At 37.8% G+C, this 121,896-nt stretch overlaps 2 protein-coding genes across 2 annotated transcripts; one reads left to right on the top strand and one right to left on the bottom strand.

Annotated features, from left to right (window-relative positions):
• Positions 1–8,913: 8,913 nt before the first annotated feature.
• On the top strand, positions 8,914–36,387 carry NEIL3 (nei like DNA glycosylase 3; the record flags this gene model as incomplete). Its single annotated transcript, XM_083861069.1, has 12 exons — positions 8,914–9,231; positions 15,694–16,231; positions 16,483–17,246; positions 19,196–19,311; positions 21,294–21,428; positions 22,815–23,028; positions 24,090–24,164; positions 26,613–26,779; positions 29,835–30,004; positions 33,032–33,422; positions 35,262–35,436; positions 36,211–36,387. 12 exons carry the CDS (start codon positions 8,914–8,916, stop codon positions 36,385–36,387), a joined length of 3,240 nt encoding a protein of 1,079 aa, XP_083717195.1.
• Positions 36,388–51,894: 15,507 nt separating this feature from the next.
• On the bottom strand, positions 51,895–65,867 carry AGA (aspartylglucosaminidase). The gene is made up of 9 exons (XM_083860769.1): positions 65,701–65,867; positions 63,719–63,872; positions 62,458–62,570; positions 59,729–59,841; positions 58,828–58,942; positions 56,811–56,886; positions 55,995–56,102; positions 53,858–53,991; positions 51,895–53,049 (listed from the first exon to the last, which is right to left on the bottom strand). The coding sequence occupies exons 1-9, from the start codon at positions 65,843–65,845 to the stop codon at positions 52,949–52,951; spliced, it is 1,059 nt and encodes a 352-aa protein (XP_083716895.1). The 5' UTR covers positions 65,846–65,867; the 3' UTR covers positions 51,895–52,948.
• Positions 65,868–121,896: the final 56,029 nt, after the last annotated feature.

The raw sequence follows: 121,896 nt of genomic DNA, 5'->3' as shown, positions 1-121,896 counted from the left end.
TAAATTTTTTCCACTAGCATATGCACATGAACCTTTTTGTTTCGTTTGATGAAATTGCACAGACTCTTTTAAAGAAGGCTGCGTGCCCAGCCCTCACCCAGCAGATTGGTGCAGCCCAAGCACTGCCAGTTGGGATGGTATGTTTTACAGACTGGGCTGTAGAGAATCTCCTTTGTCTGTGAGATTTCTGTAGAAAACTGTAGATCGTCTTAAAATGTCCTAAAGGTATAATGATGTCAAAGTCACCACACACAAAAAAAAAAAAAACAAAAACAAAACAAACAAACAAAAAAAAAAACCCCCAAACAAACAAAAAAAATCAATGTGGTAAATTTCTTAAGTATGAGTATTCTAACATTGACAAAGAGATATCAGGCAATGTGAAAAATCTTTCTTTTGATTTTTTTTAATGGATGCTACCCCTGTGCAATTTGTTTAAACTCTGCTGGAGTATTTGATGTTGGCCACCATCAGTTCCTTTAAAATAATAGATAAATAGGGGTTGGCATACCAATTCCTCTGACAGACTAACCTGTTTTACTTCTGTAGCTTGCTGTTTTAAGATTAGTGCCAAGTGTGATGATAAGCTTCTCAGTAGATGCTCATTAGGAAGCCTCTCTTTTCTGTGTACAGAATCAAGAAAAGGAAGTACATGTACTTTTAGGCTAACACAGTTAAGGACAAAGTTACTTCTTCATTTTAAGTGACTAGGTCTAAACAGAGCTAGGATGTGTCACTCATAGATTACATAGAGGTTATTTCCATACTCAGTGATTTCTATTAGCACCGAAAATTGAAATTTTCAATATAGAACTATACGGATGCAAAGAACTATATTGTTTTATGCATTATATTGTTAACAAGAAGTTGGAATTAACTTTTAACAAGAAGTTGGAATTAAAACATCTGCTACTAGTTTACACTGAGAAGACAACAGTAGTACAAAACATATTATGCCATTTTATAGACAGAGCTATAATGAAATCACTGCTAAAGCAATGAGAGTTGCCAGCTACTGATGAGACTCAGGAGAAATTCTTTAACAGATGTTTCCCACATCAAACAGATACTTATGCCTCTCTGATTACCATGATCTTGAGAATTCATTACTTGATTCAATGATCAACACCTTTTCATCAGTCCCATTAAAAAAAAAAATATCTTGCAATAGGTTTTTCCTTCCCCACAGCAGCTGATAAAATATATTATGGCTTTAAGTCCCTTATGGTGAAGTTGTATTACAGCATTGTTGTGTTCATGACATAATTAGGACCCTGTCAGCACATCAGTCATAAACTGATGAATACACATCTCATTTCCTTTGCCATTTTAAAAGCTACTATCCTCACAGTGACTAGTGCACTACAAGCTGACATGACCACACGAGTACCTCTTTAAAATTTCAACTGTTGATTTCCAGGATTATTTATTATTATCTACTGCAAACTTAGTTCAAAGAGCTTCCTTTGACAGCATTATTTATTATTTTTAAATGTCCCTAACATACAATGCACTGAATAATATTCCATCTGGATAGCCTCTTTCTTTAGCTGGAAGTTTCATCATTAAATTTTGTTTAGACACCTATCAAGTAGAGATATCAATCCCTTTCTAGAGTAGGTAGTCATCACCTAAGGAAAAAAGGAGCAGCTTATACCCTGACTCCAATTAGAAAGAAAGTAAGTTTGAGATACTAAACAAGCCTAGAAATATGGAGGGTCAAACGAACGCTGTTTGAACACAATACCCAGTTCCGTTTGTTTCATCTTCTTTAATTTACAGAAATCTTAAAACCTAGGTCACACTATTAATATTTTTGTAACTATAACATATATATTTCATTCCTAAAATAACTTACTTATCTCACAAAACAAACATTGTGCATATAACACCACTGTACAGTGAAGTACACTCATTTTTACACACAAAATACCTTGCAATTAGCTGTAGCAGACACTGAAAAGAAATTCTTGCCAAGGAAATGTGAGAGGTTCCTTGATTTTTCACATTAGTAGAAATGTTTAGAATTATGTTGTAGCTTTTTGCCAAATTTTATATTTCTTCAGTTTTCACTAATTTTCATAAGGAAAACAACAGAGCTTGATTTAAGTAGTCTACTGCTTTTAATTTACTTTAATATTTATCCTGTTAGTATGAATACTAACTCAGGTACACCAAGGCATGATTTGTTTTTGCTATACATCCCATGTTATAGTTTCTTATGAGTGGGATAAAAGTAACAGGCATCTTGGGCCAAGAAAAATTACTTCTTAAATAGGAAAAAAAAATCTTTATATACGTATTTTTAATTCAATTAAAATTGTTACTCTTCATAGATAAGTCAAGAGTAATAATTCAATTGAAATCAAAATTTTCAGCACAGATGTGACATAAAAACCCAAACTCCTTGATTATCAATGAGTATTTCTCTCTAGTAAGTAATCTCATTTAGTCCGGAACACAAGAGAGGGCAAATCACTGAATAACCCGATAATTCCAGCAAAACTGTTTTTTATAATCCTGGGCAACAATGAAATTGAACATCTGAACTTATCCTAGCAGCTTAAAACCTACACTTCAAAAATATCACCTTGTCTACCTCTTGCACATAAATCATAGAGTGCCACCTTGTCTGTGCAGCCCTTACTTTCTCAACTGCTAAAAATTGCTGGCATCATTAACTCACTTCATATTATGCTATTTCTCTTTCTGCTGAACCTGTCATCACCTCATTTTCTCCTGCATCCCCTGGTTTGACAGATGCACTTGCAGTAACAGTTTTCTAGTTTTTGACTTATTCAGATTCTGCTATACTGCCAGCTTCCTCCTGAGAGCGCTGCTGGATCAGAAGCCTGCTTCCTATGCTTGCACACAGAACTAGAGCAAAGTTCTAAGTGCCACAAGAACTGCAGAATTGTGCCCAACAGTTAGGCTGCTTATTTCCAGCTTAACACATGCTGTGCAGATTTACCCATGATTTACAGAAACAACGGACTTTTCCAAGGGACATGCATACAGCCCACATTGCTGTGGTCTAGACATCTCTGTCTCCTTGACAGGGAGAGGGAACATGCTTTAGTTATCTGTACACATTCCACACAGGACTTAACACATGAAGCACATTCACAGCTTCCGAAAAATCAAGCAGATTTTTATTCTGTGTTGTTTGTATGTGCCTGATTTTTAGAGCTGGTGATTATAACTATTTTTTTGTATACTTTACAAGACCTTGTATAAAACTGGCATATAACAAATAATGAGTTTCAGTTTTCTTTCAAAAATAATTCTTAAACAGGAAACTATAGTGATGATTGCAGTATTGATAGATTGATATGGAACCCTATAAAACCTCTAAAAAACTGCTGATACATTATTTCAGTAAGGAATTTAAGGAGATTAAACACCCCACTGTTTCTAGAACATCTTATAATCAAGTAAGTTTTGTGACATTGTTAGACCATACGCAATTTTGTCTAAAAAGCTACTCATAAAAATATGAAGTTAATTAATCCACCTGAAAAATCTAAAAAAGTTGTTACCAGTATCAAGTTGTGGTGCCTGTAGCGGGGTCTGTCAAATTCTAGTCAGCTCCGTTCATGTCAATACTTTAGAACTGGTCAAAAATTACTATACTGATATTGACAGGTAAATGTACAGGGTAGACTTAGTCTCTGAAGAGTACTGTAGTTTTACTCTTTTGCTCAAGTAAGAGCCAAACCACAGCTTCTACTACCTTACCTTACCCCCCACTCCTGCTAAAAAGGAAACTCTAAGGCAGCTGTTACTTCTCCCAAGCTGCTGAATCTTTAATTGCAAACAAACAATGTTTTAATGTGTGCCTCATCCAAAAGTATATGCAATCATAATCTGTAAAATAACCCAAACGTGGCTACAAAGAGAAATTGTTTTCATAAATTGCTCTTATCTTCTTAATACTTGTCTTTGTTTTTAGTCTGCTTTTATTTCTACTCTAGGATCCTAGAATTATTTCTGTGTAATAACTGCCAATTCAATTAGCGGTCTGTTTACGCCCTCTTCCAGATTATTAATGAAGACGTTAAGTAAAACCAGTTCTAACACTAATCCCAGGGTGCCTTGGCAGACACTTCTCCTCACAACATAATTCATCATACTCTTTGTCTGGCGATTACTTGGATGATGTAGCTGATGTATAAGAAAGCTGCCCACCTGCTTGGCTATGTTATCCACAGGGAACATATTACACCAATTACAGGAAATTCCACTGACTTTATCTGCTTCTTACTGCAAGCCAGAAAATGAAGAGTATTGACAAGGTTCTAGAGAAGATCTCTAATTTTTTGGTTCCTGATAACTGAGAGACTGGATCACTGGAAATGCTCTTCATAGAAGCACATTTCTATTTTTTGAAAAGAAGACTTACTAATTAATGGAGGTAGAGTAGAGAGGTGGAAACTCCCAGGTCAAAGAAACAAAAAACAAAAAAAAACCAAAACAAAACAAAAAACAAAAACAAAAACACAAACAAAAAAAAAAAAAAAAAAAAAACCAACAAAAAACAAAAACAAAAAAAAAAACCACTCAAACCCATCAACTCCTAAAAGAAAGCAATTTTTTTAATGAAAGTGCTCCCAAACCAGAGCATATTAAGCTGAAAATCAGCTTCCTTTGAATCTTTGATATCAAATTTTATTTAGATGAAGTTGAACTGTGTTTAAATTACTTTGGACAGAGACTTCCACAGCTAGGAAATTCACTGGATAATTTTCCACCCCAGATAATGATCTATGTAACATTGCTACTTACATGGTATCACCAACTGGTTTTCAGTGGTTGAATCTGCTGGTGTAGTTTTCCTTCACTGGCAAATCAACATACAGATGGTTAAAGCAAGGTCTTTCCCCCTTTGAAAAATAAATTAAAAAATAAGGGATTTAGTGGTCACTGTGAGTTTCAACAGTTTTTATTCTACTTGTATATGTAATCTCTATAGTTAGTGTAATATAATCTCTATAGTGGAAGCCATAGTGGAAGATTCCCACTACTACAATAAGAGTCCAGGGGCTCTACATTTTAAAACAGCAGTCTGCTTAAACCCAGGATTACTGCAGGCAGTATTCTTACTGCGTAATTTCATGATCCAGATATTATTTATGTTATTTGTGGATATAATTCCTATAAATGTGTTTCTGAAGTCCAGTAAGAGGCTTTGTTTTATTTTATGAAGTTCTTTCAGTTTTCTTCATCAGATTCTATTTAGAATTAGTCAACATTAATCTTTCCCCAGTTACTCCAGAGTCTAAAACCTTTTACAGTGAATAAAAGTGCCATCACTTTTATTCACTGATTTATACAGCCTTTTTAATTTTTTTATTCTTCATTAGATCTGACTTTAAATGGGTAATAGAACAGGTACAGTCCACAACTACATATCAACAACCTTCCTTTATCTGTGATGGGCTACACTTTAAATGAAAAAAATCTCACCATTATCACCATAAATCTGCATGAGGGAACTAAAGCCAAAGGTTGAAATATAGTAGAGAGAGCTCAAAATACCTGAAGGGAAAATGAATAAATCATTCATAGTATTGCAATGTTGCCAACTCTTACACTGAAAAAGTGCATCCCAAAGAAAGGTTTTGTCCTTTTTGCACTTTCTGGTACTCTGGTCAGACCCCTTTCTCCTCAGGTTCTGTCAGGTTATATTCTGCCAAATAACCTTGTTGCCAAAGCAACCTCCACTTCACAAAACATCAGAAACATTTTTGCACAGAAGCCCTTACTGCTGCAGCAGTTTAATCAGCAACTGCTTTTGACAGTCTTCTGCTGTCCAACAGCTCTTAGATACAGTGTGTCATTATCAGGAGAGGAAAAAAGAAATACAGTCTGAGTTGGCAGCATGTGCACAATACAATTTGGAATTTGAGTAACAAAGAATTTCACACTGAATTCAAAACCACAGCAAGAGCAATCTGGTTGATGAAGAATGTAGATCTTAGACTCACAGGAAATAAGCAAATTGGAAGAAACCTCTGCTCAGCCAGTCCCACTCAAAGCAAGGCAATATTCAAAGTGAGATCAGGTTCCATAGAGTTTTACCCCAAGAGTACTCTCTTAGGATGGAAATTTCACATGCACCCTGGACAACCTACTCCTATTTTTAACCTCTTTTCATTATTATTTTTTGGATTTTTTAATCTTGAAAAATATTTCTGGTCCTGAATGTGTTCCTCTTGCCCTTTTGCTGTAAACCTCTGAGAAGAGCGTCTGCATGCTTAACAACTTTCCTTTTTCTTAAATAGGTGAAGAGAGAAACCAGAGAAGTGTAGAAAACCTCGCCTCTCTCTTCTGCTAAGCTAACACTGCTCTCTCAGCTTCTTGCCATCCAGCTCCTACACATATTGGTGGAGCTCAGCTGGACTCGCTTTAGCTGGTCACTCTTCCTGTGCTGAGGAATCCAAAGCTACACCCTGAAGTCCAGGTGTGGCTTCCTGTGCTATAACTAACAGAACCCATCACTTCCCGTGATGTAACTCAGCAGAACGCACGTTCCCGGTGACACGACAAAGCAGAACGCACGGTTCCCGGTGACATGACAAACAGAATCCACGTTCCCAGTGACACGACAAACAGAGCCCACAGCTCCCGGAGCGCTGCAGCCCCCTGCAGTTCCCCCGCACGGCCACACGGGAGCGCTGCAGCCCCTGTGCAGTTCTCCGCACGGCCACACGGGAGCGCTGCAGCCCCCCTGCAGTTCCCCCGCACGGCCACACGGGAGCGCTGCAGCCCCTGTGCAGTTCTCCGCATGGCCACACGGGAGCGCTGCAGCCCCCTGCAGTTCCCCCGCACGGCCACACGGGAGCGCTGCAGCCCCTGTGCAGTTCCCCCGCACGGCCACACGGGAGCGCTGCAGCCCCTGTGCAGTTCCCCCGCACGGCCACACGGGAGCGCTGCAGCCCCAGTGCAGTTCCCCCGCACGGTCACACGGGAGCGCTGCAGCCCCCGTGCAGTTCCCCTGCACGGCCACACGGGAGCGCTGCAGCCCCGTGCAGTTCCCCCGCACGGCCACACGGGAGCGCTGCAGCCCCCGTGCAGTTCCCCCGCACGGCCACACGGGAGCGCTGTAGCCCCTGTGCAGTTCCCCCGCACGGCCACACGGGAGCGCTGCAGCCCCTGTGCAGTTCCCCCGCACGGCCACACGGGAGCGCTGCCGGCCCGCGCTGCCCGTGCCCGCGCGCGGAGCCCCCGGCCGGCGCTGGTGGCGTGGGGCTGTCCCACCCCAGGAGCTGGACTGTGACAGAGACGTCCTCTCGTTTCTGTGCCAGCCCAGGAGTCCAGGCTTCTTTGTCTCTGACTTTCCTCACGTCTAGAAAATACACTTCATCTATTCACTCTGAAACCCAGCAAGTCATTTACCAATTCTTCTCCTTCAGGCCCACATTTGTTTTCTTTTTTTGCTTCCTTCTAATCCCCTGAGGGAAAAAAAAAAAAAAAAATCTTGGCTGGCCCGTCTCTGCTTTCCTGGCTTGAAAGCCAGGAATGAAATGAAAACCTCAGCTGCAGCAATGATATGCTGCCTCCTTCCAGCCAGTAGGAAAAACCTTTCTCAAATCTCCACAAGGACAGGCAGAAATTCATAAAGAGCTAAAGCTTTTTATCCTACATCAAAACCATCTCCAGCCTTTACTAAATTCAGCAAGATCTAGCCTTTCCTTCCAAATTGTTACCCTTGACTAAGGCTCAAGAATAAAGTAGTGTTGTAAGCTCTTTGGGACAGTCAGGAAGCTGGACATCACTTTTGGGCAAAATGAGTATTTCGGAAAACAAAAGTAGAAATAAAGTTCATAAAATGGGCATTCACATTACTTTCATTAGCCCATTCGAGTTCTGTTTTCCATTCTTTCTCGCTGATAGGGTTGCAAGTAATAAATATATGTATGGAAGGCATCCAGTTTTGTTTAATTCATTGGCATTGTCTGAGGAGCAATGAATCATGTCAGAGATTTAAAGGGATTACTGATAGAGAAGAGTGTAACCTTTCTTCTAATACAACAGCTGTTCTGAAAAATTTCCATAATAACAGTTGCTTTTAATTATATAAAGAATTGCAAAGCCTTTTTAGCTTCATATCAATAATGCAGCTTTGATTCAAAAGTTGCTAAAGAGATAATCCTCAGTCTTTTTTGTCAGGGCCAGTTTGTGAATAGCAATGATTTAAATCCCAATGTCATCTTTTTTTTTTTTCAAAGGAAGGAAAGAATAGTCTTTATTTCCTTGGAACTTGGACTGAAAAATTACAAATGATGCTTGGAAAACATTCTTCCCATACGATGCCTTCAAGAAATGCTACTGATGCCTACACAGACACATGTAAAATAAAAGTATTAGAAGTATGGCAAGATATGAGGGGAAAAAATATTCTAAAATATCTAGTCAAACATTACTGATAAGAATAAATCATAAATCTCTATATCTAGAATTGGTGTGTTTTACTAAAGAAGGATTATTTTTAGTAATTTTCAGGGCCCTGCCAAGTCAGTAAAAATTGCATTTCTTTATCTTCCACTCTTCCTGCTTCTCTCTGTGATTAAGTACTGGCCTCTGACTGCTTAATGCTTATTCATTTCTCATTTTCTGGGCAGAGCACTAGTTTGTGAAGATAATTAGAGACCCCTGCTATTCCTCCTAAGTCTTGAATCTTCAGACTAATTAAAATGGAGTGCTGCATATACACATGCAGCTGATAAAGGCTTATGGCAAGGTACTAAGAATCATATAATTTGTGTCCCCAAAAAAAGAGTAAAAACTCATTGCATCTGCTAGGACAGAGCAACATTTTTGCTATGGTCCTCTTTCGTGGTTTAAGAATAGTATCCTCCACTTTAGTACCCACTCTGAGACACTCCACGTGTCATGTAAGCCACGGAAGCCATGGAAGCCACGGAAGCCAGGGAAGCCACGGAAGCCACAGAAGCCTCGGAAGCCACAGAAGCCACGGAAGCCTCGGAAGCCACATCACCCCGCCCACTCCCTCTGGCTCGGGACCATCACCACCCAACTGCCCCCTGCGGGAGGGGCTGGCACCACGCTTACTCAAGCACTGGGGCCCTTCTCCCTGTAAGAGTCCTTTTCCCCCACTCCTGGCAAAGACCTGAGGTGGTACGGAACAACCTCGGGGTCCTAGCCATGCCCCCTCCCAGCTACTGCAAAAATGAACCCTGTCCTGGCCAGAACCAGGACACCCTCCCTGTATTTGCCCAATCACTTATCACTTGGTTCTGTTATTACAACTTCATGAATCTTCTAATACTATCTGTGCTTTTGAATGAATATTATCCTAATATCTTCCAGTATGGCAATCAAGTATAACATTTAATGTTGAAGAAAATATGGTAAATTCTTCATCAGGATCATATTCTCCTAACTTCTTTTATTTTCCCTTAAGGTGTTAATCTTTAATGTAAAGCATGCAGCATAAGTGAATACACCCCAGAGCAGCACGTATATAAATGCAATATAGGCAAGAAGGCTACAAAGAATTTTTCTGCCTCTCTCCAGGTACCAATCTTTTCCTTTCATCTCTTTTAGCATGTAGATAGCCTAGAGGCACTGCTGGACACTGATCTTTATCTTAAAGGTCTTCAAGACTGCACCATTTGAATAAACTACTGAAAAAGCTCTAAATGTTTTCTTTTCTCCTCCAGACAAGTGTAGTAACTTTTATTTAATTTGGGACTAGCCAATATCCATCAACAAAACAAGAAAAACTGCTGGCCCTGAACTGTGTTTCAAGATGCAGTAAAGTTATGAGCAATGTTCATAAATTGCCAAGAAGGTTGTACTTATCCCATGAATATCAAGCTTCAGCAAGATCCGCTGTCCCCACCCTGAGGCAGTTGCACATTGCTGTCATATCGTTTCTTGAAATGAAGGTAAACTATGACTGTAAATTAGATTATGCAGTTCTGAATGGGTAGAGGCATCTATGCTGACAGATTTGAGTATCTAAAAGCAACAAGAGCATGTATTTGGGAAAGGACTAAGAACCTTTAAGGAGTTATAGATTTCAGTAGAAACTTAAAAAGTAACTTTTCTCTTTTCAATTATTTTCCAAACATTTTATTTCTGAATTTAAGTAGGATCTAAGTCAATTCTACTCCAATACTAATCTATAATTTAACCATTGCAAAAGATCTTTTCTCCTGTGGGTATGATATTTTGAGAATAAACTTTCAGGAAAGAAATTTGAAATGCATAATTTGTGTGCTACAGTGAGCATCTCTGAACAAATTAATATATTTTTTGATCTTTCTTTTTCTCCAGTTTTGCTTTGCAACACAAAAAACACCTCACTTAACTAAACTCCCAGCTTCATATCATCCGTGATCTTGCTGAGGAGACATTCTAATCCTTCTGCCAAGTCTTTTCCTAGGATGCTAACTCTGTGCTGTAGCCAATGGTCTCCACCTAGAATGTGCTCACAAATCAAGAGTCGATACCGTTTTGTCTATACCTCATACATAGGTGGAATTGTTTAACTGCCTCTGTCTATCTTGGTTTTGGTGTGTGCTCCAAGAGGTTGAGCTTCTCCTAATGGTCACATGGTCAGCTTGAACAAAAACATGGTGAGGAGTGTAGTCTCACTTGGAGCAGTCTCTGCAAGTCTTTCTCCTGCTGGCTTAAAATAGTCACACAAAAAGGAATATATCTAGCTTCAAAGCACTCTATATGATTTGAGGCAGCATATGGACTGTTGATCTCATGTCACCAAAGGAAATGTCATTTTTACTGGGTTACTAGGAACTCTGATGAATAAAGAAGAGCAATCTTTTAGTAAAACATGTCTCTTCAATTAAAAAAAAAATAAGTAGATGGATACTGAATACTTAAGAATATAACTTATTAACACAGACTATAATTTATTAGCACAGATTCACTTCCAACAAGCCAAAATTAAATTTATAATCTCAAAAGTCCCTGTCACAATTAATGGCAAGATCACAGCCTTAGATCAGAATATGCTTCCAGAGGTAATTTTATTACAAAATGTAAAGTTTGAGGTGGCTATGTTCAGAAATCTTATGTTGAAAATTATATTTGGTAATTCCAGGCTAATGTAAATGATTAAATTAAATCTATCACCTTGGTGATAGGCAAAGCTCTAGTGAAAAACAAAGCACGTTATGCAAAGAAAAAGCATTCTGATAACAGGAACAGCTCAGAATAGTGTCTTTTCTAGTCTACCACATACTTTCTCAGGAAAGCAATTTTGTCCACTTCCCAGGGGAAGGAGGCACCACTGATTGGATTGCTACAGCAGCTTAAAGAAGCTGCCACATTCTCTTTTTTGAAAAAAGAAAAAAAATTGCTTTGCTTGGATTTCTAACCAAAGGAGCTGTTTCACTGCCATGAATACAGAGTGCAGAGGCATCTAGGAAAGTCCACTGGTGCTTCCAGACAGTACCTGGCTCAGCACACCACTGAATCATGTTCTCTGACATAACTCTCCCCTTACACTGCACAAGGGAGACAGGTCACTGCCTGATGGTTCTCAGCAGGGTATCCAATAGAAGGAGCTGCTATTGTTCCCTCTGTGGATAATGGAGGAAGAGACCCAATGAAGGCCTTGCTCCAAATCACTGTCTGGTGAGGTGCCTACCTATGGCCACTGATTACATGGAGAGTTCACAGTTCCCTTTACCTTAGATACACAGGATAGTTGATGGACCTTGATTAGCACTGAATTTTAGGGTGTATGAATAGCTTGCCTATCTCTTTTTAATCTTAGCTCTCTCATGTGGATTTAGTCCTTTGGTCTGAGCAGCAGAAAAATTCAAATTTAAGAGAGATTATTTCCATTTTGAACACATCCTCCATGTTCAGTGAGAATGGTATGGAAGTTTTAGAATGTAGCATTTTAGTATGGCTGCAACAACTAAATAAATGCAAGAAACTGTCATACTAAAGCTGTTATTCCCAACTTGGTTAATAATTTTATATCACTACTTCACTGCAGTTCCCAAAGAATCTCCTTGGTCTCTACCTTTACAACAATTGCAGCTGTAAAAACAAAGCTACAATAGTATGGGCTTTTTTGTAAAGGAAAGCAAGACCTCTCTACTAATAAAAGAATCTAAACACTCCAGGTATTATTTATTTTCAGATAACTGACAAAAAATAATTTGACTATGTGTCCATACAAACTATGCATGACCCTCAAAAATCACTGGCAGACCAGAAATTTATAACCAGAACACGTTCCCTGGACAGTGCAACTATTTGGATTAATTGCATTAAGAGACTTAATTTTGAAGGATTTGGGAATGTTTTTACAAGGTTTAGGAAGGATTTCATTGGGATTACATGATGAGCAATTTTGAGTGTGCTTAACTGTTCACATTAGTCATTGAAACACATAAGTCATCCACGGATTATTAATTCTTATCCAAGATTTTGTCACCATAAAGGAAATATCCTTGTAGTTCACTGTAAACTTCAACCAGCCAGTAGGAAAAACCCTGTGCTTTAGCAAGGATCTCAGTGCTGATGTTCTTTGTACTGCTGTGTTTGAACGGTGTGCTTGTACTCTCCATATTTCTGTTCTCTTGTGTTGCCTTATTTGATCTAAAATGATATTTAAGATGGCCTATATTTAAATTGATCTCTAGTTGCCATATGATAATATTCCTTGCCAACATCTCTTTCAAAGCTCTAGTAATTGCAAATTTAACTTAGACATTTAAACTGAGCACCAATGTCCTAAGATTAAGATATTAATTCAAGGGGGAAAATATGCATAAACTAAAAAGTTTTAGCAGTTGGATGTCGGTAGCTCTACTTGCACAAATTAGCCACATCAGTTTTATGCCAAATGTCCTGTTACATGAACTGAGACACAACAAGGCAGAGAATTAAGGCTTTTATATAAATTCTGGGAAACTGAACTAAAAAAAGAATTGTATGCTTTTTCATAATTCTGGAAAACGTGAAGTTTTAGAAAGAAATGGACTTTTCTGTGTTTAATTGTTTTCCTAATGAGATCACAACTGCAGTAACAGACCAAAATGCGAGAGCCCAATGCTGAGCACACTGTTCTGTTGTGTGCTATTATCTGAAGGTAAATATGGAAATGCACAAGTAAACCAAGAAACTATGCCTGCAAACACCATTGGGAAAAATAATAGAGGCAGCCGTGCACAGAGCTCCAAGAACATGGGACAAATTTATGAGCATATGCAGATTTACTTAATTTTTGTTTTAGAAATAGATTTTACCTTTCACTGCAGATAATTTGTCTTATTTGCTGTATCAATTATAGTGCAGTAGAACAGTCTGATTTTGTTGGTGCAAAGGCAGACAGAAAGTGAAAAAAATAGTCAAATGTTAAACTTATACTTGAGTGAGATTTACTTGCTTGTTTGTATTTTTGTAATTTGCACATTTAATTACCTTTGGGAGAGATTCTTGTCAACATTGGATTTTTCAAAATCAAAATAAGGTGCGAACAACTTCTGATGGAGTTATCTGTCAAGAAATGTTAAATTCTAACACAGAACTCTGGAATAAATTGAATGAAGTTTTTATTCTTTTATATTTAAAACGTGCCTTGTACCCTAGGAACTTTAGTGTTGAAACTGAATGGCAGCAACTGAGATTTCCTGACTCAAGGAAATACTCTGACAAAGCAGCTAAGACTATTCTATTTGGAACAGTGTAAAGCACAGCTGTATATTTCTCACTTGGCTACACTATTAGATCACTAAAAATTTGTATCAGCAATAATATTGCCCAACAACTGTTCTTCATTCAGCTGTTGTCATTTAGGTATTTTTACCTATCCCGAAAGATCCTGATTTAGAGTTCAGCACTGGTCCTTTGCTTCAGAACAGTCAGACTGGTATATTACAGTGCTATTACCTCTCTTCCCTTTGTTGCAGATATATTATTAAATGTTTTTATTATAGCAAAGAAATTCCTGAATGTTTGTCACCACCAACCACTTTAATATGAATCTCAGCAACAACAGATTGTGCATACTTGGAATTCAGCTTTTAGTGGAATAAAGGTGCATGCAAAAGGTGAGTTAATGCAGAATCTGTTTTTAAAATTCATCTACATAAGTGGAAAAATAGCTAGAGGACCTAATTAATGGTTACTGTTGGAACTTCTGATTCATCTGCAGAATTGGATGTGGAATTGAAAACCCAATCTGCTGTAACACACGGCACAAAACATCTACTGAAAAATATCCAGCTATGAAATGAAATCCCTTACTACAAAAAATATTATATTTGACTGCCAAGTGACAGGAACGATTGTCTGTACTTTTAAGGTACTTTAAATACTAATATAGAAACCTGATTTATGTATTAATTTCTAATTGTCTGAAAGAACAGTAAGGCAGAATTCTAGAGGAGCAGAAAAATGCCTTTAGCATGCCATTTTAAACATTGACGGTTTCTGACTTATGATCTTAATTCTCTGACTAAAAGTTGTCTTACTGTCTTGATATTAAAAGATCAGAGCAAAAATGCCACTGAGAAAAAAACCACCAAAAACAAAAACAAATCAAACCAACCAACCAAAAAAACCCCAAATAAACAAACAAACAAACAAAAACCACAAAAAATAAAAACAACAAAAAACACAAACAAACCCAAAAAAAAAAAAAAGCCAACAAAAAACCACCCCAGGCATTTGCAACAAGGGCAGCACACCCTTGCTTCAGCAGAAAATGTGAATCATATTTTACTTCAACAAACACCATTTACCCTGATTTATCCATTTCCATGTAAAAAAAAAAAAAAAAAACCAAAAAAAAAAAAAAAAAAAAAAAAAAAACACAACAGGAAATCCACATTTTGATTGAATCTAGACAGAAATGAGGATACGGGCTGTGTATGTAAGAAATAACATTGAGAGTTTGACCAGTGTGAGCATTGACTCACAAGCTGAGCATTGGGAAATGGTGTCTGATGTTCTCCCTGGCAAAGCAAATTACTTCCATTTTCTTAGAGCTTGTGGAGTTAATTACTAATTACGCCTATTTGTACTTCAAATGTGGCAGGTAAAGAGCATTTTACTTCTGTAAACCTGGACTGACTGCGGAAACCTATTAAATACTGTTATAAATGTGTATTATAAAATTGGCTTTTCGCAAGATGTGTGATATATGATTAATAACACGGTAAGGATATAGGATATAAGTTTATTTCTGCTATTAGTAAAAGAAGACTAGGCACAGTGGTAGTAGTTGATGTAAGTATGCTTAAAGTGTCTGTTTGGTGGGGATAACACCCAGTGAACATGTAAAGAGGACTCTGCTATTGATGCACCAACTATCAGCATCTCCCACCTGCAGAAAGCACGGACCCAGGCCCAGCTGGAGGGGATAATGGAGACACAGCCCAGAAACACAAATGCTCTAAAAAGGCAAACCCAAGGAGGGGCCATGCAAAACAGTTCCTGGAATATGGGAACTAGTTTATGGAATTATATGAATATTCATAAACTATTGCGATAAGAAGGGTATTTAACAAACGTCTCTGAGATAGCAAGGTGTGGACATGGCTGAATGCCAAGTGACCTGACCCGGCCCGGCCGTACTTGGCTTTTTTTACCTCCTAATTATCTTAATTATTTTATTAAACATATTTCTTAAAATTTACCAAAAAGTGAGCCTCGTTTTTCACAATACCTACTTCTTAAAAGCTGAAAATAATTTCTGATGGTGGATTAAGTCTTGAAAGAAGATGTACTTGCGCGTGTTTTAGAAAACACCAGGGAGCTGCCAGGAGCCAGGGAGAAACAGGAGGAGGAGAAGCCGCCAGGCAGAAGGCAACAAACGGGAACTGGCGGGGCGCGGCCCTCAGGCGGGCGGGGGATTCCAGCGGCGGGCGGGAGATTCTGAGGGGCGGGCGAGAGATTCGAGGGGCGGCGGGAGATTCTGAGAGGCGGGCGGGAGATTCTGAGGGGCGGGAGATTCGAGGGGCGGCGGGAGATTCGAGGGGCGGGCGGGAGATTCGAGGGGCGGCGGGAGATTCTGAGAGGCGGGCGGGAGATTCTGAGGGGCGGGAGATTCGAGGGGCGGCGGGAGATTCGAAGGGCGGGAGATTCGAGCGGCGGCGGGAGATTCGAAGGGCGGGCGGTGTCGGCCATGGTGGAGGGCCCGGGCTGCGCGCTGTGCGCCGAGCGCCTGCGGGCCCGCCTGCGGCCGGGACAGCGCCTGCGGGCCGCGCGGGGCGGCGCGGTGAGGGGACAGGGCTGGGGACAGGGCTGGGGACAGGGCTGGGGAGGGCCCGGAGACCGGGACAGGGCGGGGATCCCGCGCTTTTGCTCCTGCGTGCCCGCGATGGTGAACGCCGCCCGTGTGGGTGACAGCGGGAGAGCGGGCGGGAGCCACCGCAGCGCCGGGACACGGGGCTCCCAGCGGGGTTTGTGTCCCCCGGGCCACCCCCGGAGCTCCCATTGGGATCTGTGTCCCCTGTGCCACCCCCGGAGCTCCCATTGGGATCTGTGTCCCCTGTGCCACCCCCGGAGCTCCCATTGGGATCTGTGTCCCTGTGCCACCCCCGGAGCTCCCATTGGGGTCTGTGTCCCCTGTGCCTCCCCCGGAGCTCCCATTGGGATCTGTGTCCCCTGTGCCACCCCCGGAGCTCCCATTGGGATCTGTGTCCCCTGTGCCTCCCCCGGAGCTCCCATTGGGATCTGTGTCCCTGTGCCTCCCCCGGAGCTCCCATTGGGATCTGTGTCCCCTGTGCCACCCCCGGAGCTCCCATTGGGATCTGTGTCCCCTGTGCCTCCCCCGGAGCTCCCATTGGGATCTGTGTCCCTGTGCCTCCCCCGGAGCTCCCATTGGGATCTGTGTCCCCTGTGCCACCCCCGGAGCTCCCATTGGGATCTGTGTCCCTGTGCCACCCCCGGAGCTCCCATTGGGATCTGTGTCCCCTGTGCCACCCCCGGAGCTCCCATTGGGATCTGTGTCCCCTGTGCCACCCCCGGAGCTCCCATTGGGATCTGTGTCCCCTGTGCCACCCCCGGAGCTCCCATTGGGATCTGTGTCCCCTGTGCCACCCCCGGAGCTCCCATTGGGATCTGTGTCCCCTGTGCCACCCCCGGAGCTCCCATTGGGGTCTGTGTCCCCTGTGCCACCCCCGGAGCTCCCATTGGGATCTGTGTCCCCCGGGCCACCCCCGGAGCTCCCATTGGGATCTGTGTCCCCCGTGCCCCCGCCGGCCGCGGGCGGTGCCGTGTGTCAGCAGCGAGTACTGTCTTGATTCTTTAAGTTGTGCAATATTCTTGTCGGCAGCGCAGTAACTCTCGGCAGGTCAGGTGTGTAAAGACGATGCTGAAGCTGTAGAAACAGAAGCTTTGAGGAGTATTGAAGGAAAGCGTTTAGAATCGCTCTAAAGTGTTCACTTACCATAAATTTCAGATTCCACGTTCCTTGAGGAAACGTTAAATACAAGGGAAATTATTGCCAATCTTACTTATTCGTAATCTCCACAGTCCAGGCGTGTCCTAGATGCTCTGTAAGGTCCCTTCCAAACCAAACCATGGATAAACTTTGTTGCACAGCAACAGACTCTAATGCCTTTATTGGAAAGCATGAACTGTTTACATGGGAGCAAAATTTTGCTTTCCTCATATTTTGATAACAGACAAAGTAAGTGATATTACGCAAGAAATATTTTTGTTTTCCTACTTGACAGAATAATAACCATAAAACTATCTAAATGTGTATCATTTCAAGGTAATAATGCAGTGGGAGATTGCGTAGAGAGTAGCTCTGAAATGTCACTAACTAGCAGAAGCCTGGCTGATTTGCCGGAGTTGCTTTAGTACATACTGTCATTGAAATGGAGCGCTGTGATTGAAGCTCTGATATGTGTGTCTGCCTTGCAGTCAGGGCTATGATGACACTGAATCTTGGGGTACTAGTCAGGACAGCCTTCACAGGCTGAGAAAAATGGGCTGGTAGAAACTCAGGTTCAGCATTTGCAGGACTTGCAGAATCCTGCACTTGAAACAGAAGAGTGTCATGGAACAACACAGTTCTGGCTGCTGCTCAGATGGGAACACAAGGACCCAGGGTCCTGGTAAAGCTGACTCCATGTCATGTTCCAAGGAAGAGGGGCAGCCCCGTGCAGGGCTCTGTAGGTTGAGGACAGTCATTCTTACCTCTGATCAGCACTTGCAAGGCTGCACCTGAGTTTCCAACTCCCCAGTAGTAACAAGATAATAAGGTACTCGAGTGAGTGCTCTGGTGTGGTTAGCAGGGTGAAGCACACGGTGCTCAAGGAGAAGCTGATAGAACTGGGGTTTTATTGCTCTCCTCAGCTGCCTGTAAGGAGGATATGGTGGGACAGAGCAAGGCTCCTGTTGGACGTGCACAGCGGGTGAGAAGCAGCAGATGCAGGTGACCCAAGGAGAAATTGTTTTTAGGTATTAGGAAGTTTTCCACCACAATAGTCAAGCCATGGGACAAGGATCCAAAGAGACTGCAGTGTCCATCCCTGGAGCTGCTCTGATTTTGGCTGGACAGGGCCTGGGCTCCCTGTCCTAAGTGTACTCTGCTTTGACCAGGTGTTTGGACCAGATAACCTGTAGACATCCCCTATAACTTCAATGCATTTTCATGTGCTAAGCAAGAAAATATGACTGCTTCAATCTCACATTTATCTTGTCCTCTAATAGTGTCCCACCTGCTGCTCACCTGCTGCTGAGATTAGACTTTAAACTAGTAGGAGAGATATCTCTGTGGGCTCAGTGGAGGCTTTTTTGTTATACACAACGTGCTATGCAAAATACTGGAAGCCTGTTATTAACATTTGAAGAAGAATATAGATCTGCAAATAGCAGAATTGACACTCTGACTTATTTTTAATATTCAAACTGTACTAATTTCTTTTACACCAATAACTCTTATTATAATTTCATGACTCTAAGGAAGAGGCAAACTCTCTGATAAAAAAGATGTATTGTTTCAATTAGGAAAAAAATTGAGCTAAGTTATGATAGCATTAGCAATAGTGACTGCTTCCTAGGTTAATAGTCCCATTGTTTTTGGTAGAATGCTTAAGGAGAAAATAGTTAATGTTATCCACGTTGGAAAATTAGTTCATACAGCTGCTTGCTGAATGTGTACTGGTGCTAGAAACTAAGCAGTATAAATTCTCTTTAATCTTTGTATATGTGTGTACTCATTTTTCAGACTGCTGCAAGTAAAGAGAGAATCTCTAGTCATGATTCCCTTGTTGGACATGTTTACAGGGGTGTGGAGACATTGGGAAAGGAACTTTTTATGTATTTTGATCAGAAAGCTTTGAGGTAAGAACTGAGAAAAAGGCTTCCTATGCATTAAGACTGTATTTGGGGGAGGTCATCTTGTTCTTGCCAATGGCACTTTCAGAGATTTGAGTGTTACAGAGAAACCCCTTATCAGCCTCTCTGCAGTACAGGAGCACTGGATATAGCCACATGTTCAGATAATTCACTGCTTTACTGCAAGAGTCCATGTAAAGGGATCTGAAAAGGATAGTTCTTTATTGACATACTTTGTTTCAAACAGGAAGTTGCTTTTTCTAGAGAAAAAACAGTTATATTACATGCAGTGCATTCAGATCCCTGCAATATTGTGTAGCAATAAATAATTCTAAAGTCTCATCTTTTTACTTTAAAACAAGAAATCATCAACTCCTTGCTACTAGTTCTCATTGAGTAACAAATCCTAGGTTTAATTAGCATGACTTTTCTATGTGTAATTAAAAGGAAGAATTCTATTTTGCCCTATTTCAGAGCAAAGTTAATGAAACACTTTAGAATTTAAATTTTATAAATTTCTTAATGCTTTGAATGTAAATACATAGAATGTAAATGTAGATGATTCGATTTATTTTTTTTTCTTTTAGTCATGAACTGAGAAGGCACTAGGATAGCTAATAGTTGTGATTCTTGAAGTTCCTTTTAAACAGTGTACTGGAGCTTGGTAAATAAAACCATCAGCTATTAAATTGAATGAAAAATAATTTTCTGGAAGCATTTAGTGCATTACCATTTCTTAGCAAAATACAAGAGTTTGGTTTTAGAAGAAATCTGTCTAGGTTTAAAAATAAATTTGGCTGGTTAAGCCTGTGTAGTACTACTCATGGCACTTGAGAATTGAAAATGTTTATTGAAGAAAAGTTATTGAAACAACTATATCACCTGAACTGACTTGTAAGAAGAGTTTTGGAAAGACACAGTTTTTTAAGTACCTAATAACATTTTTTTTTTCAAATTTTAGAGTTAACTTTAAGAATATGCTTAATGACATGTTGTGTTAGCCCATTTGTAAATACTTAAGATATCTGTCTTTCCTGAAATCTAAGAAAGTTGGGCTTAAAGGAAATACAGACCTTATGTTGCATTTCTTTAGTAATTTATGTTGTTTAGTCTGTTAAATCTTCTTGTAACTACAAAATAATCCACTTTTTCTGATATACAGTGTGTAGTAATAGGACATTCCTGCTATCTTATGGTTTTTAGGACTAGATTGTACCAGATGAATTTGTAATAAATAAAATGTATGAGATGATGGTCAGACTTGTTCTTTGGTCAAGCATAGCTCCTGGTAGAATATTTTATAAAATGTAAGACCTCTTAAAGCATTACTAATCTGTAAAATGGATGCTTGAAAGAATCTGTTCTACTTTGCCATCTGTGCATTTTTTCAGTTTATTTCTTTTATTAATTTTTAATTGACCTGCAGGTTTTGCCTTGGTTGTAGGCAAAGAAAATCAGAAAACAACATATGGCAAATACTAATTACTTTGTTTATGGTGTTACTGGATGTAGCTGTGGTGTGATAACAGTGGTGGCAATATGGGGACTAAATTCTTTCTTTTCATACCAGGTGACTTTTGCCTGATTTAACTGAAAATTTTATGGTCAAGTGGCCTCATTTCTTTCAGCCTCCCTGAAGGTTTAAGACTCTGTTGGAAGATCAACATGTCAAGTGAAAAAAATTCTAAGTGCTCCAGAAAATGGTGCTACTTAATGATGAGGTTTGACTTCTGTATAATGAATTATGAAAACTACTCAAAACCAGCTATGTTTTGGAGGGATTTTTACTTGGGAAGTATTCTTTCTTCTCTGGGAACAGCATTCTGTAAGACAACAGTTTATTGCTTTGTTAATGGTAATGACTAGAACTGATGTACATATGTACTGACTTGGTTAGGTAAGGTTCACAGCTCTAAAAATAGACTGATGTAATGCTTGGAAATGATAGTGAAGGTAAAATACCTATAAAAAATCTCTTTCTTTCTGAGGATTCACTTTGGTATGAATGGTTCCATGCACATTAATCCTGATGGAAGCAAAGACAGAAATGGAGCACAACCAGTTTTGGAGATACAACTTACGGAGGATACTGTTTGTTTTTGGGATGTGACAGTAGAGTACAGGTAAAGCAGAAACTAACAAAGCAGTTTATTTCTTTTTGTAACATTTTTTTAAGGTAAATGAAATGTCATGTACAAATTGTTAAATGCTTGGATTCTGTCAAGACAAAACTTTCTAAACATACCATATTTATTGGTATGGTAATTCAAGTTTGTTACTTTTATATCAGAGTTTACATACAGTTAAAGTAGTTCTGTGCCATTAGGTAGTGTCAAGACTAGGAATGAAAGTTGGATTTAATTCTATCCTTAGATTTGTACGCTGAAACCCATTGCTCTGTTAATTTCTATCTAAGTCTCATTTCTTGACAAGGATAACAAGCAACCTGTTATGATTACTGGTTTCAAGTTTTTATGCTCCTAAGGTTGGTTTTTTTTTGTTTTTGTTTTTGTGGGGTTTTTTTTTTGTTTGTTTGTTTTTTGTTTTTGTTTGTTTGTTTGTTTGGTTGGTTTTTTTTTTGTTATTTGGAAGCAGATTTTTATAATTGTTCTAATTTACATTAAGCAGATGTTTATGCCCATTAGCATTGTACTTCACACTGCTAAAAAGACACCAGTGAGCTTGATTTTAAAGTGATTGAGGCTCTTGAGTGGAAATGGGCATGTAAATTCATGTAACATATATAAGCATACTTTAGATTACAAAACGCAAAATCTCATGTAAGCCAAGACTTCTTTTCAATTATTCTTTTCAATTATTTTTCAAATTATTGTGCTTATCCTAATAATATATATCTTTAAATATGAATATATATGTATTAATTTTGTAACTACTATTAATAATCTACTACTACATATGTCTATTGCATAATTATAATTAGCTCAGTTGGTTAGAGCATGGTTCTAATAATGCCAGAGTTGTGAGTTTGATCCCCCTTTGGGCCATTCACTCAAGCGCTGGACTTCATGATCCTTGTGGGATCCTTCTAACTCAAAATATTCTGTAATTCTTTGAAATACAATACATAAATATATTTTACATATATATATATATATATATACACACACACATATAAATGTCATGTTGTAATTAGCGGACCATATAACCATACAGTTACGTATGTTTGAGGGTCCAGACACACTGTTTTTCCATCCTGAAAGTAGTTTTTAAGCAAGGAGCTTGCAAATATTTTTCAAGCTAATGGGAACAAAATAGGATGATTTCTTGTATGTTGGATTAGGTGCATGTTCCATGCATGTATTATTGACTTGTTTTTGGAAGAGGCATTTAATGGAATTTCTGTACCCCTTCCTGTCACTGGTATTTTCATGGTTTCTGTTATCTGCACATAATGTTCTATTATAATTTGTTGTGTTGTTTTGAAAACCACACTGCTATATTAGAATATATTTAAAATAAAAATTAATCAGTGTATATTTCTCTTCCAGAAATGCAGCTGAGTGTGAGCAGAAAGTGAGGATGATGGAAAGTTTGGATGTCTGTTCTCCAAAGTTTAGCTTCTCGAGAGCCGAATGTGAGATTAAGCAGCAGAACACCCGGATGTTGTGTGATGTGTTACTGGATCAGTCAGTATTACCTGGAGTGGGAAATATCATAAAAAATGAAGCACTGTTTGATAGCAGTCTTCATCCAGCTCTTAAGGTGGGTGAATGTCTCAAGTTGGTTTTTAAGGACACCAAAATGTTAAGAATTTAAATACATATTTATTTAATATTGTGCTATCTTTTTGCCTTTGTTTTATCATCTGTAATTTCTTAAGTTATTCTTAGACACTAAATTAATGTTTTATCATTATAACAGGAGGTTTTTGTCATGGCACTCCTTGGAGCTGATTAACTTTCATATTCTAAGTCTGGCATCCTGTTATGCTACCATTAAACTGACAGTCCATAAATAAGGGAAAGTGAAAAGTTTACTGCCCAGAATAGTTTATGTGGTAGAGTTGATCATTTTTGCAGGTGCTTCTTCGACTTCTTATCCTGCTACCTGGCATCACTTTTTTTTTTCTATCACTGTTTTTTGTACTTTTTCTGTTTTAAGATCCTCGGGCATGTGTCTCCAAATTTTGGTTGAGAAGATGATATTTGCAAAATAGAGATTACACAGAATGTGAATGGAAGCTGGTGAGGATTAGTATCTGAAAAGTTTTTTAAACATAGTATTTTGAAAATTGTTCATAGGATCATCTGGATTTTAATTTTACCTGTGATATAGCTGAAAAAAATAAAAATGTAATTTAAAATCTTGGGTTCTTAAGAAAAATATATTTGGTTGTTACGTCTCTTTAATTGTGATATCTTTGACTTGTGCATTCTTGCTGTCTCTCAGAGGAAGGAGCCTCAGATGATAGGTTATGTTATCATCTATGAGGAAATCAGGAGGCATGTGGGACTTGCTAACTCTTCTGTGACTCATGTGACATGAACTCTTTGGTCGATAGAGGGGAAGACAACTGGATTTTCCACCATGCTTTGCGTGGTTGAGGCGAAGCACATTGTTGATATTAAAGCAGTGAGTTTTTGTAGTATAGAATGTGAACATGTACTGCTTTACTGAGATGATACATATCATACGGAGTCAGGGAATTAGCACAACATGGAGAAAAGCAACTCCACATCCAAGTGCACCTAGCTCATAGGTCTTTTTTGCCGTTTTCCCTTCACATTGTAATATTCTGAAAATCATTCTTGTCTTTCTTACAGGTCTGCCAACTGACTGATGAGCATATACGTCACTTGGTGAAAATGACACGTGATTTTACCCTGCTTTTTTATAAGGTATTGGCACATACTTCTGGAAAACTTCCAAAATGTTTCTCTGGCATGTTAGCTGTGTGTGATCATTTGGTGAAAACAGTATAAAGGTGCAACAAAGCAAGTGTTTCCATGAATAGGATTGTTGGTTTGTGTGCTTTTAATTAATTATGACTTGTCAGATGATGGAAAGGTAGGGGGAGTCAAGATTGTCAAAATATGCACAGCTTGGCCCAAAAGACTTTCACAGATGCTGCCTGAGGGCCAGTTCAGTTTTTCTGTGCATGTGCTGTTATGCCACCCTGAACGTGTCAGAATTGATGTAGGCTAAGCACAAAGTTACATGTAAGATAACATAAAGATTACTCTTCAAACTGGGAACTAGAGATTGTCCCAGGGAAATATGAAGGTAGTTGATGTGGCTTCCTTTATAAAATTTGAAATAGCAATTAAATTTATTTAACTAAATAGTTTGCAACTTCTAACAACTTTTTTCCCTACCTGAAATAACGGTTTTGGTTGATAAAGTGAAATAAATTACAATTTCTCCCTACTGCTATAACTTTAGTAGGACTTAATTTCTTCCTGTATAAACTCCATAATTCCTGGTGCTCTTTAACTTTCTGCAATAGAAAAGGAAAGAATTTGACCTAATTCTTCTATATTTTGTTTCTTTAAGCTGCATACAAAGAAATGAACAGCAGTAGTGACATTTTTGTCTGTTTCTCTTGGTGTTCATGAAAGGCAAGAGAGCTAGCACTGCTAAAAAGATTTTTTTGGTAGGTGAGGGTGAAGGCACCTAACATTCCTAAAATCATAAAGGCTAAAAGTGTAATTTGTTTAATAGTCTGTTTAAATGTCTAGTTTCCCTCAACCCGTTAAAGAGTACTTTAGTTTGTTGGAAGGGAAATGTTTTCATTTCTCCAAACTTCATAGTCAGGTCTGCCAGTAAAGAGACACTGTCTAGTTCTGCAACAACTATAATATTCAAAAATTTAAAGACTTTTAGACTGATAATAAACAAGTTAAACTTTCTGTTTAGCCCATTAGAAAACTTCTATAGCCCACACTTAACAAGTATTCACCAGTCAAGTACTTTTAAGAGGGCTAGCCTCCCCCTCTATCTTAAAGAGACATAATGAAAATATGTTAGGGGGATAGTGCTTGAAATTTTTTATAGGTTATTATAGATTGTTTGCAGTCATTTTACTGTATCATTACAGATGCAAAGATGAAGAATCTTATTTGTGTAAAAAGCTGATGATTTGGTTTGGTTTTTGAACAACTGAATGGGGAAAAAAACTACTCACAAGCAACTGACTGAAAATCTTGAGGAGGCAGCTGTGAATATTCATGCAAATATATATTAGTAATTCCTTCTGATTGAATTACTAGTTTGTACTGGCAAAAGAATTCTCTTTCAGCACGACTGATGAATAAGAGCACAGCAGAAGCAAATACACTGTGCTCAAAGACACCTGTGCTTTGGGAGAACTCCAACGGTTTTCATACATTATGGAGCTAGAGCTACTGAACTCTTCCTGAGCTGTGCTGGTGTGGCTTGGCCGGCTGTGGTGTTGTTTGAACTGAGCCCAAGGATTTGCAATTGTAGGGCAGAAATTTTGGTTTGGTTTTGTTTTGGTTTTGTTTTTGTTGGTCTTTTTTGCCACCTTTAGCTGTAGTGTGTCTGTGCTATGACTTGATGGGTGTTTTGTGAATTGTCTCATGAAATGTGCCTGCCAGCAGTCTGGAGGCTTTTCAGGTCGCTGCCCTTGGGCTTGTGCTACACTTAATCTAATATGGCTTTCTGCCAGAATCTGGGGAGCTCATCATAATGCCAAGTGGCTTTTCATGAGCCAGCTTGTCTGGCATGGCTGGGACCAAGATGAGCCCGAGCAACTTTACTGGGCAATACCCAACATTTACAGAATCTTGGGAATATTTCTGCATTGTACAGTTCTTTAGGTTTTGGGAAGGCTTATTAACCCAGATTGTAGCATCATGTCTGAGCTGTGCTGTGTTTTTGGCTCTTTTGGAGGTGAGAGAAGGTGGAGTTTGTTTTGTGGTTTATGTTTGTTTTGTTTTCTTTGCTTCATTGATTTGAGCTCATAAGCTCTTCAAGAAGTCTCCTCTTGCAGGTTCCAGGTCAAAGACAACTGGTGCTGCATCAGAGCTATCAGGTCCAGCTGAACTCAGAGAGTTCCTAGCATGTATTTGCTTGCACCTTGCTAGTATGCTTTTTCCCTTCTGTCTTTTATTTCATTATGTGGAGAATTGCAGACACTGTTATACCTCGTTTGTCAATTCTTTAAATAAAATAATGTGAAATACAGAGATAGCCTTTAATAGTGTCTCTCTTAAATGTCTTCCTAGTCATTGAGTTGACTGTCTATGTAGGGGTTTTTTATTTTCAGACTGACATAAAATTTATCCTGAGTCTGTAACATGGCTTTTGAACTCGTTCTGTTCCAGTGCCGCAAGGCTGGGTCTCCACTGTACAAACACTACCGGGTGTACAAGCGCCCGGCCTGCGGGGAGTGCGGCGGCCGCATCACCGTCTGTCGCCTGGGAGACCACAACAGGATGACTTACTTCTGCTCTCAGTGTCAAAAGGCAGATCCCCAGCTTGTCAATCTTAGGTATGATGGTAACATGGTGACATTTTTAAACACCTCGAAGTGCTGTTATAGTAAGAGGACATCCTCTTTGGAATAGAATGGATCTGTGTGCATTTTTTAACTAAATTAACTATGCCAGACAAAAGCAGAACATCTTGCAAAAAGCAGTTTTGGCTATTGATATTTAAAAATGGTTAGAAGCTTTGATTCTTTGCTACTATTCTTTTCAAAAGGTGTCATTTATTATGAAGAAGCTATTACTCTAATCAAATGTAGGAATTACAAAACAATTCGGAGTACTCAGATTTATTCACTGAAACTAAGTCACTGGAAAAGTTGCCCTTTGTTCTTGGTGTTATCAATATAAAGGGCTTGGATGTTTCCACACAACTGAGTTGAATGTCATGAAGTAGGAATTTGTGTCTTTTATTTTGCAGGATAGCCCCATTAGCCCTGGCATATCTAGATATCTGTGCATCTGTGCAATTTTCTTCTGGATATAGAGTTATACTGAGGATAACTAAAACTTCAGTAAATTCAGAGTGCAGCCAATATTTTAGGGGCTTAGTACTTTTTCTTCCTTCTCATTGGATTTTAAAAGCTTTTGCTATGGTGTGCTACAGAGACACTTTCACTTCCACGTAAATTGTGCTAGCAGCAGCTTTCCTCTTTTTATTTCAGGAAAGTAGAAAATGCATTTGATATCACAAAGGGTCAAAAGGTAAAAGTTCCAAAAGCACCTTATTCAGACCTAGGCATCTGTTATTCTTGAAAATTTTCATCTGAGGCTTCAGAATTTTGCCTTTATTCTTTTTGTCAATCTAATACAAGATGCTGTTTCACTTTGTGACTTTGCCTTGTTAGTGTGTGTGGGTGTGTATATATATATTATTTTTTTAGGTAAGATTTACAGAACGCACAAATCCCTCTCCTACCTCCAAGCTTCTTTCAAGACTCAGATGGCTGAAGGGATTTTGCTTAAAGCTTAAAAAATTGCTTCTGAGTACAGATCAAATATCAAAAATTCCAGCATGGAAAATAAATATTTCACAAGCTGATAACCCAAATCTGCTGTATTTTCAGAACGTAATAATGAGAAATATTTTGCCAAAGTGTAGGAAGACAGCATTATTCCTCTGAGATAACTAGAAAACAATGTAAGAAAAAAATACCTTTCTATTTTCTAGAGCAAGTAGTGATTTAGCATTGTACTTTTAAATGAAAAAATAAAGAGTGCTGTATTAAGTGAAAAACATGGTAGTGGTAACTATAAAATAAGAAGGTGGTTTCTTGTCTTGTCCTTATTCTAATGGTCAGTTATTTCTGTTCTACTGCTCTCTTTTCAGTTATACAGTAACTGTTACCATGTAAAATTATGTATAGCTCAAGTAATTTATTTGCTATTCCAGGCTTTTCACATTTGAAGACTGGAAGGGGCCCATGTGATTGGACTGACTTGCTACAGATCATAAACTCTAGAATTCAACCCACTGCTTCTTGGGTCAAGTCAAGTAGCTTATGATTTCGTTCAACTGAAAAAAAAAATACCCATTATAAGCTTAGCCCACCAAATTTAAATGTACCTTGAATTTTAAAACCAGACCTTTCCCCATATATTTCCTGAATTGGGAAAGGGTGGTGGGGGAGGGCAGGACAGATGAACCAGGGGAACGACATGGAATTAAATTCCCAAACATGACACACTGAATATATTCAGTCTAGTAATGCATTTTTTGATAACTGAGTAGATCAACTGATCTAGTAGTGAAAATACTCATTTTAACACTTACAGTTCAGCTGATTTGTTTGCTAGCCACAGTATTTTGGTGAACGCTACTACTAAGACATTACTACTATAACGTCTGTTCTATCTCTTAAGAGCACAGACTCTCTGGTATGTCAGCAGTTCTCATTATCCCCCTCAGTTCTCCTGTTGTGGAAGATGTGGTAGGTAGTGGATATCGCTCTCCTATTATCTTAGAACTGTAGCCTTACAGTTACAGAAAGCGATCATTATAGAAAAACTATCAGAGAGGTCAAAGGAGTGTCACAATAGTGCCCAGCTACAGCATTTGCATTATTGATTGAAGTGCTTAAATTCTTGGGATTAATAAAAGTCTCTAAAATTCCACAAAAACTATGAAAAAAACTGCTTGACAGCTTATCAACTATAAACTAGATGATAGCTTAGTATATACATACATAACTGACTGAACAGGGAAGTTCAAATTGCATTTAACATGCTTGTCAGTGTTTGGATACAAGAGTAGTCCCTGGTAATAGGAGTAACTATTACTCCTGGCAAAGGAGTAACTATGATTCTAAATCAGTCTATCAACATAGGAAGTATTATAATTTACAGGAAAATATATAAAACTAAATCTTTAATGGTCTGGAGTAGTTTTGTTTCACAAGTCACAGCTAGGTTCCTTAATTCTGAACAGGTTCCTACATTTTAAAAAGCTTTCCAGGAAATGGTGACACATAAGGGACTTTCTAACTTTTAAGGCTTTCAGCACTTTTGGCTGTTATAACAAAGTGGACTTACAGGTAGCATTTAAATGAGAACAAACAAAAAAAAATATTTGCTAGACTGTGTGCTTTTCTGCAGCTCATCTTCTAAACAGTTCTTCCTCCAGTAATGCATTTGTTAGCAACTGTTGTGTACAAGGGATGGGGAGAAAAGCCCTGAAAAGCCCTGAAACAGTCTCCCTTTCTCACAAAGCTTTTTTTTTTTTTTTTTTTTTTTTTTTTTTTTTTTTGCAGTACTTGGAGATGGTAGGGAATCTGAGAGACTGGGGCATTGTCCTGGAGAGTACATCAGTTAATAATTAACTGATTACTGTCGATTTCTTGTTTAAATATTTTTATTTGTATTACTTCTGCAGCATCTGGAAAGATTTGCCCTTGAGTTAAAGAAAAATCAAACCTGAACAATGACATGCTGTCCAAGTTGATAGGAGGCATAACACTGTGTATTGCTTCTTCTCTAGCCCATGGCTCCCTGCACAGAGTGGTGTAGGGCAATTTGTAGAGGGAACGTCACAAAACACTAACATCATTCTTTGTTTCACAGCAAACTGCCAGCTAGAAATAGCCTAATTGGCTGGGCATATGGCAGGGGGTCATGTTCTAATGAACATGTAGCTCAGAAATCTGAAGAGGAGTGGACGTGTATGTGCTGCACCCTAATAAACAAGCCTTCTGCTGAAATTTGTGATGCCTGTTTGACTTCAAGACCTGAAGGTACTGAAGGGTTGTCTGGCATCTGTATTGGGAAAGAGGGGAGGTCTCTGAAGGGTTGTCTGGCATCTGTATTGGGAAAGAGGGGAGGTCTATGATTTTGATGTAGTTTTTATGTAGAAGTGTCTCATTCTGAATCATACACACACACACACACACACACACACACACATATATATATATAACTAGCTAACTTGAAGTGAGATTTTGAGGAAATCTTACACAGACAATAAGGAAACTGTCTTGTCCTAAACCCTAAAAGTGCCATCTTCCAACCTGGTGTGCAGGTAGGATTCTATAGATAAGTGTCTTGAGTGACCCATTGTTTTTATTGGGGTAAGCAGTGAGAAAAATCTCCATTCTTTCAACTCTCCTTAAAATCATTCAAAGTTTGCAGTGTAAGTCTGAATTAGAAATTGTCAAGGGTCAGAAAATTAACTGTTGTTCTTTCATGTGAACAAAGGTGGTGTATTTCAGTACCCTTCTCACAGAATCACAGAATGGCTAGGCTGGAGGAGACCTTCAAGATCATCAAGTCCAACCAATGCCCTAACACCTCAACTAAACCATGGCACTGAGTGCCACATCCAGTTTTTTTTTAAACACATCCAGGGATGGTGACTCCACCATCTCCTCAGGCAAAGCATTCCAGTACTTAATCACCCTTTCTGTAAAAAACCTTTTCCTAATACCCAACCTATATTTCCCTTGGTGCAGCTCAGGACTGTCCTCTCAATTCTGTCAGTTGCTGCCTGGAGAAAGAGACCGACCCCCACCTGACCTGTCAGGCAGTTGTAGAGAGTGATAAAGTCACCTCTGAGTCTCCTTTTCTCCAGGCTAAACAACCCCAGTCCCTCAGTTGTTCCTCACAGGGCTTGTTTTCCAAGCCCCTCACCAGCCTCGTTGCCTCCTCTGGACACATTTAAGCATCTCAACATCCTTCCTAAACTGAGGGGCCAGAACTGGACACAGCACTCAAGGTGTGGCCTGACCAGTGCTGAGTACAGGGGAAGAGTGAGCTCCCTGCTCCTGCTGGCCACTCCATTCCTGATCCAGGCCAGGGGCCATTGGCTCTCTTGGCCATCAGGGCACAGCTGGCTCGTGTTCAGCTTCTGTCACCACTACCCCCAGGTCCCCTTCTGCCTGGGCACTGTCCAGCCATGCTGTCCCCAGCCTATAACATTGCAGAGTCTGGGGCTACTTTTTTTCCCTCCAAGTTCAGAGTAAAAATGATTCTGAACTTCATACCTCTATTTGTTTGTCTCTTGCTGGAGCTTTTAATGCTACTATCTACATGAAATATTGCTTCATTGCTTAATCATTTTATGACTGGAGTGATTTGTGGTAAACCCTTATCTTGCACTCGCTGTAGTTCATTTTCTCAGGTCAGGAATCAATAAAAGTATGTCTTCGTGCCTTACATGACAGTTGTTGCCAACACAGGCTAATCTTGCATAATTCTTCTGCCAAATCTGCACCAGAAACCTGAGAATTTTAATCTGTTCACAGAATAAGATTTACCAACATTTATCCTGGAATTAATACTGTCAGGTAGTCATTATAATATATTATGCTATGTGCACAAACGCTTTATTTTCAGCTTTGAAACAAAATCTTATTCCTTCTGTACTTTTGAGTTTTACTTTTTTATTATATGCAAATACTGAAATCCGGTTTGGAATTTGAAGATGTCTTAGACTTGATGGAATAGTGTTAGGATTTTTTTTTTTAAATAAGACTTTATTTTTGCATAGGAGTGGTATTTGAGGTTTTTTCTTTTTTTTCAAATATGAGTTTGCTTACCTTTCTTTCTTTTAGTCCTTAAGACTCTTTCCCATCTCACTTGGTCCAGTGTTTGTTTTTGTTGTTTTTAAATTTAACTGCTGTCAGCAGAAATGTTTGAATTTTTGAGGACAGAATACTTGGTCGATAAAATTAGCTGCTGGCCCTACAGCTGAAATAATTCAGTCTGTAGACAGATAATTATTTACCATTACATTGCAATTTCCATGCTCCTTTGCCAAGTACAAGACCAAGGTACTACTATTCTTTCTTAAGAAGTCTGAATGAAACCAGTATGTTTCACTGTGCAGAAGTGGCAAAATGGAAGGAGCCTGGAAAGTAATGCTCCAGGTCAAATGTAGAGGTTCTTACTTTGTTTTTGAGAATGCCTTTGGAGAGAGTGTGCCCTTGTGTATGTCTCATCTACCCATGTTCTGCTTAATCCCCTCTTCTTTGTATGGAATACACTGGATATAGTAGAAAAGGAAGGACTCTGCCCTTCAGCACTGTGGTTTCACAGCTCCCTAAAAAGATTGCACATAGGATGCCCTTAAGTTCTTTTCACTCCTGTCTCAGGAAAGGGATTACCTACAGACTCCTTATGTATTAAATTGGTGTTAATAAATTATTCCCATTCTTTTGAAATGATTATTGCCCACTAGGAGGGCCTCTCATTCTGCGAAGGGACTTGTTTATACCACAAAGCAAGTGTCTGAACTGCTTTCTTCTGAAAGCCTCTTACAGTAAGTTTGGATGAACACAAAGTTTGGAAGGGATGGGGACTCTGAAAACATTACAGACCCCAAAATCTGAATTTTTTTTGTGTGTCAATAGTAAAGTAATACTTTAAAAATGGATAATGCATTGCTGCTTGGAGGTACTATCCTCTGTGACCTCCCATTGCTGGGGTTGTAAAAGGTTATTCTGAGAAATTTAAATACTTTAATCCTTGTGTTTGGGGCAGATTGCATTTTTATGGTTAATTGTCCAATAGCTTTCATTTACTTAGTACTATTAACTGATCCTATTCAAGCAATAGTAATGTTACCTTGAAACATGTTTTAAATGACTCCAAGAGTGCATGAGAGTTTTTTTATTGTAAGAAATTTTGTACTCTAATTTGTTACAGATTTTGAGATAGTACTGTAAATTTCTTTCATTCTCCTTATGACAACTTATGAATACAGATCAGAAATATAATGTAGCATTCTATGCAGATGGATTATAACTAATAACTTTTTTCCTTAGTTCCGAAGATGGAGAGTTTTGAAGATTCTGCAGCCTTTAACACAAACTTAATGAAGTACCCTTGTAATGATTTCAGAAAACCAAGCACAGAAATAAAGATCAATAGGAAAACTGCATTTGGAACTACAACTCTTGTCTTAACAGATCTTGGAAACAAAACTGTTTTGAGAAATGATACGCAGGTATCTGGTGGACACTCTACAAAAAGCAATTGTAAACAGATCCAAAGCAATGGCTGCCAGTTAGGGGGAAGCACAGACAAGGACTGCTCAACACACATAACTGCTCTGGCCTCGCCCTCCTGTCAGCAACCTGGTCCTTTCAAACACATACAGAAAAAACAGAAAACTGATCATGTACCTTTGCTTCACCCATATAACAGAGCAATCAGGTATGTATTCTAAAATGAAAGAGAGTCTTTATAATCCCATAAGCCAACTTTATCCTTAAAGATTAATTGAATACTGTGCTGTTGGGCTCAGACAGTGTTGTCTTTGGATTTCTGCCAGACGTAACTTATTCTAGGCTAACTATAATTTAATTCAGGTTTCAAAAGCACTGAATTACCTGGGTTGTCACTAGAAAAGTCCTGATTTTGGCATCTAGCCAGTACTGCTGTAAGCTAAACAGCTGTTCAAAGTTCAGCTATTCCCATTGAATAGGCCGTCTAGATTTAATAGGTCAAGTGCATTTCTACCTAAGGAGTTATCTAATCTGAGCACTGTAGTTGCTATCTGCTTAGAGAGATCTTGAAATCAATGTGAAAGATTATAAAAGGAAACTATCTGGATGAACATACTCTAATTAAAGTTATTTGTCAATTACCAGGTTTCAGCATTCTTCCATGAGAGGAAGCTCTGTACAGTTACCTTGATGAGCTTCCCATCACTGCTTTTGACATCTCTTCCCATTCTGTATATAACCACTTCAATGCTCTACCCATGCTTCTATTTACAGGGTCCTGTTCAGACACATCCATTGCCTAGTTAAAAGAAATGTGAGAATCTATGAGGGTTGTCATGGAAAAGTTGGGCAGATAGTCACAACAGTAATAGGAGTGCAAGGTAGATGTCACTTAAAATGGTAAATTATGCAGGATAAATGTGAAATGCTGCTAATATCCTACAAAATTCTTGGTTATGTGTCTGTTCTGAAATACAGAAATTACTTCTTGCATTGTTGAAGCACCGGTTTTGAAATGCTCTCGCTGACTAGCCAGGCTAGACTGAATGAATACAATTTCTCCTCACGCTCTCAGTACAGACTGAGGAACCGAGGCTGTAGGCAGGATAATTGAGAATACAGAGGACTGTAAACAAGAATGAGACACAATCAGTCTTGAAAACAGGTTGTTGCAGGAAGTCATCAACTGAAATGCTTTTTTATAGTATTATTTGTAACAACTAAACCAACAAAAATCTGTTGGTTATTTTTATCTTCTTGTGTTTTAACGAGGTGTTGGAATAAAACTGCTGGTATCTGCAGGACTGCAATCTTCCAGGCATAGAAGACAACATAAAATTCTTAAGCTGATAACTTGACCAGAATTAATTAATATTTTCATTTTTCACTAAGGTTCCATTACTGCTTTTCTTCTCTAGAAATATTTTTGAAAGATATATTTCAGAGTATTAATCTTTAATGTTGCTATTTTTAAATGAAACTTCGTGTGTTGCAGGTAGTCAGAAATTATCTCAATCATGAGGAAGAAAGAAACTTTATCCCATTCAGAGAATTCTGTTCTATCCCATCATCTGGATTACGCCTGATCCAAATATGATTTGAAGCATTACTATAACCTTTTAGTAAAGAGGGTGGGACTCTTTTCTGTGAAGCATACAAATGCCTTCAGACTGGAGTAATTAGTGGTATTGGTCTTTTTCCCACTGAGAGCAGAATACTCTTTTAGAACATGTCAGAATTTGAGTGGGCAGTATAACATCAGTGGTAATATTTTGTTTCATACATGAATTTGAGTGCTTCAAAATAATTTAAGACCTGGTGGGGAAACTGGTATAATACCTCAAGAAAAGCACACAGTTGTGTCTATTCAGGACTTGCAATCATTCAGCTTTAAAGGCGCAATAGGGTTCATTAGAGAAGCAAGTCCTTTGTCTGCCACTGTGTGCAAAAGTACACTGGGTGAGCTATTGTAATGGTAGAAGAGAGTTCTTTGGCTGGTAATCCCTTTTAAATTACACAGAAGTCATTTTGTAACCTGTCATTACAGCGCACCTCAAACTAATGTGACAGATGATACTCGCATGTTGAGCATGGGGCATCCTCGCTGCAGTAAACACAACCGTCTCTGCAGCCTCAGGGTTGTGAGAAAGGATGGAGAAAACAAGGGAAGGCAGTTTTATTGCTGCCCTCTCCCCAGGAACACTCGGTGTGACTACTTTCAAGTATGTATAAGAGTTCAGGACCTGTTATTATATACTTCTTCCTGCAGCCTCCTTGGCCCAGTGACCTGTCAGTCGTGGACACATATATTACATTTAAAGTTTGACATAAATACTCTTGCACACTGAATTGAAACTAAGAGCATAATAATAGCTATGAACTTAACAGTTTTAGTTACTTCTCTTACTGTTGAGAAGGCACCTGCTTGTGCAAATGCTCTAATTCTGAGTGATGTAAAACAGATGCGTAAGAGAAATACTGGTTTATGGGGACCTCTACAAGTTGTTCAGATCAGCTTCTTCCTGAAAGAAAGACTATAGCTAGCCAAAATCCTGATAGCCTCTTAGGATGATGATTCTGTAATCTGCCTGGCCAAACCCTCCCCCTGCTGCACTAATACCTAACATGCCCTTCCTAGCTGCAATTGGCGGCCTCTGCTCCTTGCTACAGATGTTTATGTCTGAAAAGAGTTTGACCTGAAAAGCAACCTGACAGTCATGACTATCAGGTAGTTAATAGATGAACTCCAGACAGTAATGACCATAATGCCTAAATTTGAAAAAAAAACTGTGTTAACATCATTTCAAGTTACACCAGTCAAAGTTCATGCAGTTGATGTTAAAGAAAAAATCTAAAAACTGTTCGCTAAAGAGATAAAACTATCCTGAGTACTAGGAAGAATTTCTTCCATGGCATCCCCTGTAGATCTTTTTCTATTAATTTAAAATAAGGAATTCATAGCCATCACATGTGCATGAAACCTTTTTCTTTGGCAGTGGGCTGACTTGGATTTTCCACTTTGTAACCATGGCAAGCGATGTGTTATGAAGACTGTGTTGAAGATTGGTCCCAATAATGGAAAGAACTTTTTTGTGTGCCCTCTTGGGAAAGAAAAACAGTGTGGTTTCTTCCAATGGGCAGAAAATGGGCCAGGTATGCAGATTCTTCCATGATGCTCATGTTACACTTACCTGTTCTTCAGGATGTCTTAAGTGCACACAAAATTCGTAGTAATTTCTGTTTTGTTCTTTTTCCCTGTTTGCTCATTAACTAGTAAAAGAGCTCCAATGTAAAGAACAGGTCTAGAAAAAGTAATTTTACATAGTCCTATAAAAATTAAACACTGCTTATATGCTGTCTACAATTTTGAAATAAACATTCAGCTTGCAAGATATTATGACATACTATTGTATTTCTAATAAAAAATGGCACTGTTTCCTTTTTTCATGTATTGTTTTAAATTTTATTAAGTGTAACCATGTATTTAACAAAAGTGAATAAAAAGAAGATACTTTATTAAATAACTAAAAGCTTAATACTTTTGCAGAGTTTAAGACAACACAGCAATGAACTGCACAGTTCAAATGTTACTATGGTTGATTGACCTTGCTTAGATTTGGAAAACAAAAACAAAAAACTGCCTTAAAACAATAACATGACTCTTTGGTTTTCTAAATTCTATATTTTATATTCTGAATATCTTAATGTTTTCTTCTAGCTGCTACTGAATGTTTTTTCCTCCAATCCATATGTAATGAATTATAAAATCATACCTTGAAGGTGGTTAAAACTCAGTTTTTGTTTGTTGGTTTCACCACTATTTGCTGAAACAAGGGGTAATAGAATATGCTAAGCTATCACATCAGAATCAGAATTCTTCAAATCTCTAGAAAGTGTACTACAGATAGCAAGGAAAATGAGACTAATGAATAAATGGTCATAGCTTCATATATCATTCAATTGCAATCAGTTTTTAATTAAAAATAATGGGAAATAATGTTGCTTCCCAGCTAAATGGGTGGGATGAAGCATGCTATAGGCACCTTGAAATGGTTCTTTGGTCTGTGCAAATACTTGTAGTGTTTTATTTTATAGGGAAGGACTAGATTTTCTTGAGAACATTGTGTAGCTTCAGTCCAATTTAAATCTTCCATCCCATGATGCAAGGGAAACTTTAATTCTTTTCCTAAGCAGAACAAATTCAGAGGCTTTTTTTCTTCCTCTTTTCAGAAGCCTTTGATACTTCGAAAATCTTTCAAAACTTTCCTTACATGAAGGAAATCTTTTTAATCAGATTGTAGAAACTGTAATCTTTATGTTGCTCAGTGGCCTCTTTCCAAATAATTTATCTCTTTCCTGAGGTACAGAACTCCACCTGTGAGCAAAACAAGCTCCATGGTGAAGATGATTTTTTCATTGCCATCTCTTTCTATGATGCTTCTTGTTACAATGATATGTTGCTGCTAGCTTGAGCTTATACATCTAAATCCTTGAAATTGCTATCTAACAGGTTCCTCACTTGTATTTGTACAATTCATTACGGTGATAAAATGTTTGATTATTTTAAAATTGTACATGTTTTTGGATGTGTGGCACAAGGATAAATCTTCAGTTGTTCAGTTAAAGTTGAAAAATAAAAAATAAATACAACCATTTTTGATTACTTGCCTTCTATGAATGTTAAAATTTCTCTAAAGCTGGAAGTTAAATGACTTTTTCAAACTTTAACACATGAAAAATAACAGTTGGGCTCTTGCATTTTTTTTTTTTTAGCTTAATAGTCAGACAAGAAGTATCTCTTTAAATAAAATGCATACAAGTTTTAAAGGATTAAGTGCTTTTATTAGCTATTGCTATTACTTTACTTTTTCTGTTCTTGAATTTCTTGAATATGTTGTATGTTTTCTAAAAAAAATCTGTTTTGAAGGGGTGGTATATTTGTACCACCCTAATTTTGCTATAAATGTTGTTGTGTAAAGTCACAAGGTGAGAAACAACAGACAGGAAAATCAAAGGGCAAGGACACCCTGAGCTTATCACAGTGAACTGGCATGTGCAGGAATCTCTGCGTGTTTACACTTTAAGGAAGTAAGAAACTAAACAAGACACAAAGACAGTGAATTCTAATTCATTACATGCCTCTACAAACCTTACTGCTTTTGCCAACATTGCCTTTTTTATTTTTTATTTTTTTTCCCTCAGAGAGGATGGCACTTTGTAGTTTGTTTAACAAGGTCTGGCTGATAGCCGGTTGTAACAAGTTTTTGACCAAAAAAAGCTGCCAACAAAACTTATCTTGAAATAGATCTCCACTCAACCTTTCAAAGAGAAACTGCAACCAAGGGTGCAAACCCAGATAAAAGTCCTGATTTTCAGCTTTTATTCTAATAGTTTACAAATGTGGTTTTATTTTTTCACATTGATTCATCTATCACAGTGCAAGTGATGGAACACATTCTTTCAGATTTGTATCTGGCTTACATATTTTAATGGCTTGTGTAGCACACAATCAACCATGAAGGCAAAAAGAATAACAAGACCTAAGTTAAAAAAGGAAACTGTTTTGCACAAAGATTTTCTGCAATTTATATTCCTAATTAAAGCCAATGTAAGTCTTTTAGAAAAGAAATGTAAAGCTTTTAGAAAAATACAGCCCTTTTTTAAGGTCTTAGGGTTCTGACACAGTGTTGTAACTTTGGCCTTTACCCAAACACAACCAAGAGAAATGGGATTATTACCAGTGCCTACAAGGAGGCTGTTAGGAATGACAGGCTCACATAAGCTCCTTTGACTGGATGATTTCTAAAACGAGGTGGCGGTAACAGTTCTGTAATAAAAAGGAGACTTCCAGTAAAGCTGACTTCTAAGTACTCTGGTGTGCAATTTTTAGAGAGCTGTTTTAGACATGGACACTACATGGTGATAGCATGACTCATAATAGAAGCTTGTCTTTCACCTTAAGCTGGAAACACGTTTTATATACCACAAAACTTACTTCAAAAAGCCCCTGGACTCAGATGAGATGCTACACAAAACAGGTTTTAGAGGATCAAATCAAGGTCACACAAGTTTTGCAGTAAAAATTTTAAACTCAGAAAATACTGATGCCATATGCCATGACCAGTTTCTGCTTTATTTGGCAGCACTTTCATTACTATTACAGTTTAAGTAAGTTTAGGCAGAGTATACCCTTCAGCCTGAAATTAATGTTTATTTTCCAATTTGTGCCATTCAGTTTAGAATCAACAGATTTTATGCCTGGTTTCATGCCTTTAAACCCTGATTTAAAATACTTTTTAACCAGGTACTTGTTAAAGACAGGCATGCCGTTTGATGTCAATGCAAATTCACCAAATAGATGAATAGAATAGTACTTACTAATTCACTGAGGGACAACTAAATTTACACTGAAAATATCTACTCAAGTTTTGGGACATGACCTACGTCACAACTGTGACTACAGACATTTACAATTATACAGCTATTCTGTATCCACCTTTCTGTGTAAAAAGGTGTTAGTTCTCCCTTGTTTTTCTGCAATGGAAACTTAAATAAGAGTCATTTAGCTTGATGATGGAAAGGGACTTTCAAAGAAGCAGAGGATGCCTTCCTTACTATCTGTATGAATGCTGATCATTAGTGGCTAAGCATCTTTCACATGAAATCAAAAAGTATTATAGAGTCTCTGAAAGACCTCACAGGAACTGTGAACATCTCTAGAAGATTTAAAATTCTTTTCAACGTCTCTTCCTGTACCTTTTTGCACTTTCTGCAATTCAGCTTGCTGATGACAGAGTTCAGCATCCAGTGTAACTTAATATTCTGCATGTCTGTTTTTTATTTCTCTCATGCCTGAAAGGTTGTTTATTATGTCAAATTTTTACTTTAATATTCAAAACATACATTCAAAATTAATTTAGAAGTGTGTGAGAATGTGCTATAATTTATCCTAGTGGAACAACAAAATAAAATCCAATCTAAGGAGAGAACCCAACAAATTATTTTCTATATGAAAGCTTATTAAAAATGCATCAAGCACACTTAGGGGTGAGGAAAATTCAGAGTGTACACAGTATTGTCAAAACATAGTTAGTGCTTTAGTTAACTTACTGAATTGCCACTGCTGTAGAAAGTGCAGGTCTCTGCAGAGTCTGTATGCTTTATAATTTTTTATTATAAAATCAACTTCATACACCATGACAGTTTTTCAGCAATTAGCCATGTGGTATGATCATACTATGAAAAGGTGCTAACACTACTTACCTCTTAATACTGAGGTTTTAGGTGAACCTTCTTAACAGAGAGATGGCAGAGCAAAGAGAGACCTCTCAGCACTGAGCAGCAGAGCCTGACTCAAAGGTGGCATGAAGTGTGTAGGCAGGAGCACAGAAGGGGAAAGTGAAGCAAGAGTTCCTGTTTTGGCAGGACAAGACCCATTTGACTGCTTCAACTACATACACAGCTGAAATCTATGTCAGACACCAAGTGTGGTCTTTCACTCCAATCTGTATTATCTCCATCTGCATTTTAGATCATCCAACACTTTAACTGAAATCCAACTGCTCTGAGCTGAGATTAAACAGGCTTTATTCTCAGGTTTTGAGTAAATCCAATTGCAGATTTCACTAGACTAGAAAATGACTTGTGTAAGTGGTGCTGACTGTGCTTCAACTGGATTCCAAACAGTTCCAAAGATACAGTACTAGAAGTGCCATAGAAGCTGGAACATCATATATTCCTCACATACCCTTACATTTTAAAAGGATTAAGTAATCATCTACCCTACACTTTTGTAAAAAAGGTGGATTTAGAATTTATTTCTGGCTGTTTTCTTTAAACGTAACTTATTTTATTCTATCACAGTACTCATGATGACAGTGACAGTAACGATTTGATGTGCAAAAACCCTTCATAATTTACCAGAGACTAAGTAATTTAAACCAGCTTCAGATGCTAAAAGTAGCAAGAATGTTTCACAAGAAGTTCACAATAAGGAGAGAAGGTTTCAGAAAGTTACTTTTGAAACTTAAATCTTTGTGAGATGTGGAACCACTAAAAAAAATAATTAAAAGTCAAAAAAGCCACCATCATATAAACACATTAGAAAACACATTTTCCTTTTGCAAGGGAAATGCACTAAACACATACATTGACATTAGTTACTAAAGAGTTGTGGTGGGCAGTGGTGGGCAGAATGCTGCAACCTTCCTGTAGAAGTGTCCTTAGGACATCCCAAAGGCACGGGCACACAGGACATCCCAAAGGCACGGGCACACAGGACATCCCAAAGGCATGGGCACATAGGATGTCACAAAGGCACGGGCACATAGGGCGTCCCAAAGGCACGGGCACACAGGGCATCCCAAAGGCACAGGTCTGCTGCTGCTGCTGAGTGATTGCGAGCTCCTCAGTGAAATCAGCTCTTTGGGGCAATGCTGAAGGAAGAGATGCAGCCTTCGTGTGGAGTTCCACAGGAGGCTTTATTCAGCTGCTTTTTCAGAGGAGACCATGGACAAAGAGCCAGAGGGAGCAGGGGTTTATATGGGCAAGGCAGGGGGCGGGGTTTAACATCAGGGCCAATCATCTGAGGCCTCAGGGGCGGAGCAAGGGGGAAGGGCCAATGGGGTACAAGGGATTAACATAGGAACAGCAAAGCACGCTAGGACTGAAACTTTTGCTTGCCATAACTTGGAGCTATCAGTGAGAGCTACTCCCTCAAGGGGAGTGGGGCATGTCCGGGCCTAAGGGCTGTTCTCTCTCCAGGGGAGTGTGGCTGACTTAGAGTCTGGCCCATCAGCCTCCACACTGACCTTTACTCTCCAACAAAGATCCACCCTGACAAAGATCAGGTGTCAAAGCAAGGTGTAACCATACAAAGGATCCTTCTGCAGCCTGACTTGGCATGTTTGGACACAGTAATGCAGAATGAGACACAGAAAAAACTTTCACCATAAAATTACTCAGATATGCAGATATTACAGTACCTACAGAAGCTTCAACTACTTATATTTTGCTAATTATAATTTGTTTTAATTAATTAAAACAGGAATTATTTAGTTATAGATTGAAACACCAGAAAAACAGTTATGGGACAAAATAGAAGGTGGAATTCAGGTGAGGGGAATAAACCCTAATGAAACTATAGTGCATTTTAGGAGGTTCTCTTCCCTCTCACTGCCCCTCCCTCCCCAAAAAACCTCAAAAAACCTGGCACGATTACTAGCCTAAAATTTTATTTAGCAGACCTCAGGTGATACTAGTTTGAATGTAATACATTAGGTACTACTGAACTCATTCCCTAATAATGATTACCAGCTGCAATTCAAACAACTTTTGTTTCCTCCTCATTGCTCTACACAAGCTACATTTGGGTGCTCCCTAGAACACTTTCACGTTCAGTTTAAAGACTTAGTCATTGCACATGGTGGAATAACTTCATTTAATTTATTGTGATACCAACATATGAAGCACATGAAAAAATTCAAGCACTTGAACTTTGTTCCTAAAATTTCTAGAAGCCAGATAAAACCTGCTTTTCATATATCCCTTTAGCTGTATCTGTTGTGAAGTCTTAAAAACTGATATGGTATGCAGGACTGACAGCTTTAATGGCAATAAATACTGGAAAAAAACATTCCTGAGATAGCACTATTAATCATGTTACACTCTTCTATATTGTCAAAAATACTAGTCATTGTGTTAATTGCACTGTTTCAGGTGACAATCAGCTAGCAGGCTCTGCTGATTGAGATGAGCCTTTTAATGACAGTTTAGGTGATTATATTCTCGCTATATTTAGAGCTTGTTTGGGCTGCTGACGCTGGGATTGTTTCCCAGGAATAAGAATGACTGGGGGACACACAGAATCTGCAGCTCTTGGATTCTACTCCTTTAGTAGCAGAACTGCAGGCTCAGGCACCAACTGGCAGCAGGCTGCATCTGCCCACAATAAGTGAGTCAAGAACCAGCGATATACTCACTGTTAAGTGCTAAAAGAGCACAACTACAACAACTTTGAAAATGAAAGTATACTCAACTGAAACCATATATTTAAAATCAAGGATGTCTGTAATTGCCTTGTTTTCTGAAAGCTGCTAAGTTAGAGAATACTGAACATATCCACTGAAAATATCTTTTCCTAGATATTGCAAACAATAAAAGGATTTTGCATTGCAAACAAAGAGTAAAGTCAAAAGAAATGACCTTCAATTGTTTTTTATGACCATTCACATATTATTTTGCCACCATGACAAATACATTATAGTAATGGTAATTTATTCTATAATCTCTTTGCAGGCCTGCCAGATGACCCTAACTCTCTTCTCTGGTACAAAAGCAAGTCCAGCAATTTGTTTTGGTCTGCTAGAACTAGATTTTTTCCAGAAGTTTTAGAAGACTTCATAAAAGTGTGAGTTTGAGGCAGTCAAGATGCAGGAAAGGAAGTACTCAGATTGCAGAAGAAAATAAAACAATTCCCACTTATTCCCTGCAATAAGAATGAATGAATGAATGAATGAATGAATGAATGAATGAATGAATGAAGCTGTTTCTGTTATAAAATATCCTGAAACATAAATTTTATGTGCTTGGCCATATGATTAAGACAGATGGCAGTCACAATCTCTTACCTAATGAGTGTGCACTTTTCAGGCTGTAACACTGCTTTACCAGATAGCTCACCCTGAAGCGTCATTTCCAAACACATGTTTCTGTAACCCTATTAAGTAAGGCTAAAGTAAACATTTTGGATGTAAGAAAGATTTACTGTTCATTAATTAATTACTGAGATTATAATGATATCTGCTAAATTGTTCTCCTGTGGACAGGCTGCTAACATTATCAGAACATCATTACAAATACTGAAACTTGTTAACTGTAAATATCACACACAGGATGGCAGACCTGAAACTGCAACTGCATAAAGAAAAGGGTTGTGCCTAAGCTGGTAGTCATATATTTGGTTTGAGAATAAAATTTATTTATTCCATGAGAGAAGAATTACAAGCCTAGCTTGTAATTCTGAGGTATGAGATTCATATACTGTTAGTCATTCACTATGGAATCATAATATTACTGGGAAAAGACACTTATTAAAATGAAAATGTCATAAATGGGAAGTTAAAGAACCACACTGACAACAAATTCTTGCCGTCAGAATTTTACCAGAAAGTTGCCTTAATGCCTTATTAGTGAACCACTCAGGAACTTGGTCTGTTTTCTGAGTTCTGCTGGTATTGAAGGAATGCTTACCACATAGTACCTGTTGGGAGGAAAGGGTTAAAACCAGAAGATGTGGTGAGGAGGAGGGAATAATTTCGCTCAAAGTGACCTTGCAGCTGGGATTGCTAAAAATGTCAGTGTGGGAAAAATATGTCCATTTATTATGTCTAGTGTGGTTTATCCTGTGCCTGTTTTAAGTGGAACCCTTGTAAACATAACACACTCTCCCAGAGATGCACAAAGCCTTTTGTAGTACTGAGGCAGGCAGAGACCCTCCTGGTGCCTACCAGGATGAGCTAAGCCCAAGGAGCCCGTGTCTCTGTGTTGTGAACAGGGTAATTAAATAAATCTCTGCATTTTAGCTGTGGCTTGGTGATTGCCTTGGTTACCTGTACGTGTGGATTTACACATTACCTAATCAGCACTGACAGTAACAGACATGGGTCAGGATGTGCATCCTTGTGGAGTCTTCCACCTTCCTAAAGAAGCAGATCTTCACATGCTATTTTCCTCATCATCTCACATTTCTAACTGGAACTGTTTCATCTAGTACAAATGAATTGCTACTTTATTAAAGAAAAATGAGGAGAAAAAGATTCTTTGGCCTCAGTATTCTAGGATAATTTGGCAGGTTATTATTTGAACATGGATTTTCATGTTGCACATATAATAGCAGAGTCATTAGAAGAAATTCAACAAGGCACAGATGCACAAAGTCCCTGCCTGCTGAGCAGCACTCAGGGTGCCAGCAGGTCCATCCAACGAGGCCGTGGGGCTGAGCTTGAGGGCCTGGTATCTTACTAGCAGTGGGAGCTTCTGGTTTTATGCAACCTCACTAACAAACCACACACAGATGTGGGATACTTACAAAGAAAGAAAGAAAGTAGCAGCTGCTACAAAGTACTGAGGTCTTCATAAAGCTTAAAATGTTGGACTCTGGTGCCTAGCTCTCTTCTGGAATTTCCCAAGAAAAGGCAACTTTTCCCTTTTTGGAGCACTCTAAACGAATACTGAGACTAAAGGCTTCAGTAATACTGTATTGTCCAGGGATTTTGTTATTTGCTGTGAGAAATACTTTATGTGCAGCGAGAAATACTTTAGAGGCACTTGCATGAGATAGTCTATTGGATGACCACATTGCCTCAACTTCCAGTACACATTTGAAGTTCCTCCCAAATGCCAAACATGGAAAACTCATAGGTACAAAGCAGAACATAACGGTTAAGTTCAACACTGATAGGCATATTATGAATAGCTGCCTGACCAAAGTGCAAAAATTATAATTATAAATGACAGTTGGAATATTTATCCACCATTAGCACTTACATTTCCCATAGTGAGGCACTAAATTATTGTTATAAAAGTACAACTTTATGCAAGATCAAACTTCTATTCTCAAGTCTGAAAGAGTCTTGATTTCTCAAATTAAGTTACAGGGTTATGGCTCTATTCTTGAGTGTGCCTGCAGATGTTATCTTAGCTCCACTGAGCATATTGGTGATTGTCTCTTCCCAAAAACTCTTTGTGATTCAGTAACCAGACATCCCTGTGACAGAACTCCCCAAGAATCCAATCTCATAGTCTGTCCAAACACAGCGGTGTTAACACAAAGCACATCTCACAGAGACTTTCAATTAAATAGCCAGTCAAGGAGACTGAATTCATAGTGCTCACATTTTCATAAAGCATTGTAGTAGCAGCAGCTGTTCTGAAGTTGCAAAGCCTCCTCAGTCAGCAGAAATTCAAATTCACATTTTAACAAAGAGAAGGTGATCCGAAAGTTATATGGGGAGTCTGTACTTTCCCATCCTAAAAATGGGAAACCTATGATAGGTAATTATTTACATGACAGAAGAGAGAATAAGGGGAACCATTACAATAGCCTGTTGATAAAAAAAATAAAAGAATAAAAGAATACTGGATGCCAATCCTGATTTTTCATACCTTTTACTGAATCTTATTGGGGAAAAAACAGTAGATGGGCCTCTAGCCTGAGGGTTGAATCATGGAACCTGTAGAGAGACAGGCACCTTACTTCAACCTACAGGAAAATTTAGAAGAGTCTTTTTTTTTCCAAACTAAGAATGTGCTGTCACCAGCTGGATGATTTCCCGTGCTCCTCAGTGCCCTACTGTGTATTCCAGCATTCTACCTTTAGTGTTAGCAACTGAGTGGCCCTAAAGTGAAACAGAACAGCTTGCTTACATTTTGAAAAAGAAAAAAATCACTTATTTTTAGCAGGACAGCAAGCTGATCCATTTTGTGGAGCTGCACAAATACCAGAACCAACTGCATAACTGGAGAATACATACTTCAGGTTGTGGGTAGTACCACTGATGCCTTGGAAGGCTGACCTGAAACAGAGACTGGACAGAGCTAGAGAATAAAGTAGGTATTGAAAGGCTTTCAGGATCCACTTTGGGCAGGACAGGAGCCTGACCAAGGCTGCACCCAGAGTGGACTAACAGTCACAAGATGGATGACTGGTTAGGAGATCTTACATTTTTATAAGTTTTGGTCCATTTGCATGTTGGGGTTTAATTGTCCAGTTACAGTTTCAGGTTGTGAGGTCCCATCCATCTTGTTTTCTCTCTTCAGTCCACCATTGTTTATGCTGTTGGGCTGAGAGCTGCCCTTGGTTCTCAGCAGGAAAAGCATTTGTTTTGCCTACCTACCCTGTGAAGAGAGCTTACTGGCACTTAATATGAGGCTCAGAACTGCCCCTGGGCAGCACAGAATCTGCAAATATAAAAGCTAAAGCTTAAGGCATCACCACCCCTTTTGAGCAGCCAAGTTTTTCTTCAGCTGAATCCATCCTTGAGAGAAGGACAAAATATAACCTTGTCTTCAGCCCTTCATTATTAACTGTTAATTGTTATTAACACTTAATTGCTCCTTGTCCAATACGGTTGCATTTGGTAGATGTTATTAGCATTGCTGTACCTATGATTCTTGGAGCTCAAATGCTTGCAGGAACGATGATGGTATGATATACATACCTGATTCATGCTTCCGCAGCAAGCCCTGCAGCCTTTCCTTGCAGCTCTTAGATGGGAAGTTATGAACCCCACAGCAGAGGTGATGGAATGGGGTGCAGGCAACTGCTATTCAAATGCAAAGTGCAGAGGGAGGTCAGAGGCTGGAGGGTAGATCCAGAACTGTTGGATCTGCAACGAAGCATGCACCAGTCTGGCAGTTCCAGTATAGGAACAGTAACCTCCAGCAAAGAGACACAGCAGGCAGGGAGAAGGAGCCCTGCAGGAATCAGTTAAAGGCTGGTAACACCCTCAAACTCACATGACAAAGTGATGTTATCCCTAAAGACCTATTTTTAGGGCTAACACCTTCACTAAGCACTAACACAAACTGTCATAACTCTAGCTGAGAAGTGAGATCACAGTGAGAATCTTTTCATGTTGGCAGATTTGTAAGAATGGCTACAGATGGAATGTTAACAGCTACAGTTCATTAACACTGCAGCTACTCTAATGTAATTTATTTTCTACTCTGTAACATACAAATTAGTCTTCATTAACAACCGGATTAGCAAAACACGCTTGACTGCATATGAATTAAACTTGTTTATAATACCTTTCATATCCACCCTTTTAAGCTATAATATTTTGCTACATATGTTACTGTAAATCCTTCAGAAAAAAACCCTACATAGTTAAAGAAATGATTACACGAGGAAAGTAGGAAACTGTCAGTTCTACATTGCTACCCAATGCTCAGGAAAAATGCTGCAGATAAAAATATTAATTTATGGCAAGTTTCAGTTCCTTTGTACTTCTCTATGTATCAGGCTGCCAACCCAACCATAAATCTCACAGATGATCCATGATAATTTGTTTTGGATTTTTTCTTGTAACAACATGTACCCAGAAGCAGCATTAAGCTAGCAGTGCAACTGTTTTTATTTTCAAAAAGCCTGTCACACTGTATCTCATAAATAATCACATATGCCATCAAGCATCTCCTTATGAACAATAAGCATTCATGATCTCACTGAGTATAATTCTAAACCAGTACTGTTGCAATACTGTAATCTACTGCTTCAGTAATTATGCCACCTTTAAAAGGTCATATCATATAGAACTGAATACTCCCTGTCAAATACTACATGAAAAAATTGTACAACACAGCCTACATCATGCATGAAGTACACTTCCAAAAGAAAATTAACCAACAGTTAAACCTGGATGGGTATGGCCAGAATGTGTCAAGAAAGCTGTTATGACAGGTCTGCTGACAGCAGAGAAAGCAAAATTAATATAAAGAAAACATTTGTAAACAGACAAATTATAGATTTGAAGAAAAGATGAAGTACCATTAATGGCAGAACAGGAGAAACACCACTGGATGCTTCTGATCATAGGGGGAAAAGCCTTTCTCTTGTTTGGGAGGGTTAGGTCTATAACAATCTTTCTATATTTGTATTGGAAAAATAACAAGTTTGGGCCTTCCCATCTGTACTTAAGAATATCAAAAATAAACAAGGCCACAGGATTTCTTGCTAAATTGAATTTCTTATTTCTCCAGATCTTTAAATGATAAATGTTTAGAAATTAAAATTATAAAGTGCAACCCAACTTTCCAACTACATTCAAGTGGCAAAATCCACTGCTTTCTATATAATGACACAACACCAGCAATCAAAATCATAACATAGCAACCAACAGAATTAGGGTCAAAATGTATTTCAGAGTCTGTCTGGCAAGTATGTAAAGGATGAAAAGATGAAACTTCCTGTTCATCTAATACATGACAGATTATTTTCTATGCAGAGCACCAAAATCACCATTTCTAACTGATAGAACCTCCTGGCATTTAGAGCACAATTGCTTTTGTAAAGCTCTACCTGGAAGAAGTATAATCGAAACTAAAGCTTTTTCCCTATCTTCTTAGGAAAAAGAAAAAATGTCAGCAGTAGCAGGGATTCCCTGAACTGCCACCCTTTGAAGTTGCTATTGCTTTTATTTCACAGACCACCATGTCACTGTAAAGGTGTGAACTAATCACACCAAGAGAGCACTGCACCAGCAGCTGTATTTAATTGCGTTGATTCCAAATGTCAGGGGGAAAAGGAAATGAAAACACAGCTAAGGCTGTTAAATGCACAAACATAAATGTTTGCTTCTGACTCAGCAGCTTAAACAACAATGGTATTAACCATAAAATCCCGATCCAGTCATTTCTGCTCCATGAACATTTCAGTTTTTGCTGTAAATTTAATGGAATTTATGTGGAGGAATGAACAGACCCTCCAGTGAAAACATCTGTATTTCAGTGCTTAATATATAACATACCTGCTTGCTATTAGAGCTGGAGTAAATTTAACTGTACAGATGTTTTTCCATGCACACAGACTATAGATAATAGCACAGAAATCCTGCACACATTCTGTGTTTCAAAACAAGAATGAACAGCACTGTTAATGAGTTACAACAGTTATGTGATAAACAACAAATGCTAACAGATTCACTTCAGTTTATACACTATTGTAGATTCCATCTAAAAATCATTCCATCTAAAAATCAATCTTGAATTCCCTAAAACTCTGAATTATTCCTGACTGAGCCAGTTACAAGTGGTCACCTACAAATAGTGAAATGACAGGAAAACTTTCTTCAGGAAGTGCATACGAAACATTGGCAGGGTACACACAGATTGCTTTATTAAGGAACAATTTGATGCCATGCAAAAACAGAGCATAGTTCACTTTTATTCAGACCATTGAGCAAAGATTCTTTTTCTGTCTTTAGAAATAGAAAAAAATGGCTATAAAGAAGCTAATGAAATTAAAAAATCCACAGAGCTTTACAGACAAATGCATTCAATTGCACCACTAAACCACAAATCCTCCTATTCTGTGTCATAAAAGTTGGATAGTAAAAACTGAAATCAAACCAGTAAAATACTTTTTTGCAACCTCAACACAAATTGTCACAGTTTTTGCATACTTTTGACAGGAGTTTGCACTTGATATTTATCTTTCCTAAGAGTTTGTGTGTCTGCTGAGCATAACAGAACACCCTTAACAACCTTTAAAGGAATTTTAAGACAGAATATGAAACATGTTATTTTTCTAATTCTCAATTCTGTCCATAACATCAGAATGGTACATTCTTGATATTATGATTTAATATATTGCCAAATTAATGATGTATCAAAATAATTTACACAAACTAACCCTTCAATTTATAACTAATGCATCATCACAGAGCAATCCACATTATCAAACCTCATGTATTAGTGCCTTTGTCTCACGAAGACAAGTAATTTTCATAGAATAATGGAATCAATAAGGTTGGAAAAGATATCCAGGATCACCAAGTCCAACCTCTCATCACCATGCCAACAAAACTATAACACAAAGTGCCATGTCCAGTCTTTTATGGAACACTTCTAGAGACACTGACTCCACCATCTCCCTGGGCAGCCCATTCCTATGCTTGACTACCCTTCCAGTGAAGAAACTCCTCCTGATATCCAACCCGAACTTCCCTTGGCACAGCTTGAGGCCATTTTCCCTTGTCCTGTCACTGGAAGTCTGGGTGGAGAGGCTGCCTCTCACCTTGGTACACCCTCCCTTTGGGCAACTGTAGAGAGCAATAGGCTCTCCCCTGAGCCTCCTGTTCTCCAGGCTGAACAACCCTACTCCCTCAGCCGCTCCTAGAATTTACTCTCCAGACCCTTCACCAGCTCCGTGTCCCTTCTCTGGGCTCACTCCAGCCCCTCAATGTCCTTGTGTTGTGAGGGACCAGAACTGATCACAGTACATGAGGTGCAGCCTCACCAGTCCTCCCCAGTACAGAGAGACAATCCCTGTCCTGGTCCCACTGGCCACACTATTGCTGATCCAGGCCAGGATGTCATTGGCCTTCTGGGCCACCTGGGCACAGCTGGCTCATGCTCAGATGGTGTCAACCAGCACAGAGAGGCTGACTATGTAGGAAGTTAGCACTGTAATGGTGACTTTAAGGTGCACTGTTACAGGACACCCACCACCTTTACTGGCACAGACTTGCTAGTACAGAGTGAGGTAAGTACTCCAGAAAGCAAGCTATGGATGTTCCCAAACCTCTCTCAGAAATGAATCCTGAAGGATTCAGCCGCAGCAATTTGAGACATTGCCACTTAGCTTCCAGTACTGAACCTTCCATGTACATAATCTACAATGCAACCTTCAAAGTAGCAATCACTAGGATTTTATTAATCTATTTGCACTTGACTGCTCGAGTTATCTGAAGATGGAGCAGCCACAGCAGAAGGACTGTAGGTAGCACAGGCAGAAAACATCTTAAGTCATTACAGATGTATTCAGTAGGAGTTTCTCTGGCAAAAGCTTTCTGTGGCCTGCAGTGAACACTGCAACAACGTGCTCTGAGGATCCAGTGACAGAAGTGAGTAAATCACTTTGTTGATGAAGTTCAACAGCAGCCCATTAAAGATAGACATTCTAGTTTGAATGGTTTATTTCCAGCTTTTAAAGATACCAACTTGAAACAGAAAGAAACAATCAATCTAAGGCACAGTACACAATCATCTGAACAATTTACTAATACATTAAGGTGTGCTTTTATTACCCAATGATTTAAGTAGACAGAGAATAATTAAAATGACAAGACACACTCTTTTTACTCTTTCCCCTCTTCTGCCATTTCCTAGCTCAAGTTTAACAAAGATTCCATCAAATGATCAGCAAACCACCAGTTTAAGAGAATGATCAAACAGATCTTCAAATATCTGTGGAACAATCCTCATGATGCTAAAGTTCTATTACAAATGAATCCTGGTATCTCTAGACACAGAAAGTGACAAAACCCAAAGCTGTAGGTAACTGTCACACTCCAGGCATTCAACTGCTCCTTTGCAGAGGTTAATGTGCTGTAGGACAGGGTGAGTGCACAGCACATCACTGACAAGGAAATCACTGTGATTATGGTTCATAACTTAACTTCCACTACAAAAAACAGGTGACGGGATGATTTCTAGTTGTCTTCACATACAATCACTCAATCAAAATTCCTTGAAGATTTGTACTATCAGGGATGCTTGCATGTACTCTCTATTCAAACGTATACTCAGCTGTTGTGGAACAAGTTAGAATGGTCCGTAAGGACTTCTTATCTCTTCATTAAAGCTTGAAATAGTCTCCACTACTCCTCGAATCCTTTTCCTTGTGTGTCAACATTTTCATGCAATTTTCAAGAAAAAATAAAACTGGACTAAATCTTAGAAGGACAATTAAACATTCCCAACCTAAGTTTTCCCAACATAGTTCCACTTCCAGCCTGTTATTCCAGATGTCTGACAAATATAGTTTTAAATGGCAAGGCAAAGGGCCTGTTCAATTGGTTACTATTCATCACTTCCAGCTACTCAGTTCTTAGGAAAACAAGCAGACCATAACAGCCATTAAATTCTAGAAACAACCATTTTAAGAAGCAGTAACTGGTGGAACTTGGCACTGTCCTCTTCTAAGTTGAGATGCTAATAGGACAAAAGTAATTAAATACAGTCCACTACTTGCTCAGTTGGTCGAGCTAACAAAGGGCTTGAAACCATGAAGTGAAACTGAGCGAATCCTGGAATTTTATTACATGCAGCACCTAGGAAAAAAAGAAAAAAGCATTCTAATTTGCTACATTTGGGATTAGTGTCTCTGTCATTGTATTTTACCATTGAAAAATCCAGTTACTAATTCTACTACAGTGGTATAATTATTCCTTCACAATCTGTTTAACCCAAGACATCTTGAAAGTATTCAATTTTTAAGTTAAAATACAGTACTGCTGTAGTGCAATTAATGCCCTTACACACTACAATTCAAAACAGTAACACAAGTCAGGAAAATCTCTCTCTTTCAATCCTGATTAATTTAATGAGTTCCTTCCACACTAATCTCTTAAACACAGAACTATAGGAAGTAAGAGATCAAAGAATAAGCAAAGCAGTCTAACTAAATAATCCACATTGATCAGCAAATTGTACTTCCTACTGATCTAAGAGTTCACTAATGAGATGCCTGGCACAATGACTACTCTTAGATCACTTTGAAGCTATGCTTAACATTCATATTCTACCTCCCTTATGCCATATCTAGGAAAGGCAAAGCAGTCTTTTTTTTAAAGCCTTCAAATGAAGCATATACAGCCCAGGACAACAAATGAAGGTTGTAAATATTTTTGAGTTTTGCTAAGACTTCCAGAAATTTTGTCAAGGTCTAAGACATCAAAGTGCACAATTAAATTATCTCCACTCTGCACTAGGACACAGCTGCCCTGCTAACCAGTGTTCCACACTGTGAATGGCCAGTACTGCTGCGGTCTTCAAAGAATAATTAAAGGCTTCTTTAAAATATACGCTCAGTTTTGTACATCTGTGACCTAGTAAAGGTCTGCAAAACAAAATACATACCATAACTTCCAGTTGTATTGGCACAAATGATAGCACCATAGAAATTTGGAGCGTACTTCTGGATTCTGGAAACAACTTTCTGACAGGCTGCTGCTGGGTCCATTCCCATCCTCATATATTCCACAGCTTGATAACTAAAAAAAAGCCAGTCCCATGCCCAGAAAATTAGCCATACTCAGGTTATATAATTTAAAATACCACAGAAGAGATCCTGGTTTATTCGAATAATGGAAACACACCATAAATAATTTTAGGCCAATTTCATATTGGCAGTTATCACTCAAATTCTACATAAAAAACAATTAAAAACAAGACTAAAAGGGACTACAAGATGACATCTATGCCATGCATCATTCTATGGCAGGCCAAGCCGAGAGAGAACTCTGATCACTTGCGGTAGAAGAGGCTAAGCAAAAAAATCAGTTAAAGAACTGCATGGAGCAGTGTTTTAGAAGACTTAATGACTTCTATTTTCCATTACATGATTGAGTTTGACATTAGAAGTAATTGCTAGTTTTCAGAAAGGCTAATGTCAAGATAATTTTTTGAGGAAAACTCAGTATTACATTACTAATAAATGATTGAGTTCAGTAAGCATTAAAAAATCTTTCAAAAAAATTAGGTTTCTGAAAACATCAAAATTGACACATTTTCTTTATTTTAAGAATATGAAGGTACAGTGATCAGGACTTTGAGCCACTTTCAAACATTTTGCAAAGTGATTAAAAACCCTTATTCTATGAGTAATTGCTTGAGATGAACCAGTTGCATTTCCAAAATGTCCTGAGGTGAAAAATTACTTATGTTGTCATTTTCTTTCAGAAAATCAAGATTAAATGGTAACTCATGGCATAACTTACAAGCAAACATTTTACCACTTTGATGGAAGATGCATATACCAAGACCAACTCATTACACTGAGACATCTACAGATTGCATTAATTACAGATGTTATCAAAGTACCACAGAAAAGAACAACTTTTGCATTTTGAGACTCCCTATTATCTTTGATTTATTCTACCAATCAAAGAGGTTCAAGTTATCTAAAGATAACTATCTGAATATTAAGTTGTATTTCACAGGGGTCTTTTCACTAATCAGAAACTCAACAAGAAGTTCTACCTCAAGGAAGGCAGAGAGAAAATATTAGCAATTTTGCCCTTTATTTGACACTTCTTTCATTTCTGGGAGATTAATTCTTATCTTTGTTTTCATGTTAGAGTATCTAAATATCATGGAATTAGTAAAAATCTTTATCTATAAGGAACCAGTAATTAACTACCCAGACTGGTGGTTAACCCACTGGTGCCAACATGAAATGTTTTAGGCATTACAGACAAACACTTGAGGCTGCTTAAGTGCACACTAAGCTTTTACTGACTAACCTTATAGTGGAGATCAACTCACTACTCATCTTGGTATCTTGTATGACAAGATAGATTATTCATGAAGTTGTCAACTGCCTTGTATTAGGAAGACTGACTCAGAACAGCATGAAATTCAGAGACAACATCTGTAAATATGCAACAGCCAGCAGGCTTTCTTGGCTGCCAGAGTTTCAGAAAAGTTGCCTGAACAATATGAAGGCCACTTCCATATTATCCTTCAAGCATCAGTGCCCATTATATTCAGCATGGACTTCCATAATTGATTCCTGCTGAGACTGAAGAGAGCCGTATCTTACACAGTTTATACAACCACGGTGGCAACACTAAAACACCTTTTTTCAGTTTCAAATCACATGCAATTACAAAGGATTGCTGCAGTGATAGTTTCTGAGTGAGCTGAGACCCACACCTCATCCTTTCTACAATTTATGATACTTTGCCACACAACAAAATGCTTTGAAGAAGAAAGCTAATCAGTTCTGCTAAAAAGCATATATGTTGGAAGTATTACCCACTGCCTGTTTGCTCACAGCTTGGCAGTATTAAGGGATCTGTCATGCAGATATTTAAGTCTCCTTTTAAGACAGATCATAAGGGGAACTTGGTTCTGCTACTGCTCTTTCCCCTTCCACTCCTTCCTTTATTCTCACTTCAGCAGTCACTAAGTCAGACCATATTTTTATCAATTTCTTCTTTTGCTGAGTGCACATTTTGCTGCAGAAATCCAGCAGTGTGCCCTAAGGACAAACCTGGGTAAGAAGCGCATCATGATGTCGCCATCCCCGGTGGCTGCAGCTCCTCCAGCCGTACTGTCCGCGTAGGATCCCGCTCCAGCGATCGGAGAGTCTCCAACACGGCTGCAGAGAACAACAGAAAACAAAACCCAAACTCTGTCAGCCTTTCTGCCTCCAGCTGACTTAGCACTAAACCCACAGGGGAACAGAACAGGGAAAGAGGTCAATCCACTGCAGTCAAAAGTCTTGTCTTAAAACTACCTGTAAAAGTGAACTGACTGACCTGAGGCTTAGTCCACCTCCAGTGCATAACTGTCTGTTATTGTACTGACTACAGTTAAGCCACTGAGCTTTAGCCTGTGGGCCACAGCAGGCAGCTGGGGACATTAGTATGTTCAATAACTTGTTGCTAAATCCAGTTGTCTAACTTGGTTGACAGACAATAATCCTAACTGTGTATAAAAAGTATCTCAAAGGCAAAACTCAAAGCCTGAGGGTCTGTTTTTATGTACATTTCTTAGGAGACTGTGTGCCTCTCCAAAATGCTTGTTTGTCTCTGGTGCCTTGCCTTACAAGCTGTCTCACAACTCTGCCAGTTGCTTGTGTCTCTATATGGTGAATTAAGCAAGCTGAAAAACAAGCATTCCCTCAAATAAACACATGTAGTCTTGCAACTGAATCAGCTTCTCAATATGAGGATTTATGGCAAGTGCACAAAAAAAGCAAAGACATTTTGTGATCTAAAAGTTAACACTTTAAACCCCAATGACAAGTTTAACATAGGAAACAAGGTGGGGAAAAAAGTTTTTTTGTAAAATCAGAGATACTAACCCTGGAAGTTTGTAGATTGCACCATTAGTAGATGTCCCAGAAGCAACAGTTCCACTCACACCAATTACAACCATACCTAAGATTTTCAACAGGGACAAAACATATTCAGGAACACTACCAACTTATTTATTTAGTTGACACTATGCTTATCAGACAGAACCACAATGCCCAGACTATTCAAATTACTGATATCCTGAAATACAAGAGCTGTACTCTTTAGGAAAACAAGTTCTTTTTAAAAGAGGTTTGAATTTTTTTACAATCTATTACAAGAGCTCAAAAAGGAGTGTGAAACAGTGAGTGCCGCACTGCTCAGAGCTATGTGTTACTGCTGCCCATGCAGCCACTGTCTCCTGATGCACAACTTTGTTAACCAGCAGAGAACCAGTATCTGGTGTCCCCACAGCAAGCACCAATACCATCAGAACAACAAAGTTTAGAAATTATAAATGGTATTTGAAGGAAATGTTAAAAAAGTCAGAAGCATGACCTTACACTCGGCAGAAGATGACATACTGCCCACCAAAGTAACTAGAATTACATGACAGAAAACCAAATATAGGGATGAGCCTACCCCTTGCTAATTTTGTGCTGGTGAGAAGCCCTTGCCTCATCCTAACAAAGTTTAGATTGTGACTTCGAATTGGATTTGGGATCAGTTGCTTGTCCATAGAACAAGACTTCACCGCCACAGAGCAGGAGAGGGCAGGAATTGCTGCTACCATAAAACTCCAGTACAAACTAAGAGCCAAGAAGCAGAATTTGATGAGCTGAATTGTTTCTCTGACCTCAGTAAGCAATATTTTCTTCTCACAGGAAAGTCTCCTGACCAGTAGGAGCTGAAAACATAGGGGTACAGACCCAATGGCCTCTGCAAAAAGACTGGAAGGACATCAGTTCCTACCAATGTCCTAAATGCATGCTGACTGAAGACTCTTCTCAAATGTGCTACTCACAGAGATATTTCATATGTAAAACAATGGGGTGGGAAAAGGTGAGATATTAATACAAAATACCATCATATACTAAAACAGTTAGGACTGCTTAATGGTAGATCAATTCTTGAATTGTATTTAGCAGATTCTTCTCTCCTGACACTCCACAATTTCTAAGTTTTCCAGCACTTACTGAATTACCCCAGTAAGTAAGCTAGCTATCAACTTAAAAAACTGGTAGGTCACCTAACTTTTGTAGACTGTTAATTGATTACTAGTAGGATTAACTAGAAACACAGAAGAAAGATTCACACTTGAAACAACTTGTTAATTCTTGGTATTGTAAAGACCATGAGACAAAAAGTTCTGGATTGCTAAATTGAGAAAAATTCAAACTATACCAAAAAGTGCAAGTTTCAAGACTACAAAGTAAAAAGATATGAAAGACAGGAATCTGTAAATGCTCTAGTCCTTTGTCTGATCTGCTCATTAATCAACTTACAGGCTTAGCAATTAACAGTGCTCAATCAGTAAACTCTTAGAAGTTTTTGTGACTACTACTGCTAACCTATTTTAATGTTAGTTTCTGATTTAGAAAAAGGCCAGAATAGAAGAAAAATGAAAGCAAACTTTATTTTATAAGCTTAAGGAGTGTGACAAACACTTCTTTTAGCTGGAACACGATTAATGGTATACCCATTTCTTCTACCACTGCAAGGCCTTTAAAGTTAGTCTGACAGCACACCATAATCAAGATAATTACTCTTAACTTAATCAGTTTTCTAAGCATCCACAGCTGCCCAAGCAATTATGCCAAGGTATCTGTGGGAAATGCAGCAGGGCAATGAACAAGAGTTAATGGCAAAAAATGAAGCATCTGTGCTGTCAGTGAACTGGGAAAAAAACAAGAACAAATCCTACTTTTAGGCATTCCATCCTACTGCATAAATAACAGAATCTTGAAACCACTATAAACAGGAAATAATTCCTATGTGAAATTCTTTTCTTTAAATAAGTGTGATTTAATCATTAGAGGAATGAGGAAAAAAAAGATCAGCATCAGAGTTCCCAAAAGGTGTTACCTATAGTATCATGGTTACGAATATTTCGTTGTGAGCCGGTCTGTTCTTCTTTATGAGTTACTTCTTCACGCCGTTTATATGGTCCACAGGATTTTGAAGAGTCTGGCACCACATTCTGTAATTAGTTAGTGATTTGCATGAATAATATAACATATTCAATACAGATAAACAAATACTCCCATCAATATCTATCATCTACCATAAAGGCATTAGATGCCCAGTACTTAAACCACAGAGATGCACTGAGAGCCCACAAACTGTTTTGCATAATGAATAAAGACTGATTTCTGGCATTATACAGTAAAAAGATTTTCCCTGAAAAGTTACATTGTTCAAATTAAAGACTCTGCCTTTACTCAACTGACTGATCAAAAAACACCCAAACCACTGTACAAGCATGTACAAATCTGTAACACCCAAAGCAAAAAAAAAAAAAAAATCCTCATTCAAACTACAAGCCAAGCTCACAACAGGCAAGTTTAAGGGACATCTGGACTAACCTGATGTATTCATAGGTCTGCATAAAGCCTCTCAACTATTTAAAGACCTTAATTACTACTCTAAGGTTTTCTTTCAGAAATTTATGCATGCATCAAAAAATACCTCCACTGCCTTGTTTATTTTGGTAAGTCCTGACCCAGTTAAGAACTAAAAAATAACTCCCACACCAAAACACCACTGCAGCAAGGTCAAAAGCAGCAGGATCTAAGAAATAATAACTAGACACATACACTCCCAAGCCTAGCAAGTGCTTAGTAATATCAAGTTTTTTTCTGTCTAATAAGCAAAACTTTTTTTTCTTCACATGTAAAGAGTAAGTTCAATATAAGCTGAAAGGAAGAGGCAATGCTGCACCACTGATTTTCTAAGTCCCCCCTTCACTGCCATCACTGCACTGTACCTTCCAGTAGTTTGGCTGACAGCTTCGATTAAGCCACTCTGAATACAGTGAAAGGGATTTCTGGGTAGTCAGGTCTTCATATGGAAACCCCATTCTTACAGCAAACAGGGAGGCTTGAAAAGCAAGAACAAAAGAAAAAAGGAACATTGATTTATTCACAGTTTTATGGTAATGCATTCATGTTATTTTATTTTAGAAATCAAGAAATTCTACATCCTTTTTGGAGATGAGAAATACATCTTCAGGGAGCAGTATCAGCCATTAGAGTGATGAACAACTGCAGTAGCCAACTCTTGCTTCACAGGCAGTGACATAAAAGTTTTCCCATTGAAAGAGAAACAAATTCAACTTTGTTAATCAACTGGACACAACTAGGAGTGTGGGGCAAGAATGGCCTAGGCTGCACGTGTCACAGAAATAAGTAAGTCATACAAATATATTTTCCTTAAAAAGCAAGTTTTTATCAAATATAAATAACACAGCAGCAAAACATTTGCCATTAAAACTCTGATACTTGAAGAAAGCAATCTACCAGCTTTACATATTCCTTGCAGCTCTGAAAGTGACTGCTTGTTTTGAAAATTAATATAGTACGTGGCAAGAGAGCAAAAGAAATACCAACACACGCAATAAAAGAATGCTACACTTCTAAGAATGACTTGTCATTAGGCACCGGGAAAAGAAAAAAGATCAACTCTTCCTTCATCTTTTAGCTGTAGCTACCTTTGATATTACCCAGTAACAGACACTGTTGCTAGGTTCAGATGCTTGAATCTATATTATCAATCCTTGGTAATAATGTCACTATAACACACAGCTGAGCAAACTTATCCAGCCCAAGAATTAAGAGAAGCCCTCAATTATTTCTGGACTGCTTTTCTATCTTTTTCTTAAAAATGGACACAAGTAATGTATCAGCACTCAGGAGAAAAGAAAACTGACAGCTTCAATTAAATAAAAATTTTCCCACTTATAGAACAAACAGGCAGAATTTGGGGCATTTTGCTTGATTTTTTTTTTTGTTTTGTTTGCTTGTTTTGTTTTGTTTTTTGTTTTTTTGTCAGATAAAATTGTGCTTGTGCATGTGTCAGGAATTCTTTCATAATTTTTGAAATATTATTTCCATTCTGGGAAGTAGAGCTCCTAATTTAGCATCTTGAATAAAAAATGCCTGCAGAGATTACATGCGTTTATACAAAAAGATTTTACTGTTCTAGCTATATTTTCTGTAATTTAAGTATTCCTATTTAGAAAATAACTTGTTTGTTCTCTCACATGCCAGTTTGATGGTTCAAATGGATCTTCCTTTTATTCATCTTCATCTAGTGAAGATCAGAGTTTCTCCTATCCAAGTTCCAATTTCCACAAAAAATATACTTCTTCAAAAGAAATAGTTTTTTCTCAATTTCTCCACTGCTTTCATTAATTCATTAACATTAAACACCATCTCCAATTTTTTACTCAGGTAAATCTTCAGCTTTCCCATCTTTCTTCTGTCATTACTGCTAACATTTTCTTATGAGCAAGCTATCACTGACAGTGAGGACTCAGCATAACAAACTTGTCCACATCCCTCCATTAGGCAAAGAGCTATCTTCTTAGGTTGGAAGATATATTTTAAATCAGCACTTTAATCCTTCTGTTTCTTCATTTTCCTTATCCTTTCTGCTCATTCTCCTGATTAAAATTTAAAAATACTATGGTAACTAGCAATGAGGGGCAAATGAGTATTAGGAGTACTTCTCCCTCCACTACTGAACACCTGACCAATTTCTTTTTCTGCACTATATGTGAAATATCTCTTAGAAAAGCCATGCATAATCGTGGTCAATAGCCCTGAATGAAATAGAACCTACAGGCTTGTCTGTTCACACCTTCAGTCAAACTGTATCTTTACCTCCCAAAGTTGGTCCATTTTATGCCATCAAAAATTGTTCGTGCACTAATTTCTGTACGTGCTAATTCCTGCAAGAATATTTCATCTTTTCTTATCTTTTTTTTTTTGCAATTTCAAAGCACTTGAATCACCATTAATGCTCAGATGTCATTTTCCACACTTATCTCTGTATTTCTTTCTGAGCAGGTACAGGCTCAGAGCACCTTCTTAAAAGCCAAGAAACCTGTTCACCACTCCCACACCTCTGGGGACTGAATGGGTACTTTGAAACTGGTACTATTCTACCAACAGCAGCCTGTATTTAAAAAGCTCAACTATTTGCTACTGCTCTTTTGTTGTGCCTGGGAATACAGCCTCTAATGAGCTTTTTTACATTTAAGTTCTCACTAATACTGTTAAAACTATGAAATATACTAATCATACTCAACATATTAGAATTTAACTCTAAGGTCTATTAATTCTGCTATTCATCAGAAAAAGTTACTTCATAGTTTTAAATGCAACATTTACATCTAACAGTTTCTATAATGTCTTTTAATAAATCATCTTTGGTAACTTGGATATCAGTGATATTAGCAAAGCCTTGGGATTACAAGTCAATATTTTTAGTTAAGCTGATAGAAAAAACCATAAAACTATTTTTTCCTTCTAAAAATAAACCTATTTCATAGACACAGAATGAAAGAATAAACACTTTTGAACTATTTGAGTAGATTGATTTGATTGTCAAGGAATTCTTCTGTCTATATCACCAAGATGAAAACATGGCAATTTTATTAGGAAGTGTTTTGAATTGAAGGTTTGACTTGGAAACAGTTAAAGGAGTAATTACCTGACTCTCCCACTAGTAATGTATGCTTAGTGTATTCAATGACCTTTCGTGCTACACCAATTGCATTTTTCACACGCCTGAGATCCGCAACAGCCCCAACTTCCATAGTATTGCTGGAAACAAGGAATATTTAAAACTTATTAAAACTACAAGAATAATTGCACATTTTTTACTAGACAAAATCTGTTCTCATCTGAATCAAAAAGCGTGCTTCAACATAATGCTTTAATTGTTCTATGCCACAGACAGATGTCAGTACATTAGTATGAAAAGACTTCCTCCATATATTGTTTCCTTTCACAGGCATGGAGATGTTGCTCAAAAAGCAGTACTTCCATTCAGAGTAGTATTTTCAGCAGAGTAACATTTTGTTACATAAACTCCTAACATAAATCATACACTTGCAATAACTTTTTAATGAGGATGGCTTTGAGCAGTAAATAAATTATTGAAGACAATGGCTCCGAAAGTGAAATATTTGTGGACTGAATGTAAAGGGAAAGCTAACAATGCTAGAAACCATCTGTTTCAACTGCTATACCTAGAACTGGATTGATGGTCTACAAGTGAAGAGTCATTTCCTACTCTTAACAATCAGGTATTTTTACTTGTTCCACAAGTCAGCTTGTCCCATAGTCAGCCCCCAGCAACAAGATCCTGTAATGACCCTTAAGAGTGCTAAAAATGGCAGGAGTGAAAAACAAGTTAATGGAAAGTGGCTTTTGCTGGGTATTATATGAATTGGCATTATATTGTTGAGTAAGTATTATTTTGTCAATATTGAGATAGTGAGACATGTTGTGGAGTGACTTATGTTGTTGCAGTGGTGTAGTTGTGAGGCTGGTTTTTGGAGGATGACTTTGTGCATTGTGGTGTAGCTTTGTGAGTTTACACTGGACAGATTGTTGCTGGCCAAATCCTCGAGACATGACCTTAAAGGAGCAGAACTTCATCCAATGATGGCCCTGAGGACCACAATGATGAAACTGCGCTGGCACCGAGGAGAGTGACATGGACTCAGACTATGTAAAATCAAAATAAATATGCATCAAGCTGATGCAACACCAGAGGTATAAAAGGCAGATGTATAAAATTTTGTGGATGAGCCTCTGGCATTCAGCCACGCTCCCAGCCCCGTCCCTTTTGCCCCTTTGTGAACTTTATTACTGATCTCAATAAAACTTTTATAACTCAGCCCTACTCAGGGCCTGAGTCACTTATAACAGCAGGGATCATTCTTTTCTCCATACAGTTTCCTTACCCATCCATAATCATTGCATCCAGAGTTGTTTCTCCACTTTCATCTGGGCTTCCTCCGTATCCCACACTCCCATCGCACTGGTCGATCTCACACTGAGCACAGCCTCTCTCCACTGCATCCAGCTCTGAACCTCCTGATTCTAATACTCTCCAAGCTGTAATCAACACAAATAATTAAGTGTCGCTAGGGAAAACAGTTTCCACTGCTGCCTAAAGATGGACATGATGCAGCTGCACTACATAAGAGGATAACAAACAGTAAACTATAAATTGCAAAGCCAAAATATAAATATAACCAAAAGAATGTAAAGCATCACTTTCATAATATTCTTTTTCTTGTGTATCTGGTAAGTGTTTCTGACTGGAAACAGAGCTTTTCTTCTGACTGAAGTATTATTTATCAACAATTATCACAAGTTCTCTCTATCAAATCCCCTTCTCTGCCCAGAACAAATCATTACTTTATCACTGCTTGTTTAAAGCTTTCTTCTGGGAGAAGAGAGAGGAAAAAATCTTTCAATTCAAAAAAAAGAAAAAAAAGGCCCCCCAAAAAGCTGCCCTCAAAAGTTTCATATGAGAATATTAAGCGTTCATCTTCAGAATAAAAAGATATAAAGCTACATCAGTAACTCCGTAAGCACAAAAGCAAAGTGAAAATTATACATAAGAAATCAACTCTCCACATTCTCCTGTTCAGCCCTTGGTCTTCTATTCTTCAGGATCTAGATCATGGTGCAGCTTTGTAAGACATTACAGACGTGTCAAACGACACGACTTGAATGCACTGAGCCTGAAGGCATTGCACAGAGGAGATTTCACAAGGATGGACCTCGAGCTCGCTGCCGCTGACAGTCACAGCCCTGCTCACTCCTGTTTGTGCTGCCTCTGGGGCTCTGTGACCCGACAGAGCCAGCACAGGGGAGGCAGCACATGCACACGGGCCAGCTCCTTCTGCCCAAGGAAACCACCTCAAGAAGCCTCATGATCACAGATGCTGCAGGCCAACTACATGAAGTTGCCTGCACCAGGGAAAAAGTAAGATTTAATACCATGCATCCAACTCCACATATGCCTGCATCAATAGCGAACTTCAGTGTGAGTATTCTCTGATTCCCATTACCTGTATTGCCATGAGCAGTCTTAGCACAGGCTTTCAGGAGCTGCAAAGCAAGGCCCTCGCAATTTCATGAGTGTATTTCACTTCGGACCACTAAAAGGCTTTACTGGTAACTCGTTCCACAAGCAAGCCTTATGTAGTAAGGGGTTATTTACAACTCAAGCTGCAACAAAATAAGCCGCAAGTCTTTTAAAATTACTGTTCACAGCTGATGTGTGTTGCCACCGGAAAACCTTCGACTGTCAATAACACATCACAAAACAACAAAGTTTCAAAGAAATAATATAACTACCTAATTCTTTAGGAGGCAAGAAGGAATCTCAAAAAAACCCTTTAAAAAACACTTCGCGAGAGTGCAAACAACATTACTAGCAAAAGCTTGTCTTTGCTCTAGCTTTTCCGCAGTACATAACCAACCTCTTTAGTTTTTTGTGGGTTTTGGTAGCTGATTTTTAGCTTTATTTCCCAAGGTGGAAAGTGAAACCATGTGCCCGCAGGTTCGCAGCGGCAGAGCAAGGAAAGGGGGAGCTGCGGGGCTGGGCCCTTCCCCCAGGCAGGGTGACCCTGTCCCGGCCGGCGAGGCCGCTGAGGCTGGCCCTGAGCCGGGACAGGGCAGGGCGGGGAGCAGGGCCCGGGCCCCCCGCGGCCAGCGCCGCTTGGCACAGCGGGTCACAGCCCGCTCCTTCTGGCCCCACAGCAGCCCAGTTTCGCCTCGGGGACTCATTTTTCCTTTAGCAGCACCGACACCGAGGCTCACCCGGCGGGCCCTGAGCAAGAGGCGCTCGGGAAGGCTCCGAGCGGCGCGGCAGAGACAGCACAGCACAGCACCGCCCCCCCGGCCCGCTCCGCCCGGCCCCACCGCACACCTGTGTCTGCGGCCGTCCGGAACGCCCAGGTGTTGATGACTAGAGGCAGAGCGCCAGCTGAGGCGGCGCCCTTCGGCATCAGCACAGCCAACAAGAGGAGCGCGGCCACTGCTCCCGGCTGGCCCCCGCCGCGTCCCGCCGCCATCGCCGCGTCCAGCTCAGCTCAGCCCAGCCCGGCCCAGCTCAGCCCAGCCAGGCCCCGCTCCGGCCCCGCTCCGCCGCCTCCAACCGGGCGGCCCCGGCGGCGCAGGCGCGCACGGCCCGGCCCGGCCCGGCCCGCCATAGCCCGGCCCGGCATGGCCGCACTGCCCGGGGCGGTGCGAGGGTGGTGGGCCCGACGCTGACCGCGGGCGGTGTCCGGCTCTGCAGCCCTGGAAACCTTGTCGTGGCCGGGAAAAGCTAAACCCCCAACACAGGCCGAGCCCCACACCCGCAAATACAATTTGTGTTTCACAGAATCGTTGAATGGTTTGGGTTGGAAGGGACGCTAAACGTCACCTAGTTCCCACCCCCTCGCTGTGGGCAGGGGCACCTTCAGCAGACCGCCTTGTCCACAGACCCAGCCTGGTCCTGAACTCCCAGCAATGAGGCGTGCACAGCTTCCCTCAGCAGCCTGTTCAGTTCTTCACCTCCCTCACAGCAATGAATTCTTTTGTAATGTGTAATCTAAGCCTACTGTTTCAATTTGAATCCATTCCCCTTGTCTTGTCCCCACCTGCGCTTCTAAATAGTTTTGCCTCATCTTTCCAGTGAGTTACCTTCAGGAAAGCTGCAATCAGGTCACCCTGAAACCTTCTCTTTTCCAGGCAGAACAGCTCCAATTATCTCAACTTCTCCTCACAGGAGAGGTGCTCCATTCTTGTGATCAGCCTGGTGTGGCCTTGCTCCAGCAGGTCACTCTCCATCCCGTGTTGGGTCCCAGAGAGCGGGATGGGTCCCATGTGAGGTGGGATCTCACCGGGGCAGGTTACAGGGGCACAACCCCCTCCTTGACTTGCTGGCCACGCTGCTTTTGATGCAGCTTTTTTACGGAGCCTGGGTACGTGTTACAGCCAGCCTGCCTGTCCAGGGTCCCCACGTCCCGATGGAATTCCAGTGGGGCTGGAGTGTGGACGCTGAGCTGCGGTGTGCTGGGGGCTGTGCAGGGCTGCAGGGTGGGAGCAACCTCCCCCTGAGCTCAGGAGAGCCACCTGCACATCTTCATCTGCTACCCTGCTAACATGGATGTCTGTGTCAAAAGTGCCTTATGGCACAGAGACATTTCTGTAGGGCGTGTTCTGGGACCTGCTACAGCCAGATGGTTTCGAGAAAGCTTGTAAAAAGCCTTGCTTTACAGAAATCATAAAACGTATAACAAGTAATTTCTTAACTCTGCCCCTGCCATTCAAGCTTTTCCTGATAAACAACTAGCCATGGTTTAAAGCCATTTGGGTCATTGCTGTAGCACTCTGGCAGTTTCTGGATCCAAAGGCTTACCTGCTGTAGGTGCAATTCACTGGCTTGTGTTCAGGGCTGATTAGGTTCAAGGAGCTGCTGATCATCAACCAGCTATTATATCTGAACAACGTGAAAAAAGGTGAGTCTTGCTTCAATGTGGATATAAAATATCTCTCTTCTTTTTTTTTTTTTTTTTTTTTTTTTTTTTTTTTTTTTTTTTTTTTTCTCAAATACTCTTTTGCCTTGTCCTCATTACTCCTTTTCAATATGTAATGGGCCAAACTCAATTACATTTTAGCAGCAATGTCGTTGGTCTGGTATTTGTACTAAGAGGGATACTTGGACCTCAGGTGTGACAACCTGAGCTTTGTAGGCATGTATAAATTGTGAGTGCGCCCAAGCTGGTATAAGAAGCCCAAAGCAATGTTATTTTTATTGTAACAAAATGTTCCACAGTATTTTGGAATTAAATGATTGCCACAAAAGAAATGTGTTACCCTTTATAGCAGAAGTTGCAAAATAATAAAATACAGTATTGGGTTTGACTTCAGTGGCAGTATGGCCTTGGTTTCAGCCATTTCCCAAAAGCAAAACTACAAGTAATCTAGAAAAAACTTTTACTCAAGTAAATAGTGTTAGCTGGTTTATTTCTGCTATTACTGTTCTTATTTTTGTCACGTATTTCTGTGTAAAGCTGTTAGGCTGAAACACAGATCCAAATTAATATCAGCTGAAGGGAAATAGAGCAAAGTATTTTCAGGAAATAAATTTAATAATAAGTAAAAAGAAAAATACAATCTAACACAATTATAAAGTGGATACATTAATGATATTTTTCAAATACAGTTTTGTTTTTTTGGGATAAAGTGGACCATTATGAAAGAAAACCACTTTAATATGGGTGTCATTCAAGTAAAAGTATTGACTGTGATGGTTTCATCTGCAGGCTGAGCCTGCACAGCTGTGGAGAGAATGTTTTGTATGCCTTGAAACAGCATAACTTTATGCTTTGAGGCTCAGGCAGAAATTCGGTTGGTTTCATTTCTGTGGCAGGCTTTCTAACTGCCACTCAAATGTGAATGACTTCCTGCTCGAAATAAATGCAATCTTGAATCCATGTTTTACTATATACAAAGCTATTTAATAGCATTCTATGTTTTTATACTGTGTGTGAACAAACAAAGCAAACACTGGTTTCAGATACACTGTATAAAACCAACAGCAAAGTCAATAAAATTCTCTTTCTACGTGCTGAAAGCTGAGGAGAATTTGAGCAATGTCTGTCCAAAATAACTCTGCAAGTCTCTTCTGCTATATCCATAGGCTCTTGATTTATGTTCTGTCTCTCACATAAAGTATTTTAAAGTTGATCTTGGGATTTAAAAATTCTTTGTATTTTCTTAAAAATTACCTGTTGTTTTATATCAGTCCTTCCTACATCAGCAGTGGAAATGCTTCTTCATCTGTTGGTCCCCTATATTTTCTGTTATCCTAAGTGACCATAGCTAAGATAAATGGTGATGCCAATAAGCTTTTGTCTCTGCTGCTAAAAAGCAAATCAATGTTTCTACAAGGAGAATTTTTGTTCATATGTATAATATTGAAAGATATTCTAGACAAAGAAAGGCTTGTATGGACAAGGGATTCTGAGAGGATCTACAGCAGACAACACTCTGACTGGATGGCACTGAGTAATTAATGAAAAACACAGGAGGAAATTCACCTCTTTCACTGGGAGGGTCTGTTCCTACAGTGGCCAAATTCTGACCTCAATTTTATCTGTGTGACCTAATCTAGCACCATCTGTTAAAAAAATGCTTGCCTAGCTTCTTTTTGCTGTCTCAAATTTTCTGTAAGTGTGCTTTGAAATCTAATTAATTTTGTAGTTATATAGTTATATAATTTGTTTACATTTTTATCTTCATTTTAGTTACGTTTTCTAATACTAACATAAACACATGAAAAGCAAATATGAGAATAATTTCCTTAATAAAAGTAATCAAGTTTGATTAGCACTTGCTAATTAAAATATATTTTTAAATAACTGTATGTGGTGGTTTTCTCTTCTGAGTGATTTGTAGAAGCACTGTACTCTTGAGTTTTAATTTTTTTTTTTTTCTCTTCCGATCCTTTTTTTTGGCTCATAATACATATGTTCACACATCCACTGAGCTTGTTTAAACTGGCTTCCATGTCTCCTACTTAAGTTCAGCCATGTAAAGCTTGCTAAAGTATCACATCCCCATAATGTTCAGTGTAAACTGAAACTTTAGTTCAACTATTTTAAAATTTTGAAGACAGGTTTTAAGAATGCGTCTGAGTAGTAGTAAAGAGCAAGTTCCTACTCCTTGATGTCTGAACTGGATATACCCACAGCACTGCAGTGTTTCTTGACCACTGAAGAAATGTACAGATCAGGTCAAGGTTGTTTTGAGAGGCTGTTTCAGCCATGTACCAGCCATTCAATTAATGTCCTTTGGAGGTTCCACTGAAGTCGGATACCAATCAGAGGGGTCATTAAGTGGAAAATGAGTATTTTTTGACTTCATACTGACAAACTAGAATCTTGAACAAAAATCCCCGTGGTAACATTTTACTAGCTATATTTTAAGATACTATGGCTGAGATACAAAGCAGAGAAATGCAAAGTTATGACCTACCACTACCTTTTTAAGTTCATTTTTGTACCAGAAATTGATCTTCTCTACCGATTAAATCATAAGATATAATGTCTAGAGAAAAGAGGGCAAGACAATAGTTAAGCAGCAGGTGTGAGTCTGAATTTACTTACTTACTTTAGTCTGGTTATGTGAGTGTAATAATCTCAACTTTTTATGATCACACAAGTGAATCACTACAGAATGTAAAGGAGACTATGTAGGTTAGAATAAGAGCAGAATTTTGCTTCAGATTTTATGTTTTTATTCTAAATAAATATTTCTCAAATTTAGAAGTTTTTATTTGAGAGAAAGGAGTTGTTTCATGCATTTGATATCATCTTTGATTTCCACTTTTGGACTAATGTTATAACTTAGACACATAATATATCCTGCATAAATATCAATAAAATCTATGTCTTCCTAGTTTTCTTCTCTGCAGGGTTCTGATTTTACAATTACTTTTTAGACTTGAAAGGAGAGGCTACATTGTTTTTGTAGCATAAATATGAATTCAGATTTCAATAAGTAGTAGTTAAATTCACCTTTCAGACCCCTACTCCCATTGGTGACCCCACTGGCTTAATTGGAGAAGTATCTGGTGAAAGACACTCCCTTGGCAGCAGCAGCACTTTTTAAGCTCCAAAGCACGTAGGGCTCTTGCCTGGAGCTCTGTGCTGTGCAGGGACATGGCCATATGAGAAAAAAGGGCTGCATATCTGACCTACTGACCTGCAACTCACTTGGTCTCTAGTAACACATGTAACAGTGTGTGAGACACCATTTCTGAATTCCTGAATTACAGGAATTCTGGTCATCATTACGTTGTCTTGACTTTCATGAAAACATTAACGTACACCTTTACAGAAAAAAAAACTTTGAAATGTTAAACTGAAATATCACTGAAGTAAAATTACTAAATTTAGTCAAGACAAGTGTCTTTATTGTCTGATAATTTTCCCAATATTCTGTACTCTTTATTTAGAAGAAATTTAGATTTACGTCAAAATTTAACAACCTTGTAAATCCCTATAGCAATAACATCACTTAGGCTTTACTTAAAGGGGCTGTAAGACTTGATTAAGATGTGGATATATTGTACTGAAACTATGATGTTATCATAGACTTCTATTCAAATAGGACTTGATTGTGAGCTGCTCTGCTACCAAACACCTCTTTTGTGACGTGATAAAAATGATCAAGCTTTTAAATAGAATTAATGCTGTTTGGATTTGGGGTGTAAAGAGAATTTGCCAGAATTTTCACTTAAAATATGTATGCATAAACACTACACATTTCTTATTAAGGTGAATTGTTATCAGCTTTCCCTCTATTTATCTAAATATATTTGATGTATGTTCTATTGTGTGCTCTTTTGTTCATGTCTATGAGGGACAGCTGTGTAGCTTGGAGGACTATCTGTTGAGCTGGCTCTAGCTGACTCTATTTCACCTGGAGATTCAAATTCATAATCACAAGCAATACAAATATAAGGGTGTCTAATATTCTGCTGGAACTACTCTGTGAGCTTGTTCACATTAAGTCTGTGTTGAGACTAGCAGATGTGTTTTCGCTTGGATTAACCTTTGTACTGACAATTAATTCACCAGAAAATACCCAGGATTTTCATGCTTATAATGCTTTACATACTAGCACTAGTTTACCGTGTATGATTCTCCTGTAAGCAGAATTACCAGACATGTAGTATGAAAACACATGGTTTATATTTGTACCATGTGATGTTTGAAATATATGACAGTTTGCAGTACAGTCATGGACTAAGCCTAGATCCACAAAATTATTTTAAGCTGCTGACTCATGCTTTGGTTCCCAAGCTACAAGCTACGTGGAAAGTTACAGACACAATAGGAAGAAGAGCCCAAATCCCTTTTTAAGTGTGGCCTGGCCTATAGCTAGTTTCTGAAAAACTGACTTAAATCAAAGATGTGCCTTTGAAATATTATCCCTGAACAGACAGCAGTGAACTAGTTGACATGGTTCTTAGGGACATGGTTCAGTAGTGGACTTGGTAGTGCTGGGTTAATGGCTGGACTTGGTGATCTTAAGGGCCTTTTCCATCCTAAATAATTCTGTGTTCCTGCTAGTCTAAACAGAACACCCTGAACTTAAATAGAGGACAGACTGACACACTGTCTCTAAATCTGCATCTTCTACATTTGAGAGATGTGCAGAACAATCTGAGCCCATGTATCTTTCACTTGAGTTATATCCATGCATAAGTACATTCAGAGGACTCATCTCCTGGCCTGCACCAGTGCCTGCACTGCTGCAGAGCACCTCTAGGGAAAACAAATGGAAACTTGAGATTTAGTGTGGCTATGACATTCACTAAGGAAGAGCAGCACACATTAGAGAAGAGAGAGGATGAAAGAGCTGTCTAGAATGAGGTATGGAAGACTCAAGTACTGGCACCCTGCCTTTTAAGAGCCTAGTATTCTTCATTTCTACCTATCGAAATCACATTAAATTAACTTCCTTGAATTTTTTTTCTCTTCTATTGTGCCTTTTTCTATTTCTATTTTAAAAATTATGATCTCAGTGCAAAAAATGTGTCTAAAGATATTTTGTGCACTATTAAAGAATTGCGTACATATAATAGTAATAATAATAATAATAATAGTAATAACACACAACTAACAGATAAAACATAGTTTCTTCAGAAAACAAAAACATGACAGCTAAAATGTTTTTGAAAATGTACCTATTTAATGTATTTTCATCAAACCACAAATTACTGCATGTATGACAGCAGGGAGGAGAAATGTGGAATCCTAAAGTATTGCCCTTGCCCTGTGTTATAACAAATTCAACAAAATGTGGCTGATTTTTCCATATAATTAATTTTGTTAATTTAAGTTTTGATTTAATCCATAAGTGGTGCATTATTTAATTAAATTTTGTCCAGAAGGCTTATCCCAGCAAATATTACTTCAGATGAAACTACTTACAGACTTTGAGAGAAAATTTATTTAGCAATCTCTTCTAACATTTGTTAATTTCAGTAATCCTTGTATTGGAATCGTGATCATGTCTAAATGTTGTACTACCTGGTTTCTACTTAAATGAGTAAAGTCATTCTGGGGACAAAGATGGTTGTTGTCATATGAGTGCTGCCACTTTTCTAACTCAGTTTCTAAAGTTGTGTATTATGTTTTATTAATTGTTATTACCAGAATTTTCTCAGATCAAATATGCATTCTTATAGTGTATCATTCCCTATCAGTATGAATTTTGTTTACTATACACACAAAAAACGGTATAAGGTCGGGGACTGCGTTATTTTTTAATACCAGAAATACTCTCCAGTGCTTTGTTAAAAATGTCTCCATCAAAGCATGATAGGAATAGGCTGTTCTTTCAGATGTTTATTGAAAATAAAGGCTTCACCTCCTTAAAAAATGACTGGCATCATTTCAATTTGTGATGTCAGCAGTTTCAGTTTTCTTTATTGTACATTTTCAAAGTTAAACTGTTACTATTTTTATCACAGCAGTTTTCCTAAAGATGTGTGGACTGCTATACTATTGTATATTCTTTGTCTTCTGATATGTTCTGTGACAGATCTATTAAGTATGTATGATAAGTAAGTATGTAAAATACATAAGACTAAGTCTGTATAGTATATTGATAAGAAATCTGGAATATTAATCTGGCCTGAAGTGGATCAAGTAATGTGTAGTAAGTCTGTAGTTTTAGAAGTCTGACTTTTTTTAGTTAAGAGATATACCAACAAAAGTGTCATCTTGACTAGTGTTTACTCCCAGAACTATACAAGCTTTAGTTATAAGCAATCCTCTGCTTGTGTTTAAAGAACTTGCATTCATTATCTTCGCACATATTTGGCTTTGAAGTAGCAAATATAGACTCCTGCTAGTCTACAGATTGTATGAAATTATGATTCCGTCTACAGTCTGTGAGAATAACAGATGAAAGGGCATTTTATTTCAGTGTCTTACTCATAAACCCAGGTTTTTGTCAAGGAGAAAAACAGATTACAGACCAATCCATGTAATAAATGTAATACCCAGAAGCTGAAAAATGTGTCTAAAATTTATAATAAAATTCTTTTGGAAACCAGATGGGGCATGGAACTTCCTCTCCATTTGGCATTTTAAGATATGTATGGACTTTCAAGCAGCATTTTTCATCGTTTTATTTGAGAAACAGAAGCAGCATCTTGTTCTGTACACTGTATGTATTTGACTGTGTTCTGATTATTTTATAAAAGGAAGGAATTAATCCAGATTGGAAGGTATGCCTCTGAAAATGGCTCTTGATCAGCAAATGTCTTAGTAATTAGATGTGTGGCTGGATCAGCTGCCTTTGGCTCTATTGTTGTCTACTGCTTAGAGGACAATTAGGATTGTAAATATATACATGCATACAGACAAACAGGCTTTGAGGACAAAACATTATAAATTGTATCTTAACATTTAATTGCTCCCTGATGCCTGTATATATCCACTTAAAATGGAGGACATAATTGCAAGGAACTTCTTCCATTTCCAGCTGCTAGTGAAGCATACTTTGCTTTTTTACTACTCCAGTAATGTGAAATCCTAATTTCCTAATCCTCAGCAGTACTACAAAAAACATCTGGGCTCACATAGATGCTGCCAGTAATTTACACTTGTTTCATCTTTATTAGGCATTTTATTTTTGTATGGATGTATCCTTCTGTATAGACACAGTTATAAAGCATGCCAACTACAGAGCTATTTCTCTGTAACATTGCAGAGTTTTCCAAACAGGTGATCTCTGTCATGAAAGTAATTTTGTCATCTTTTGCTTAGGGACTGAATGTTTCCTGCTAGAAAAAAATAATGACAAACTTGAACTTCTCAAGTCATGACCTTGCCTGCTTGGTGGAGAGTGCTGGTGAGGAAGATGGTTTCTGAAACAAGTCTGTTGGCAGTCAGGGTGATGAAGTACATTCAAAAATTTTCAGTACAACACTGCCTTATACCTTCATAATTTCTGATTAGCACACTTTCACATAGTTTCCTCTTGTCTAGCATTGCTATGTCCCAGTATAAGTTCTGAAAAAGCCTTAAAAGTGACATAAAAGCTCATACTGGTGACTGTCAAGATATCACTTGCAATTTGTCAGTCCAGGAGCTTTACCACAGATCTTTTATCCCTGCAGTCTATCTTAGAAATCATGGAAAATCTTCTGGTAGGCCAGCTTGTTGGCAGCAGAGTCCAAGTAAATGGCATAATCTGATGAGCACTATGTGTTCAAGCAGAATTTGGACTGCTTCATCACTCTTAACAAATCAGATTTAATGTTACCTAGGCATAGGTGGTTTGATGGCAGTCGTGGCAGACTGCACCACATAAAGGTTTCCCTACTTCCTTGATACTGGTGACAGTGCACAACTATTTTCCAGGGTAAAACTGATGTCCATCAATTGTGCATATGTGCAGAGTTATTGGGCAGGGCAATGCACACATGCACAAACACATGCAGGCACAAGGATTGGCTTGGTCAGTGAACACCTGATTATACACCACATCACTATCAAAAGGGAATTATAGGTGGCTATTTTTAAGACTATCGCTGTCATAAAACTGCTGCTGGATACTCAATTTTTTTAAAAGTTGAATTTCTGAATTTATTCACTAGGTGGCAATGTAGTATGTCATTTGTCCAAAATTTACAGCAGAGTGGAACTAATCAGAAAAAATTGCACTACATAAATGTTTAAATGTTTTACACTGGATTGCAAGAAAGAAATGTTCATTAATCTCTAGTCTATTTTTAAAAAAATATGCTCACAAAAATTTATACTTTATTTACAACCTAAGTAGAAAATACATGAGGTTATTGTAGATTGCAAAGCCCTAAGAGTCATATGGACCCAGTGGACCCCATCATCTCTAGTACTTAGTTTGGAAGTGCCAGGGCAGGGGTGGAGTGTGATGTAAACAGGAGCACATGTAGCTCAGTTACCTCAGGGGAAAGAGTTAATTTCAGTTACTGAGAGAAACCTGACTACAGACAGGAATTAGAAATATTTTATTAGAATGAGTTCCTGAAGTATATCTGCTCTGATCATATCAGAGCTGTAAGCACCAATGTGAAAACTGATTCACAGCAGAAGAAAATTGTGTTTAGCTTTGTCTATGAGTTCCTTGGGTTTCCCTCTTGTAATACTGATGCTTTAGAAAAGCCCAGAGGAGTCTCAGAGATGCGGGATAGAGACAGTAGCTGCAGCAACCTCGCAACACTGGTAAGAGGTGTCTCCTGGAGACCTGTGGCAGAATGAGGTCTGCACTGTGGGGGCAGAAGAGGACACTGCAGAGCTGGACACCAGCCTTAGGATCAGTTGCAATCCCTCTTTTAAGACTCAGTGTGCATGGAGTGGATCGGCTGGCTGGGGCACCTACTCTGTAGGACCATCACATAGCCTGTGGGACTGCCTGTGCAACGGATAGGCTTCACTTCAATATTAAATCTTCCTTTTATAGATATAAATCTGAAGAGTTAAAATAAAAACGTTCTGTTTTATAGAACCAAGTTGTTATTTTTCTCATTTGTCTTGTGAATTAATGAATACTTTATGGCAGTCAGATTCAATCTTTGTTGGTTTTCAGAATGTCTTCATTCAAGGCTGTTTGTCTTATTCTCTGTAGGTGGCCTTTTGCTTTCTCCAGTTTCATTATGTGACTTGAGCAATTAATTTTTTGTCTTTTAAGCTGTCCGTGCTTTTGACTAGTAAAATTGGCAAAGTTTAAATGTAGAAGGTTTTGCTGCCATGATGCTTTATCCTGGTAGTTTAGTCTGTCTGACCCAGAAATCTTTTGTCCTGAGCATTTGCTCCTGAGTCAAATTGTCTCAACTATACCTCCATTCATTTGATAGATTGTATTCCTGCTGTAATTCTCAAATAGACAATAATTATTTAGGACATTAAATTATTTTTGGATTAGGCCTGTCATATATCTTAGAATTTCCAGTGCTTTTGATTTGTGTATTTTATGGGACCAACTAAGAAATTATTTATTGTTAAAATGCATGTGGCAGATTTAGGGGAATGTGTCATTTATGCTGTATTTTAGATTTCTTTTTGCTGTCCATATTAAAAGTAAAAAAATTCCCAAAATGTCAGAAGTCTTGCTACCAAAAGTAGCTCTCATTCTGGGGACAATGAGGTCGAACCCCACCAGAATATTATAAACCCTGCTAAAATCTTTTTTTGTCATTCTATTTTAATAGGGAAGTCCACTGGCAATATAATGCAGCAGAAATTTAAGAGCTACATATGTTTTGAATTATTAGGGTATAACTGATGATTTAATATATATATAAATGATTTTTTTTCTCTCTATTGTCCATTGTTTTTGATTCTATTACTGTGCCTGTTGTTAAGTTTACTGTCTGTTGTCATCTTCCTTTGCATTTCTTCTGTACGTAGGCAAAGTGGAGACACCAAACTACGCTGTGACACGATCCATCATTACTGCATTGTGAGGCTTGCAGTATTTGTTGTTTCTCTTGAAAGCTCACTTTGTGAATCAAGCCATCAAGAAAGAATCTTAGATTTCAGGTAAACAAAAATATAAATTTTTATCTTCCTAGTAGGTGACAAATTTTGATCATATGACTTGAAAAGCTTTTAAAACAGTAGACTAAAGATAAATATAAAATTATTTAAAAATTATTATGATGTGTAAGAAAAACCTTCTGTTTTGGGCTCAGGCTGATTGCTGAACCTGGACATTCAGGAGACAAACAAAAGAGATTTTAAGCAGAGGAAAAGGATTCAAAAATACTAGCAGGCAAAATTATCCTGTGCATTGTTGATTTCAGTGAAGCTGACTTTCCAAGTTGCAGATAAGAAAACATCTGCTTTTTGGTAATAATAGAGTTAGTGCCCTGCTTGGACATGATGTATGCCCCTAAGAAAGGCTAGCACTCCTAGGACACAGAAGCCAATAATATTTACAATATGCATACTGAGGAGTGAAACTGGGCAGAGGTTTCTTGCAGGATTCACAGGGCTTTTGAGCATTGATAAAATTCTTGATGAAGTATGTAAATGGTAATAGCAAGCAATAGCAACTGCTTGGTTTTTTATCCATTCAAATCCATATTTATTGAGCTGAGCAGAACTGCTGTTACCTTTAACCAGCTTTATAACTTCACAGAATGGATGAATTAGGATGGAAAAAAAACCCAACCCTGACTTTATGTCAAAGATATAGAAGATAAAGGAAAGCTACAAAATTAACAGTTTTGACTTTATCTTTATTGGTTCTGTTGGAGGAAAATACCAGTTATGCCAGACCTGACAGCCCAAGAAGGGTCAGGCTCCTAAAGTGTCCCCAGGTCCAACGAGTAGCAAGTTTGAAAATGTTTTCCCAGTATGCACAAACACATGGAGCACCTGGATACACCACCCACCTCTGTATATACAGGGCCTGCCACTCAAAAGTTTTTTGTTTATTTTAGTGGCAAACTCGAAGTGGTGTTATGTAGCATATTGGATTTCCTGGTACATACCCCAGTAACCTAGGTACAGAACTGTTGAGTTTTTTAAAATAGCAGACAGGACTTTCACTCTTCTGAATACTTGAGAAAACATGGCCCAATATGCTTGCAAGAAATTGTAAGCAGAGGTCCCAAGGGGGTGAATCTTGAGGACTCTAATCTGTTTTCATTTGGGCTTGACTCTGATAAAAATCTTACTTGCTTCTGTGTGGGTTTTGCCTGAACAAGCACTGTGCATGACTTACAATGCCAAGACTTAGCCTGCGAAAATTATTAGCTCAGGTCACAGTCTAGGCTTTCGTATATAATTTATCTGTCACTTACTTATGTTATAAAAGTGCAGAGGTGATAAAGAAGTCATCTCTCAGGTCATATAGCAGTTTAAACTGCTGTGTCTCTGATGAAGCATTGTAGACAAAAGGGGATAATAAGATCCAGGGGAAGATAGAAGAGTAGAAGTAAAAAGCTTGCACAGCTATTGAAAAGAAGACTTACATTATTTTGCTACAGACTCCATAGGAGCATCTGATCCCCATTTCTTATGAAGTGTAGTTCTGACTGCCCCAAAATTGCTTTAAACATGAAAAAGATGAGACCACTGTGCTTAATAATGCTGTTAACACAATGTCTGAAGATTTGTCCCTTCTCTGTACTGCACATAAATACTGCTTGGTCTTCATCTGTGCAAAATGTAGAGGTAAACTTTAATTGAGGGCTTTTCTTTGGGGATCGTGTGCATTCACGGGGAACAAAACTCCTATTATCAACTGAGAAATATAACACGTTTGAGAGCGTTGTCGCATAGTGATACTGGAACGTTAATTCATGCTTCTGTGACATCGTCTGGATTACTGTAATTCCCTGCCTGCAGGTCTCACTCAGCCCTCCTTTCACAAAATAAGAACTTGTACAATAATGTGACCACTGAGATTTCAGGCATATACAATACCTGGTCATCATATGTCTCTGTACTGATATCTCAGTGCTGCCTGCCATTAGGTACCCGATCGATTTGAAGATCCTGGTGATGTGTTTTAAAACACCACATGTATCCAAATGACTTTTTGCTTCCCTATTGTCCAGGTCCAATTTTGCTGAAGTGTAAAAATGTTGTGCTTTCATTTGTTCAGAGAATTACAAACGACTGTGTCCCATACCTTCTTCATGCAGCTGTGCAATGCATTTTGTCAGAACAGATTTGGAGTGTCAGTCTTGTCATTGACTTGAGGTCAAGACTGTGGTGTGTTGCTTAACTTTTCTTCCTTTCACCAGCATTTCTTCACCAGCATCTATTTATATTTAGTAGAACATTCTAGGGTTTCCTTTTCTCAAAACTTTTTCAGAATTGTAGCATTTTTACTAGAGGACTTTTTAAGTGCCAGTAGGTGTTGCCATTTCTGATGTTTTGACAGGCACAAGAAAAAATTTAATACAAGGAAATTTAAAAAGTAGATAAAATGTTTCTAATACAGATGTTCTCTGTCAAAGGGATGCACCTATCTTACCTACACTTTTTGTTTATCCCAGGTAGGACATGAAAGATTTTAATTGAAACCTTCAGAAAGATCTTTAGTTATGCATTTGTCCTCTTTCTTCCTTCTATATTTCAGAATAGGGCAAAAACCAATTTTCTTATATTGATTGTGTACTTCACACAAACGCCTACAGAATTTGCTGTGCAAACAAGACCTTTTTTGTCTAAAACAGCTTATAATATCAGTTTCCCTTTGAAAATTATTACACAGATTTATTGGCTGCTATAGTTTCATCTTTTTTCTATGCCCATATTTACCTCTTCTGGCCATTACTTGTTGCTCATAATAGACACTGACTACAATTTGAAACATGATGTTCTTAAGCATGATTGCTAAGCAAGAGTAGTGGAAAATATCATCCCCGGGGAAGGGATTTCCATTTAAATGGGTTCATATTGGCAGATTGATACCTAAATAACCTTATGGATTGACCCCTAAGTATTTTATCATTCTGCCATCCTTGCTCGTATCAGGATACTGTGTATTTTTCTTTAAATTACTTTTCTCTCATTTTATAGCACTTAGCTTTCAATATAGCTATTCTTTTACATGCATATGTAATATTTCTTTCAAAGCCAGGATACCGTTTTTTAATTTAGCCCAACCTCTAGTTTCTTTTTGTCAGCTGCAGTTTTGATGATTGGGACAGGATAAAAAGTGTTATCCTCCAACATAGCATATATCATCTACAGTAGATGAAGAAAGGCCAGAGTATTAAACTTCTGTACAAGTTCAATATACTGGTAGCAGACTTGCTAAATTTTCCAAGTGTTGCAGCTTCCAAGTGTAAAATGCTTAGTTTCTCAGTTAAGAAACCAAGAGTGTTGTAAAATGCTAAGCCATGTGTTATGTCCCAAAAGACTGACAAAGTCATGCTTCTATGGAAGTTTCTTTATGACAAAAAAAATGTCCTTATCATCATTATAGACTTAAAGTTTTCTGCATTGTGGATTTTTGTGCTTTACATCTCCAGTGGTATTAAGCAAGGTTGGATTTCACAAGGTGTTAGGTCCTGATGTCATTTGGAGACATTTTACTGCTCTTAGTCCTCTTCAATCTTAAGTGGTTTGTGAAATGTTCTATTCCACATAAAGTGTTCTGATATTCTTGTTTGACCCTGAGTGTAAGGGAGGATGTATCATCTTCCTTGATGTGCTTGTTCATTTCTGCACTTTTACGTTTTAATTATCTCCAGCAGTTAAACCTTTCTGTGTTTGCTCCTGTGCCTGTATTCGAGGCCAAATTCAGACATGGTGTGTGTTACTCAGAGCAATTCAAAAGGTCTCTTTAGATTCTGCCAGATCTATTTATACCACCTCTATCAAGGTATAACATAATCTGCAATTTACATACCAAGGAATTGCAAGTGTTTCAATTTAAATAACAGAGACTTCTTTCATTTACACCTACTCATGAGCCCTTATTATGAAAGCTCTAGCGAGTTGGATTGACATCTGATGAACAAAGGGCAATTGTTTTCAATGGAAAAGAAAAATAGTACTCCGGTAGTTTTTTGAAGCATCTTTTCAGTCTTATCATTGTGATTTCCATCTTCCTGGGTTTGGTGAACACTTCCAGTGTTTCATCCAGTGAATTGATATTGATCCCTGCAAGTTGGTATTTTGCAGCTGTGTGGAGGAAAAGAAAAATATACTCTCTTTTCTTTTTACTCTTGTAGCGTTGCCTGAATATATTTATGTCCAGTTGTTTTGTGGATTTTGAATGGGTTTTTGAGTATCTCTAGTTTAGTTGGTTCCATGTTTTTCTCCTGCTAGTTTGCTTTACTTGGTGTAATGCTATGGTGAATGCAGGAATATCCCTGGTCAGGGTGACTCTGGGAGTCTGGGAGTTAAGGTATGTGGACGTCCAACAAGTTTAGCCAGCTTGTTAGAATCATGACCTGGATTTTACTTTGTGTTTGAGGTAGGATAAATCCTATGAGAATTTCTTTTAAGTCTTTGTGTGCTAAATATCTTTCATACTTCTTTTCAGATAAAATATAGTTGCAGTGAGAGGGAGTATTTAGAAGAGTTGGGCAGCATTACCTGTTTTTTGCCAGTCAGTCTCAGTAAATATCCCTTCTGAGTGGTGAAGTATGAGGCAGTAGGTTTTACAGGCTGAGGAAGATAGAGGACATGGAGAAAGAAGAGGAAACTCAGATGATCTTATTTCCCCTAGTCAACAGCTGGAAATCAGTACTAGTAGTACATTCTGTCTGTTCCTCACCTCCCAGACTATATATGTGTGTTTGAACAGTTGTTTAAAGGGCAAGACCATCTGGCATTAGATCCTGTCAATTAGAGAGGAAAGGATTTTCCCTCATTTCCCTCAGCTTTGTGGACTTCTGTCCTTCTTGCTGTATGTTATACCATTTCTCATCTGAAGAGTAGGTGTGTTAGAAAAATATTAGTGATCACAAATGTTGTCCTACTCAAACTGTATGTTAACTGGAGCTGTTCTTCTGATATTTGACTTAGCAATTTTCAGCTCTGTTCTGCTGACTCTGTTCTCTGACCTGAGAACAGATCTCAGCTGCTGAGAGTATTAAGGCTTGTCAGTAATGCAGGTAGGCTCTGGCTAACCAAATCATTTTGTTCACATTTGTGGACTTGAGAGTGTCTAAAAAGGAAGGAATTATCATTTTTTCTAGAATCCTTTATGCAGCTTCAGACTGTCAGTTTGTCTTGAAAATGTTAAAGTCTCATTTTGGTACTTTATCTTTTTAAAAAATATCTTTTTTTTTTTGCTATTTTATTTTTCTTGAAAGAACACAATCTTTTTATCATATTGATATTTCATGTCAGAAACTTGCGTCATGGATTTGAATGACATCCTTTGGCTTCTCTGCTAGCTCCCTGAGTTTTTAGATAGCTGTTAGCATTCCACATACTCTCTATTATACAAAACTGAAAATTAAATATTTCTGTGAAATACTCTATAAAAAGCCCTAATCATAACAAAGATCCTCTGGAAAAGCTGCATATTCTTTTCAAACTTTACACTGGATGCTGAAGCAAAGGCAAAATCTCAAACATCTATATTTCAGATGTTAAAAACAATTGCATTTTTTGCAAGTTCGGGCAAGCTTGTGTTATTAATGGTTCTTTCCCCCCACATCTCCTTGTCTTACTATGTTGATTGAATAGGCTTACACTGCAGTGGCCATCCTGCTGCCTTCAACTGTGTATCTTCTGAGTTTATTAAATGTATGGCTTCATATGCCACAAGAAAGAAAGAAGGTGAATGCCTGATTAATTCTTTGGTCATGTAGAAATAGATTTCTTGTGCAGAAATAGGGTTTGAATTTGACTCAAAATACATACTGTCCTTTTGAATCACTCTGAGTGTAGATTTGCATCCTGCAGGGTGTCTTTTGCAGTATGCCAAACAAACCCATTGCCTGTTAGTTTTGAAGGGAGCTAAAAGAACTTATTACCATGCAGGATCAGGTCCTTTATGTTAAGAAAGAATAATAAAAAAATGGGTCTTACCTTCAGGGAATGCCTTAAAAAATGAAAGGGGTAAACTCACCATGAAGCTACTTTTATGCTCCTAATGACTGTGTAAAAAAGTTCCACAGAGATAAAAGGAAAATGAAGTAAATACAGCAGTGCCCCACCACATTTCAAAGCCAATATCAAATCATCCATAAAATTCTGTGAAAACAATATCCACCTAATCCACAAATGAAAGAGCTGAGATTATCTGTTGAAAAAAAATGAATAGACCTGTGCTTATTTGGATGATAAGCATTAAAGATTTTCTCCAATCATTAAGGGTTGAGGGTTTGCTATACTCTTGGAACTAAACCTTTTAAATAACTTCCCAGTTTCCGGACTACTGAATCTTTGAAAAGTTAATTTTTTGTTATCTCCAAATACAGGAAGCTTAGCACAACAATGGCAGTTCAAAGTCTCCCAGGTAAAGAGCCTTCAAAGAGTAATTCGTAATACAAATTCATAAAAGTCAACAGTTTAGACTACTCAATTGCTTTTAAGATTTTCATCAAATGCATCTCAGCGGTTGAATCTTGCCACTGATGCCTCCCAACTGAGTTAAAGTCAGAAAACACTGACAATGTTACCTTTCTTTTCCTGTGGATTTTAGGCAGCAAAAGATAGCAATTGAACTTTGCCTCAATTTACTTAGTATCTGATCTTTATAGATCTGACTGAAAATAAATTCACATTACATTTCATGCTAATATAGAAGTTTTAAAATAATAATTAATAGTAAGTGAATTTTTGAAATCAGAGTATACAAATGTCTGCTCTGTGTAATTAAAATTCTTTTAAATATAGATAGGTGCTCCCGAAGTTTTTTTCTGATTTAATAGAGATATCTATTCTAAGTTCAAGTTTATTTTAGAAGACATTTAGCACTTTAGGGAACATTCTAGGCTTTCTGAAAAAGGTGCACAATCTCCTCATCAGTGTGACAATGATGTGATTTTTCCATAAAGTGTAGAAGAAATTTTCCTTTAAACGGTACAGAATTGCAGCCCAGTTTTACTGCTTCAGTGTGCATTATTCTGGCAGAATGAGAAATTAACTGTATTATCAGAGAAGTGAAATTTACTACTCTGTCTGGGCTTCCTTTTCTGTCTTTTGGACAAGATTTTCAAAACAGAAGTTAGTAAGACAACTTTAAGAATTTTTTTTTCTTAATTTGAAAAATTAAAATATTATTTAATAGTGATGCACATTTCTCATCCCCATGCAGTGATGTGGTTGCTGTGTTAAGAATTTTGTGCTGTGTTAAAAACAATACATTCATATGTCTGTCTGTATCTGAATGCATGTATACGTATGACTGGAGAAACTTAAAACTGACTGAAATAAAAAGTTCTGCATTAATATAAGTCCTTCTTTATTATTTTGTCAACTTTTCTGGTACTATGCTTTCAAATATTCCCAAACAGCTCAATAATTTGTACAACAGTGTAATCTGCTGCTGCTGCGAGATGCTTAGACTTGCTAAGTAACTTGTACGTCTACGTCTTGGAATATCAATATGATAATATAATAATATGTATTAATTTAAATAGCTGCAGGGTGGTCATGAAATGAAAATAAGATGGCTTTATTTTCATTTCTGTTTACAAAAGAGTTAAAATATGAGACTTTATCTAAGCCTTTAAATCCCTTGGTTATATGAGATTTTTTTCATGAATTCTTGTTTTCTCTCTCTCTTTCCATCAGAAAAAGAAGCCACTAGAAATCTTTTAAATACTGTTTTCTAAAAAAAAATCACAACTCCTTCTGGATGAGTCAGATCTATAATGTTACCATTAACAATCAGTCATGAGGTTCAACTTGAGTTGAGGTCATCTTCTGTTTAGTCTTTTGGAGAGAACAAGTTTTCTGTGTGACTCCATAATCCACAGCAAAAGTGATGCAGTGAGGCAGAGGGGATCATTTACATTGAGCTTTCTTCCACTTGTAGAAATGGCAATGAATGTTTCTTCTCAGGTGTGATCCTTCCTAACCCATTTCTAAATGATTAATGCTCCAGGGGTACCTTGGTGAATTGACTGGAAAAAGCTGATTTCCTCACTGGGTAAAATATAGAGTATAATTACTATTTTCTGGTTATTGCTGATTTCTTTGGTTGGTTGTGGGTTTTTTTGTGGAGGGGGGGTAGTCTGTTGATATAAAAGGTTCTCATTATTATGCTTTGCTGGCCAACCTGGCATCCACTTTCCTGCTGAACTGAACCCTTCTCTTACTGGCTCATTGCAATTCCTATGTCAAGTGAAATCTGTAGCCGCTGCTTCATCTCTTAAGATATTCCAGCCAGATCCTGATGACTTTCATTGCTCAAACATTTAATCATAGGATTTTTAGAAGAAAAAAAATCATAGCTCCTTGCAGTTATATAATTCAACCAGTCTACCAGTTAAATAACGATGTCTTTAATATTTGAACCTGAATAATTTACCAACCAAAAGTCCAGCCTTGGCAACACACTGAAATGAGTCTTTGCCACTTTACCGTTGGACCTGTAAAACTCATCAGAGTATTTGCATTAGTGTGGACAAAGCAAGGTCCAGAGCTGGTCATTAAAAGATAGAAATCATAGAAAGATTGAAAAGATAGAAATCATAATGAAATCACTTGAGGTTTGAATGAGAGAAAGAAAGATGTGGAAATAAATAAATAAGCATAAGATTTCAATTAGGGCTTCAGCAGTCAGGAGTGAAAAGAATAATGTGCTAGGATATACAAGGGATTTGCTCTCAGGGATTCATGTTGAACTTATATAACACTATAGTAATGAAAAGCTGTATGTCAGAACATGAACTGACTTCCTGCCAGTCAAAATATTTCCTTTAGCTATCACTGCAAATAAAAGAGGAATTTGGTCTTCATATAGGTTGTATTAAAATTCTTATCAGAAGGTATCTATGCAAAGTCAAAACCAATATTGTTTTAGGATTTTTTTTTTCTTTTTTTTTTTTTTTTTCTTCCCCTCTCCTAATCCCATCCCTTTAGTCACAGTATACACCCCACATATCACAGAATCACAGAGTCACACAGTGGGTCAGATTGGAAGGGACCACAGGGAGTCATCAGGTTCCACCTCCCTGCTCAAGCAGGATCATACTAGAGCATGTTGCACAGGACTGTGTCCAGATGGTTCTTGAATATTGCCAGTGAGAGAGACTCCACAGCCTCTCTGGAAAATCTGTTCCAATCACAGTCCATTCTGGTCGCCTACAGGATAGAGAAGTTCTTCCTCCTGTTCAGGTGGAACTTCCTGTGCATCAGTTTCTGCCTCTTGATGTAGTGGTTGGCACCACTGAGCAGAGCCTGGCTCCATCCTCTTGGCATCCTCCCTTTCAGATAACGACAGACATTGATGAAGTCTCAGTCATTTCTTCATAAGGCTGAAGAGGTCCAGCCTTTTCCTGTAAGAGAAATAATCCAGTCCACTAATCATCTTTGTTACCCTCGGCAGGATGTGCTCCAGGAGCTCCGTGTCTCTCTTGTACCTGAGGAGGCCAGAACTGGATGCAATGTTCCAGATGTGGCCTCAGTAGGGCCGAGTAAGGGCTGGGATCACGTCCCCCAACTCAATTTGACTTGACCTGTGGCTTTGTCAGTCTGGTAAAGAACCAGAGTGTTTAATACTTTAAAACAGGGTATATACTAGAAATTTTTCAGAAATGCCTTATTATTTTAGTGCTTGGTGGGATTTTCTTGAAAAACAGAAGTTCCACTGGGCCCTCCTCTGAACCATTGGGTGTGCAGATACTTCATAGGTGTGGCGCTTTCTGAAGCTGGTGTCCAGAACTGACTCAGGAATAAATGCACCACTGGAAAGTGTTGGAAAAATAAACCAATTGTACTGCAAGTGGGGAAGGCAGCAAGGCATAGTGAGATGCTCTGAATTCAGATAGAAACTGGATTAAGCACATGAGAGGAAAAGAAAAACCCAAACCTCAAACCTTCTTTATGCAATTTCACTGCAGCCCTCCTTGCTTTTGCTATCAATGGTAAAAACCTTCTCCTTCCTAAGGTTATTATTTAGGACAAATCGATCTCTGTTATTCCACGCAATTACCTCTGAACATACCTGGTCTTTTTGACTCCGTTTCTGAGATTCATGTCTCTGAGACAATTGCTCGATTTATCCTGAGTACTTTTTTCCTCTCCATGTCCTCAAAACCTTGTCCCATTCTAGCTCTGCCTCCACTCCAGCTATCTGTCTCTCTTATTTCTCTGGAGTATTGGCTAGCCAAGAAAGAAGAGAAAAGAAGCCAATTTTTTAGTCACAACTACAAAATAAGCTCCACCTACATAAAAAGATGCTCTCTGGTATTTCAAATATGGTGGCATATGTTCTCTGTGCTGGTTCAAAACAGAAGATAAACTGTCTAACATTCAGAATTCAGAATGCAATTTTGCTGTTCCATGGATTTGAAACAATGTGTGGAGTCAGGTATTAATTACAAATTGAGATATTATTACAATAAATTATGTGTACAGGACTTAGATTTCCAGACTTACCTTAGAAAACCCCAGGTAAAACTTGTGTGTAAGTGCATACCCCATCTATGTAGATGCTATTTTTCTTGGAAATCTATGTTTTCCAGCTACCACAACTTGGTGGCTTTTCTAGTTAGTGTGAATAAACAATGCATTTGGAGATACTTGGTGCTCTTGTCCTTGAGAGCCAAACATTTTGCATGTTCTACTCAAATGCGTCCTTTTAAGCCTGACAAGGTCATGCACGTTGTACAGAGACCCAAAACAAGGAATGCAAGATTAACAGCAGACAGTTTTAAATTATAGGAGAGTAGTTTCTTTATCCCGAATACCATTGTCACTTGCAATTAATTTTAACTCTGACCTCAGAAGAGTAGGTACCAGATACTTTGAACATGAAAAGCTAAATCCAGCAGCAAGTAGGAGATGTTTTTTCTACTTCTATATTCTCTACTAAATTGCATTGTTATATTGGATTCTGAGTTTTCTAAATACAGTATGTCACAGAAGCTAGATAGATTAGAATGTTAGAGGGATCCCTCTAGTAGATGCACTTTAACATTACTGTTCCCTATTACTTTGCTTTCACCATCATAAAAACTTTGTGTTTGTACCTGTTAAAAACTGAAAAAGAGTTACTTTGAGTGGTTCTTCAGCATTCATTTAATACCTTCTTTCTCTGAGTCCTTTGATTGGAAATGATTTTCCTTACTATATACTACTAAAGTAAGGACTACACTTTTCTCCTAAATTCCTCCTTTAAGCATCTCTACCTTCCTCAACAATTGTTCTCATTGAAGAGTTCTCTCAATTGTCAATTTCTTGAAGGCCAAAAACTAATAAAGTAGCCATTTGTATGTTTTCAGGTGAACTGAAATCCTTAGGTGCCTCTGGCTCTTCTGTATTCACTTATAACCTTCAGAATATTCTCCATCTATTGCATTAAGGGCAGATGGACACATTTTTCTCTTTTGCCACCTGGTAAGCAAAGGTTAGAGTTCAACTTGTCCCAAATCAGCTTATCCTTCTACAGGGTAGTCAAAGCCCACTTACAAACACTCTAACGCAGTTTTACATTTTTGCCTCCCACCAGCATTCAAACCTGGGTAAATGTCTTTCTCTGTCAAAGCAGCAGTGGGAGGTGAAAATGAAAGTCCTTTTTTTCTTTCCCTGAGAAATTGGACTGTAAAAAGCTGTCAGTTTAAAAATGACATAGTGGCACAGCATTTCTATAAGGTGGCTCCTTTCATTTTTGACTCCTGCTGTCTCTCTGACAGTTGAAGTTGCAGCAGGAGGTAAAAACTAAAATGAGCACTGCTGGCATTTGCCCTCTAGCACAAAATTAATAATGGAAGAAACAGAGCGACATCCAAAACTGCATCATATCAGATGTCAGCCAATGAGGTTTCAACACTTCCATAATACGGTGACCACAATGACGCCCATTATTCCAAATATGATCTTATTCTCTATTACTTTCCTAGTGCTGGATCTATTTTCTCCATTTTAGATTTGATTCCCTGCTTTGGGGGTTATAGAATAATTTAAATTCTATTAAGCTGTATGCTGTGACTTTATAAGTTTTCCCCCTCTGCAGTGTAACTCTGGTCAAAATTTTATGGGTGCTGTCTTTTCTTAAGCTTTATATCTCTCAACCTTTCTACATGAATGTTTCACTTCTAAAGCACTGTTTAAATTATCCTACTATGTCCTATCCTTAAATATGAACAAAACTCATAACATATTAAACAGATAGCTTTAAGTCTAAAGAGCCACAGGATAAAAAAGCTGAGATGGTTTTTGTTCTTGTAAACTCAAGAGCTGAAGGTTTTGTGCCAAAATGAAGAAAAAAATGAGTTACTATGAAGTGGCTGAGAGATGGGGGCCCCGAAATTCTTCCAGCAAGGCAGGGGTCTTTTCTGTCTCTTGAAAGACTCAGTGGTATGTCCAAGTTTTACCAAAATTATTAGAGGCAGGCACGAAAAGTCTGTTAGAAATAGAGTACAAGTGTGGTTCTTTCTTTCTGCCACATTTCAAACATTTTCTGATTTTAGCACCATTTTGGTGGTATTTAGTATCTTACTTTTGACTGTTCAGGACAGGTAATACTTCAGGGTTCACATGCTGGGCTGTTGCAGTCTTACACCACAGCAGCTCTTCCATTCTTCTGCTGAGCTTACCTTTGAGTGGAACCAGTGTATGCAGCATGCCAAACTTTTCTTAACATAAATTTTTACTCTTCTGTATTGTATGAATTTGCTGCTGCCTTCTCAGTTCCACCTTTGCTATTGCTTTTATTGGCATACACTTCTGTTTTGCGGAGATGAAGGAGGAAAACTCTCAGCAAACCAGTGATGTGGATAATTCTCAAGTGCTGACAAATACACAAAATAAGCACATTGTAAAAGAAAGCATTTTATTTCTTCATGTGCTATTGCTTTCAGGCTTTACAACAGTCATCTAGCTCACAGTTTAAGACATCTTTTATCTTTTATAGGAGAATAAGAGTAACTCAAAGGCTTCAGCTGAACCCATTGATCTCATTGATTTCAACATGTGTTAATGACAGAGAGAATTTGGACTGGATAAACACTTGCAGTTTGTTACAATTACAATTAGTAATGCCTTCTTCAATTTCTAGAAAATCTTGTACTGTATGTTTTAACCTCTTCTGCAATTTAACTTTCATTCTTGTCTTCTGATTTTTTCCTTGACCCTCATTTGCAGACTTTATTCTATAATCCTGTGGCAAACGTAATTCTTTAATCCTTCTTTAGGAGTTTTTTTTTTTTTTTTTTTTTTTTTATTCTCAGTAATTTTTGTGCTTGCTTGCTCATCAGTTTAGTTTTCTCTAAAAGTTCATTTATTGTGCGGGAGAGGCCACACAGTGTTTGGGCATAAATTTATAATCCATTCTCAGTTCTCCCCACTGTAGCTCCCCACTGTACTCTATGGCTCTATCCCATCCACTTGTCCTTGTGTTTTCCATGTACCTCCAAGATTTATTCTGATTAGCTATAGTCTGTGTCCACCTATATGTCCACAGTCCTATTTTCAAATATAAATTGTTTATGATTGCTGTTGTTTAGCTCCTCCTCCACCATTGCTCTACATCCTTAAGCATGTCTCTGCTTTTCAAAATACAAGATTTTTCAAAATTCTCCCCTCCCCAATTTCTTCTTTCCTGGTTATTTTATCCTAGTTAGTTTTCCTGGATTTTGCCTTCTGTTTAATGTTGTCCACTTCAGGAACTGGGTAGTTACTTGACATCTTAATTGCCAGCAGGGATTTTCCTTTTTAACAACCCATGTTTTTAAAATTTTGTACGTGTTTTAAGACCAGGTTTGTTATATTGCCCTATCTTTTTACTTGTCCATTGTCTTCCTTTTTCAAAACTGAATTTCAGGCCATGATTTTGCATACAGATATAATCCTTTTTCTCTCTTGCAGCATTGTTCACTTGAATTACTCATTTCAGATCTCAATTTGCATCCATCAGCAGGAAAAAAGTAGGACTACCATCTTAGATCAAATTATTGTAGCTCTGTTCATGTATTTTCCTTCATCTTGATGTTGAACTTGGGTAAAAAATCAGATTTTGTTCTCCAGCATTATGTACAATTGCTCCTTGCTTTATTTGCTTTAATTTAAACTGGTATTAACCACATAATACTTCTGTCTTTTGTCAAATTTTGAATTAATCCACTACCTAAATATTCCCTTCTCATTGGTTCATTCATAGTTCCAGTTTTTGAGAACTATGCAATTCTTTTGCACATATCACATATCCTCTGGACTTATTCCAATGTAGCAGTTTGCTTCTGTAGAAGTAGGAAGTGTTTGCAAAGTTTCCGCTGTCAGCTTTCACAGAGTTTGTAGAAATATTTTATCATTATGTAAAGGAAATAATTTCCCTGAATTCAGTGTAAAAGGAGCAGGCTAATTAGAAAAGATTTATCAATTTTCCTTTTTTCCTCACCTCAGTTCTTTTTTCTTTATTAGTACACCATTCATGTGTACAGGGCTCTATTGTCTTCTTTACTATTTTTAATAATTTTAGTATTATTTTATATCACATGATAGGCATGTGGAATGCAGTGAGGGGGATTATCCCATCTAAGCTCTGATGGTTGATAACACAGCTGAGCCTTTTTAGACCATGTATTGTCAGGGGTCTGCTGATAACAAATCTACTTTTGTTCCTTGTTCTGCAGGGTTGGCTTCCAGCACAATTTTTTTTTTTCTTCTTTTTTACTGTATAACATAGCAAAGGAAAATAATGTAGCAAAGGGAGCTGGGAGTTGACCTCCTCTCTGTGGTTCAAAGTCTGGTTTCGGAACGCCATTGGTGCCTTTTCCCAATTGGCGTGTTGCTGGTAGACACAACAGTTCCTTGTGCGTTAGAGGCTGGAGGGGATGGTGTTCCTCTCTACTCACTGTGGTGCTCTGAAGGGTAGAGAATGCTGCTGTCCATTGGGAACCTGCCCATCTCCTCAAACTGCAGAGCTCCTCAACCTGTATAATCCTGTTTGGATGGATGGGCTGCTGGTGCCTTGTTCTCAAGAGCGAATAGAGAAGACCTCAGTGAAAGATGAGATAAACTCCCCCAACAATAAAGAGAGATGTTCAGTTCATAGGTCTCATAAGTGCAGAACATCTGTGGAGAAAATGGACTCTCTTCCTCTTGGAACTATCTGTTTCCCTGGCAACTCTGCAGAGGTACAGACACAATGAAACCAGCTGGTTGATTATTTCTCTGGAAAAGCAGCTCAAATTCAATGAGTTATGCTTCAGACTCTGACAACCCAATACCCAGTTTACAGGATGAGAAACAGAACTGGTGCTCGTCAGCAGTGAAATATATTGATTTAATGTAATTGGATTTTAATACAAGCCCCTCATTACTTTTCCCTTTTGTACCTTCTTTGCTTGCCAGTGACTCATGTACACACTTTAAAAATCCCTAATGTACGGTTATGCCAGATCCCTCAACAGGCCTGAAACACAAACAGCAGGGCACCAATGCCATTTATAGCAAATGATCAATTAGCTGAGGTTTTCCCCAAGTGATTAATAACACCGGAGTCTGAAATGCCTGTCTAACAAGACTTTAAAAAGAATGTCTCCCCTGAATATCTGGAAAACTGAAGTACCTAGGATAATTTCTGAAGGTATTTCTGAAAAATCCTCCCCTATTCTCATGTTAAGTATACAAAATACATTGTGAATCTCCACTCTGCTTTTAATGAGGAACTGTAACATAGAATAAACATCTATTAGCTGAGAAGACAGCTGATAGCAGCAGTTTCTTGGGAACGACTATATTTACAATAAAGGTTAAATGACTTGTAAATTCTAAATTTTTTAATAAATGTATCTATGAATACATTTTAAGTTACTGTATTCTGAAAAAAAAATTAACATATAACACTTCTGTAGGGAGAATAATGGACTATGGTACATCATAAGAAACTGATGCCCTGGCAGTTCTCCCTTCCATGAATTGGCTGTCGTGCTTCTTGAACTGTCCTATTGAATAATGAGCCTGGGTATGTTAAATGTTACGTGTTACTCATAATTCTGAGTATACCCAAATGCTGGTCTTAAATGTTACTGTTACCAGACTCTTTCGAAGTTCCATCACAAAACCCCAAATACATTGGTAATGTTCCATTACCAATACCCTGGTTTCAGATCATTATTATTCCTGGTTAATGACACTTTTTCAGGGGTATATCTAAATTAACACACCAGTTGAGCATAATGACTATGTAATAAATTTTCATAGGTACGTGTACTTTGATGGGGTGCTGTATAAAACTAATATTTTTTGTATTTATGTATTTTCAAGTACAGACTTTCTTACATATGTGATAGGACATTGCAAAAATTTTCTTTAGTGGAAAATTATGGGATGATAACATCTAAAATAAGTATGGAGTTTTTTACATAGTAGGTTGTTTTTTACTTAGGAAAGGATGAAAAGGTAGTTAGTAGTTTTGAAAAAAGGACAAAGATATTTCTGAACTTTAAAAAAGTTGTACTATATTTGCAGTTACTGAATCAGTCACTTTGCAGATTCAGAGCATCAATGTATTCACACAGAAAGAAGTGGATTTTATGAAGTGGCTGTTACACTTCACCTTAAGAGAGATGAACTTTCTTGTTGGTAATTACAACACATGTATTCAGAAGGCAACTCTTGTACTTCCTAGTGCTGCTAAAAGAAAATTTCCAAATAAACCTCATGTTGAACTGAACAGCCATAGTAATCCCATTCTTGAGGACTTTGTGAGAACACTTCTGTTTTCCTCTCTTGAATGGCACTTTTTTTCACCTTTGTTGCAAATGGAAGACAAAGTTTCTTCTTTTTGTAGGTTCTATTATTTCATCTCATAGACTTTCTCTTCTTTATTTCCACTCTTTTAATTTTGAAGTTTGGAAGTTTTTGTTTTGTTTCTGGTTTGTTTGTTTATTTTCCCTTCAGACTCTACAATGCTAAAGTCCTTGGGGATAATTTAAACACTCTACCACTAGTTTCAGTTTTAACACCTTGTCACAAAACCCCACAGATTTCTTAGGCAAGGTGGAGCTCTGAAGTACAAGAGGTACTTACCTAGTGAAGTCACAAGTGTTAGGGGTGACAAAGCTCTGTCAGCTCGTCTTTCATCTCGGGGCCTGAAGGCAGCATAGGCTGGTGCTCTGGCTCTCCCTGTGCTCACCTCCATCTGTGAGCAAAATATACTTCAGGAAAGGGATGGCCACAGGAAGGGAAGTCACTACTGAAGGAACTGTATTTGACAGATATGTCAAATAAACTAATATGTGTTAAGGCGATATAATTTTGGCTGCTGATTATTGGAAGAGAAGAGAAGAGAAGAGAGAAGAGAGAAGAGAGAAGAGAAGAGAAGAGAAGAGAAGAGAAGAGAAGAGAAGAGAAGAGAAGAGAAGAGGAGATGGGACAAAGTAAAAAGCAAAAGTATGCAACAAGAAGAGCCTGATGAGGTGCTCCACAGTGAGGGCTGGCTGTGTCTCCATCCCCTTTTCTCCTGAAATTGCTGAATCTAGAATAAGGCCCAGGACTTGGGAGGGATTCATATCGTGTGATTTCTCATCCCCTGCCAGCAGCTGGAGAGAGCTGCAGTTACCTGAAAGCTTCACGTATCAGGACTCAGCTTCTGAGGTGCATACTTTGAGATCCTGATATCTAGGATTTCAGCTCTGAATAGGCCTTTGAAGACACTCTGCTGTCAAAACCCCGCAGTGCAGAACAAAACCTGCAGCAGAGAGGCTGCATTCACCCAGCCAAGCCATGGCAAGAGCAGCTATGATGGAGCAAGCCACTGTGCACACGGAGCTGCCTTTGAGGTGGTGAGAGCTAGGATGAAATGAGACAAAAAAGCAACCATGCTTTGGCTCTAGCTGATGCCTGAAGAAATTGGAAACTTCAGATCTGATACTGAGCAAGCTGGACCATCAATGACTGCCCTAAGCAGTCCTTCATCCATTCTGCTCAGGTTTTGTAACTTAATTTTGTGATTTCAAGAGGTCTTTTTCCCTTCTCACATAAAAAAATGGGGTATAGATACTACAGTTCTGCAGAACTTTGTTGTCTGGATAGATTGAGGTTGCTGGGCCAGTCTGTCGTGGGCTACATAAAACAAAAAGTAAGTCACCATATTCAATTCAGCAGGTGGTAGGTGGATTCTCTGCAGATTCTCTGAGGCAGTATTGGAAAAGATAACCTGTTAATATTCCTGATAGTAGAACTGAAAGAAATTATTTTAAGAACAATGGCCCAAGTAATTACTTTTTTGTTGATGTTAAATGTAGCATATACCTTAGATCAATGGGTTCTGTCATGATGTAAGAGTTGGTGAAACTCTATGGCTTGTGCAAATAAAGGAGCCTGAGGTAACAAGATAGTGATTGTAGTCCATTCTGACCTTATAATTTATGCACTTAGGAAACCTCTTTTCCAGTCTGAGAGGTAAAAATCTGTATTTTTAAAAACAAACTGCAAGGCTGTGTATGCCCTTCTGAGAGCATCTTGTAATTTTTAAATTTTCTCCCTGTTAGACAGGCTGATTGTAATTCTATCATAATTTCTACTTTGTTACTATTAATGTTAAGAGTCCGATTTGGTGTATCAGATGCATTGGTCTATTATGTTTTATATATAGCTGTATGCCTGTCAAACCCCAGGCGTAACAGACGAACTTACACTCAGAGAAAAGAATAAAAGTAAAGAAAGTAAAGTGAAGAAAAAAATTATATCCCTTCTTTCATTATTCCTGGTAACATGGAGACTCAGAAACCTAAAATAGACCTTTACAGATTGTGCTGCCTGATTCTTTGCTTGATTCCCCAGAACCTTGGTTCAGTAGGCTTTCTTCCATTTATTCCTTGCTCTTTGCATCAGCTCCATACTACATTATATGTCTGCCAGCTAGTTAAAGTTGGGGTACACTCTGGTCTAAGGGAAGAGTGAAGTGTTCAAATAGGTCTTACAAATGGGCCCAAACAAAGGAAGAAAAGTAAAATCTTGCTTCAGTGAATAAGGGTAGTAAGACTGCCTCCCTTTTGGGGCTTAGTACCTAGCAGTTTATAAATTCACTTGCATCAGCCAAGTACAGCACAAAATACACTGCAGGGAAGAGCAGCTATTATGTACAGTAGCCACTTCACTGATTGCAATCAATGTCACAAATTAAAGTGAGTTCCTGGCTTGAGATATGTCAGAGCTAAACTTTGTGTCATGAATCATGCTGTCTGGACATCCAGCTTTGAGGCACTGTCTCACTCTCAGGAATTTTCAGTTTGTGTCTTTTGTGTTATTGCCACTGGGTCTGTGCTCACTTTTAGTAAGTATGAACTGCTCAAAGATGCATTCAAATGGCATTCAATTTTAAAAAGAAGCTCCCATCATGGCTTCTATAATTCATATTGAAATATATATATCTTTTTTTAAGCATCAGATTTTCTGTTTAGAAATGGCAGATCTTTGTCAATACTATCTAGGATTTTGTTCTGAAATTTTAACATTTCCATGTGTTTTTCTCTTGTTGCCTTATTCCTTTTTCAAATGCCTAATGATGGCTTTTTCTTTCAAGTCAAATATTTTCCTAATATTCATGCCATATTCTGAACACCCATTCTGCTGCAACAATGTGATTAAATCCAGTTGCAAAAACAATGTTTTGCACATGTTTCACATAAAGTTTTTATATTTATATACTTCAGCATACACCAGGGCAAACACATTTCTCTCTACAAGAAGGAAGTATGGTGTAATTAGAACAGTCTATACAGGGAGATTAGTAGGGAGCTGGTTTTTGTACCTTGCAGCGATGCACTGTTTCAGTGGATTAAGAGCATCCACAGCCATAGCATTAATTAAGAGTACCTGGTACACAGTGATTTCATGCTTCAGCTGACCTGATTCTCAGCATTTTGTGGAGGAGACACAGGACATTGCTTACTGGGGAACAATTAAAGGAATGGCAACTAAACCTTCACATCAACAGGCAACAAAGGGGAATTAAGCACAATCACTGCTATGAATGAAAGGGTCAGCACTTCAGTGCTGGATTAACCATTACTAGAGTAAGTGAAGATTGGAGAGATAGGTAAATTATGTAATTCATTTCCTAATAATTTATGAATTGTTTAAGTGTGGGTTTGTCTGTGTTGCAGTTAAGTTGAATGATTGGTTGTTTTAGCTTTTCTCCCAGAGCCACTTCTTCCACTTTTGGGGATGTTTAGAGTAGTGCATAAGGAAGTTTCCTTGGCATCTTCTACCATCCTTTTTGGTTAGATTAGTTTACCAAGAACTGTAGTCAAATATATTAAGAAGATACAATCATAATGTGTCTCCTGTGAGGTGGATTTACCCAGTCATCAACCATATTTCTAGCTTGAATGCTGTGTTAGGAAATCAGAGACCACACAGCAAAAAATATTTCACACTGGGAGCAGTAGCCAAGCAGAAGCAAGTATTTAAACAAGGAAAAGGTGTGCCTCAATTCAAAGGGAAATCACAGCTTCATACAAAAAAGATGGGAAAGTGTGGTGAAAAGGAAAAACATTTCTAATTTATTTTCTGATGACAGATGAAAGCAATGTTGTATGATATAAGACCATAAAGATAGCATGACTTTATACCCCCAATGGAGCTCACAGACAGTTCTGTGCTTTAAAATATGCAGCCTGGGTCTGCCCATCTTATTTCTGACTGCAGTGGGATAGCTTTGATTTCTTTTGTATTACCATTTTAGTTTGCTTTCGCTTTTTGGTTCAGTCACTTGTATTTAAATTATTGCTGAAAGATATTCTAGCATAAAATCTTCATTTATTTAGTTTGGGCAGGCGTAATTATTTCTAAAAAAAGTCTCAGGAATACAAGTCCCACTTTTATTTTGATCTTTGCCTCATTCTTTCTGCTTAATATTGTTGCGTACACATATATATGTACATATATATACATATGATTTTTTTCTGATCCATTTAGTGAATAAAGTGAACATTCTCTTGTATCAGAGGAACATTTTTGACTTTTAGAAATGTGAAATTAGAAGAATCTAGGTAAATATAGCATGTAAATATATTGCATAATACTGCAATGAGTTAGTGAATCTAACTAATCTTTGTCTTTTACGTCTCTATCAAGAAAATTCCACACTGAGGTCATGACTGAAATGTTCACGAAAACAGAATCTGTAATGCTCATGGTTTCATGGTTTTTTTAATACCTGCTTCAGATCTCAGTCATGTGTTTGGTTTAGACACACAATGGGATTTATTTAAAGGGACATGATCCACTTGAAAATAACAGTGCTGTCTAAAAAATTCTTTCTGAATGTAATTAAAAGTAACAACTAAGGCTATTATAAATGAAAAAAAGGTAATGAAATAAAGCTCTACTTTTTTGATTGGTTTACTTTTTGTGCTTGACAATTCTGTGTAATAATTCTAATACCTACTTTTTATGTAGTAATTTTCATCAGTAGGCCAACAGCAGATTGACTAAAGTACGGTCCATTTTGCTTTGTGTATAGATAGTTTCACTGCTTCTTCCAACCTCAGTCAATTTCTTCCTGTCTGAAAGTCTTTTATAAACATCAGCTCAGAACCAATAAAAGATCCAAAGTATGTGAAATGACAGATCTACTATTTTGAAAAAGATCACTATCAGCTGGGTTTAATTAGCCACATTATAAGGAAAAGGTTGAAAATATCTTTCAGATTGTAAAATTGGAACAAGAAGTTGATCATTAATATCTTAATAATTTAAAATCTGTCTCAGATTTTGGATGTTCTAAAGTTATTTTCTGAATTCCATTAAACTCCTTTAGCCTTGTATTAGATATTCAAGAAGAGAACACCACAAAATATTACCAAAGTTATCATTTGCTTATTAGAAATGAATAGTCTGGGCATCCTTTATGCTCGTAAAGATGACGCCTAGAAGCAAAGTATTTTCTTTCCTTATTTCTTGGAAACCAATGTTTTCTCTCTTCTTTTTCATCATATTTCCTAATTTAGAATCCTGAGTTCTTGATTGTTGGCTGTTATTGAGTTCATAACCTTGTGTTTCTAACTGCAGTGAGAAAGTGCCTTGACTCTTGATTGTGAAGTTTGTGAAGAATGTTGCCTTTGTGGAAGAATGTACATTGGGTGCCTCTGAGCTGCTCAAGTGGTGAAATAAATATGTGGAACAATGTTTGGTACCTTTTGCTTTTCAAAAGACCTTAGATCTCATAACTGTACCCTCTTAAAAGCTTTCACCATACACTCAGCAGCATGTTCTGCTTTTTTGTTAGATTCATCTTTTGGCCTACTTTTCAAACTATGTTTTAACTGGGACTCAAACTCTTTTCCCTTTCCTACTATTTGCTGAGGCTAGCAATCCCATGCTGAGTAAATAATCTATAGTCCATGGTCTACTATCCTATCAGCCTTGTTATCCTGGCTCCAAACCCCAAAATGTTGGATATCTAGCTGGTAAGTATTCCCAGGAAGGCTTCCTAATGACCTTCCCCACTGGTTACTATCATCATTGCTTATACACGGATAGAACTACCTTGTAATACACTGACTATATTTGGAAAAATTAATTGGGAGTTCTTATGGTGTTTTTGTTAGGAAAAGTGACATTTTTGAAGTTAAGAAAAATATACCAATTCATGTCTTTCATTAGGTATAACAAAACATTGCTAGAGAAAATATATTCCTAGATCTAATGGTATTTCATTCTCTTCTAATAAAAGCAGCTTGGGATCCAAATCAATCAGCAGATGAGATTATTGCAGTAATTTGGCTGCCCTGCCATTTAAAAAGTGTATTTGACTGCATTTATAAAATATTTAATATATATTTAAAGGCAGTGCAAACATAGAACTACTTATTAAATTATAGAATGTAGTAAAAAAGGTTTATGCATACATTAAAAATCAAGATGATGAAAATAACTCTACAATTGATAAAATTTTATTTCATCTCAGCTGGGAAACCTACACATGAAATTTACACCTTATCAATCTTATTGTAAAACATTGTAAACTCTTGAAAGAAAGAGCCTTTACCTGCACTATGTAGAAGAGTTTATGATTTGGCCACTGATGGTTTAACAAAATGTCTTTCTTTGAGTACAAACATGGGCAGTGCAATTCTTTTGGTTTCTGTCTTTTAATTTCTGTCTTGTCTCTGGATAAATGCAAAATGAACAAGACCCTTAATATGGAGGAGAACATGTAGAAAACCAAATTGTTTTGTGTTGCTGACTGTCCACACATGCAAGTGCAGACAACATCTTTCCATCTGTATGTCTTTGAAACTGAGCCTTCCAAAATGAGTACACACTTATTTCTAGGTCAGTCATAAGGCAGGAGCTTAGGTGTGACTTTAATGATGCACAGGATTCAAGTGTGGTTTCTGGCTTTTTTGAAAAGTTCATATTTTTCTACTCCTCTGAAAAGAAATATTTCAGCAGCCTCTGTAATAATTTATCAGGTTGCCCTTTCATGGGAGCCAGGAGGATAAAAAACACTAAAAAGGTCTTTTATACTCAAATTGTCTAACTAATTACACCATCAACTGTGCAACTATGGCAAGTAATAGATTGATTTTACCTGAGAGTTATGAATTCCATGTTTAAAACTGGAAATTGTGATAGATGAAAAACCTAAGGAAAAGTAAACATCTCAGTATAATTTGCTGAAAGGAATCCCCCAAAGGGCTACTCTGGTACTCTGGCAGGAGGTTGAAGTGGCACACTGAGGTGCCATCAGGCAATGTGGGTGCTGTGTCCTATGGCACTGGACACAGCTTTGCACACGTGTGATGGATGCTGCAACTCTAGTAATGACAAAAACACAAGGTGCATATGTAGGTGTAGAATAACCACATCTCTCGAAATTAGATGACTGCCCTTCCCTCTTTGCACTGCCTTGTTCCACAACTTGAGAACTGCTTGTCTTATGGGGAAGAATAGCAAAAAATCCTGACCACACCAACATCTATCTGTCTTTGACTCTTTCAGACATGCATCCTTTATAGAAGTACACGAAAGGAACAAGAACTGAGCCACTGGTAAAGCTGGAGGGACTTTCTTTGTTCAAGACTCTTGTGGTAAGAACTCATTAATCCTCATATACAGGAAAGCTGATCAGGATATGACCATAACCTTGACCTTGCCTGGGAGAACTGCAGTGCAGAGGACAATACATGAGGCTCAGCAATCAGCTCAGTCAGAGTAGACCTATAAAATAAATGTTATAATCAATAGGGAAACATGTCCTTGTGAAATTCTTTTTTGTAATGCTGGACTGAAATGAACTGCAATTATTTTGGCAGGATGTTCAGAGAACTCCTTTCAAAGAAATGATTTGCTGAATATGATGAGATTTTTTAAGAGAGCTCTTTAGATTTTTTTTTAATTCCTGAAAAGACACACAGAAGCAAATGAATAATTGGCAGAACATGGAATATGTAACATGCTGTGTGAAAACTGTATTCTTTCAAATCATCACTTGTCAGAAATTATTTCCTGTGCTAGGGGCCTTACTATTGAGAATGTAATGACTTTAATCTAACTGGGTTAACTTGGGTTCTCTGTGCTGTGTAGCTGAGGAGAAAAGGCGCATTTAAAGTTATTCAATTGCTCAGATGAGCTTTCATTTGTTCGGATTTAAGTGTTTTTAAGCAGCTGTCGTGTACTGAGGTTGTAAATATGATTTGAGGTATTTTGTGTTTTCAGGGCTAGTCTCTAAGGTTATCAGCATTTAGACTCTTGTCTAAGAATTCAAGAACTCAGAATGATAACTTAAGGAAAATTACTAACCTCTTCTGGAAAAACAACATATAAGATAAGTAAAAATAGCTACATACCATTCAAGTAATTGCCAAATTGTAATCATGCATAGTGGAATGTTTTCAGTCAGTTTGTTCTTAATAGAAATTATGCCTGATCACAGCCTTCGAAGAGATGCTGCAAAACTTATTCTTTTAAACTGACAAAACTGATTTCCAAACTAAGTTCTCTTACAAAAGAGAACAAAAATCAGAGTATGAAGGCTCTATTGCCTTGCAACTGCTGAGCACAAAAGACAGATGAAATTCTACAGGTCAGAGTAGTACCAATTCATGGCCTCTTACATGGGATTTTGTTACTTCACTAGGTTAGACACACCAGAAAATCTGCTTTTCTCACAGAGTATTTTTCTTTGGTTTTGCTTCACAAAGGTTTTTATTTTCAGCCCTGAATACAAGGCCCAGATAAGGAATTTATTTTTTTATTTTTTTTTTTTTTTCCCCCAGGGATTGTTTTCATCTGACAGAATATTGATTCCAATTTATGATTTCCAATTCTCAAAAGAGGGGTATGACTTTACTGCTATCTTTATGTGTCTGAAGTGGAAATCATCAGCAGATTACAAACTTGGATAAACATATATTTGGAAAACAGAATTGTGAGTAATTTTTTTTCCTCAAATATATTGCAAATAGAAGAAAAAATTATCTCTGAGAAATAAGTAAATTGTCGGATTGATCTTATTGCATTGTAGGGATTTTTTGATAATTTCAAGTTTGGTGTTAATATACATTTCTATGTTCTGCCCTATACTTACTCTTGCAAAGCCTTCATAATATTTAATCATTATTTTGTGTATAAGATGCACTTCTACCACAGATGTTATCATGGCTACCATTAATATTGACAACAATTTTCAAAGCTGTTGGAAATAATAGTTCTGTACAAGATTTTCATTGTATTTAGATAAAAATAAAAAATAAATTTGTATCGAAAAGAACTATAATACAATATAACAAATATAACTACATATTTGATGCAATATTCATTTGATAACCACAAAAGCTTAATGTAAGAAAAAGAAAAAAAAAGCTTAATAAGATTAATGTTTTAATTTATATTTTAATTAATTTAAAAGAAAAAAAAGAAAAAAGTTTAGTAAGATTCACTAACAATTTGAAATGTGAGACTGCAACTAAATGATATCTTCCAGTAAGATAGTTTTGATCCACAAAAAAGGAAAGAAGAATTTAATCTTTTACCTCAAAGTTCCATTCTTTCACATTCACCATTTAGTATTCATGTATCTAGCTTCAAGGTCATCCATTTAAAAAGATTTTACTAGCATACCTTCTGATAGGCAAACCTTTAAATTTTCAAGAGATGTCTAGGGGAAGTATTATAGCAGTGATCTACTATACATTTTCCTACTTTATTTTCTTGCTTTCTAGGGTGTAAATTCCTCCAAGATTTTCCTTTCTCTTACTGTTCAGAAAATAATGTATCTATATGAAGTATGTGTGTTTCTATGCATGGAGAAAGTATGACAACAGGACAGCAGGAAGTGGGGATTGCAAATTTTACTTGTTTTAGAACTAGTAGTTATTTCAATAGGATGTGAACTTTCCGATGTTTCCCCTGGATGAAATACATATGAAAGAAAATTCTGTGGGATTTCCATTGGCATCAGTGTGTATAAGCTGTCAACATTCTCAGAGTTATAAAAAACAAATCAGTATAATAAATCAAAAAGCAGTGGCTGGTGAATGGTGACAGTGAGTAATGTGTGGATATTTTGATTAATAGAATTTCAGTGTATGTACACATGCTCCTACACACATTCATGCACTTTCCAGGCATGAGAAATGTTTTCCCATCTTTGCTCTCAGCCTCAACTATTGTGCATATGTTATACAGGCATCTATTTTTATGCTCTCGTCTATGGAGTTCATGAATGTTATGAATATGGGTAATAAAGTGAGGACTCCTTGTTTTAAGATAACACTTGATGAGGGGTTTTAGCTGTTACTGATTGCATCCATCATGCAGATGAAGATGTCCATTATAAATGCAGATAATCAGATCTTGGATATCTAAACTGCTTTAATGTGTAGAAAATACACAACTTTTTGATAAAACTTTTTTTAACAGCTGAGAATTATAATAAGTATGATGGCCCATGTATGATCAGATAATTTAATGTGTTTAGTGAATAGTGAGATTCATTGAACTTAGTTTAAGTTAAACAGTTAAAGAAGATACTGTATTTTCTGTGGGGAAGTTGACTGTAAAGACCAATGAAGTGTCAATTGCTTTCAACAAAAGGTGGGCAACTTTAGAGATATTGTTTGTAAATTTCATAGGTTGACATAAAGACATTTACAAGACAGAAAACAAAGGGATAATAGTAGTAGTAGTAGTGATAGTAAGAATAATAATATTTGGACTATACAAAACAAATGAGACAGAGTGCAGTTGCTCACCACCTGCCAACAAATGGCCAGACAGTTCTTGAGAAGTGATGTCCAACAGCTTTCCTCTGAATTTTGTGTCACAGATGAATAAGAAGGGCTTCTACAGGTAAGCAGGAAACAGGAACAAAAAGGAACACCAAAGAAGGTGTACCCCTCCTGATAAATAATGCTGGTTAACTGGTAACAATGGATAAGGAGAAGGTTGAGGTAGTCAACAACGTTTTTTGCCTCAGTTTTAATGGAAACCTCTCTTCCCACACCTCTTGAATGGATGGACAGCAGGATGGGGCCTGGAGGAGCAAAGTGCTTCCTAAGTCAAGATCAGGTTTGTGGCCACCTGAGGAATGTGAACATGTGTAAGTCTGTGGGACCTGATGAGATTCATCCCAGAGTCCTGCGGGAGTTGGCCGATGTAGTTGCTAAGGCAATCGTCAAGACATGTGAAAAGTCAGGTGAAGTCCCAGGTGACTGGAAAAAGAGAAAAATTCCACCTATTTTTAAAAAAGTAAAAAGAAGGACCCTGGGAATCAATAACCTGTCAGACTCACCTCTGTGCCTGGAGGAATCAGTAAACAGATCCTCTTAGAAGCTCTGCTAAGGTGCATGGAGACAGGGAGGTGATTTCAAACATCCATCACAGCTTCACCAAGGGCAAGTCCTGCCTACCAAACCAAGTGGTCTTCTATGATTGAGTGACTTCATTACTGGGCAAGGGAAGGGCTACAGCTGTCATTGATCTGGATTTCTGTAAAGTGCTCTAAATTACTGTTAGGTGGATATGGAATTGGTTGGATGGTTGCATCTGGGGGTAGTAGTCAATGGCTTAAATGTCAGTGAATGTCAGTGACAAGTGCTGTCCCTCAGGAGTCTGTACTGGGACCAGTTCTAGTCAATATTTTCATTAATGACATAGACAAAGAGATCAAGTACACCCTCAGAAAATTTGCAGATGACACCGGGTTGAGTGGTGCTGTTGACACACCGGAGGAGGACACAGTGGCATCCAGAGGGACCTGGACAAGCTCCAGAAGTGGGCCCATGGGAGTCTCATGAGGTTTAAGACTAAATGCAAGCTGCTGCACCTGGGTTGGGACAACCCCTGGTATCAAAACAGGCTGGGGGATGAAGAGATTTAGGGCAGCCCTGCTGAAAAGAACTTGGGGGTGCTGTGGATGAGAGGCTGGGCATGAGAAAGAAAATGTATCCTGCTTGAAATGTAATACCAATTGTATTAGTAGAATTCAGTTCAGAAGACCTGAATGTTTGTGTTGTGATAAGTTTTTCATCTTTATAAACATTAAAGCACTATCAGTCATTTGGTAATAAAAGGATGACAAAACATGACTTAGCTGGATGACTGTTCCCAATGCAATCTGTGTGGGGCAATCAGCAGCCTAAAGAGACAGATGTGCATTCAGACAATCACTCAGGTCTTTGCAGACAAACCACTTGTTGAGGAAATCCACAATGGAGTCTGTAAGTCTGTAATTCTGGTTTGGGTCGGTTTTTTTTTCCTTTTTTCTCTATTTATCTCCTTGTGCTGCTTAAGGTGAAATTCATGTCATGCCATAATTTTGTTCTCATGTGATAATTCCACTTTGTCAGTCTTTATTAAGAAATTAACATTTTTTTTCAGTGAGCAGGGATGAGGCTTTCAGAGTCTGTGCCCTCCAAGGAGGAACAGAACTTGTCTGGCAAGAAAGGATGCGTTTCACATTGGCACATGGGAGAGCCAGGCAAGTGCAATGTCAGAGCAGTTAAATGAAGATAGTTTGTGGTAGTTCGTTCACAATATCAATTTGTTAGAGTAAAATTAATTTGGATTCTGTGCATTTCCTCTCTGTTCAGATAAGGCTCACCCTAATCTACAGTTAGGACAGATCCTGCTGTATTCATAGCTCCCATTCATACGGAGCCTGTTAACTTAATTCACATTAATCTGCACGAGAACAACAGGCAATCCTGTGTCTTCAGAATCACCAGAGCTGTGCTAAATTTTAATGTAGAGGTTATTCATAGTCCTTGCTCCTGTGCGAGAAGGAAAAACTGCCTGCTCTAGTCAAGGTGCCTTTAAAAATACATTTTGCAAAATCGCGTTTGCTTCTGTCAAGACTTGTTGATACAGCCATTAAAGAGTGAACACAAGTCAAGACCAACAGAAAACAAGTTTCAGCTCTGTTCTATACAATATTCCACTGAAGAGTCAGGTCAGGATAAAATTGAAGTCATTCACCAAAAGAATATGGTGTGATGTCATTTTCCACAGTGCTCAGTGCTATAAAAACAAAGAATAAAAAAACAAAAAAACAAAAGTTGCAGCATAAGTCCCATGAAGTAACTAATCTACTTCAGATATGAACAACAGTACTGTGAAATTCCCCAAATAAATTCTACTGAAACGGGGAAATACAGCAGTAGAATCTTCTCATCATGTTAGGAAAAAGAACGAAAGTTCAACTAAGAGTAGTGATCTGAGATCATTTTTGTCATGATGAAGAAAAAGAAGCTGTTTTATGTTGTGGTAAACAATTTTTTTTCTGTTTAGCCTTCAATTAGCCTTCCCTAATTGAAGTAATTAGTATCGATTTCATTCATAAAGGAAAAATATAAAAATCTGTCTCCTTTATTTTAGAAAGACGGCAAAATCCAGGATAACTTTATTCCAAAAATAGCCTGAAGATGGCACAATAGGCACATGTTGCTCTCTGCTTTGCTTAAGGTCATACTGTAAAATGAGAGATTTTTTTTTTTGCTAAAATATGACTCCTTTGGAAAAGCTCTTTAAAAAATAGAAGCAAAAGAGAAATTTAAACCTTTTAAAGCACAGCCTATCAATAAAATTATTTTACAAGTAGAACACAGGTTGTTAATTTCATGCTGCCTAAAAGACTGATATAACCAGGTGGGCAGAGAAGGACTGATCATGGCTGGGTGTTATTGACAAAAATAAGCTTAATTTATGTTGCTTAGTTTTTTATTGATACATTTCTTTTGTAATTGTAAAACAACTGATAACCCCATCTGTTATCTCCAGCATAATGTATAATCCACACCTAAATGCCAACTTTTATGAGGCTCATTTTGACTTTGGGAAAGGCAAGATTACACACATAATCTCTATTTTATTAAAAGGTAAGAAATATTATGGGACATTTTTATTAGAAAAAGAAAATAGTGTCAAGTTGTATTAGTGAATGAATAAATCTGCATTATATATGAATTAGCCATAAATACACTCTCCACAACACACGCAGGCACCCTGAAAATCTGGAGTTTATAAAACATAGAAGCAATTTCACAGATGTGCTGTAGCTAAGGGTGATTCAGCTTGCTATATCCAAGTATATACACTATGCTTGGATTTTCAAAATGTGTTTAACAAAGGCCTTGTGCAGAATGCTTGTATGGAATCAAAGCTGTCCCTATGGCAAGAAGGAACAGTCCCTTTGTGAATTGCCACCTGAAAGACAGAGAAATAAGAGGGTGGGACTAAATGAGCTGTTCTACAGCGGTAGAAAGTTATCAGTGGAGACCCACAGAAGCCTTTACTAACACCTCTGGGATTTCACATGTCCAGTCATAATGGAGAAAGGAGAAGGGAGTTGATAAAATTTACTGTCAAGACTACAATATGTAAGGTAGTAAAAAAGAAAAGCAGCAACAGTGACTTGCAGAGGGCTCCCACTGTTTTAAGTGACTGAACAGTGCAAGAATAGTTGAAGTCATGTATAGGTAATTATATTCAATATGATTTACATGTGGAATACCAAGTATTACTATATGTTCATGGTTATGTTATGGTTTATAATAGCTGTTACCACCCAGAAAGGAGATCGAGTCAGTATTCCAGTGGTGTACCAATATTGCAAAACACTGATATTTACCAAAATTTTCATTGGGAACTGATAACAAGCAAGATTGGGGCTGTATACATAAAGGATAAAGGCACCTGAAGGAAGACTATCCTGAAAACAAGCTTGGCACACTCGAAACATTTTCTCAGCTGCCATGTACTGTAGCCATTAATGAATTCCTAGGAGGTGAAGTCATCTAACTTCAGTAATACAAATATTAAATGTCTAGTTTAAATAGTTTTATTTTGTCTCCTTTTATAGCCGGCGTAGGCATCCATGCTCTTCCAGAGGGGGATTCATTCCATCCTGAACAGATATCGAAGAGATGAATTGAAATGTTCATCTCTCCATAAACTGTGTTGGCATACTGTAACTTATCACCACTGTAAGCATTTAACAATTATGCAGCTACAAGTGGAGTGTTGCTGTTGTTCTTCTTGTGCTGTAATAATTTAATTGACTGATTTATAGTGGTGTGGTCTCAAAGTAACTTTGCCCCATACCTGAATGTGTTAGAGGATGAGGGAAAGAAGATGAGAGCATGGGAACATTTTTGGCTGGGTTCCTCTCTGAAGCCAGTGTACTGCAGGCTCTTGACAGCAATGAGCAGTGTCTAAGTGCATTTCTGCTGCTTGCTCCCAAACAGGGCATTCTCAGTGGAATCTCTTTTAATCTCGCCTCTAGGAGCTTTTTCTTTTTGTGTAAATATTCATGGGAGCACTGACTGAAATCCAGGTTTCCCAGGAGAACGTAGTACCCACAAGAGTCTCAAATCCTTCTCACTCTGCAGGCTCATATATTCTTTTCTGTATTTTAAATGTAGTGAAATGGCTTCAGAAAGGGAAGTTGAAGGATTTCTTAACAGGATATCTTGTCTCAGAAAAAGGAAAATGTGGATCCTCATTCTCACCCATGTCACTGAGCTCCCTGCTCATTGCAGAAGGGTTGGGCTAAATAAACTTTTTAAATCACTTTGAACCCAACCCATTCTATGATTCTATTTCAATATATGTTTTTATAGCCTATATGAATGCTGTAACCTTCAGTCATTGGATGGCAGTGTACTGCACTACATCTAAATTTTTGTGAGAACAATGTCTTAGGACATTTGATCCAAGAATGATTCCTGGCAGTGGAAAGCAAATGGGAGAAAAGTTTTTATTCAATTGGATTTTTTTAGACCTTGTCCTCCCTCCTTAGATGCCACACATTTTGTGTGAGCAGGTAGGAGCAGCTCTCTTACCAGCATAAAGATTCTGGTAAGTCCCTTTCCACAGGGCTAGTTCTCTCTTTGCATTATACTTTTCTGTACTTGGCTGAGAACTTTTCTAGACAAGTAAGCCTTTAAAAAACAATCACCAGATCCTTTGAGGGGAGGGGGCCCAGGCTGTAGGTTTAGTGCCCCTCTGTCTTCTCTTACAACAGTTCAGCAGGCCAGATTTATCCCTGACAAGGGTTTTTAGGGCTTTGGGATGGTTATCGTAATTTTGGGGTATAAACATGGACATGAGTCACTGTCCCTGAAGGTGATTAAGAGACAAATAGTCGTAGCAGTGAGGGGGGACTTGGTTTAGTGGTGGATTTGGCAGTGCTAAATTAGTGTTTGGACTTAGTGGTCTTAGTGGTCTTTTCCAGCCTAAATGATTCTATGTTTCTAAACCAACAGCAAAGCTCAGGCAAGGACAAAGGTTTTGGCTAAAGTATAGCTCCTGAACAAAGGAGGGAGAGGCAAGCTCTTCTTCATTTCCAACAAAAGTTTGATAGTTTTTCCTTTTTCTCTTCTATTATTTCACCATCTCAACATTTATCTATCCCACTGCCAGGATTTCTTCTGTTCCTCTGATGGTGACTGAGGCGTGGCTGTCTGATGTTCATGGAAACCAACTACAACTGCCCATATGGACAATTAGGGTGCTCCAGCTGTGTGGGGGGTGTAATTTCCAGCTGTGGGGTGGCAGTAAACAGCTGGGGGTGGTGATTTCTCAAACTGCTCCAGCTACATTCACAACATATGCCTATGCCCTAAGGATTTTCAGGAAACTAACTGTATTTGTTAGCAGTATTTAAAACATTTATTATTTCAAATGTACAAAGTAAAAGCCAATACTGCAAGTTTTGAGGTAACTTAATCTTACTGTAAGCAAAATTGCCAAGTATTTAAAGACAACAGCTGTGGTTACTCTGCTTGAAAGAATTTCTACTACCATCTGGGAAAAGAGAAAACAAAATATTATGAAAATTTATACAGATCTATAGTGTGCTTCCTGAATCCACTTAACCTCTGCCACTCAATTTTCCTAATCAACCAAGTCTATTAATAGTGATGTTAAGATTTACAATATAGACTGTGTGCAGTGCAAATCTGGCAGAAGTGAAGCTCCTCTGAAAATTTTCCTGAGAATTATTGTGTGCACTTATAAAATGTTCACCATCCAGAATTCATGGATTTACTCCACATATTCCGTTTTAAACCTGTACAGGGTAATTTTGTGACCTGTTCATTTATGGATATACTTCCTCTGGAAAAAAAAAAAGGTACTATACAGAATATAATTGTAATATAATGCATATAACAGACTGTGTCTTACAGTAATTGTATGTAGGATGCTATGAAGCTGATATCCTGCTGCTAAGATATAAATAGCAAGTCCTAGTCAGCTGTGGAAACTGATTGCAGTGCTGTTCTGCACACCTGTGGCTACACAGGATTCAGGGTGCCAGAGGATGAGAATGGCAGCATGCAAATATGTAAGGCATTTAGTGGTGGCGCTTCTGCCATGATGAAATTGCTTATGGCATGTAGGGCAACTAGCAATGCTAAGTATCTGTGAAATAAGGCCCCTGAATTACAGTCCTAAATATAGCTTTTGTGATTTGCTTCAGGCTTTTAAATTTTACTATTTTGACTTAGCTGCTTGCACAACCATAGTTTATAATTTCTGGTGCAGTGCTCAGCCAACTTTAAGAGTTCATGCAAAAAGAGTTGTTTCAGAAGTTCTAATAGACCCCAAACTGTCATACACGTGCACTGTATAAAAGACAGTAATATTATTATCAAGAATTCTCAAGAGAAATCATAGTTATGTTGCCTGCTTTCACTGTCTAAAGTTTTTTATATAGTTAAGAAAAAGACTTACTTGTGACTTCAGAAAACTCTGGTTCTTTTGAACCAAACATCAGTTGTAATGATTTTACATGTGTAAATGATGATAAAATATATGTAGACTGTATGAGAAAGTGGATTTGATTGATAACTTCAGCAGAGTAATATTCAAAAGAGTATAACAACTAATGCTTTCAAAATACCATCTTTTGCTTGTTCTTTTATTATTTCAAAATATTTTTGAAATGGAACAGTAATAACAATAATAATAATTTGTGTGTATGTTTCAATTCTGAATCTAATTAATTCTGCATTAATAAATTAAGCCTCACAGGAACGCCGTAATTTAAGAATAGTTTTATCCATGTTTGACAGATGGAGAAAGAGGTACTTCAAATTATTAATGCATTTCCAAAAGTGTGATTAGGCTGTACAGAAGAGAATATGAATTCAGAATCGAGAGTACTCCAGAACAATGAAGAATTTTCAAGAATAAGAGGTATGTTCTTTTGAAAATGTGGTCCTACACAGGATGTGCAGGCTGATGGCCTGAACTGGCATTATCAGCATGGCACAGCACTGCTCTTTGAAATATATTGATCTGACTGTGCTAGTTAAAGGATCTCACTGCTGCTGCTCTTTCCCTGTTATAGATCAGCATTCTGAAATCCCTGTCAAGAGCAGATCGATATTTTGATGCTTCACTATAAACTAGTCCCCATACTTGAATTCATGTAAGGTGGTGTTTTTCAAGGTTATGAATTGTCCACATGGTGCCAATAACACTGCAAACATGCACTGAGCAAGTGACAACTGCTTATCTGCAGCTAGTGATTTTAATACAGTGAGCTGTTTCTGACTCACTTTTTTGGGATACCAGCACTGGAAATGGAAGCAGCTTCTGTTTTGTGCCAGGCAGCAAATGCACAGCAGCTGCCACTTTGGGCAACACTCAGGTGCAACTGAAAAGCATCTTGTGAACTGCTGAAGATGTGGCTGGGAGCACCTGCTCTGTTTAAGGTCAAGTGAATATTGACAGCTGTGATGCCCTGTGAGTTTCCTGAGTCTGTGCAGACGTGCTGTGTGTCCCAGTACACAGAGATCCTACTCAGTTTCATGACTCTTGGAAATTACTTGGAAGAGGTGAACACATCAACACCAAGGCAGAATTAAGTACTATGACAGCTTCCTTCTAAGAACCCTAGTGTTAGTCTTCAAGGCAGATCAGAAGACAAATAACCTTTTTGGCACCAGAGGTACTCTCCTTGACTGTTTGCAGTAATAGGGAAAGCATTCCATTCTTTCTGTTCTTCCTTAATACTTAACCAGGACATTATGTAAAAGCTCAAACATTAGAACATTCATCATCAACAAATCACTAAAATGGCTCTTTAATCTTTGATAAAGTGTTAATTACCATCCAGATGAGATAGATAGAAATGATCCAATTCAACAGTACTTGTCACTTAACACTTTTCTTATTCTCAAAGTTTGAACTTCTAATTTTAATGCATGTGTAAAAATGAATAAGCTTTGGTTTATCAGAAATCCAGAATTATTTCTTGCAATTATTCTATGAATAACCAGATTAAAGACATCATTAAAGAAACCAACTATAAATTATGTAGATTTATTTGAATATTAATTTTGTTCTTAAGGTTTCACTGCAATAAGCATAGGAAAAAGTGCTGCAAATATCTTCCCCTTCATACTTTACATGCAAATTTCAATCACAGCATAAGAAGAGTTCTATGTTTGGTTTTCATAGGAGTTACATGTTTTATATAGGGGTATATATATGATATGTGTTGTACGTTAATCAGTTATGAGTGTTTGTGGTACAAATATATTTATGGGTAGAGATTCTTTATGTTCTTATTGGACATATTTTTGCTCAGGTTTTCTGTGTTGTTTCTTTTATTTTCTAACACTGAGAACTAACAATTTCTTGGAGAAAGATAACTAAATCTCATTGATCCAACTGACCTTAATTAACTCTAATCTGTCTGAAACTAAGAAAAATGACTGTGGGGGCATTCCTTAAAGATACAAATTATAGCTCAGAAATTTGAGCATAGTATGTTTATTAGGTTTAAAAAATACCATTTAATAATTACTTATTCATAAAGTCATGTGATGTAATTTTTAATTTTAAAATGTGCTTTTTTCAACCCAGGTAATAGAGGAAATGTTCATTTCTATGTTTAGACTGTCCGGAATGTTTGTGAAAGGTATACACCTGAATCATCTCTGATTGATGGAAAAAGATGTAGATGGTAGAAAGAAAAGCAGTGTTTTCTATTCACTTCCTCCTCACTCAGTTGTGGGGTGTCAGGGCTGTGATTTACGGTGATCTCAGTTCAGCTGGCTGGGGGGTTGCCAAGTAAGGTACTGCAGCGAGAACAGCACTACAGTCCTGTAACCTCCTCCCCCACATTGCTGGAGTTCTTCTTCCCTCTTCATTTCCCACATGCAAGGGTTTAAAGTAGGAAATATAAACTGGTTTCCCTACCTTTGTGCCGTTCAAGGACTCCCTGCTCTGAGAAACTCTTAGCTGCTTGTTTAAAGCATTGTTAAGTGCTCATTGTGCTATGGGAGTTTAAACACATTTAAGTAGGTCTGAGGCTCTTGCCCATTGTTTTAATTTAAAAAATATTTAGGCTATTGATTAGATAAATTGGGTCTTGTCTATTTCCTTACTTAGAAGACCTCTTTGAGGTTCCCTGATGTGAGGGGCTCTTTTCCCTATATAAGTGCTGTAGAAAAAAATAAAGGCACATCAGTTATGTGAGAAATAGAATTATGAAGAATGCAAATAATATGAAAATGAAGTCCAACCATGGGAAACACAGTATTTATAGTAACATTAGTTAAAATGCATGATGCTTTCAAGGCAATATATGGGAGTAAATTTCTTTGCAATTAAGTGAGAAATATAGTTTTAGCCTACCTTGCCATGTCCAGAGTGCAGAGTTAGAGAAATGTAGCTTTCAATCCCTTTTTCCCTTTCCTTTTCTGCACCATCTGGTTGATCAATGTATTAAACCAATGAGCTACTAACCACCTTTTTCTACTGCTTTTCCCAACTCATTCCTGTGTCATTAAGATCCAACACTTGAGAGAAAGCTTTTTTCATTTTTGACTTTTTAGTCTTTGAAACAGAATTACAAAGCTTTCAACTGAGTTTATAGAAACTGTTTTTGCATCAGCTAACTGATGACTTTTTATTTTCTGCTTTTGACATGGCACACCCTCATACCTGAGTTTCTTGGAAGGTTTGTCCACCATCAGGGCTTCATCCTCCTTGAGAGTTCCTAATTTTTTCAGGTTTCCCAGTACCCTTTACCTTAAAACTTTAGTAATTTCCAATTAATTTGTCTTTGCTACTCATTCTTCCTGTCTGGCTTATCTACAAGTTCTTTCCACCCAAAGCAGTGCTGAAGATACAATCATTTTTCTTATTTACTGATTCAGCTAAAATTTTTCCAAACTTCTTCAAGAAGTTCCTTGCTGTGAACTCTTTGGAAAATTGCATTCTGTATCATCTCATCCTTCCTCAATCCCTTACCGTGTGCTTCATTCAGATCACTGCTATTGAAACTTAGCCCATTGTTGTCATACCACTTTTTTAATTACTATTTTTGCTGTTCTATTTTTTAAAAAATCTTTTGTTTTATTGTTAAGAATTTAAGAAATTTGGTCCCTGTTCACCTGGCTTAGCATTCCACAGTCATCTTGTTTCCATTCTGTTCCTCTCTAGCAGTGATTCTTGCATTTTTTCTATTTCCTTTTGTACTTTTAAATTATTTCCCAATATTCCCTTGATTTGGAACATTCTTTATCTCAAATGTAAGGTGTCTACCTTTCTACTTTAAGTTACTCAGAGTGTGCTGGTATTTGATTTTGCATACATTCCTTTTACTGTGGTTCTTTCACAGATCATGGTGATGAAGCATCTGTTTTAGTAAAGGCAAAAATAAAGAGTTTATTTCATTCTCTAATGGGCAGACTAATTTCTAGAACACAGACCCTTCTCTAATTCATCTTGTATTTCTTGTATTCTGAATATAGCAGATAGGAATTGTTATACTCATCTCTAGTGGGCTTAACACTATGGCAGGTTTGGACAAGCAAGCAAGCAAGCTATGACAATAACTTTCATTTCACAAAGAATGAATATTGAAAGAACAGGATAAGAGAGGAAAATAATGTTCATATGTATCCTTGAACACAACTGTGGCTGATTACAACATGTATTTATATATGGGTTTTTTTCCTAGAAGAAAAAGTAGTGTGAAAATAAACTGAGACCCTTAGCACTAGAGGTCACTAAACACAACAGTTTCAAGGGGTCTCTAAAGAGTGCTTTTATTATTTTTTTTTTTTTACTGTACACTTCATTTACATGACTACAGTTAAAACCCTCAAGAGACAGCAGTAGGTGAGAAGCCATCTGCTCCTGTCTATAAATGGGGGAGGTATCAACAGTGAAACTGCTCAGCTGAGATCATCCCTCATGATGCAGGAGCCCGTGCCTCACTGATGAGTGATAAATAGAACAAGGAAAGGATATATTGTTTTATTTCACTTTTACTCCAACTTGCCTTTATAATCCGGGTGTGATAAAAGGAAATAAGTTAGTTTTCAGACAAGTAAGTGATTATACCCTTGTGAGACAGGATGAGTTGGAAAACTTAAATTACCTTAGGAAAGTAAGCTTTAATTCAGGGACCAAGCAACAGGTTAAATTGCAGAGGAAAGGTCAGATAATGCAGAACGATTACTTGAATCTTAACAAATGTATCTTTTTCAGAGACCTGCCTTTGTGGAAAATGTTTTAAAAGACTTGATTTATCAGTAGAAAAAAACCCCAACTTAACAGAGTGACAAATGTAATGAAGTTCTCAGCCAAGAGACAAAAAGAAATGAAAGAACTTTTGGCTATCTGGCTTTGGATCTGTTGTGAAAACTAATGTATTGTTAGTAATGGTTGATTTAAACAGCTTTCCTTAAGTGTTTTTACAGCTTTATGGTGTTGTCTTTCACGTCTATAATGTGACATTCCCACAAGAAAAAATGAATTCATCATAAGAAAAGATGGAGAAGAGATTGACTAGGGAGAGGTTTGGATCATTCTTTTGGGAGAAGAAGGATGCAGACAAAAGGGTCATCTTTCACAATGAACATATTGCCTTGCACAGTATGTGGTGGAGCATAAGACTCCCACTTTATGCCATTAGCCTGATACCAGCAAGAAGCTGTGAATTTCATCCAATGTCCTGGTCCTTCCTGCTACTGCTCCACACAGGAGCTGGTGAATTATTAATGCTGTCAGCCACTCTTTCAGCACAAGTAGCACAAAGCTTTCTCATCCTGATATAAATCCTTGTTGCTCTCAGTTTCCTACCATGTGATAGAACTAGATTTTTTTTTAACAGAAATTTTACATAATTTCGAAAAAGCTCCCTTATAGGGATTTTATTAGAATAAAGAAGGAAAATAATTTCATAGTCAGGAAATTTCAGAATTTGCTTTACTTTTCTAATCATACTCACCTTCTGCAAATGCTCTATGATGTAGACCTAATTGTATAGTATATGTATGTTTTTAATAAATCGTCTATGTCATTGTACAAGAGGAAAGAAATATGCACTAAAGGAGACTGTCTACAGTTGCTAAATTACTAGACCTTCTTGACCTTAATTTCTTTCCTCTCCAGCTCTCTGTAATCTTGTAGGAGTGTTTTGAACAGTCGTTAATTAATATTTTTAATTGTTTACGTACTGTGGTGACGAGCATGAGAGAAACTTATGATGAAATTAACAATTCTATCTTGAGAGGAGGGTTTGACCTGTGTGCAGTAAATAAGGCCTCGGGTCACAGATTGAAAAATGAGGAGTAGTTGCTCATTATATGAACATTCTGTGCACTGAGAAAAGTAGAGGTCCTGTGAAAGACAAAAGTGGTGACATAATTAGATTTTGCCAAAAAGCTTATGTGCCAAGAGGATGCGCAAAGAATGAAGGATGGACAGGAAAATCAAAGATAGGTATTTCTTAACATTTAAAGCTTTCTTCAATAGTCTTATGGTATGCTTTCAACATAATTTGGATTTTTATGTGTGTATTTGCCTTCTGTATGTAGGCAAAACAAATTTTCCATGGCTTTGAAATACGTAAAGTATTGAAAGCTGACTTGATAAATCTTGAATGAAGATTCAGTCTTAAATCTGTTCTATCTGGCCTTTCCAAGGAAAATTTTAACAATACATAATATGATGAAAAACACATTGAGTCTTTCAAAGTAGTTTACTCTCTTTTCCTTCAGCCTGTATCCTTCAGCACTTCATGGCTCTTGGATTAATGTGATTATTCTGAAAATTCCAATTTAAAAAGAACTGTTACCCATCAGAAATTACTCCTCAGCTAAACTCTTACATGTGTTTACCTAATTCTGAACAAGCAGATAGGCTTCATTTCTATCAGATGACAAAAGATCTGTGGTGTGTAGTCAGACCTGTATTTGTGATACTAGCTTAACAAATTTCTGTTGATTGCTTTTTTTGGACAAAGGGTCGATCTTTTGAAATACTGGCTTCTCTGTCAATAGGTCTAGGGGAGAGATTACCAGATAACATCTTTGCAAGTTTGGTGAAGGAATTAATATAAGTTTTTGAGCTTTTATTTGACAATGGACATTTTAAAGAGACTTGGAAGATGGAGAGTTGTGAGGTATTTGCTTGGATTTTAAATTGAAACTCAAATTCTGGAATATATATCTCTGTTAAAGAAATGTGTGGTCAGTTTTTAGATGAAAAGAAAAAGATGCCACTAAAATATGTGATGCCATTAATACATAGGTAAAGAATTGAAGCTAAAGAATAGATTATTTGTATATTTTTTGAAATGCTAAGTAAGCAATAGAAGATGCTTTATGTGCTAGATAAGATGAGATACTTATCATAAAAGCTTGTTGGATTTGTGGCAGTTTTGGTGTACAATTTGTTCTTAATTGTCAATCAGAGTTTCCCCTTATATTTTTTAAACACACACATTTAGTTGATTACTCCAAAGAAGAACTAAGGTGGTGGTTGTTGTTGTTGAAGAGTCATGTCAAAGGAAAGCAAAAGACTGAGCCGTAGTAAAGGAATTATCTGTACTAGTTTGGACATCAAAATCTGTTTTGAAAAATAATAGGCTTTATCCTATCCTTCCTATCAATATACTCACTTAGATTTTATAACTTATGCATTTGTAATTGATATTGCTCATTTAGCAATATATTTAAATATCTTCACTATAGTTTTTCGCCATGAATATACTCAGAAAAATTACTTAGTAGTCTTTCAATGTAAAATTGTCTTACTAATCTTACTCATGATTTGGCAATTGGCTTCACTGCATAGTATTTCATGGAGTTATAGGGTTTTTTCTTTACTCAATGTTTTCTTTGAAAAACAGAAAATAAATTTTTATGCTTGGTGATTTGAAAATATGATCTATCTTTAAAAATGGAGCTATTTTCTTCCCAGGGAATTTAACAGATTATATGGAGCAGAAGACTGTATCTTTAGTAATGCTTTCCACTGTGTTTCAAGACCAGATCTGAATATGTGGGGACTTCTGTCACATATTATTACTGGGGAACAATTGGATTTTCTAGATTATTTTGGCAGTGTCTGTAACAATGGCTATATTTCTTTTGATGTTTTTTTCCCGGATAGTTTATTTTTATCTTGACATTTTGCCCATCCTGTGAATCTCATCATGGGAAAGAAACAGCAGTTTGTCTCAGAGCAGTTCAATTTCAATCTCTAGGTGACAAGTTGATATTTCTTTCCTCTTGAAGAAGCTTTTAATATGATGTGTTAAATGTCAAGGAAACTCTTCAATATATATTGAACTTTACTAACCTTATTTCTCTTAATATTAATGACATATTGACAGCATCTTTTGAAAAATGAACACTTCTCACAGATGTCAGGATTCTGTGCTCGCATTATTCCTACAGGAATCCCCCATTCCAGTTGTTATTGTTCAGAATTGTAGTAACTTTTACTTCACCAAGGCTTTTACAGACTTTTAAAAAATTTATTTCCTGAGTTTTGCTTCATTATTGGGTGCTGAAAGTGCTGATCTAATGGATTAGAGATCACAAATTGGTTAGTAATTTTGTAAGTTAGCATTGAATGATAATTTTAATTTGGGATCTGAAGTTTTTGAAGCTAGTTCTCCTAAGGTCATTTATTGATCTTATAAATCTAGGTGACTAAGTGAACGTGTCCCATAAGGGCTATTGCCTGTGAGAACAAAATGTAATTTTTGTCCAGGAAAGCAGCAAGTATCTGTATTAGAGTCAAGGTCTCAATTCATGATGAGCAGTCCTGAAGGTCCACAGGAGAAAATACTTCTATGGAGGCATTCAAAAAGGAGAATCAGTAATTTCTTGAACAAATCTCAGAAAGTGCACCCTAAAATGGGGGTTCACTGAGCTGCCTAAACGTTTGTACCTGGAGCCTTCTGCAGTGCCAAAGAGTGCGACACCTCTATCAGGTGCGGGATCTGACAGAGGGAGAACTTCTGCAGCTCCATCTGACAAGTGGAAAGGGTGAATATCTGCAGGAGTACCAGCTCCTGTGTCTGAACAGATGAGGTGAATGCCCGAGGACAGCTGCATGTTTCTCTGGGCTCCAGATGCTGTGTCCTCCACTGAGTGCAATGAGATTCCAATCCCTCTGTACATAGACCCTTTGTCTTGTATACACCTGAAACTTAGTCCTGAAGCTTCCTTCTAAAGCAGATCATAGACAGCTTCTTCCACCTTCTCATACTCTTTCTGTTTGTTGCACATTAATATATATTAGTGTATTCTTCCAGAATACCCAATATCATCCTATTTGGACAAAAATCACCTGAGTGTCTATTTGGAAGAAATTCTACTTTGAACACATTAAATACAGTTTAAGGATTTTGTTGCAGTGAGAGATTTTGCATTGACTTCTCTTGTTGAAGGAAAAGTGTAATTATTGAACTTGAATTCTGCTGAACAGTTTTGTGCACATTTTACTTTCTCTTTAATAGCAGATTATATGATGTTAAATACGGTTTATGTCCGATACAGTTAAACATATAATCTGTATTACTAGGAAGTATAATTAATACACTTGTGGTGATTTAAATACATTTGTGAGGCTCTTAAATTACACTGAAATACAAACAACTACGAATGACTCAGTATGATTTTTTTCTTGTAATTAAGAAAATTCTGAACTACAGACCCATAGATATATTCATTTAGTTTCAGCCATTAGCGTGTTTTTTAATAATTTGTTTAATATACAAGAAGAAAAATCATTAGAAGGGAAAAGCTTTTTTCATTCCCATGAGAAGTCTGATACATGATATAAACATATTACACCTGTCTATGGAGAAGCAGTGCCTGCTCCCATTTATAGTGTATTGTATTTGTGTTTAGAAGGGAAAGGATTAGAGTTAGCAGCAAACAATATGCAAAACCCATTTGTTTATTTACTTATTTATTGTGAACAATTCAGAAAGATCTATCCTGTCTCTTAGAGTCTTTATGAATATTTAAAGTTTAACATAAGGATAAATATTCTTAGTGGAAAAGTCATGATTGCCCAAGGCCACAACATTCTATCAGTAGCACAGATAGTTGCTTAGATCTTAAATCCCATAACATAAAAAATAGTGTTGAGTAATCAGATGTCTCAGGCTGCCCTTTGAGAAAACCCCAATAAACTATTTATCACTATTATTCACAGTTGCTATTGCAAGAAAGTAAAAGGAAATATAGGGTTTTGGAAAGTATACATTCATGCATAAGGAAGGATATGTCAGAGATGATGACAAGAGCCTTGCACCCAAGGGCTGGACTTCCAGCCTGAAGAATGTTCAGAATAAACTGTGAGGTACCTGTGCTGTTTCTGGGCTGGAAGAGCTGGAAGCACATCTTGGTTCTTGTGGCTGCTCATCCCCATCCTGCCTCTGCTGATCCTGGGACACACAGCAAAGTGCATATGATGAATAAATGACATATAGCCTCAGAGACCTCCCTGCACTGTGTGTGGGAGGAAGGAAACATGAGTTTTCAGTGCTGCCTCCTGGACATTGTCAATGTTGCCACCAGTCCTGCAGCTGGGGATGTCACCTCTCATAGACACTGCCACTCACCAGCACTATCATTGCTACTACTGCTGCCACACTGCTTTGCACATAAAAATGACAGTTTTAGTTCTCTGAGAATATTTCAGATTTCTGGAGGGTGTTGTATACCTCTATGGTGAAACAGGATAAGCAA

This window comes from Zosterops lateralis (genome assembly GCF_965231275.1).
Source record: "Zosterops lateralis genome assembly, chromosome: 5".
Taxonomy (NCBI): Eukaryota; Metazoa; Chordata; class Aves; order Passeriformes; family Zosteropidae; genus Zosterops; species Zosterops lateralis.
This window is presented reverse-complemented; position numbering and strand designations above follow the sequence as displayed.

Excerpts from the sequence above, each read along its gene's own strand:
- AGA (XM_083860769.1), bottom strand. The coding sequence starts at position 65,845 with ATGGCGGCGGGACGCGGCGGGGGCCAGCCGGGAGCAGTGGCCGCGCTC. Across the intron at positions 56,103-56,810 it reads GCAATCTACAAACTTCCAGG|CCGTGTTGGAGACTCTCCGA; the intron begins GTTAGTATCTCT and ends TGTTCTCTGCAG. Across the intron at positions 53,992-55,994 it reads ATGATGCGCTTCTTACCCAG|TTATCAAGCTGTGGAATATA; the intron begins GTTTGTCCTTAG and ends GCTTTTTTTTAG.